Source organism: Martes martes (genome assembly GCF_963455335.1).
Source record: "Martes martes genome assembly, chromosome: 5".
Classification (NCBI taxonomy): Eukaryota; Metazoa; Chordata; class Mammalia; order Carnivora; family Mustelidae; genus Martes; species Martes martes.
The window spans coordinates 79854323-79998501 of record NC_137892.1 but is presented as its reverse complement, the minus strand read 5'-3'; the positions used below and the strand labels follow the sequence as shown (position 1 = coordinate 79998501).

General features: G+C 39.0%; 2 protein-coding genes across 5 annotated transcripts; one reads left to right on the top strand and one right to left on the bottom strand.

Annotated features, from left to right (window-relative positions):
* The first annotated feature begins 41601 nt into the window (after window positions 1-41601).
* GPBP1 (GC-rich promoter binding protein 1) lies at window positions 41602-118084 on the top strand. 4 transcript variants are annotated; one of them, XM_080803628.1, is made up of 13 exons: window positions 41794-41965; window positions 43231-44186; window positions 74014-74133; window positions 87212-87335; window positions 87456-87679; window positions 91720-91786; window positions 92844-92903; window positions 100622-100806; window positions 101485-101625; window positions 103167-103334; window positions 103977-104164; window positions 110918-111020; window positions 116008-116689. In XM_080803628.1, exons 3-13 carry the CDS (start codon window positions 74071-74073, stop codon window positions 116164-116166), a joined length of 1482 nt encoding a protein of 493 aa, XP_080659754.1. In that variant the 5' UTR covers window positions 41794-41965; window positions 43231-44186; window positions 74014-74070; the 3' UTR covers window positions 116167-116689. The 4 variants fall into 4 exon arrangements, with proteins under 4 accessions (XP_080659755.1, XP_080659754.1, XP_080659756.1 ...); XM_080803629.1 differs by lacking the exon at window positions 92844-92903 and having other exon boundaries at window positions 41602-41965; window positions 116008-118084; XM_080803630.1 differs by lacking the exons at window positions 41794-41965; window positions 43231-44186; window positions 74014-74133; ... (2 more) ...; window positions 91720-91786; window positions 92844-92903 and adding an exon at window positions 93450-93537.
* A 7591-nt stretch (window positions 118085-125675) lies between these two features.
* On the bottom strand, window positions 125676-126107 carry LOC308343316 (proteolipid protein 2-like; the record flags this gene model as incomplete). The annotated part of the gene is made up of 1 exon (XM_080804338.1): window positions 125676-126107. The coding sequence occupies one exon, from the start codon at window positions 126105-126107 to the stop codon at window positions 125676-125678; it is 432 nt and encodes a 143-aa protein (XP_080660464.1).
* Between the last annotated feature and the right edge of the window lie 18072 nt (window positions 126108-144179).

Sequence of the window (144179 nt, the reverse complement as noted above, 5' to 3'; positions counted from 1 at the left end):
ATGGACTTTCGCAAAGGCCTACTGTTATAAAAGGAAATGATATTTAAATATTCACCCCCCAACATATGTCTCATTACTGATATTATTTGGACCCTGTATTCAGTTTCTTTATTAACAAAAATTATTAGTATACCTTAGTGTCAATGAAAGACTGAGAAAATGCTTCAGACCAATAGGACATGATAGAATCCTAGATTGGGGGAGTGGGATGGAAAGTTGCTATAAAGGATGATTTGGGGACAATCAGTGAAAACTGAATATGGAGTATATATCAGATAATAGTATTTTATCAATATTAAATTTCTTGAGTTAGGTCATCAGTCAGTAGTTAGGTATCTAAATGTCTTTGTTCTTAAGATTTACATGCTGTAGGGGTGACAAGCCATGATCTGGGCAACTTTCATATTTTCAGGAAACCATTTTTTAAAAAATTAAAAATCAGAAGGGGATAAAACAAAAAGTAAAAAAAAGATATATTAGGTGTGTGTAAGCACTTGTAGCATTATTGAAACAAAACATTAATCACAGGCTGGCCCACATCAGGCAGTGTGCTCAAAGGTCCCATTTACAGTAGATGTCGAATATGAGGGAAACATAAGTTGTAAAGCCAAAGGCTTTCCAGAAGGCCATTTCTGGTCTTAAGAGGAGGTTAGGGGGTCCCATGAGCCAAGGTTCTGTGTATAAACAATGGGATTTGCCAAGTAGGTGCTAACCAAAGCAAAGATTGGAGGGAGTCTAATAAAGACAGAAGAAACAAATATTGTCTACTAAAATCCAGCCTTCTACTTTCTGATTTTTTCGCATCTCTGAAATTAAAAAGTGAAGTCTTGAAAGGGTAAATCTATAGTATCAGGTCAACTGGCCTTATGTCTTACAGAAACCAGATCAGACCTGACCTTGCTGATAATTCCACCTCTGAATCATTGAACCAGTGATTAGAGATCAGGTAACAGTCAGGCAGTGAGGTTGGCCCCTGAGAAGAACACCTGTCTCATGAATTTTTTTTTAAAGATTTTATTTATTTATTTGACAGACAGAGATTACAAATAGGCAGAGAAGCAGGCAGAGAGAGAGGAGGAAGCAGGCTCCCCGCTGAGGAGAGAGCCTGATGCGGGGCTCAATCCCAGGACCCCAAAATCACGACCTGAGCCGAAGGCAGAGGCCTCAACCCACTGAGCCACCCAGGTGCCCCTGTCTCATGAATTTTATAAGGTAAATATTATCCCTGTTTTATAGATGAGGCTATCTGAGGCTCAGCAATCTTCCTACCTGCCCAAAGCAGGCTAAAGACTCTGGCCTGTTTTACTCTAAAACATATGTTCCTTGCCCTGTACCAGTGGCCTCATGCAAGAAGGGTTTTCTGCATGGAATGAACACTGGCCAATGGAATGTCACCCTGCCATTCACTCCACTGTGAATCCCCAAAAATGGGTCTCTGCTCACTGGGAACCAGGTGACCATATGACTCTTATCTGCCAATAGGCTTTTAGGTCATAGAGTCTCTGCCTGAATCACCTTTGTGTCACCACAGGACACCCCATTTCTTGGGTGCTAATCAATGTCTGTTGACTTAATTAATACAATAAACAATAGGCCGTCTTCTGCTCTTGCTGAGCCTCTTTCCAATGTACTTTGGTTCCCTGTGAGGTTGGGATGCTCAGCCTCCAACTCACAGTCTAGAAGGTCTCTGCCTAACATTCATTAAGCAATTTCATTGTCAGGCTTTGTTCTAGATGCTTTACACGTAATAAACCATTTACTTGTCATGACAAATCTATGGGATACAAATTACCCTATTTCTGTTTTAAGTTTCAGGAAACTGAAGTTCAGAAGCATTTAGTGAATGTATTCAAGGTCACACAGCTAGAGAGAAAGCCAGGATTTTGAATCCAAGCAGCTTGATCCAGAACCCGTACCCTCAAATATTAATAATGAAGAGCTTACAATTTTCCAAATGACCACCCTGCCCTTTTCTGTCCTTTCCACCTCTTGTAGTTCTGCGGCTTTCACCACTTCCCTGCTCACCATGAGCCTAAGGGACATCTTCACGTTTTCTCTGCTGTTACAAGTGACAGTTAAGAGCAAAACAAAGTGACAGCTTCTTTCCAGAATCTCTGTTGCCTACCTGCTTGACATAGATGAGTCTTAATTCCTTATCTTTGTCAGGCACTTTAGAGATGAAGCTGCTGAAAGGGAGTTCAGTTCAGCTTTTTATTTTTTATTTTTTCCCCACAGAACACATGGATATTCCTGGTAAATAAACCAAACCCAAAGTTTCATGGCAAAGAGCTGTTGATTAAAGAAGCTTGAAGAGAGAAGCAGTACAAAAGTTAGAATGGTCTGCAAATCTCTGCCAGGCACAATCTTAATTTTATTGAAACAACTGCTAAGACAAGTTATTTAATGTAACCAAAATAGTAATAAACTCAAATTTAAATTCATGACACTAATTTATGTTCCTTTCAAATTTAGTAATTACTATTTTCCCACCCTACACATTTTCCTTTCCCCCTTTTATTCTTTCACTGAATTTATTTTTTAGATTTTTTTTTTTTAAAGCAATCTCTATACCCATCGTGGGGCTTGAACTCACAACCCTGAGATCAAGAGTTGCATGCTCTACCAACTATACCGGCCAGTTCACTCTCGCTGAATTTATATTACAAAGTAATATACTTTATATTACAAAGTAAACTTGTGTTGTCTGTTTAGCAATCAATTTATAAGAAAATATTAGTTAATTAATATAATTAATATAAGAAAATATTAGTTAATTAATATGAAACCCTTTTCCAGTTTATGTTTCTTTTCTTTCTTTCTTTCTTTCTTTTTTTTTACTTTAAACTCAATTAATTAACAAATAATGTATTATTTGTTTCAGGGGTACAGATCTGTGATTCATCAGTCTTATATAATACCCAGTGTTCAGGACAACACACACCAGCCCTAATACCAGTCACCCAATTACCCCATCTTCCAACCCTCCTCCCTTCTAGCAACCCTCAGTTTGTTTCCTAAAATTAAGGGTCTCTTATGGTTTGTCTCCCCCTCTGGTTTCATCTTGTTTCATTTTTTCCAAATTGTGTTTCTTAGAAATAGACTCTGTGAGAGAAGTTAGCCTGTGATTCCATTAGGGAATGAACGCTCTTAAGACCAATACCTGAGGAGGAGGGGGTGGAAGGTGGGATTAGGAAGTCGATTTGAGACAAAGGCCCAACAAAGGACTCAGCAAGCCTTATAAGGTTGTCCTATAGATGGAGAACTCTTCAGAACTGTCCTGAGTTGAGAAGAGGAACCAGGCATTTATAGCCCCACATTTGTTAGTCATTGGAAGCAGACTAGCCCTGAAGAGACAGGTAATCTTAGGTAAGGAATTTTCTTGAAACCCAGGCAACCACCAAAGAGAGCTGACACCTGAGGGCTGACTCCTCGTAGTTGCTCCAGGCAGTTGTAGGGATCAGGTCTTCATTCCTGAAAGGGGACCTAGGTGTTGTGTGACAACGTCCAGCACAGAAACTAGTTAAATATAACTCCCTGCTTGGTTTTCAAACTCTAAGAAAAGTCACATCACTGAATCTCCTAAGCAACAACACATTTCACCAGTCAAATGCAGTCAGTGGTCTTCTTTTCAACCATATGCTGAGACCACGGCAGAAGCAAAGATCCTGAGAAGACACTCCATCAAGCAGCAGGAAACATGCTTATAACTATGTGTAGTACAAGAGCATTCTTCGAAGAGACACAGCACAGGCAAGGCAAAGTGCTTCTGAGAACACAAGGGGAAAGATGGATTCTGACTAGAATTCTGACTACAATTCTAGGAGAGGGAACTAAGTAAGCAAAGCACAAGGGGAATATGAGGGCACAGAAAGGGGATGGATTATAGTTGGGCACTTCTGGCTCTATCATCAAAGAACACGGAGGGATTGAGTTCAGTTAGCATGTGGTGGACTGAAGTGGAAAAGAGGTTATAAGATAGGACATAGGCCTGATCACGGAAGTTGTAGATATCTGTAACTGGGTAACAGGCGTGAATCTCAGTTCACAGACTCACATCTGAAAGATACGTTACAACCAGTTACTTCTTATGAATGAGTTTAATTATTTCTTTGAGTCCTATCCTGCTGAGCTGATAAGAAATGAATCTCAGGGATGCCTGGGTGGCTCAGTTGGTTAAGCAGCTGCCTTCGGCTTGGGTCATGATCCCAACATCCTGGAATCAAGTCCCACATCCGGCTCCTTGCTCAGCAGGGAGCCTGCTCCTCCCTCTGCCTGCCATTCTCCCTGCCTGCGCTCTCTCTCTCTCTCTCTGAAAAATAAATAAAAATAAAATCTTTAAAAAAAATGAATCTCATTCACTCTTTATGTTTCCCCTCAGGATATACCAAAAAGGGAGTTCTAACACAGTCAAAGAAGCAGGGGTGGGATAGGGTCCTCTGGTCATGTCCATCTCTGCAGGTGCTGGTGGAGCTAGCCCTTGCTTCTGTCCGTATAACTCAATCCAGTCCAGTGACTCTGTGCAGTCACATCACACTCAAGACCTAGGACTTTGCATATGTTTTTATTTTGGTCCACATAGTGGCATTCAGACATGTGAGTGAATTGCAACATGTAACATCAGGAGATTTATCCTACAACATACAGATTTATTTGTTTTTTAAAATGGAGAGATATGGTAACTCTAGGTCTACATTCTCTTCTGACATCTCTAGGCCAGAACTAAGTATTGAGTTTGCAATCCCCACCCTACACGTCCCATGCAGTTATTCCTCTTGGAGGGCTGGCTGCATTTTCTGAGTACTATCCAGGTGCACCATGAGGCTCTCTACTACTCAAAAATACCAGAGTTCTTAGGGCACCTGGGTGGCTTGGTTGCTTGGGTGTCTGCCTTCTGCTTGGGTCATGATCTCAGGGTCCTGGGATTGGGCCCCCTCGGGCTCCTTACTCAGTAGGAAGCTTGCTTCTCCCTCTACCTCTGCTCCCCCTGCTTGTGCTGTCTCTCTCTCTCTCTCGCTGTCTCTCTCAAATAAATAAATAAAATCTTTTAAAATAAAAAAGTTTAAAAAAATGCCAGAGTTCTTCTATTGATTGATTAAGTTTTTGGAGATAAAGACAGGAAGTCTGAAAAGCTCATGTTTTTTGCACAGTTGCAGAGGCAAAGAGCCAGCTACCTGCTTGAATGAGGGAAGAACAAGTGGAAAAGAAGGGTAGAAATTTGAAACTAATATTCAAATTATCATCAGCTGCATATATTAAAGAGTTTAGATATTTTTCTTTCGGGGATAATGGTTTCTGTTCATGATGGGCACTCCTGCAACTTTTTTTGGATGATAAAATTGTTTAGAACTGTTAAGATGACCCCAATTTTGTTGGCAGCATCAAATCCCCAAAGTCAGAGACCAGTTTAGTATATGCCTCCTGAGCTCCTTCAGGCCTGACCAGGGTGTTGACGTCAGCCACGTAATGTCATGCAGCTTTTTCAAAGAGTGCTTGATCTGAGGATTGACGGCCTTGATATCTGTAGTAAAAACCAATGTGCTGTTCTCCATCTTCTTTATAGTCAAGGAGAACTTGATGATGGCATTGTGATCTAATTTATTCTTAGATCCTTCGGTTTCCTTTGGAATCACAGTGCATAATACCATGGGAGGCAGGTAACTACTGGGCCTTTTGGGAGCTGTAGTTGCCTTTCAGCATGGCCTTCTTAATCTTCAAAGCCTTTGCTCTTGCTTTGATATCATAAGGAACATGGTTCTCCTTTGCCTATGATGTCATCTCTGTATAAAGGTCATAACTCATTTTAATTTCCATTTATGATGACTGACAATCCTTGCTATGGTTATAAGACATGCTCAGGGAGGGGACCCTGGGTGGTGCAGTCAGTTAAGGATCCAACACTGGGTTTTAGCTCATGTCATAATCTGAGGGTCTTAAGATCAAGCCCAGTCCTCAGGCTCTGAGCTCAGCAAGGAATCTGCTAAAGTTCCTCTCTCTCCTCTCTTTCTGCCCCTCCCCACACACTCACTCACTCTTTCTCTGTCAAATAAATAAGCAAATCTTGAAAAGAGAAAGAAACAAACAAACAAATGCCTAGTGAGAAAGAGACAAGCCATGTGGAGAAGGGTGACAGAAAATAGCAGAATTTTACTGTGTTTACCACTATCTACAGTTGAGTCTTCAAGTTAAAAACTCTACCAACCTAGAGAATCAGCATTTCATTGTCCACGAAATCAACAAGAAGCTTAAACCAGCATCCCAAAGGTATTAATTTATGATGAGAAACCTAACTGCCAAATGGAGAAACCATTACTATTGCCCTGTCAGTGTATTCTGTATCTTGAAAAAATAAACACAGGGGTAAAACCAGAAGGTAACTGGTTAATGTGGAATTAGGACAGGGGAAATTAGATGGTTTTAATATCTACTGTCATTAAAATGACTGATACACCTATCTATGTAAAAAAGATACCCTATGAAAGACAGACACACCTGTATATGAAAGACAGGTCCACCTGTTGACACTATGGGGATCCTCTCTGTGGCTAGCTAGTGCACCCTCTTTGCTGCTGAGATAGGGAGACATGGCATCAACTTTAGTCTGTGGGAAAGCAAAATAATGGCTCACCAATGATGTCCACATCCTATCCCCTGGAACCTGTAAATACGTTATATTCTTTGGAAAGGGGGAATTAAGGAAAACAGATTTTGGTTGCTAATGAACTGAACTTAAAATACAGAGATTATCCTGGATTATCTCAGTGGCCTCATGTTGTTGTAATATACCACATTTTGTGAGATGCCTGGGTGGCACAGTCGTTGAGCGTCTGCCTTCGGGTAGAGTCATGGTCCAGGGGTCCTGTGAGTGAGCCCAGCATCAGGCTCCCTGCTCAGTGGGAAGCCTGTTTCTCTCTCTCCCACTCCCCCTGCTTGTGTTCCCTCTCTCGCTGTGTCTCTCTCTCTGTCAACTAAATAAATAAAATCTTAAAAAAAAAATATACCACATTTTCTTTACCCACTCACCTGATGATGGACACTTGGCTGTAACCACCTTTTGGCTATTGTGAATAATGCTGCCATGAACATGTGTGTAAAAATATCTTTCAAGTTCCTGCTTTCAATTCTTTGGGGTATATACCCAGAAGTAGAATCACATGGTAATTCAATCTTCAATTTTTTGATGAACTACCATGTTGTTTTCCCCAGTGGCTACACTTTACATTCTCACCAATAGTGCACAAAAATTCCAATTTCTCCACATCCTCACCAACACTTTTTTTCTGCTTTTCAGATAGTAGCCATCCTAATGAGCGTGAAGTAATACCTCAACGTGGTTTTGGTTTCCATTTTCTTAACGGTTAGTGATGTTAAATATCTTTTCATGTGCTTATTGGCCATTTGTAGATCTTTGGAGAAATGTCTGTTCAAGTCCTTTACCCATTTTTTAGATTGTTTTTATTTGGTTTTTGTTGTTTTTTTTTTTTTTTTGGTTATTGTTGAGCTATAGAATTTTTTTTTAATATATTCTGGATATTAGTCCCTTTACAGGATCTATGATTTGCAAATATTTTATTCCATCCCATAGGTTCCTGGGTTTTGTTTGTTTGTTTGTTTAAATTCAGCTTCATAGACATATTTATATCATCTGCCTGGTCCCTTTGGGCATTTGGGTTTCTGATCCCTAGCTGGCACTCTCTTAGATGTAGCATTTAACACGCATCTCTGAAGTTAACACAAGCCTCCTTGGTTAGATTTTAGATATTTTCCACATCTTCAGTTAGTATTTGAAGACAATTTCTTTTGTTGTATCATTTGTACAAGTAGTTGAACTCATCTGTTAAATTCTCAATCTACCTAATTTCATTTTTCATTAATTTTAATTTGGGAAGTACCTTGCTGGGATCCCTGTGCATGTGTGATTTAGCTTCACTGATCTTATTCTATCAGTTCTTTTTACAGATGGACCTTGAACAACATGGGTTTGAACTGCACCAGTCCACTTACACAGGGATTTTTTCCCATAAATACAGTACAGTACTGTAAATATATTTTCTCTTCTCTGTGATTTTCGAGTAACATTTTCTTTTCTCTAGCTTACTTTATTGTAAAATACAGTATATAATGCGTGACATATAACTGACTATGTTATCAGTAAGGTTTCTGGACAATAGGTTATTAATTGTTAAGTTTTGGGGAAGTCAAAGTTATATCTGGATTTTTTTTTTTTTTAAGATTTTATTTATTGGGACACCTGGGTGGCTCAGTTGGTTAAGCCGCTGCTTTCGGCTCGGGTCATGATCCCAGAGTCTTGGGATCGAGTCCCGCATCGGGCTCCTTGCTCGCTGGGGAGTCTGCTTCTCTCGCTGCCTCTGCCTGCCTCTCTGTACTTGCTCACTCTCTCTCTCTCTGGCAAATAAATAAAATCTTAAAAAAAAAAAAGATTTTATTTATTTATTTGACAGACAGAGATCACAAGTAGGCAGAGAGGCAGGCAGAGAGAGAGAGGGAAGCAGGCTCCCTGATGAGCAGAGAGCCCGATGCAGGCTCGATCCCAGGACCCTGGGACCATGACCTGAGCCGAAGGCAGAGGCTTTAACCCACTGAGCCACCCAGTTTGTAACTGGGTTTGTAACTGCACAGGGTGGAGAGAAGGGTATTGGTGTCTTTAACCTCTGCACTGTTCATGGTCAACTGTATTTTGCTCTAGTTTTTAACCACAATACTTTCATTTTAATCTGTCTTCTAAAAGAAAAAGAGAGAGAATTTTGAAATCTGCAATTTCAGTAATACCTGAAAACTGCTTGGTTAAATTTATTACTTTTCCACACTTTATAATTTATTTATTTATTCATTAAGATTTTATTTATTTATTTGTCAGAAAAAGAAAGAGAGAGCCCACAAGCAGGGGGAGTGGCAGGCAGAGGGAGAAGCAGGCTCCCCGCTGAGCAAGGAGCCCTATGTGGGCCTCCATCCCAGGACCCTAGGATCATGACCTGACCTGAAGGCACACACTTAACTGACTGAGCCACCCAGGCATCTCTACTTTTCCATATTTTAAAATTATAAGCAGTTACTTCTGGAAGCAAACTTAACTACGTAGTGGGAAACAGAGGCCATGAACTGTGAGATGTTCATGATGCTATCATTTCTTCCTCTGAAGACATGTTTCTATGATATCTGTTTGTGGAAGGCACATATACAACTCATACAGCACCTAGACAAAAAGATACAGATTTTGGGGCGCCTGGGTGGCTCAGTGGGTTGAGCCTCTGCCTTCAGCTCAGGTCATGATCTCAGGGTCCTGGGATCAAGCCCCATGTCGGGCTCTCTGCTCAGCAGGGAGCCTGTTTCCCCCCTCTCTCTGCCTGCCTTCTGCCTACTTGTGATCTCTCTCTCTCTGTCAAATAAATAAATAAAATCTTAAAAAAAAAAAAAGATACAGATTTTAAGAACGGGGGGGGAACGGCAGAAAAAACAATTAACATTAAGGAGGGCACAGGATGTAATGAGCACTGGATTTTATGTAAGACTGACAAATCACTAACCTCTACATCTGAAACTAATAATACACTCTAGTTAATTAGTTGAATTTAAATTAAAAAAAAAATGTAAACCAAGCTATAAAATTAAAAGAACATTATTTCTGGATCTCGTGAGAAATGATAGAGTTAGTTCTTTTAATTGTCATAACAAAAGCATACAAACCTCTTCAGTTGCCAAATTCAGTTTACAGAACTAAATTCTGTATCTAGGACCTCAAGCAGACCTATTTTTTTCCTTTAGAAAAGACCCTAAGGTGGGCACCTGGGTAGCTCAGTGGGTTAAGCCTCTGCCTTCAGCTCAGGTCATGATCTCAGGGTCCTGGGATGGAGCCCCACAACATGCTCTCTACTCAGCAGGGAGCCTGCTTCCCCCTCCGTCTGACTCTCTGCCTACTTGTGATCTCTTTCTCTGTCAAATAAATAAATAAAATCTTTAAAACAAACGTCTTGCAGACCCCAAAGATCTCACTCAGGTCTCCAGTAAATACATGTTTTTTTCATTTACTTATTTATTACCTTTCATATCAGACCTCAGTTGTAGAAAATTTAGTTCATCATACCTCCCAATTCATTGCCTAATACTGAGACCAGATATGTAATGTTGATTACTGGTTTATTTAAGTTTCTTTTAACAGCTATCACTAAAAAACAAAACAAAACAAAACAACGAAAAAAACAACAGCAAAAATGTCTCCATTCCTAAACCCATTTTCCTTTCCCCCACTCTAATGTGTTTGGTACATGTTATAAAACATGCTAATGTTCTTATAAAATATGTAGTTTTGCACTGCATGTCTCTGAGTTTTAGTTTACATAAATGATATGTTATGTATTCTGCTCTATTCCTTTCTTTCCTCCTCAAGCATTATGTTTTTTATGATCCACCCATATTGCTGTGTGTGTGTGCTTGTGTGTTATGTGTATATAAAACTGCTTATACCTGCATAGCATTCTATATCCACCACATTTTATGTACCCATCCCTAATGTGCGTCTGGCTCAAAATTATCGAAAATACTGCAATGAAGATCACTGTATAACTCTCCTTTAGATCCATGCAGGAATTTCTCTGATATGCAGGCTTTGAGATAAGTGAGTCTGAGACACACACTAACTCATTTTCACTGAATTCTGCCAGATTGCTTTCCAGAATACCTGTATCAGTTTATACTACTTCCCCCATATTCTTGCCAAACTGATGTGTATCACCCATTCTAAATTTTGCCCATCTGATGGGTGTTAAATTGTGTATAATTTTTGCTTTAATGTTTTATTTATCTACTTATTAGTGAGGTTGAGTACCTCTTCATTATTTGTTAGCCCTCTGGTCTTCCCTTACTTCAAATTTCCTATTCATATCTTTTATTTAGTTTTCTATTCAGCTTCCAGTTTTATTCCTAGTGATTTGCAGGAGCCCTTTGTATATTCTAGTTTAAATGTCCTGTAAATTTGAGTCATTGTTAATATCTTCTCCTAGTCAGTCATCTGTCTCCTAAGTTTGTTCTTTACTAAACAGGAGTCCTTAAATTTCATGCAGCCACAATAACCATTTTTCATCTCATGTTTGTATTTTTGGGTCTTACCAAGCTTTCCATCTGGTTCATAAAGATAGTCTGTATTTTCTATTACCTTAGTAGACTTTAAAATTCATTTTGAATCCCCTTTGCATATGGTAACAATGTAGTATCCAACTTGATTTTTCCCTGTATAGTGAGCCAGTTCTCTAATGCTATCTAAGAAATAATCCTTTCTACATTGCTTTGTGGTGCTGTCTTTATCGAATATCAAGTTTCCACATATTTCTAAGTTCTCTATTCTGTTCCATTGGTCTGTTTGTCTTCCTACATGAGCTCTATACTATCGTAACTATTATGACTTTGGATAAACATGACTGATTTTACATTTGTGTGCTACTGGTCAGTTTTTTTTTAATTTTAAAGCTGTTTATCTATTTATTTTGACAGACAGAGTGAGAAAGCACAAGTAGGGGAAGTGGAAAAGAGAGAGGTCGAAGCAGGCTCCCCACTGAACAGGGAGTCTGACGTCGGGCTCAATCCTAGGACACTGGGATCATGACCTAAGCCAAGGGAGACACTTAACTGACTGAACAACCCAGGTGCCCCTGTACTTGGTCAATTTTTAAACACATTTTCAATGAAGTTATAATACCATTACATTTTCTTTTCCTTTGTAGCAACTGGTACAGTTTGTCTTACTGGAAGGGGCACATAGTGATTAGTGTGACTCCCTTAATAGTGACAGGAAGCAATAACTTGTATTTAATCACATTTGTTTCCCCCAAGAATGGAAAAATTATTAATTACACCATGAGTGTCAGAGCATCTTTAGGTCCGTAACTGCTGCTTAGCTAGGATGCTTATGTAAATCCTTTTCACATGGATTTTTCACATTTGGGGTTTCTTTCTTACCCCTTCTTGAGGCCCCATATTCTTTACAGATATGGGTAATTGCATGGAGCTAGTTGATTATCTTACTAGTCTCATTTTAGAGGTGGAAGAGGACTGTTTCTACACTCCCACTGATTTATTTTGGATATAATTCTTAGTGTGCCCAGTTCCCTACAAACCGAATTCCTCTAGGTTTTGAGTTGACAGACTGAAACTGCCATGTTTACTGCAGATTCTTGTCCTCCAAACGTTAATCTCTTCCCTAGGATGTATGACTTCTCTACCATTTTGTTTTGTTCCAGGTAGCTTCCTGCTAAATCTCCCTCACTCTTCCTGCCTTGTGCAAAGAAGAGGTAAAAAATGAAATTTACAAGCAGCATGTCTTTAGAAGGAGAATGGAACATGGTAAATAAAGGGGTTTTTTTTGTCCTGCTGAACATTTGGATGGGTTTGGATATGCAAAAGTGGGTCTGGACATTAGCTTGGAAGTAGACACTATCAAGAACCACTGTGCTCTGCATAAAGAACAGGAATTTGCATTGGGGGCTAAAGTCCAGGAAGGAAAGGGTGATAATGACCTAAGAGACCCAGGAGAGAACAAGAAGAGAAACAAGCCAGCTAGCATGTTGCTGAGCTCCTATATGGGTGGGAACTGAGTAGAACAATTCCTGGGGAAAGGTCTTCTAAGAAATGCCTAATTTTCGGGGTGCCTGGCTGGCTCTGTTGGTGGAGTGTGCGACTCTTGATCTCATTGTTGTGAGATCAAGCTTACACTGGGTGTAGAACTTACTTAAAATAAATAATTAATTAGTTAATTAAGTAATTAAAAAAATAAAATTGAGTCTCATGGAAGCATTGGTTCAGTCATTAAAAAAAAAAGTGCCCAGTTTTCAAGTAGAATACAGTTACATTGTTGAACTATAAATATTCACACCCCTGTTGTCTCCCCAAATTTTCATTGAATTCTGAGAAAAAAGTGTTTCATGTTAACAGATATACTCATCTGTGTGTGTTGAGCAGAAGGAAGGGAGTGATGGTGTTATGAGTGTGCATCAATTGAGAAAGGGACTGGAAATTACAAATTGATTCACATGGTGCAGAATGGGACAACCTGGGTAAGAAATAGTGAGATAATCCATTAACTGACCATGTTCAGTGGAAGCAGGAACTCAGAGCAGCCAGAAGTCATAACTGTAACAAAGAGGAGGAGGAGGAAGCAAAAGAGAAGGAGAAAGAAGAATGAAGACGGAGACATGGGTAGCACTTATAAAGTGTGCCAGGATTTGTTCTAAATGGTTCACTTTCGACAGGTAATGGTGACTATGAGAACATAACACCCAACACCTGCCTCTCTTTCCCAGTGAGGCACAAAAATCTTAGAGAGGGCTTTAGACTTCTCACAGTAAGTAGTGAGCATTCGGGACAATCCTGTCTGGATCTCATGACACAGGAGACTTCAGGTAGCATCTGGAGAGCTTTTAAGCATTAGTCCCTACTCCTGAAAATACTCCACAGGAAGCTTCAGACCTGGTGCAATGGTATATCACAACTTCCTTCTGGCTTTGAGCCCTGTTAGGGCCCCCAAACTCATTATTAAAACAAACTTTTGTTGTAATTTCCAGTGTATCCTAACGATCATGAATATTTTTAAAGGAAAAATATTTTTTGAAAAATAGAAAAAGCTTGCCAGCCGACCTGTTCCTTTCATGGATCTCGATCTTTCATCATCTCTTGTTCCTGTCGTTGACACAGGCCAGCAACATTTTGCTTTTCCTTAATCTCACTCTAGAGTACCTGAGCTGGTTCCTAGCCTCCTCTATTAACTTCTGTTCCTAGTCTAGTCAAGTTTGAGCTCAGCAGGCCCCAAACTAGTCTAATCTCTCTGGGAATTTCCACAAGGGACAAGAAACACTTTCATAATCACCCCTGAAGGTCTCAAGCTGGTTCTCTCTGTAGTAGTTAAGGCAGCTCTTGGCTGCCCTCTTCTGGATCAGGTCCCTAAGCCAGTCACTGCTGTTGACCAGCAACCCTCTAAGTCCCAGCTTCCCATTTGAACTGGGATAGGTGGGGTAACCACAGGTGTGGCATCTGCAACTCTTTTCTACTTCCATAGAATCTTAGCAATGTTATTTTATCTACATATATACTTTTTCATTTAAGAATGTACAACAAGGAAGATTTTGTGGGGGGAAAAAAAAAGAAATGCAAAGGCCTCTCAGGTAGTAAAACATTAAGTAAATTCAATAAAAATAGATAATATTATCTGGCACTATCTGCTAAACCATCTCTTCCAAAAATGTTGCATATAGGTTGAACATCATAGCCATTTATAAATATCTCAAAATTTAAACAAAAATCATCCCTGACACTATTGTGGGACAGCTTGGTTTTAAAGAGTAAATTGAAATACTCAGAGTAAAAGAATACGCTTAGTGTTCCTAAAGTTCCCACTTTCCAGTTTGCCCCATGAATTATCTAAGAACATTCCCTTGGCACACACATGCATACACACACCCACTCATTTTCTTTGAAATATTATTAGGAATTAAATTGCTTAGGACCTTCAGACTTTCAATTCTTTCTATATTCTAGCTACGAACACAGTTCAACCCTAAATTAGGAGCCCTCTTCCAATTATATGAAATGATTATGAGGCTGGGAAACAAGGGGGCAAAACAAAAAAGAAAAAGAAGAGAAAGAAAAGAATTATCATACATTGCTGGTGGGTGTGTAAGTACTTTGGCAGACTGTAGCAATTTCTACTCAAGTAAAATATGACCCACCATTTCCACTCTTAAGTATTTACTCAAAAGAAATGAAAACAAATGTCCACATAATAACTTGTATAAGAGTGTTCACAGCAGCTTAATTTATAATAGCTCCACACTAGAAACAACTCAAATGTCCATTAGCACGTGAATGAATAAACATATTCTTTTTTTAAAAAATATTTTATTTATTCATTTGACAGAGATCACAAGTAGGCAGAGAGGCAGTCAGAGAGAGAGGAGAAAGCAGGCTCTCCACGGAGCAGAGAGTGCGATGTGGGGCTCGATCCGAGGACCCTGGGATCATGACCTGAGCCGAAGGCAAAGGCTTTAACCCATCGAGCCACCCAGGTGCCCCTAAACATATTCTGATGCATTCGTATAATAGAATACCAACAACACGAAAAAAAAAAAAAAAAGAACAGCTGCAACCAGCTTGGATAACACTCAGATATATATACACTGTGCAGAGTAGACATAGAAGAATACACACAGTTTGAGTCCATTTTTATGAGGTTCCAGAAAAGACAAATAGGTGAAACTATTCTAGGGTAGCAGAAATCAAAATAGTGGCAAACCCTGGTGGGAGGTTGGTGGTTACCAGGAATGGACACAAGAGAACTTTCTGTAGTGAAGGAAATATTCCATATCATGCCTAGTAGTAGTTACATGGGTATAGACATAGGTTAAAAAGTCATTGAGCTCTACATTCAAGATTTGGGCATTCCTAAATGTCAATTGTATCTCAATTTAAACTAAACTGCATAGACAAAGAAAAAGAAATCAGAACATCAAACAGTGACAGGGTTAGGAAAGAGAGCTGCCAGTTAGAGAATGTCTACTGCAACTCATAATGCTAGTAAATATCCCATCCAATTTAAAAATAGAATGATTTTTAAAATTTAATTTAACTGCAAATGACATCCCAAATATTGCAGTAGTTTTCCAGGCTCTGCCTCTTCTCACAGAAAAGGCATCTTCATCTTTTTAAATTATCCCTTACCTGTGATTTTGCTCTCTCTAGAGCAGCTGGGCTTGAGAAAATCCTATCTTACTTTTTACACATTTAGTAATGACTTCTCTTTTAGGATTCCAGTATCAGTCTGCCTCTTTACACTCTACAAGATACTGTTTATAATCAGAAAAAGTGAAAAAAAAAAAAATGAGCAGCACAAAGAGATGAAGCTTAGGCTGAAAGGCCACAGACTGGATTTGAAGCTGTCCTGTAGGCAAACCTCATGCATCCGATTCTGTAACACATACTAATTTTGTATTACCCTGTAAATTACAAACATTATAAATGAACTCTAGGTTATGGGGATGCAAGTATCATGTTCTTGTCAGCCCTTGTCTGTACTTTTAATAGCTCTCAAAGTTAAAAAAGATAAAAACAGATGTTTGTTGTTCAACATCTGGAAAATACAAAATAGCAAAACAATCACCCATAATTTAACAGCCTGGAAGTAATTACTCTGAAAATGTCAGTACCCATTTCTTAGCAAAGGGAAAATGAACCAATCTTCCAGAGATTTTATAAAGGTTAAGGAGGTAGCATCGGAAAGTAGAGGGAGCATTGCTCTTGAGAACAAGAGTTCTCAGGTCCTTCAAAATAAGCTGAGGGGCATAAAAGGATACTTGACACAAAGGCAGAAAGGTAACATTTTCAGACAATCAATACTACAACACAATGGTAATAATTTATGCAACACTTTTAATGTCATGTGAGCATGTTTCAGAACTTCACTATTCTAATTGGCAGAACCATTCACTTATAAAATATCCACTCTCATAAAACAACTTTACTTTTCCTTTGGGTCTGCAGGTAACAGAATGCTTTTGGCAAATTTATTTCTTCACGCAACATATAAGTCATAAAGTTATCTCTACAGGAATTCCTGCTGGTTTGTTTATTCCCACTGACATAGGTGGACTTCTTGAGTGGTTAAAATTATACTGCTAGCTCTTTCTACATAGAGCCAATGGCATGGAGATTTCACCTGAAGGAAGGGTTCTCAAATGGGGGTTTGAGGCTCTGGAGGTTATGCCCCTGAGGCAGGAACCCCACAAAGTCTCAGTTGGTGATCCCTTCCAGCCCTGCCTGGTGTTTGCTCACAGCAACTGTCCTAATACAGGAAAGAGTCAGTTTGTGGTTTTCTGACTTTAAAGCATGACACCATTTTCCCTTGCCCCAGACCACATCCCCTAGAGGCTAGACTCAGCTGGATTGGGGTTTACTTGCTCAGCAGTAAAAACTCTTTTCATTCAGCACTCCATCTCTGGTCTCTGTTATTTTTCCTCCTTAATGAGATGCCAGGACGCAGGCTGATACAGAAAGTTTTTTTGGCAAGTGAGAGAAGCAACTGAGTTTTTCAGGAGAGTGATGGATTGGTTAGAAGGTCTGAAGAAAGGAGTAAGGAACCAGGGCTTAGTGAATTGGGAGAAGCTGGTCCCAGGAAAGCACACAGATCCATGAGAACTGAAATTAGATGTTTGTAAACTTGCAATAAATAGGGCCAATCAGCATGGTTCTACAGGAGAGTCCTCGAGTATAGAGAGATAATCCTCTGAAAACAAAACCCATATAAAGGAATGGTAGAGAATGTTCTTTTATAGCGATGAATACGCAGTTACCTGGGGAGTATTAGAGCTTCCAAAATTCAATCAAGATTTCTCTTTAGGGGCGCCTGGGTGGCTCAGTGGGTTAAGCCGCTGCCTTCGGCTCAGGTCATGATCTCAGGGTCCTGGGACTGAGTCCCGCATCGGGCTCTCTGCTCAGCAGGGAACCTGCTCCCCCTTCTCTCTCTGCCTGCCTCTCTGCCTGCTTGTGCTCTCTGTCTCTCTCTCTGTCAAATAAATAAATAAAATATTAAAAAAAAAAAAAGATTTCTCTTTAGTTTGTGCCCACCCAGGATCACACACACACACACACACACACACACACACACACACCCCTTTATTAAGTAATCAGATTTAGCAATTTCCTCAATTCCTTAGCATTTCTAAAAGAAAAATACTGTAAAGAGATTTCCATCTAGTCCACGAATTTCCCTTCAGTGAGGAAAAGAAAGGAAAGTGGACTAGGAAGAACCCAGAAGGCCTCAGGGAGAGGTGGGGATGATGGCCTTCATGGACTTGCTCAGTTCCTGAACACTGAATGGCAGGCTCGTGCCCTGAGGGTGACCTGGGAATCTGGGAGCGTGTTTTTGTTTGCTAAAAAGATAGCACTTAGTAAACCTAAATTTTATCAATCTAACCTCTTTTTTTTTTAATGCTTTTATTTCTTTATTTGAGGGAAAGAGCATGAGGGGGGAAGCACAGACGGAGAGGCAGAAGCAGGTTCCCCGCTGAACTGGGAACCTGATGTGGGGCTCCATTCCAGGACCATGAGACCCTGACCTGAGCCAAAGGCAGACACTTAACTGACTGAGCCACCCAAGGGCCTCAGTCTAATTTCCTTTATAAAAGACTGAAACTAGCCATTTCCTATGCAACTATAATGCACATTGAATACAACTACCAAGTAAACTGAAAGAAAACTGTACTTCCTTTCATGGAAGATCTTTACCAGGAAACATTCAGAACTTTAAGAAATAATACTACTAACAACACGTCAGCTAAAATTACTTAAGTCAATATAATGCACTTGGTTTACACTGCATCTGTAGTTTTTGCAGTCAATGCTTCCACATGTGGGACTGTTAACAGACAAGCTTGAGGCATAGTAAAAATTTTAAGAGTTATCTGACCTAAAATTGATTCGAATTGGGCAGCATACCATCTAGCAGAGAGAACCGCTCCAAGGAGCTGTAGAAAATGAAGACTTGTACAGGCAAAAGGGAGTAGGAACAAGGAAGTTATACTAGATAATAAAGGGGGTTGGTTATTGCAAGGTTACTTGCCCTTAGGGGTTGGCAGGGGTGCATCAGGCAGATTACCTAACTAGTGCTCATCGGGCAACTCCCGAGTGACTGGTTTAAGATTCCATTTCTGGGAGAGTAAAATGTAATCAAGTTAAGTCTCTGGTGAGGTGGGACTTAGGGTACCATTTGGGGCCTGTTTGTTGGTTTTTGTTGTTGTTGTTGCTGGTCTTTTTGTTTTCCTCTACAGATGAGTATAACATCTGGGTATCCCATTATGCATTTCAGTGAAACTGAAACACATTGAACTGCGTTTTATTCTAACTTACTTCCAGTTTATTACACTAAAGGGGGCAACACAAAATATTTCTGATTAACAAAAGGAGAAGGATGTAGGTATGTGGAGCTGAGACCCTGTGGCCTAGTGGAGCTGAGACCCTGTGGCCTAGTGTAAGAGCTTCCTGTTTTAGAATCAACAGACCCCTTTCAGAATATAATGGACACCAGGAAACCTCCTACCCATGCATAAGCATAAACATTTGCATAAACACCCTGTGCTTCAACACCCTTGCACTCTGTGCAAATAGTCTCTCTTGGGGGAATATTTGGAAGGTGAAGTAGTAGAGGAGGGTGTGTAAATAGTTTAATAAATAAACTAGACTTGGTAGGGTGCAAACAGAAAACAGGAATAAATTTTTATTCCTGCTCAGGTTTCTGTCTTTAAACCCTCTTTCCATAATGGTTCTTGTAGGGTGCAAACAGAAAACAACTTTATTCCTGCTCAGTGTTCTGCATTTAAACACTCTCTCTAGAATGGTTCTTGTCTTTCTCAGGACAAAATCTCAGGCATATTCCATACTATTTTCACCATCACTTTCAGATCATCTATATTCCAGGCTCTCACCAATTCATGTTTTTTTCTTCACTCAAACTTTAATCGTTTCAGGTTTTAAACCTTCGGTGGGGGGAGGGGTGTGATCAGTGTTTTTCCTACTATTTCCCTGCCCTGAATTTCACTGCCTCCTCTTATTTCATTGAGACAGCGGATGAAGAGAGGAAACAAGGATGGGGAGCAGACAGCTCTCACACAGTTGTAATCTGGTACTGGTGCCCTCTAGATTGGACATATTCCAAATAATGATTCTCTTCCACAGAGTACTGGTCCAGACACTTAGAAAACCCTTCCTACTTTGAGAATTTCTAACTGTGTTTGTGGACTCCTACTGGCTCCTCTAACTGGCCACGTATGAGCCTTCCTTAGCTCCTGGTTTTGACAAAGAGTCTCTCCTTGACCAAACTCTGTCCAGGCTCCTCTGAGAGCTCTGAGCTCCTCACTCCCCTACCCCCCACCCCGCCTCCCTGCTTAAAGCACCTGCCTAAGAAAACTCAATGCTGCCAGAATTTACTATTTGTTCTAGGCAACACTTGAAGATAGAAACCCTGTGGAAAAGTAGAACTCTAACCTTGATAAGGGCCAGTTAAGGAACTCAGATGTGTTTCACACAGACAAGCTTTTTGTCAGTTTTCATTTCCCTGATTCTGTGGAGCCCCTGCTCTCCCCTGTCCCTATTCCTTTATCCTTCCTTTAAAATGCCCAGTCCCTTCTGTTAACTGAGGTTGAGGTCAGTTCACAGTGGACTCTTTTCCTTACTGGGATAGTATATTACTGGTTAAAATTTGTCCTTACCATTTTAATTAGTGTCTGGCTTTGTCTATCTTTGATCGTTTCCAGTAACCCACATCTCTGTTGGAGTCACCACATCCTTCAAGGGGTCTCATTGGGTAAGACCAGCCTCCTTCACTGAGTCCATAACTGGCTCATGGATAACTCATGCATCCTCTACCCCACCAAACTTTGGATGCAGCTCTTTCCCAACAATCCCCTTGCTTAGCTCTGTTGTCATAAAAGCAGATCATCACAGTCTTGAGAATCAGGCCTGAGTTAGGTGTCCTGTGTCTTCCAGTCTTCCTTCCTCACGGGCTTAAGGATATACTAAGTACCCTTCTCCCTTTGCCCATTGCCCAGGGTGTTTGGGGAGCCTAGAGAACATCACTATGATAATAAAGTGGGTGTTTGATGTCCCTTTCCTTTCCTTCCTAGAATCAAATTTTGACTCTTATAAACATAGATAGACTCTCAGGTTGTTTTTCAGAGTCTGTAGTCTCTCATGGTTCACCTCCCCTTCCAATTTCCCTCAACTCCCTTCTCCTCTCCATCTCCCCTTGTCCTCTATATTATTTGTTATGCTCCACAAATAAGTGAAACCATATGATACTTGACTCTCTCTGTTTGACTTATTTCACTCAGCATAATCTCTTCCAGTCCTGTCCATGTTGCTACAAAAGTTGGGTATTCGTCCTTTCTGATGGAGGCAGAATACTCCATAGTGTATATGGACCACATCTCCCTTATCCATTCGTCCGTTGAAGGGCATCTTGGTTCTTTCCACAGTTTGGCGACCGTGGCCATTGCTGCTATAAACATTGGGGTACAGATGGCCCTTCTTTTCACTACATCTGTATCTTTGGGGTAAATACCCAGTAGTGCAATTGCAGGGTCATAGGGAAGCTCTATTTTTAATTTCCTGAGGAATCTCCACACTGTTCTCCAAAGTGGCTGCACCAGTTTGCATTCCCACCAACAGTGTAAGAGGGTTCCCCTTTCTCCACATCCTCTCCAACACACGTTGTTTCCTGTCTTGCTAATTTTGGCCATTCTAACTGGTGTAAGGTGATATCTCAATGTGGTTTTGATTTGAATCTCCCTGATGGCTAGTGATGATGAACATTTTTTCATGTGTCTGGTAGCCATTTGTATGTCTTCATTGGAGAAGTGTCTGTTCATATCTTCTGCCCATTTTTTAATATGATTGTCTGTTTTATGTGTGTTGAGTTTGAGGAGTTCTTTATAGATCCTGGATATCAACCTTTTGTCTGTACTGTCATTTGCAAATATCTTCTCCCATTCCATGGGTTGCCTCTTTGTTTTGTTGACTGTTTCTTTTGCTGTGCAGAAGCTTTTGATCTTGATGAAGTCCCAAAAGTTGAGGGTTTTGAAGGGGCGGGGGGTGGGAGGTTGGGGGAACAAGGTGGTGGGTATTAGGGAGGGCACAGATTGCATGGAGCACTGGGTGTGGTGAAAAAACAATGAATACTGTTATGCTGAAAATAAATATAAAAAAAAAGAAAAAAGAAATGAAAAATAGAGCTTCCCTATGACCCTGCAATTGCACTACTGGGTATTTACCCCAAAGATACAGATGGAGTGAAAAGAAGGGCCATCTCTACCCCAATGTTTATAGCAGCAATGGCCACGGTCGCCAAACTGTGGAAAGAACCAAGATGCCCTTCAACGGACGAATGGATAAGGGAGATGTGGTCCATATACACTATGGAGTATTCTGCCTCCATCAGAAAGGACGAATACCCAACTTTTGTAGCAACATGGACAGGACTGGAAGAGATTATGCTGAGTGAAATAAGTCAAGCAGAGAGAGTCAAGTATCATATGGTTTCACTTATTTGTGGAGCATAACAAATAACATGGAGGACATGGGGAGATGGAGAGGAGAAGGGAGTTGAGGGAAATTGGAAGGGGAGGTGAACCATGAGAGACTGTGGACTCTGAAAAACAGCCTGAGGGTTTTGAAGGGGCGGGGGGTGGGAGGTTGGGGGAGCCAGGTGGTGGGTATTATGGAGGGCACGCATTGCATGGAGCACTGGGTGTGGTGGAAAAACAATGAATACTGTTACGCTGAAAAGAAATAAAAAATTAGGGGCAAAAAAAAAAAAACATAGATAGACTCTATAGGTATCTTCCTCTTTGTTGCATCCTCAGCATTCACCTGATGCCTAGCTCAGAGGAGACTTTGTATCTATTTGGTTAATGGATGAACGACTATGTCATTAGAAAGCACACTTCATGCAAGTTAAAGGAAAGAACAACAAAGAAAATACTGAGTAAGCTTATTTTCCAGTTTTAGTTTTCTTTCTTAACCAATTTTACTTTCTCGTTGAATTTCTACTTTTCTTTCACTCTTTGAGTCACCAGTATTTTTCCCCGCAAAGTGATTGCCTTTCTTCACTGCCTATCCATTTTGTACTTCTAGAAGTTTGGGTGAATTCATCCTTTGCAGTAGAAAAATTTAAAAAGGCTCGCTGTAAGGAGACTTCCTAGAGTCTTTCTCAGATTCCCTTTTCATTCTGCTGAAGTGAAAAGAGCATCTGCCCTGGATGATAGAGGAAAATTGGATAGGATAACTTGTTTCCTTTTCAATTTGTTTTCCACAAAAGGAATCCTGCTTTCAAGAGAAACTTATTTATAGACAGAATAAGTGGATTTGATTCTTCTTTGGGCTAGTCATAGTGTTGATACAAAAGGAGAGAAGAACACCAGAACTGTCACACTTACCCCACTGGTTGTTTCAAATGGCCAGTTCCTTCACCAGAAATGGAAAAGTCTTTCACAAATGACTTGAATATCATGGCTGAAAGAAAACATTGCATAGTATCAGTCACCTTACAGGACAATGATGCTAAATTCACAAGTACTCCTTAGACTGAAACGGACAGAAACCCAACACAAAGTAGGAAAGCAATAAAGGGAATTCATTTGCTTACATTACTGTGAAGTCCAGAGACCATCACTGCTTCAGGGAGGACTAGATTCAAGGATTAAAAGGATGTTGTTAAGGCTTGGATTGTGTTTGTCTCTGAAAACTACCTGGCTTCCTGATATCCTCTGCAGAAAACTGTCAGAGGTTTTTGTTTTTGTTTTTTTCATTTTTTTATTAATTATTTTTATTAACATATAATGTATTCTTTGCCCCAGGGGTACAGGTCTGTGAATCATCATGCTTACACACTTCACAGCACTCACCATAACACATACCCTCCCCAATGTCCATAACCCAACCACCCTATCCCTATCCCCCCTCCCCCAAGCAACCCTCCGTTTGTTTTGTGAGATTGAGTCTCTTATGGATTGTCTCCATCCTGATCCCATCTTGTTTCATTTTTTTCCTTCCCTATCCCCCAATCCCCCCCCACTATGCCTCTCAAATTTCTAATATCAGGGAAATCATATGATAATTGTCTTTCTCTGATTGACTTATTTCACTCAGCATAATACCCTCTAGTTCCATCCATGTCGTCACAAATGGCAAGATTTCATTTCTTTTGATGGCTGCATTATATATATATATATATATATATATATATATATATCACTCTTCTTTATCTATTCATCTGTTGATAGGCATCTAGGTTCTTTCCATAGTTTGGCTAGTTGATATTGCTGCTATGAACATTTGGGTGCATGTGCCTCTTTGGATCACTACATTTTTATCTTTAGGGTAAATACCAATAGTGCGATTGCTGGGTCATAGTGTAGCTCAATTTTCAACTTTTTGAGGAACATCCAAAAATACTGTTTTCCAGAGTGGCTGCACCAGCTTGCATTCCCACCAACAGTGTAGGAGGTGTTGGCATCTTTGCCAACACCTATCATTTCCTGACTTGTTAATTTTAGCCATTCTGACTGATGTGAGGTGGTATCTCACTGTGGTTTTGATTTGTATTTTCCTGATGTCGAGTTATGCGGAACACTTTTTCATGTGTCTGTTGGCCATTTGGTGGTCTGCTTTGCAGAAATGTCTGTTCATGTCTTCTGCCTATTTCTTGACGGGACTATTTGTTCTTTGGGTGTTGAGTTTGCTGAGCCCTTTATAGATTTTGGGTATTAGCCCTTTATCTGATATGTCATTTGCAAATATCTTCTCCCATTCTGTCAGGTGTCTTTTGGTTTTGTTGACTGTTTTCTTTGTTGTGCAAAAGCTTTTGATCTTGATGAAGTCCCAATAGTTCATTTTTGCCCTTGCTTCCCTTGCCTTTGGCGATGTTTCTAGGAAGAAGTTGCTGTGGGTGAAGTTGAAGAGGTTGCTGCCTGTGTTCTCCTCAAGGATTTGAATGGATTCCTGTCTCACATTCAGGTCTTTCATCCATATTGAGTTTATTTTTGTGTGTGGTCTAAGAAAATGGTCCAGTTTCACTCTTCTGCATGTGGCTGTCCAATTTTCCCAGCACAATTTGTTGAAGAGACTGTCTTTTTTCCACTGGACATTCTTTCTTGCTTTGTTGAAGATTAGTTGACCATAGAATTGAAGGTCTATTTCTGGGTCCTCTATTCTGTTCCATTGACCTATGTGTCTGTTTTTGTGCCAGTACCATACTGTCTTGATGATGACAGCTTTGTAATAGAGCTTGAAGTCTGGAATTGTGATGCCACCAACTTTGGCTTTCTTTTTCAACATTCCTCTGGCTAATCGAGGTCTTTTCTAGTTCCATATAAATTTTAGGATTATTTGTTCCACTTCTTTGAAAAAAATTGAGGTATTTTGATAGGGATTGCATTAAATGTGTAGATTGCTTTAGGTAGCATAGACATTTTCACAATATTTGTTCTTCCAATCCATGAGCATGAAACGTTTTTCCATTTCTTTGGGTCTTCTCATTTTCTTTCATAAGAACTTTATAGTTTTCTGAGAACAGATTCTTTGCCTCATTGGTTAGGTTTATTCCTAGATATCTTATGGGTTTTGGTGCAATTGTAAATGGGAACTCCAGTTCTGACATATTACCAATGTCCGTATTGATTAGGTCCCTAGCCGTTGGTATTGCCTCTTGTTCTTGTGTGTGTGTGTGTGTGTGTGGTGAGTTTTTCTCCCTTGTCATTTTATCCAGTTAAGAATAGAAGAATGAGGGTGCCTGGGTGGCTCAGTGGGTTAGGCCTCTGCCTTCAGCTCGGGTCATGATCTCAGGGTCCTGGGATCGAGTCCTGCATCCGGCTTTCTGATCAGCGGGGAGCCTGCTTCCCCCTCTTTCTGCCTGCCTCTCTGCCTACTTGTGATCTCTCTCTGTCAAATAAATAAATAAAAATCTTTAAAAAAAAAAAAAAGAATAGAAGAATGAGGGGCACCTGGGTGGCTCAGTGGGTTAAAGCCTCTGCCTTCGGCTCAGGTCATGATCCCAAGGTCCTGGGATCAAGCTCCGCATCGGGCTCTCTGCCCAATGGGAGCCTGCTTTCTTTCCTCTCTCTCTGCCTGCCTCTCTGCCTAATTGTGATCTCTGTCTGTCAAATAAGTAAATGGAATCTTAAAAAGAAGAAGAAGAAGAATAGAAGAATGAGAGAACAAAATACTAAAAGGGTAGCAAGAACCCCAGAAAAATATACACTAACCAAATCAGAAGAGTCCTGAAACCAGGGAGAGAAGAAAAGGGGAAATAAAGAAAAAAAGAATATACATTAGACTGGTGAATAGAACAGAACCACACACTTGATTTGGGGTATATTTTAGTCTGTTAGAAGACACTATCTCCCAAAATTTTAAAGAAATACACACACACACACACACACACACAGAAATAAGGGTAAACACAATGAAGGGATGGAATATTACTGTAAAGATGAAAATTTTTAAAGATTCTAAAAAAGGAATTGATAAGATTAGAAGTTGGTTGAAAAAAAGAAAAAAAAGAGGAAAGAATGTGATCAGGCTGGAGACTAGAACAAAGCCATGTGCTAGATTTAGGATATATTTTGATCTGTTGGCAAAATTGTACCCCAAAATTTTAAAGAAAAAAAAACAATATGCATACAAGAAATAACGTTAAATACAATGAAGGAATAAAATATGACTATAACAGGGCGCTTGGGCAGCTCAGTTGGTTGAACAACTGCCTTCGCCTCAGGTAGTGATCCCGGAGTCCCGGGGTCCAGTCCCGCAGCAGGCTCCTTGCTCCACAGGTAGTGTGCTTCTCCCTCCGACCTTCTCCCCTCTTATGCTCTCTCACATTGTCTCTCTCTCAAATAAATAAATAAAATCTTTAAAATATGACTATAACAATGAATATTAAAAAAGATTTTTTAAAAAGGTATTGATAAGATAGTTAAAAATGTTAAAATAGGAAAGAGGAAAATAAAAAAAATAGAATGAGAAAAAAATAAAGTTAAAAAATTTAACTTTGAAAGACTAAAGGATCATGGGGAAAAAGCCATGAATTCTATGTGTTGCTTTCGCGAAGCTCTGAAGTTCTGCAGTTCTCATTGATTGGTAAACTTGGTCTTGGCTAGATGTTCCTGCTGATCTTCTCAGAAGGGGCCTGTTGCTATGATTCTCAAATGTCTTTGCCAGAGGCGAAATTGCACCGCCCTTGCCAGGGGCCCAGCTAAGTAATCTGCTCGGGTTTGCTCTTGGGAGCTTTTGTTCCCTGAAAGCTTTCCATACCACTTTGGAGGACGGGAATGAAGATGGCGGCCTCCCAGTCTCTGGCCGGAGGAGCAGAGAGCTCAGGGTCCCCTTCTTCAGTGCACCCTCAGAGAAAAGCAGTCAATCCCTTCCATCTCCCTGGCCTCCCACCACACTCCAAGCTCACCTGGCCTGTGACCAAGCATTTCTGTCTCTGGTGCATGGCGCCATTTAAAGTCTCCAAACCCAGGCAATTTCTCAAGCACACTCCCAGGCCTCCCAGAGGAGGAAGGAGGGGGTCTCTCCGGATCTGCCACCTGTGGGGTCCCTGCCCGAAGAGCAGTGGCCTGTGTCTCGGATCATGGTTTAAGGTAACCCAGAGCTGAGAGTCCCCTCCTCAGCTCTGTCTCTGTTAGCTGGCTTCCCCACTCCCATTCTGGGAGCTCTGCCACACTCAGGCACCCCGGTCTTTCTGTGACCCCGCGGATCCTGAGACCACACTATGCCTGCGAGGGCTCAGTCCCCCGCTTAGCCTCTGGAGAGAAGTCCCTCAAAACTTTTAAAAGTTTTGATTTTGTCATGCGCAGCTCCATTGCGTGTTGGAAGCCGGCCCCTCCTCCCATGTTCTATCTTCCGGTGGCTTCAGATTCACTTCTCCACATGTCCTACCTTTCAGAAAGTGGGCGATTTTCTGTTCCTAGAATTGCTGCTCTTCTTCTCTTCTATCTCCTGTTGAGTTTGTAGGTGTTCGGAATGGTTTGATACCTATGTAGCTGAACTCCTGGTATCTGATGTCATTTCAGTCAGCTACTCCTCCGCCATCTTGCACCTCTCTCTCTCTCTCAGAGGTTTTGTTGTAACTGGTTTGAGTCAGGTGCCTCAAATCAATACTATGGCCATGGAGATAGTATTCTAGTTCGGCAGGTGTAGGACACACGTCCACACCTGGAACTGAGTTCAGGGGTGAGGGATTGTCAATCCCACTTATACTACACAAAATGGGTTCCCTCAAAACACTGGCATTCTGTTATCAGAAGAAGAAGAAGAAAAGAATTATTGGCCAGACATTTCCCTTGCCAATATATGTGGGTGTGTATAAGTATACATAAATGTATATATAAGAATGTATATACACACACACAGATACACACACACACACACACATATATGTATGTATATACATATATACATATGTATATATATTTTTTAACTGAAAATAAGATAAAATTTTATTTAAAATATTAGGATACAGGAAATGGTCAGGAAAGTGGTATAAATAAACTAATAGGAAAATCAACAGGATTTTTCTTAATGGGAACTCAATTGAGAATGTCTAAACTTAATAAATCAAGAAATAACAGTATATTACTTAGAAATACAGAGGTTGATACCAGAAGAAATAGCTAAAAGTTGAAAGCATTTACCTCTGAGGAGCAGCAATGAAGGGTGGGGAACTGCTGTTTTTTATTTTTAAGCTTTTGAGTATTAATGGAACATTTAACTGGGTGTGTGTGTATATTATTTTCATTTACAAAATTAAAAATCATTTATTTTTAAACAAGGAAGAAACATCATCAAAAATAGCTGGTAAACAGAGAGAAGAAAGCAAAATGAAATATTTATTAGAAGTACCAGAGTACAAAAAAAAAGTACCATAGTACAAATAAGGATAAGGAAGCCCATATATTTCTCAATAGTCCTCAAGCAATAGTGTGTCATAGCCCAAAACTATTCATTTACATAAATAATACCAAAACAAGTTGAATTATTTTTTGTATATATACATATATACATACATATATACATATATGTTTGTATATGTATATACATACATATATATTTTTTTGTTTTACAAAAGGTCTCTTTATTTTTTTTTAAAGATTTTATTTATTTATTTGACAGAGAGAGATCACAAGTAGGTGGAGAGGCAGGCAGAGAGAGAGGAGGAAGCAGGCTCCCTGCTGAGCAGAGAGCCCCATGCAGGGCTCGATCCCAGGACCCTGGGATCATGACCTGAGCCGAAGGCAGAGGCTTAACCCACTGAGCCACCCAGGGGCCCCACAAAAGGTCTCTTTAAACTCTCTCCAAGTGTGAGGATTTAAAACATGGCAATTTCTTATACTTCTCTGTTATCCATTCCAATATTTAATAAATATCTTGCTTTCAGAAATATCTCCTTATTTCTAATGAAAATCATTCATGTTTTAATTTATAAGCACATTCACTTTGTCATAATCATTTTTTAAAAGATTTTTATTTATTTATTTGAGACAGACAGAGAGCATTAGTAGGCAGAGAGGCAGGCAGAGAGAGGGGGAAGCACGCTCTCCGCTGAGCAGAGAGCCCGATTCAGAGCTTGATCCCAGGACCCTGAGACCATGACCTGAGCTGAAGGCAGAGGCTTAACCCACTGAGCCACCCAGGCACCCCTACTTTTGTCATAATCTTTTTTTTTATTTTTTATTTTTTATTTATTTGACAGAGATCACAAGTAGGCAGAGAGACAGGCAAAGAGAGAGAGGAAGGGAAGCAGGCTCCCTGCTGCGCAGAGAGCCGGATGCAGGGCTGGATCCCAGGACCCTGAGATCATGACCTGAGCCGAAGGCAGAGGCTTTAACCTACTGAGCCACCCAGGCGCCCCACTTTTGTCATAATCTTGATAGAGAAGTCAAACAGCAGTGACAAACTTTGCTTTGATAACTTTATAACTTGGAAAAAGAGAAAATGAGAAAGAAAAATAAAAGAAAATCAAGAAGGAAAAGCACAAATACAATAGATGCAAAGTAACACCAAGAATAGAGAAACATGAGTCTGAGATAATCAATAGCCTTAGTATCACTGGAGTGAGTGCTGGCGATGACTGAGGCTAACACTGGGATATAGAACTCATTATGGAAATTTTGCCAAGTTTTATTTCTTGTCCAGTTGAGTTTGTGGCTTGAGATTTTTACCCACCACATATCCCAAACTGAGCTCATGATTTCCATCGTCACCTAACGAATTTCTCTGCCTTGGTCTCCTAACTCAGGGAATGTGACCAGCATCAATCCATGTAACTAAACTAGAAAATACATTTAATACAATTAAATAATTGACTTTCTTCTTGTCTTATCTTCACAAACATTTAAACATAACAATATCTATATCCACTCTTGAATCTGTTCACATCTCTCCCAGCCCATTCACTTACATATTCCTCATGAAATCTAGAGTCCAGGGGGTGAGATATATCCAACGAATAATCATGTGGATAACTGTTTAATTTATAACTATTTTCAGTGCTATAAGGAAGAGGACGAGGGGAGCAGGGTGTCAGAGAAGGCTGCCTAAGGAAGTGACATTCAGGCTGAGACTTTAAAGCTTGTAAGAACTGGTGGCAGAAAGTGGAAGACCACATGTGTTCCAGCCGGAAAGACCAGTTTGTATGATGACCCTTCACATGATTGCATGTGTTAGAAGAAAAATGGACAGGGATTATGATGTGTAGAAGAAACTGATACCTTTCATTTGGATTACTACAATAGCCTCTTAGCTTCTTTCTCTTCCTGGAGTTTCATTTTCCTAATGATGTTTTCAGAAGATCATAAGCAGACTCTTCCTGAAGTATGAATCCAATCATGCCTCTCTTCCTTAAAATATATTAGTCTCTCCTTACCCAGAGGGGATATGTTCCAAGAACCCCAGTGGATACCTGAAACCAAGGATAGTACCAAACCCTATTTATATTATATTTTTTTCCTATACATACATACCCACGATAAAGCTTAATTTTCTTTAAGTTTAATTTATAAATTAGTCACAATAAGAAATTAACAATAACTCGTAATAAAATGGAGCAATTATAACAATATAGTTAGTCTTGAACAACATGGGGGTTCAGGTTGCTGACCACGCAGTAAAAAATCTGCATATAACTTTTGACTCCTCCCAATTTAAGTAGTACTGTTGACCAGAACCTTACCTACCAAGAACATAAATGGCTTTTAACATATATTTTGTATATGTGTTACATACCATATTCCTACAACAAAATAAGCTGGAGAAAAGAAAATGTTAAGAAAATCATAAGGAAGAGAAAATGCATTTATAGGGCTGTATTTATCAAAAACAAAACAAAACAAAATACCCATGTACAAGTGGACCTGCACAGTTCAAATACGTGTTGTTCAAGGGTCAATTGTATACTATAATAAAAGTTATGGGGAGCCTGGGTGACTCAGTGGGTTGAGCCTCTGCCTTCGGCTCAGGTAATGATCTCAGGGTCCTAGGACTGAGTCCCACATGGGGCTGTCTGCTCAGCGGGGAGCCTGCTTCCCCTTTTCTCTCTCTCTGCCTCTCTACTTGTGATCTCTGTCAAATAAATTAATAAAATCTTTAAAAAAAAAAAAGTTAGGGGCACCTGGGTGGGTCAGTGGGTTAAGCCTCTGCCTTCCGTTTGGGTCATGATCTTGGGGTCCTGTGATCGAGTACCACATCAGGCTCTCTACTCAGCGGGCAGCCTGCTTCCCCCTTACCTGCCTGCCTCTCTGCCTACTTGTGATCTCTCTGAATCAAATAAATAAATAAAATCTTAAAAAAAAAGTTATGTGAAACTGGTCTCTTTCTCAAAATATCCTATTGTACCGTGTTCACCCTTCTTATGGTGATGTGAGATTATAAAATGCCTCTGTGACGAGATGAACTGAGGTGAATGAGGTGGGCATTGTGACGTTAGGCTACGACAGACCTTCTGATGATACAGAGGATCATCTACTTCTGGGTCCTGGTTTACTGTGGGTAACTGAAACCTTGGAGAGGTGCTGGGTGGCGGCTCAGTCAGTTAAGCAACCGACTCTTGATTTTGGCTCAGGTCATGATCTCAGGGGTCTTGAGATCAAACCCTGTTTTGGGATTAGCTAGGAGTCAGTTTGGGATTCTATCTTCTTCCTCTGCCCCTTCCCCTGCTTGCTCACTCTCTCTCTCTCTCTCTCGAAATGAATAAATAAATCTTAATAAAAAAAAAAAAAGAAAAGAAACCTTGGAAAGCAGAACTGCAGATAAAGGGGGACAAACTAAGAGACTCCAAACCTCAGGATAAATATGTGATCTCCCTAGCACAGGGTTAAAGCCCTTTAGATGTGGTCTCTGTGTTGTTCTCCAGCCCTCTCTCATGGTTTCCAGTAGCCTGTAAGGTGGCAGTTGCTTCTATAAATCTTTGTATAGATGTATACAGTTGCTTCTTTGCATCTTTGTAAACGTCTCATTCTGGCTTATTTTCATCCTTGCATTTTCTTTTTTTTTTAAAGATTTATTTATTTATTTGACAGATAGAGATCACAAGTAGGCAGAGAGGTAGGCAGAGAGAGAGAGAGAGAGAGAGAAGGAAACAGGCTCCCTGCCAAGCAGAGAGCCAGATGTGGGCTCGATCCTAAGACCCTGGAATCATGACCCAAGCTGAAGGCAGAGGCTTTAACCCACTGAGCCACCCAAGCGACCCTGTCCTTGCATTTTCGATTGTGCAACAGCTGCTTCTTTTTTTTTTTTTTTTAAAGACTTTATTTATTTATTTGACAGACAGAGATCACAAGTAGGCAGAGAGGCAGGCAGAGAGAGAGGAGAAAGCAGGCTCTCCACGGAGCAGAGAGCCCGATGCGGGGCTCGATCCCAGGACCCTGGGATCATGACCTGAGCCGAAGGCAGAGGCTTTAACCCACTGAGCCACCTAGGCACCCCTGTGCAACAGCTTCTTCTTCTTCTTTTTTTTTTTAAGATTTTATTTTATTTATTTGTCAGAGAGAGTGAGCACGGGCAGACAGAGAGGCAGGCAGAGGCAGAGGGGAAAAAGCAGGCTCCCTGCTGAGCAAGGAGCCCGGCATGGGACTCAATCCCAAGACCCTGGGATCATGACCTGAGCCGAAGGCAGCTGTTTAACCAACTGAGCCACCCAGGCATCCCTGTGCAACAGCTTCTAATTGGAAAGTCCTTTACTCCTGGAATTCTGTTCAGTTCTTCAGATTCAGGTTTTTTGGGTTGTTTTTGTTTTCTTTTGTTTTTAAAGTAATCTCCACACCCAACATGGGGCTCAAACTCATGACCCCGAGACCCTGAACTCAAGGTCCGCATGCTTTACTAAGCCCAACCAGGCACCCCTATCAGACTCAGTTTTTAAGCCTTCTTGGAAAGCCATGTTACAGCACTCTGTGCACGCCTCTTACATAGTCCTTGGCACAGTCTTGAAGTTCATTCACTCTGCAAAGAATAATATTGAGTAGCTATACGATTACTAGGCCCTGCCCTAGACACTGGAGAAACAGCAGTCAGCATAATAGATATGTCACCTTCATCTCTCAAGCTGTAAGAATCTGGAGGACGGATTGTGTCTTAATTATTCCTGTATCCTCAACAGATAGGATAGCAGCAGTGCCTAATAAAATAAATCTGAACTGAACTGAGGTAGGTTTGAAGCCCAGGCCAAACTCCAAAGCCCATACTATTTCCAGTACCCTGTGGAATCCAGATCAATCTGAGTCTATTAAAATAAAAATAGTAGGAGTATTAAGAAAAACAGCAGCATGGGGGCGCCTGGGTGGCTCAGCGGATTGAAGCCTTTGCCTTCGGCTCAGGTCATGATCCCAGAGTCCTAGGATCAAGCCCCGCGGCGGGCTCTCGGCTCAGCGGGGAGCCTGCTTCCTCCCTTCTCTCTCTCTCTGCCTGCCTCTCTGCCTACTTGTGATCTGTCTGTCAAGTAAATAAATAAATTCTTTAAAAAACAAAAACAAAAACAAAAAAACAGCAGCATGGATCACAACTAACTGGGACCTGGTTCATCATAATGTTTTTTTTTTAATTTTAAATTTTTAATTTTTTTATAAACATATAATGTATTTTTATCACCAGGGGTACAGGTCTGTGAATCGCCAGGTTTACACATTTCACAGCACTCACCATAGCACATACCCTCCCCAATGTCCACCATCCCACCCCCCTTTCCTGACCCCCCTCCCCGCCCCAGCAACCCTCAGTTTGTTTTGTGAGATTAAGAGTCATTTATGGTTTGTCTCCCTCCCGCTCCCATCTTGTTTCATTTATTCTTTTCCTACCCCCCAAACCCCCCATGTTGCATCTCCACTTCCTCATATCAGGGAGATCATATACATGATAGTTGTCTTTCTCCGATTGACTTATTTCACTAAGCATGATACCCTCTAGTTCCATCCAGTTCATCATAATGTTAAGTAAATGGTGTTATTTTGCCAAATCTTCCTTGAAACTATCATCCTTGGCTTAATGATTTATCCACCAGCATATTACCATAATTTTTTCACCACTTCCTTCTACTTCCTTTCCAAACACACTCTAAATTCAAAAACAATTATTACTATATGGTTTACAGGAGGAAAAATTAGATGCAACCTAAATGTCTTTCCAGAAGGCATTGGTTAGATAAGGTAAATTCTTTCTTTCCTTTTTTTAAAAAGGATTTTATTTATTTATTTGACAGAGAGAAGACGCAGCGAGAGAGGGAACACAGGCAGGGGGAGCGGGAGAGGGAGAAGCAGGCCTCCTGAGGAGCGGGGAGAACGATGCAGGGCCTGATCCCAGGACTCTAGGATCATGACCCAAGCCGAAGGCTGATGCCTAACGACTGAGCCACCCAGGCGGCCCAAGGTAAATTCTTTCAAAGGGTTATTAAATTTTTAATTTAAATTTTACATAATTCTTTAAAATTTTAAATTTTTTACATAATTTTTAAATTTTTATAGAATTCTTTTTTTTTTTTTTAAATCTTTTAGTGAGGCTCTCTTGTACCTCTTTTATTTATTTATTTGACAGACAGAGATCGCAAGTAGGCAGAGAAGCAGGCAGAGAGAGAGGAGGAAGCAGGCTCCCCGCTGAGCAGAGAGCTCGACGTGGGGCTCGATCCCACGACCCTGAGATCATGACCTGAGCCGAAGGCAGAGGCTTTAACCCACTGAGCCACCCAGGCGCCCCTAGAATTCTTTTTTTTTTTAAGATTTTATTTAACAGACAGAGATCACAAGTAGGCAGAGAGGCAGGCAAAGAGGGGGGGTGGGGAAGCAGGCTCCCGGCTCAGCAGAGAGCCTGATGTGGGGCTTGATCCCAGGACCCTGAGATCATGACCTGAGCCGAAGGCAGAGGCCCAACCCACTGAGCCACCCAGGCGCCCCTTTACATAATTCTTAAAAATAAGTTAGTATTAAGTGCGCTGACATGGAAAGATGTCCATATATCACTAAGTGGAAGAAACAAATTACAGAATAGTATGTATAGATCAATTGTATTAAAATATATATGTGTATGACATGCATCGGAAAAAACCTAGAAGGATTACAAAAACTTCACTAAAATTTCACTCCATAGAGGTATACTAGGACTTTACTTCTAATTTGCATATTTTTGTATTGTTTGAATTTTTTTATAACAAGCTTTATTATTTTCATAATTAAAAAGAAAAAAAGGTGAAAGTGTAATCAAAGATGTGCTCATAATATAAACCATTACTACTTAAATTCCTATGAATTTTAATGAGTCAGTTAGTGTGAACACAGTTTCTAGTCTTAGCAAAGTTGGAGTGATCTAGGATTACTCTAATCCCAAAATTTAAAGGCTTAACGATAGGTAACAGAAGGAGAAATTTTCAGATTTTACTTCCATCTCTAATTTCTTTTGATTGGGTTTTGATCATGGCATTTTGCTTCTGTCTCTATCTCTATATGCTAATTAGGTAATTAGTCTCAGTGTTATGGGAATCATTAATGCATTTAAGTAGAATGATTTGGAGGGGTGCCACTGGGTTGCACTTGGGAAGCTACTGACTGAGTTAGTAAAGTTTCTTATGGACATGGCGGATTTCTTGTTATTAAATGGGTGTGCAGAGTCAGACGTGGAAGATGGTATCCAAAAATGAACTTGAAAACCTAAGAGGATAAACACCTGGGGAATCGAACCACAGAGAATATTCCCAAGCAGTATTGTGCATGTTTATTGTACCTAGAATCAAGAGGTAGCAAAGTAACCCAGTATGAATTCAGTTTCTCCACATATTACACAGTCTGTGATAAGGTGCAGGGGATGGGGTCAACTACAACTCTAGGGTTCATTGTATTCCATTTCTAGAGATGATAAAGGATACAGCATATTGAAATAGACCACAAATCTTTTTAAAACATTGTAGAATATGATTTTCACCTTATCTACAACAATTTACATGCTTATAGTCCAGCTGTAGTTTTAAAATTATAAAAGCTGTGTAAGAAGAGGCTGTGTTTTGGAGGTCAAAAACAGGTAGAAAACATTTAAATATTTTTGCCGATAATTTGTGTTCATGCTAACAGTGTTCCTCCATACCTCCTTGTACAGAGGGAGGAGCATAGAAGTAGACATGCCAATTAGGGAAATTGAGCCATCCATAACTGAAGCCTGGAGGAGTATTTGTCAACCTATGTATCTATTTTGTTTAAAGATGTAAGTGGTCAATTTTCCAGTGTTAGTCCTATGTGAAATTTATTTTTTTAAAGATTAGTTTATTTATTTGAGAGAGAGAGAGCAAGCGTGTGAGCACGAGGGGGGAGGGGAGGGGAGTTGGAGGGAGGGGAAAGAGAAAATCTCAAACATACCCCTTGCTTAGTGTGGAGCCCGACATGGGGCTGGATCCCCAGAGATCATGACCTGAGATGACACTAAGAGTTGGATGCCCAACACACTAAGCTACCCAGGTGCCCCAGTCCTATATGAAATTTAAAAACTGCTCAAAGAGAGAAAATCTTAATAAATTTAAATTTATAATCATGGATTAGACTGAGGAAACCTTAATATAATCAGAAAACTTTTCTACTGGAAAGGTTAGAAAAGCAGCTCAAAAATAGTAATCATCCTTATTAGCTTCAAATAAAGAGATAATAGGACTAGTATAAAATGTTTTAAATTAAGAAATCAAATCTTGGGGCACCTGGGTGACTCAGCCGTTAAGTGTCAGCCTTTGGCTCAGGTCATGATTCCAGGGTCCTGGGATCTAGCCCCGCATCAGGCTCCCTGCATGGTAGGAAATCTGTGTCTCCCTCTCCCACTCTCCCCGCTTGTGGTCCTTTCTCGCTGTGTCTCTCTGTCAAATAAATAAATAAAATCTTAAAAAAAAAAAAAAAGGAATCAAATCTTAAGTTAATCTTTAAAATGAAACATAGATAAAATGAATACTTTTTTTTAAAGATTTTTTTTTAAAGATTTTATTTATTCATTTGACAGACAGAGATCACAAGTAGGCAGAGAAGCAGGCAGAGAGAGAGGAGGAAGCAGGCTCCCTGCTGAGCAGAGAACCAGATGCGGGGCTCGATCCCAGGACCCTGGGATCATGACCTGAGCCGAAAGCAGAGGCTTTAACCCACTGAGCCACCCAGGTGCCCCTTTTTTTAAAGATTTTTATTTATTTATTTGAGAGAGGGACAGTGAGAGAGAGCATGAGATGGGGGAAGGTCAGAGGGAGAAGCAGACTCCCTGTGGAGCTGGGAGCCTGATGCAGGACTTGATCCCGAAATCCCGGGATCATGACCGGAGCCGAAGGCAGTTGCCCAACCCACTGAGCCACTCAGGTGCCCAAAATGAAGACTTTTTAAAATATGAGGTATTTTAGAACATATGAAATAATAAATGAATATAAAACTATATATACACTATGACACAAAGATATAACATGCAAAGAACAAATGCTTGATAGATATACATTAATATTTAAGGCTCATTATTTCGGGGGGTGGATTACAGGCAATTTTCATTTTTTATACTCTTCGGTGTCTGCCAAGCTTTCTACAATATATACTGTTTTTAATACTTAAAAAAATTGAGAAGACTGAACACCAAATTTATTGATCTAATTTGTCATTACATGTCATCATAATTAAGGATGAGATCATTTCAAAGTTAAAATTATAATCCATCATTTTTCATCTGTTACATAACTTCTTAATTTAAAAAAAAACTATTTCTTATAGAGCAGGGTTGTTTCTGAAATATTCCTCTTAAAAATGTTTTTATTTTCATTAATCAGTTCTTCCTTCATACGGGTAGTATTTATGGAGTACTTAGGGTTGTGCCAGGTACTGGGGATACAGCAAGGAAAAAATGGGCATGGGCTCCTCTCTCTGAGGAGAGAGACTCATTAAATGGATCCGCACAAAACTGTGAAACTTGCTAGGAAGGAAGAGGAGCATGAAAGTTTTTTGTTTTGTTTTGTTTTGTTTAATACCAAAGAGAACGCCTTTGTGAGTTTCCGATTTTTTCCAAGTTAGGTAGTTGAGCCTCAACTCCTACTGTCTATGAACCACCAGAATGCAATACCAGGACCACTTACAAGTGGTAGTCAACAGAGAACAAAAAAGGACCTCTGAACCTAGGCAGTGACGTGAAACAGGTAAGGGGGTTATGTATGCTTCAGTCATCCATCCTGCTGAAGTTATGTTTCCTGAGGACATTCTATGGGTTGAGCATTGTTTCAGGGAAAGTAGATGGGTGGAATAGTGTCCCTGACAAGGGTCACACTATCTAGAAAGGGGGACATACAGGAAAACGAATGCTGATACAAGTGAGCACATATCCTTGTGAGAGTCCAGAGAAGGAAGTTCTGAGCTTTACCTGAGTGTTATTTGAACAGGGTCTTCAGGGACAGAAATAAGAATTTGCAAAGCAGAGAGTGGGGAGGAGAAAAGCAATCTAGTTAAAGGGAATAGTATTTGCATAAAATGTTAAAGAACAAGGGAAATTCTGAGAACAGCAGTTAGTATGGGGCTAAAACAAAGACTAAACGTGGAGAAGTGATGCATTTAACAAGAATTGTAGAATTTATATCATGGCTGAAACTTTGCTAGTTGGTATGAATAAATAAAAAAAAGGCATGGTTGCTGCTTTCAAGGATATTTAAGCAGTGGTAGAAATAGGAAATAAAATCAGCAATTAACAATCTAGTAAGTGTAGGAGAAATGATAGGGAAGGTCCTGGACACCTCTTCAGGATCAAGGTAGAACTAGGAATGGGTAGGTGATTAATTAAAGTGGTAAGCATAGGATTGTACAATGGAAACACAGAAAAGGGACACTGGATATAGTTTTGAAGGATTCAAGGTTGCCAACACAAATATTTTATAATGTTCCTCAGCTATTGCAGAGTTTTGGGTAATTAAGTTTTAAACATTAACTTATTGTAATATAGTATATTCAGATAGCATAGCAGTGAATAAAACAAAAAATCCTGATTTAAAGAACATTAAAGAGTTATTCCTTAAGCAACATGATGATGATGGATTCATCATACATATAGATACATACAGTTGTGCTACACTTTTCTCTCTCAGTATTTTTTTTTTAAGTAGACTCCATGCCCAGTGTGGAACCCAATGTGGAGCTTGAACGCATGACCCTGAGATCAAGACCTGAGCTGAGATCAAGAGTTGGAAGCTTAGGCAACCAAGCCCCCCAGGTGCTCCACTACCCTTTTATCTCTTAAGAAAATATTTTGAACATTTTTCCACATCAATTTATACCAGTCCACCATATTCTTTTTTTTTTTCCCACCATATTCTTTTTTAAGAGTTGTATGGTATTCTGTTGTATGGATGTACCTTAGTTTTTTTTAATTTTTTTAAAAGATTTTATTTATTTATTTGACAGACAGAGATCACAAGTAGGCAGAGAGGCAGGCAGAGAGAGAGGAGGAAGCAGGCTCTCCGCTGAGCAGAGAGCCCGATGTGGGGCTTGATCCCAAGACCGTGGGATCATGACCTGAGCAGAAGGCAGAGGCTTTAACCCACTGAGCCACCCAGGCGCCCCCCAAAGAACTTTTCTTTTAAATGAAAGCCAAACTGTCTTCCAGAAATGCTGCATGGATTTTGAGTCTTGATATGGTTAGGCAAACACTTATTCTTTCTACCCTCATCTAGGTTCTTTTAAAATATTTGCCAGTCTAATAGGGGAAAAGTAGTATCTCATCATTAGTTTTATTTTCATTTTTAAAAAAATTTCTATTGAGGTATAACATCTTTTCATATAATTTCTGACATACACGACTAGCTTTTTTTTTGTTTTTGTCCTCTGACTTTCTAAGACATAGTATGGCTATCTTTCTTTCATGATTTGTAAGAGCTCTTGATATATTTATTATGTAAATCGAACATTATTAGATATTAAGAGTAGTAACTGAGTACGTATAATTAAATACGTAAATTTATTGTCGTAAATGTTACAATTGTTTCTCCATTTTGTTATTTTTTGACTTGTCTTGTGGAATTGGAAAGGCACAATTTGTGTGCATACTCAAATTACCAATTTTTTGTTTGTTTCTTGAATGCACATTATGCTTAGAAATAGAGGAGAAGCAGGTCCTGTCCCAACACACAAATTATTTATACTGAAGCACTGTGGTGTGGTGGAAAGAATGTGGATTAAGACCCCAGCACATTTGAGATGGACAGCCAAGCTTCCATGTCGCGCAACCTTACGTACATTACTTAACCTGAACCAGTTTCCTCGTCTGCAAAATGCGATAAATAACACCCACTTCCTAGGTTGGTATAAAGACAAAATGTCTAGCACAGACAAGGCATCCAGCTTGTGTTAATGCTCTTTTCTTTGCTCTCCGCGAGGTATTAATTGCCAGAAGTGTCTATCTCTTCGATGCGGACTAAACTAAAAAAAGGTTGGGAGGTATAATTTTTGTTGAGTTTACATTCAAACATTCTATCAGGGAGCTTTTAGAATCAGTCCATTAAACTACAAACCCCATAATGCATAAAAAAGGACCATAAAGTTTCTGTGGATGAAGCCTTTGTGGCTTGGGGAGTGCGGAGAGCCACGGACTTATTTACTGGATTTTCTCTCATTGAGACACCTCCTTCCATTTTCCCCTAAGCACATGTGGTTACTTTTTTTCCTCTTAGAAAGCTAACTTCACAGGTTTCAAAGCGAGCCTTCAGTTACAAAGCGAAAAACGATCGCAATTAGAGAACTGTGAATACCATGAAATTCATTAAAAAAAACCCCACCAATACTGTGTGGAGTGCGTGGGCCAGAGACACTGTTGAAATAATTCTCACCTCCTGTAGACTTAGACTTAGCAGGAAGAAAAACGATTGGCACGATCACATCTAGTAGCCATTTTTACCCTTTGAGAATCTGGGCTTAGTTGCCACCGAGTTAGTCTCCTTGCTACCCGCCTCGCGTAGAATTATTTACTTCCGACACGCTCGTATTTGGATACGATATGAATCCACTGCTTGGCGCCCAGTTCACCGTGCGCCGGCACCGCCAGCGCTCCCGCGGGGTAGGGAAGTGTACTGGCGAGCATGTGATCTCCCTTCCGCCCAGGCCCCGAGCGCGGTACCCAGTGAGTAGAGCGCGCCGCGGCGACTCTGAGCGTCCACCCAGGGAAGACGCCGCGGCGCACGCTACTCCGGCCCGCGCCGCTGTCTCCGGGCTCAGCCTTTCTCTCTCACGCTCCCAGAGGCCCCACCATCCCAGGGTCCTGGGCGGCCCCGGGCGGGGGAGGGGCAGGAGGAGGGGCTCCTCAGGGAGCGGCGGGGAATTCCCCCTTCCACCGAACGTTCCCGATTGTTCACCGTCCTCACGTCAGCAGCAGGGGGTAATCCCCGACTCCAGCTGCTCCTGACGTCACTGCACGGAGCCACCGCCCCCCACGCGCCCCTACCTCCGGGGCTTCCTCGACGCTCCTCCCCTAGACGTAGCCACGCCCTATTCCCCCTCCCCCCAGCCGCCAGACGTAGAGGGCGGAGCTTTTTCGGCCGGGGCGTGAGCGGTTGCTTGGGCCAGAAGGTTCTCTGGTGGAGGCGCTCCTCCTGCTGCCCCGCCCAGTAGGTTCGTTCGCACCGCTTCTTCCACACCCTTTCTCCCTCCTCCTCCTCCTCGCCCCGCCTTTCCCCTCCCTTCTCTTCAACCCCTCTAGTTCCTTCCCCGCCTCGCCACCTTCCACGATCTCGCGAGACTTGACCCAGAACATTGCGGATCGGGTCGGCGCCATTTTGGGACTGAGACTGGTTGTGGGGGAGGGAAAAGCGGCAAAAGGGGATTATTCAAAGTACCGAAAACCTCCTCCCGGAATCGAGCGCAGCGGCACCCCCAGGCCAGGGGCACCTCTGGTGTGGCAGAAGGTAACACCGTTCTTTCTGCTCCGCGCTGGAGTCTGGGGGAAGAAGGGGGGTGCCCCTGTCGGCGTTGGGGTTTGAGGGGTCGGGAGCGGCGTTGGCGGCGCGAGGTGTGAGGCTGCCCGCGGACGCGGTGTGTGTGTGGGGGGGTGGGTGGCGGAGAGCAAGGAGAGAGACGGAAGGACGGAGCTGAGAGAGGCCCCTTTAGATATTTACTCGGCCGCGGTGGAGTGGGGGGTGGCGGTTGTGGGGAGGGGGTGGATGGCTTAGGCTTGGTGGCTGGGGGATGTTTGGCGGAGGCTGAGAACGGATCCGACGCCTTCCGTGCTGGGTCTTCCTTCCTCCGGCCTTTCGCACACGCCCGCCTCCTTTGGCACTACTGCTCCTCTCAGAGGGCCGAGGGAGTCGAGGCCGAGTTCTGGCCTTCGCTTGTTTCTTCAGTAGCGCGCCCGCTCTTTCCTTTCCCGGGTCCGTGGTCCTTGCTGTGTGTTGAGTCTAATGCTACCATGTACCCCGGAGTCTTGTGGGGCCTGAAGGGACCTATTCTGGTTTTGGAAAGAACCACTCTAAATGGGATTTACGAGAACGGTTTGGTACCTTCCATCCCCTCAGTGTTGGGAGAAACCTGTTTTCTTAATTCAAGGAAATGGGGACCGACACCTTTATCCCACAGAAGCCGGGAAGTCTCACCCTCAGGCAAGTTTAAGGAATGTTCTTGCCCCATTTCTCACCTCCCTACTTTCTACTCTTCGTGGGGAAAATATGTCTTTTCATTTAGACATTTCTAATTTGGAGAGAGCGTCTTTCTCTTTATATCCCTTTTTTCCCCCAAGTTGTATTTACTAATGCTCCATGGCACCAAACCGGCCTGTTCTTTTCTTTGGGCCCAGTGAACTGAAAATAGAGAAAATCTTTTTTAAGGTTGTGGGGCAGTTTCATAGTTTTTAATTTTTACGCGAAAAGTGTAGGAAGTTTATGTAATTCCTCTGTATTATATGCGCACCCCCTTCCCTATTGAAATCACTCCTTGCTCTCCGTAACATTATCTCCCACCTTTTCCTCTTTTATTCTGAAGTCTTTTTCATCCAGTAGGCGGTTTTGGGGCGCTTGCTTGGGCTGAGCCTTTTTTCAGACCCCAGTAGAATTTCGTAGAAGTGAGTTTCTCTCCAGAAGTTGACTCTTCAAGACGGGGGTTAATTTTTAGCTCAAAATTAAAATTCAGTGTGTAATTTAAGTTTTTTTTTCTTTTTTTTTTTTTATAACTTTTACAGGTGATTGAATTACTCATATATGAAGATCATCTTCTAGATTTTGTGTAAAAGGCCCCGGATATTTGAAGTGGCCATTTTGGGATTACAATGTTTTTGGATAATTTTGCCCCAGAAGTTTATTAAAAGTGGCAAGAATCATCTCTGAAGTGAATTTATAGTAGTGAACAATTCTACAAGCTGCTTAAAGAGACCCAGGCGTTTCTTCAGTATTTTGGTTCAAACGGATTATATAACTGGTTAAATTATTTCAGCTGGTGGTATTTTTGCCTCTTCCCCCTACCCCCATCCCTCTCCTTTAGTTTTTCAGCCCAAACTATAAGATATGTTTGATTTGTGTACTGAATAGTTTCGGCAGTTTCAAATTACTGTTTAAATATTGAAGTTTCTTGGCAGTTTATTTTTACCTTTATTAAAAATTTTAGGAATTTTTGACCTCAGCCCTTTTCATGTCACAATGGGACAGCTTTTCTAAATGAAGACATTGAAAGAATACAGAGTTTTTTCCGTTTTATCTTTTATTTACGTGGAAATTTAAGATGTTGCAGTTTTCCAGCAGCATGGTAGTATTGAGATAGCTATGTGTCTCTATATGCTGATGTTTAGGAATGCTCTTCAGATGTGAAATTTTCTTTTTGTTTTTGCTTTTTTGCTCATAAATTGGATATTTCATCTGGAGTGGATAAGTACAACAGTGACAAGTACATGGAATAATAAAGAAGACTTTAAAATCTTAAATCCAAGGAACTTGGCTAATTCTGGAGATAGCCATATGAAAACTTTAAAACAGAAGTATGGGTAGCTGACTTGAAGTAACTCTATGTCAAATAGTCATAGGTTAAGTATCTTCAAAGAACTTGGATATTATTTCAGAGGATTCAAAATAAAAAAACAAACTGGAAAACATAAAGATTACAGAGAAAAACCCAACACCTTCCTGTGCAGTCCTGTTGGAATTTGTAAGTATTATATGGTGAGCAAATCATACATTCATTTGTAACTGTAATGAGAGTCAAGTTTATTCTGTTTGGAAGCCTTTCAGTTTCTTGGAATAATACTGTTTGGCTTCAATTTCCTGGACAGTCTGAAGACTACCATTAAGTAAATTGAAATGCAGAAAGAGTTAAAATTTAAGAATATTTCAGATCACACAGTACTTTTTTTACGTTTTTGTGCTTATGAAGTGAGAATCCTTGTGAGTATTCATCTTAATTTTTATGGATTCATAGATTGGTAAAAAGGTTAGAAAGAAACATATTTCATGTGTCTTGCTAGCTAGTTTACTTTCTAAATGTGAGTTGAGGCTGCTTTCTAAAAAGTGAGTTTAGAGTTGCTGTTTAGTTCGGTAGTTTAGAGTAAATTATAATGTATGACTTGGTTTTTAAGCCTGATTTTCATAATAATTCATAATTCTTTTAAATAACTTGATATATTTTTTTGGAAGGTTATGCTGATCAAATTTATAAACAAAACTTTTAAAAAGTTGGAAGTATTTCTGTAATAGCTGTACTAGATCCTTTGAAAAACAAGGATTACGTTTTAATAATACTTAAATTTTTCAGTATTGAATAGTGGTGTTTTTAGTTACCCTTAGTTGTTATATAGTTTTTCAGTGACTCCTAGGCATAGGAATGTTTGTTACTAAAAAAAACAGTAAAATTTATTTTTTAGATACTGTTAGTGATATATCAGTGTAGCTAAAATTAGTTTATTTCATTTAATTATGTTTATTGGATAAAAGATTATAATTTTGAACATCTTACAAAGATGGCTTTATAACTTGTCAGTTGCTCTCTTTATTCCAAAACAGAACTTTTTTTTCTATGCTATTGAATCCTTTCATCTCACTTAGAGCAGAAGATTGTAGGTATTTCATGTCTATTTTCTATCTAAAATTGAGATTAGAATTAAGTAATTCCCTCTGTTAAAATAGACTGGGTTATTTGTGTTTTGTCTGTCAGAGCTGTGTGTAGTACTTCTCATCAAGCGTCCACCTTGATTTATATAAAAAAAAAATGGTGAGACGGTTTTCCACCTTTTTGCTTCAGAGAGACTATTATATGCATTTCTGAATTTAATGGCTTCAAGTTACTTGTCTAGGGATATGCCTCTTAAATGTGATAAAAAAGTTAAAGTGGAAATAAATGGTCTTTTTTTCATAGGAAAGAACATTATTTATGATTATTTTCCTTTAAATTACTCCTACTGATGTTACCCAAAGCCATGATATCAGGATCAAGATAATTCCAGAGACAGGGTTTTTAAGAATTAACTTTAATCTTCGAATAGTCTAACATTAGTGAACTTTGCTTACAGCAGTTGTTCATGGACAGATTTACTTGTTTGAATGTTTTGATAAATATTTTATTATATTCTTGGCATCAAAATAGGTAGCAGTAGTAATTAGAACAATTACTAGGCTGCTTCTCCCCAACCTCTCCTGCACCTTTTTTTCCTCCTATCTACCCTACTCCTTTTTTTTTTAATCTCCTGTGCCTAGACTGTAGGTCTAAACATAATCATGGTAATTAACATTTATAGATGATTGTGTCATATATTTTACTGTGAACTTTACATAGTATACTTTAGCTCTTAGAATAATTCTGTGAAGAAAGTGCTATTTTAGTTATGATTGTGCAGGTGAGAGAGTTAAGATTTTGGGAGATTGAGTCTGGGAGAAAGTAATTTGGTTAGGACCAAGGTTAGGTAGAAGTCTTGACCAAATCTCCAATTCTGACTGGAGGGCTCCACATTCTTAATCACTGTGCTATATTGCTTTCTTGTGAATTGTACTTCGTTAACTCCTATTTGAGCATTATCTCTGATATTTTTGTTTTTTCTTCTATATACTGCTGCTTTTTGGTTAATTTGATTACTAGTGGAACTTGAAGTTAAGGTAAATCCTCTTTGTACAGGTATGAAGCTGAATGCCTGTTAGCTTTTACTTTTTCTCTGAGATGAGTCCATAGATTTTTGTGCTTAAAGTTCCTGACATTTGAGAATGGAGGAAGGGAGAAATAGTAAGGCAATAACAGGAGTGAGTGGGAGAAGAAAGAAAAACGAAATTTAGAGAGTTACAGAGGGAATAAGTATGGGAACTTTTAGTCTGAGAGTAAAGTTAGCAAGTGAGGATACAGCTGAAACCCAGGCCAGATTGTCTTTGACATAACCACCTTTTGTCTGTTTAATTTTTGATAAAAATTTTTAGATAACAATTTAGATCCAGGTAAGGGTAGCAATGTAGAAAAAGGGAAATGGCGGGGAGTCAAAAGGGAGATTTTTGGTTTAGTGTTTGGAAGATCTAGAAAGGGGCCTATGTGACCTTGTGTATTTACCTAATCTCTTTGGTCTTGGCTTTTCCAGAAAACTGATGGAAATAATTTATATGAAGGCTTTTGGTTAATTGTGAAGTGTAGTATATGTGTAATGTTTTATTTTGATTTCCAGTATTTTGAGATTCTGATATATACATGTCAGCTCAGTATTTGTTATAGTCTGAAGTTGTTTCATTCATGCCCTGTCCTTCTCCACTTCCAGTTTCATTTATTATCCTAGCTTGGTCCTAGATCAGGAAAGTACCGAACTAACTCATCTCTTTGCCTTTTAGTGCCATTCTCTTTTTTTCTGTGTAGTCTCTCACGTGGCCAGAGAAATCTATCTAAAGTATAGCTCTTGGGTTTCAATTCTTGAGCAGCACTTACTTAGGGTGGTGGATTTGGCGTATTTAGGGAGAGAGGGTTGGAAAGAGATGTATTCCCTGTCCCCTTCTCCCCCTTTTTAAATGTTTTATATGTCAGGGTTTCCTGACGGCAGTTTTCTTGGGCTGCATAGGTGGGTGTGGGAGACTGGCTTGAAAATTCTCCCAAATCCATAATTTTGGGGGTGCTTATATACTTTTCTGGGGAGCAGGTCCATTACTTTGCACAGGAGGCACAGGAGCCTCATGAGAAACAAAATGCTAGAATTATTGATAAACCTTTTGTGGTTGGATGTTTTTCAGTTTTACCTGCTTGCTTTTCCCCTTTTTTGTTAGCTGCCACACCCACAAGAATAGTTACAGGTTTTTGCTCTATATCCTTTCAAGTAATTGCTAGTTTTTGCATCTTTTTATACAAGGTATCCCACTCATTTTCTTGTTCTTGAGTCATCTTTCTGTTCAGAGCTTGGTGAGTACCATGTTTTGGTGTTTAATTTTCTGCCCTTTAATTCAGTTTACAGATTATATTTTTTGAAACCTTTTTTAAAGGTTTTTTCCGTACTTATTTTTAGCAAGAGCAAGTTTTCAGATTGTTAAATATGTCATGTTTCCTTTGAAACGCAGAACTTGCAAATAGACTTTAAGAATTTCTTAAACTGAGGGACGCCTGGATGGCTCAGTCTGTGTAAGTGTCTGACTCTTGATCACACTTCATTTTTTTTTTTTTTTTAAAGGCGAGAGTGAGACAGCGAGAAGAGGCGAGGGGGGCAGAGAGACTTTTTTTTTTTTTAAAGATTTTATTTATTTATTTGACAGAGAGAGAGAGAGTGCCAGAGCACACAGCATGGAGTTGCAGAGGGAGAGGGAGAAGCAGGCTCACTGCTGAGTAGGGGGCCAGCCGCGATGCCAGATACCAGGACCCTAGGATCTTGACCTGAGCTGAAGGCAATTGTTTAACCAGCTGAGCCACTCAGGTTTCCCAAGGGATAGAGAGACTTTATTTTATTTATTTAGTTATATATTTTTAAAGATTTTTAAAATTTATTTGACAGAGATCACAAGTAGGCAGAGAGGCAGGCAGAGAGAGGGGAAAGCAGCTTCCCCGCTGAGCGGAGAGCCCGATGTTGGGCTCGATCCCAGGACCCTGGAATCACGACCTGAGCCGAAGGCAGAGGCTTTAACCCACTGAGCCACCCAGGCACTCCGCGCGAGAGACTTTAAAGCAGGCTCCTTGCTGGGCTCCAGCTCAAGCTCTCCTGAGATAACCTGAGCCAAAATGAAGAGTGTGATGCTTAACTGAATGAGGCGCTCAGGCACTCCTCGGCTCAGGTCTTTTTTTTTTTTTCCCCAAAAGATTTTATTTATTTATTTGAGAGAGAGGGAGATCACAGGTAGGCAGAGAGGCAGGCAGAGAGAGAGGGGGAAGCAGGCTCCCTGCTGAGCAGAGAGCCCGAAGCGGGGCTTGATCCCAGGACTCTGGGATCATGACCTGAGCTGAAGGCAGAGGCTTTAACCCACTGAGCCACCCAGGTGCCCCATTGGCTCAGGCCTTGATCTCAGGGTGTTGAGTTCAAGGCCCTGTGTTGGGCTCCATATGGAGCCTACCTAAAAAATTCTTAAACTGAAAAATTGTCTTTACAAATGCATACTAGTTAAAGAAATTAGTTTGCTTTTCAATGAGTATAAATACTCTCTTAATGAGTGAGTTTGAAAAAAGTAATAGTTATTATCTCACGTGATATCTGTGGGTCAGAAGTTTGGTCAGAAATTTGGCAGCAGTTTACCGGAGTGGTTTTGGCTCCTCTAGGTCTTCCGTAAAGTCTCTGATATGGTTATCAGAGCTACTGATATTTGAAGGCTTGATTGGAGCTGGAGGATCTTTTTCCAAGATAGTGAACTACTCATTGGCCTGGAAGCAGTTGATGCTGGCTGTCTGGAGGACAAAGTTCCTTACCACAGAGTGGATCTCCTTTCAACACCTTGGGTTTGTTTGTTTGTTTGTTTGTTTTGGTAATCTGTACGCTCAGCTTGGGGCTCGAACACAAAACCCCAAGATAAAGAGTTGCATTCACTGAGCCAGCCAGGCGCCCCTCCTTGAGTTTCTTTAAAATGTGGCAGCTGCAGTTCCTAGAGCAAGTGATCTCGAGATAGGTAGAAGCCAGTATATCTGTTATGACCTGTTCCAGAAGTCATTTCTGCCACATTCTTTTTGTTCCAAGCAAGTCATTAAGTCTAGCTCGAAACCAAGGGAGTGTAGTTAGGTTTCGTCTTTTCTCAAAAGAATTTGTGGACATGTTCACAAAAAACCACGGTAGGAAATCTTTCCCAAACAGTAGTTGTCAGCATAATTAGAATTAGCCAGTCTTCATTCTACAGTTAGTAGGTTGGGCTGTTACAACTTTAGAGAAGAAAGCATATTCTAAATTTATATAAATTCAGATTTAAATCTTTGTACATTTATAGTCACAGTCTGAGCTTTGGAGATAAGGGTTGTTTCCGATTTCATACTAATCTTCCAATCACTGTAATGCGGGAAACTTATCATGGCGGAAAAAAAACGTGTAAAATTGACCATTTTAGCCATTTTTGAGTGTATATTTAAGTGGTGAGTACATCACATTATTGTGCATTCATCACTACCTTTCAGTTCCAGAACTTTTCATCTTCCCAAATTGAAACTCTTTACCCATTAACCATTAACTTTACATTTCCGGCATCCCTGGCCCCTTGCAATCACTATTCTACTTTGTATTTTTATGAATTTCTGTTGTAGGTACTTAGTATAAGTGGAATTGTGCAGTATTAGTTGTTTTGTAAATGGTTTATTTCAGCTTGCATAGTGTCTTCGAGGTTTATCCATATTGTGGTATGTGGTAGAATCAGTTTCCTTCCTTTTTAAGACAAAAGAATAATCCATTGTGTGTATGTATCACATTTTGTTTATCCATTTATCTGTAAACCGACATTTTGGTTATATCTACCTTTCTGAGATGATGACTAATGCTGCTGTGAACATGGGTGTACAAATACTTGTTTGGATTCCTGCCTTTTTAAAAAATTCCTGGTTTTAGTTCTTTTGGGTATATACCAGAAGTGGAATTGCTCGTTCATATGGTAATTCTATTTTTAATTCCTTGAGGAACCACCATACTGTTTTCTATCAAGGCTGCACTATTTTTTATTCCTACCAGCAGTGCACATGGGTTCCATTTTCTCCATATTCTTTCTGACATTTGTTGTTCTCGATGTTTTTGGTAGTAGCCATCCTAGTGGTTATGAAGTGTTATGAAGGGTTTGATTTGCGTTTCTCTAATGATTATTGATGTCTTCTTATTTGTTTATTGGCCATCTTTTCTCTTTGAAGAAAGGTGTATATAAGGTCTTTCACCGTTAATAAATTTGAGTTTTAGGAGTTCTTGATATATTCTGGAAATCAGCACCTGTCACGATGACTCGATTTTGATAACTGTTATTTATCAACGTTTACCACATTGCTGGCTGTTTAAGCCCTATAAGTGAATTAACTACTTTTTTTTTTTTTTAAGATTTTATTTAACAAAGAGAGAGCACAAGTGGGGTGGGGGGAGGAAGCAGGCTCCCTGCTGAGCAGAGAGCCCGATGTGGGGCTGGAGCTCAGAACCCTGGGATCATGACCTGAGCTGAAGGCAGAGGCTTTAACTCACTGAGCCCTGCAGTTGCCCCTGAATTAACTACTTTAATCCTGATAGTTTGTGTGGGTGGGAATGTCTTATTGTTCTTATTTTACAAATGAGAAGATGAAAGCGCAGAGATTTAAGTTACCAAGGTCACACAGTCAGTAAGCGGTATTTCTGAACCTACATATTCTGTATATCTAGAGCCTAGACTTCCAACTATGATGGCTCATAGTTAAAATTTTTATGAGGAAAGTGTAGAGAAAGCATACTCTGTTTCAGGACTGAGAAGGTAATTTATTTTATTCTTAGCTAGCTACTAAATTTTTCTTTTCCTTAGTGAGATACAGTTGTGACTTTTTAAAAAAAATAATATATTGTTAACATGGGTTTATTCCCATTCAGGAATATCTTCCTTTTGGATCATTTAATAACCAGTGTTCACAGTATTTTAGATTAGGAATTGCTTTTCCCAGTTGCCATGTGAAATAAGTGCTATTTCCATTTAGTGATTTTAAGAAACTTGGAGATTAATTAATTTACCTAAGGTCATCAGTAAGTGACAGAGTTGGGATTTGAATTTTGCTTATCTGTATTCTTTTTTTACAGTTAATTTTTGTAGTGTTCTAAGTAGATCTTACTCTGGTATAGCACTGTCCAATTGAACTTTGTGAAATGAGGGAAGCATTCTATGTTTTCACTGTTCAGTATGGTAATTGCTAGACATATGTCCTTATTTGAAGTGTGGCTAGTGCAGATGAGGAAGTGAATTTTAAGTTAAATTTTAATGCAAATTTAAACAATAGCATGTGGCCACTAGCTGCCATATTAGACAGCATAGTTCTGTAGACAGTGATACAGAATCCAATCAGATCCATAGAACTTTTATAACAAGTACTTTTAAAAGTACCCTTTATTAACCTGACATAAAATTTTATGCACATAAGATCATATTAATACGTTTCTAAAGTGAAAAAGATACGATGGTTACAATAATGAATTTTAACATGTAGTAACACAGATGTGACTGTTCTAGAATACTAATATTTCCAAAACATTCTCACAGATTTCCAAAACACTCTGTATGTGGCCTTCTTAAAAGAAACAAGTGACTGGTGTTCATAAGTATTTCTGTCCTTTTAGGAAGAAAAGTCTGTCAGGTGGATTAATAATATATTGGTTAGAGTATGTTTCATTTATCTTTCTAATACTAACTGCCATTTCAGTTGAATGGGCAGTTAGCCAACATTAAAGCTATCATATAATGTAGTGACAGTATTTGGTACTTGTAGATACGATCAAAAGAAATTATCAGTTTTTCTCTACCACGAATTGAAGGTATCAGGCTCTCTGCTCGGTGGGGAGCCTGCTTCCCTCTCCCTTTCTCTCTGCCTGCCTCTCTGCTTACCTGTCATCTCTGTCTGTCAGATAAATAAATAAAGTCTTAAAAAAATTAACGTTTTAGTAGATGGTTTCTATGAAACAATGTGTGCCTATTCATTTTTTAATGGAATGCAAACCCATTTTTAAACTGGGTATATTGAGGTATAATTTACATACAGTAAATTCACTCTCTAAGTGTACAGTTTGAAGGTTTTTTAAAAACATCAGTTGTGGGGCGCCTGGGTGGCTCAGTGGGTTAAGCCACTGCCTTCAGCTCAGGTCATGATCTCAGGGTCCTGGGATCAAGCCCCGCATCGGGTTCCCAGCTCGGCAGGGAGCCTGCTTCCACCCCGCCACCCGCCTCTCTGCCTACTTACGATCTCTTTCTCTCCGTCAGATAAATAAATAAAATCTTAACAACAAAAAAAAAAAACCCAAAAAACCCCACCAGTTGTGTAATCCCACCACCTGAGAATGTGGAACGTTTACATCACCCAGAAAGTTAACCCTGTTGTCCTTTACAGACTGTCCTCTTCCCTCACCCCTATTCTGTAGAAACCACGTTTGTTTTTCTTGTCTTTTGTGTTGCGAATTGTTTTCCAGGATTTCATATAGAGGGACCAGACGCTGTATACATTTGTTTCTGACTTCTTTCATGCATGTTATTGCATGTATTATAATCCATATTTTTAATGGCTAAGTGGTATTCTCTTGTGTGGATACACAATAAATGTTTATCCATTCTCTGGTTGCTAGACATTTGGATTGTTTCCAGTGTTTGACTATTGTGAATAGAGTTTGTGTGAACATTTGCATATTGGATTTGGTGAGGAGAAGGGTTTTCCTTTCTCTTGGGAAAATTACCCAACAACGTGATTGCAGGATCGTATGAATTTTGTGTATTTGACTGCTAAAAACTTGCCAGTGTCTGTTAACAGAGTGCTAAACCATTTGCATTTGCACAGCAATATATGTTACATAGTCCTGCATTCTTGCCAGTATTTGATGTTTTTCAATTTTATCTGTGGAGTGAGTATATGGTTTGAATTTGCATTGTGGGTATATATATATATTTTAATTTTATTTATTTATCTGACCGAGAGAGCACAAGTAGGCACAGAGGCAGGCGGTGGGGGGCAGGGAGCAGGCTCCCTGCTGAGCAGAGAGCCCGATGCGGAGCTGGATCTCAGGACCCTGGGATCATGACCTGAGCCGAAGGCAGAGGCATTAACCCACTGAGCCACCCAGGCGCCCCTGCATTGTGGTTTTAGTTTATTTCCCTAATGATGTGTTTTGGTGGTGTCCATATCTTTTGCCCATTTAAAAATGATGAGATTGTCTTGTTGAATTCTAAGAATTATTTATGTATTTTGGATACATGTATATGAGATACATGTTTTGCACATAATTTCTCTTAGTCTGTGTTTTGCCATCATTTTCTTTATAAAGTCTTAAGATTTTATTTAAGAGAGAGCATGCACTAACATGGGGGAAGGGCAGAGGGAGAGGGAGCAGCAAGACCCCCTGCTGAGCAGGAAGCCAGAACCTGGACTTGATGACGGGAAGACTCTGGAATCAAGCCCTGAGCAGAAGGCAGCCGCTTAACTGACTGAGACGCGCAGGCGCCCCGCCATCATTTTCTTAATAGTGTGTTTTGAAGAATAGGTATTTTAAAGTTTGAAGTAAAATTGTTTTTGTTGGTGTGTCCTAAGAAATCTTTCCTTGACCCAAGGTCCCAGGATTTTCTCCTCCTTTCCAGTAGAAATTTTGTAGGTTAGCTTATACTTTTGGGTCTGTGATGTGTTTTGAATGATGTTTTTTTTTGTTTTTTTGGGTGTGTGGTGTGAGCAAAGGTTTGAGGTTTTCTTTTTCTTTTCTTTTCTTTTTTTTTTTTTAAATATTGTAGACAATGTCCAGTTGTCCCAGTTACTATTGAGAAAGCTTTGTTACTCCTTCAATCACTTCAAAATAATGTCTGTTGAAAATCAGTTGCCTGTATGTGTGGAACTATTGGGGTACTTACTGTCATTGCTATATATTTTAAGTCTGTAGTTGATAAATATGGATGCTAGCATTTGACTTTTTCTGCTTTATTTTAAAATCCTGATGACCTCTTTTGTTTTTTAAAAAATCTTTTATAGGAAATGTGGACTAAAAGAAATTGTTTTTATGGGCTTGTGAAGTAAGACCTGTTGCAAAATAATGCCATCTTGAATTGATAGGGCAGTCTGTGTGGCTTGAGGTGTTAGGTATTATCTAATTTATGCTTGAACATACTTTGAAATAAATGACAGTATTTCTATGTTGGAGGTGAGAAAGGAGGATGCAGACTAATAACTTAATTGACCTTTAAAACTTCGATTTACCAGAGGTTCTGGGATTTCTTAAGTGTTAGTCTGCTAGAGAAGATGTTCATTGCCTCAGTAGATGTTATGCCTGCTGTATGTCTGCTGTTTCATTTGTGCTGAGCATTTAGTAGCAAATGAGGCAAAAATGTAAGATTCCTGAACTCTACTTGGTTTGCTCTGTTCTGTGAATGCAGAGTAAAAAGAGTCTTTAAATTTGCGTTGTGGTTTCATCCCTTCTAGTAAATAGTAGCTATTTGATGATGGCCAGGGCAGCCTTTATAAGACTCTTATTTCCTGCCCTAATAAAACTGGTTCTTTCTTGCTTCACAAAGTTATCAGTAGACTCAAGTTAAGTAACAAGTGCTGAATGCTTTGAAATTGTAAAATGATACAGACTTTATTTAGCAGTATTGTTACCGCTGCCTCCCATAGATAGTAGTGGTTGAGGGACATTATGATCAGCCAGGAGGAATAAGACTGGAGTGAGAGCATAGGTAAATGTAAATTGAAAGGATAGAACTAAACAAATCAGTTTTATTTATTTATTATTCTTAAAAAGATTTTATTTATTAGAGAGAGAGAGAGAGAGAATGAAGGGGGATGGGAAAGACAGAAGCAGACAACGTGAGGACGTGAGGCTCTTAATCCCAGGACCCTGGAATCATAACCTGAGCCAAAGGCAGATAAAATGCTTAACCAACTGAGCCACCAAGGCATCCCAAATCAGAAATATTTAGATTGCATTTTATAATAGGTTTAAAATTGATGAAAACAGAATGCATTACATTTTTCTGAGGTAATATTTATGTAACCTGGGAAGTGGTACCATAGTTTATTATATGCAGATGATCTCAAATTTAAATCTGCAGTCCACATCTCTTTCCCATATTCTACTCTTGTAATTTAACGGCCTTCTTGGCCTCTTCACTTATTTTACAAATTTAATATATCCCAAATTACACTTTTTGAGTCTTTTAGCTCCATACTGTCTCCATTCTTTCCTTGTTCAGTAAATGGCAACACAGTTCATCTGTTCAAGCTGAAAAACTTGGAAACCACCTTTGATTTCTACTTTTCCTCCTGTCTAAACATTAAGCAAATCTATTTGAAATAAGTCCTTTTTTATTCCACTGCTATTGTACTTGTTCAAGCCACCATCTTCTCTGTTGCTGTAGCCTTATAACTTTGTTTCTCTGCCATTCTTGCACCCCTGTAGTTTATTATTCACAGAGCAGGGTGTTCCCACTGGACCTAAGAATAACATGCAGACTCTACCCTGTAAGAATTATTTGTTCCCTCCATTTCTTCTTAGACCATTTGCCTTTTAGGGCCCTCTTTCTCTTCCTTCAACACACTGGCCATTTTCCTTCCTGTCTTAGGGCCTTTATGCTTATTTATTCTTTTCCTTTGTTGGCTTAGTTTTAGTTTATGTGTTAGATTCTAGGTGACTCTCTAACCATTCTGTGTAAAGTGGGCAGCCCTCCTTCCTATACCCTTTGGTTTCTCTTAACGGATTATCCTATTTCTTTCAGTGCACAGTCTCTTGTCTGGCTTACTTTCACTCATTCTTATCACATAGTCTTCTGAGGGCAGGGGACCTTGTCTCATTCATTTGTTATATCCTTAGCACACTTACTTGCAGAGTAAAAGAATTAACATCTTAGATAATTTAGGTTGACTTATTTTTCCCCCAGAATTGAGTATGTGCAGTTGGTATTTTTATTATAGAACTGCAGTTTAAGTGTTTGGGGACTAGGAGAAATTTGTTAAGGGATTATTTATAGCCTAGTTGATTCGTTGTCACATTATTTAGAAGCTGTTTTATCTGCCTAGACTTAAATAATTTGTTGTATGAGCTTCTAGTCTGGTTGCTAGATTGTAAAGACTGGTTTTGGATTTGCTGTAAGCATCCTGAAGGGGCTGATAAGGGCTTATTCATTATGACCTTGCCTTTAAAAGTGTTCCCTAGGGGGGCTCCTGGGTGGCTTAGTCATTAGACATCTGCCTTCAGCTCTGCTGGGGTCATGATCCCAGAGTTCTGGGATGGAGCCCCATATCTGGCTGCCTGCTCAGCAGAAAGCCTGCTTCTCCCTCTCCCACTTCCCCTGCTTGTGTTTCCTCTCTTCGCTGTGTCTCTCTTTGTCAAATACATAAATAAAATCTGGAAAAAAAAAAATTTCCCTAGGGGTACCTGGATGGCTCAGTCAGTAGGGAGTGTTGACTGTTGATCTTAGGGTTGTGAGATTGAGCCCCATGTTGGATGCGGAAATTATTTAAAAAAAAAAAAAAATCTTAGGGGCGCCTGGGTGGCTCAGTGGGTTAAGCCTCCTGCATTTGGCTCAGGTCATGATCCCAGGATTCTGCATCTGGCTCTCTGCTCAGCAGGAAGCCTGTTTTCCCCTCTCTCTCTGCCTGCCTCTCTGCCTACTTCTGATCTCTGTCTGTCAAATAAATAAAAAAATCTCTAAAAAAATTTTTTAAATAAAAATGCTTCCTAGTTTGAACTGCTGAGTTGGAGGGATTAAAACCTAGTGAAATTGTCCTCTCAGGTTTAAAAAGATGAAACACACTTTAGGTTTCAAGGAGTAACTTTGAAATAAGTGAGCGAAAGGATTTTTGGCTCCTCTTTTTCAGAAATGAGAAAGGCCATGAGAATTCATTTATATTAACTAATTTTTTTTTGAAGAGGAGACATAATCTTTACTCCTCAAATATACAAGAGATTTGTGCCCACAGAGTTTCAGTTATTTTTGATATTACAAATTTTCTCAGTGTGATCTTGACTTGGTTCTTTTTAAGAAGAGCATGTTAAAGGATTCTTACAAGGGGCCTTATTTACTAAAGCTCTACAAGGATGCTAAACTTGAGGCTGTTACAGTGAGTGATGAAATAATTGTTTCATGGAATACTACTAGCTAGGTTGAAAACTACTTGAAAAATGCATAGTGAGATGTCTTAAGGACTTTCCATATGTAACTTAGTTGCCTTTGTTTTTCCCTCTAAGTCAACTGGTAGTTTTCAGATTTTTCACATGAATTACTCTTTGGTTTCTTCCATTAAAATGAGTTCTTATAGGGACATTGTGGAAATGGGAAAATGTGAGTGAAAACGTTTTCAGCCTAGCCCTTTAAATTAGGACCTTCAAGGACAGTTTGATGAGAGGGCAGAGTCTTTTGGGAACAGAGTTGGCTTAGGTTAGTAGAAAGCAAGTTATGATTGCAGTGGTAGCTCAAACTGTGTTTGGGAGAATGTGTTTCTTCTGTGTTTGAGAGATTAAGATCTGTATTTTGTGTAAGGTTTGTTATAGCTGTAGGTCAGGGCAGTGCCTAACATGTGAAACTAAAACTTAGACTCAGAATTTAGAGAATTACCTAAAAAGCTGTTATTAAGGCTAAAATTTTGTGTAAGGTAAGATATCTACCCTAACGATTCTCCGTTAGTTTACAGTAATTGTGTATGTGTTTAGTGGTTAAGAGCTTCACTTAACACTGATGAGTACTCTGACATTGGGAACTTTAAAACGTGTTTCACATCTATATAAAAACCGTTTTATTTATTTATTTTTTTAAGATTTTTAAAAATTTGAGAGAGAGCACACGTGCGTGCATGCGCATGAGGGGTGGGAGGGGCAGAGTGAGAGGGAGAAAGCAGAATCCCCCACTGAGTTGGGGGCCTGATGCAGGGCTTGATCCCGAGACCTAAGAGATCATGACCTGAGCCAAAGTCACACACTTAACCAACTGAACCACCCAGGTGCCCCTGTATAAAAACCTGGTGTTCTGTTTCGTTTTGTGTTTTGAAGAGAAGATTATGCCAAAGCCCTAAACAAATTGCCTAGTTAATAGCATGTGTGTGTTTATGTGTGCATGTTTATGTATTCAGTATATATTTTAGGCTTTTGTCTTCATAATCAAAAAATTAAGGTACTTGAATTTCCAAATTTTTCATTTCAAATCAAGGATCCTGTCTCTGAACTGTTTGTGAAATGACTAGTTCATAGTGTTAGGCACATTTTCTAAATTCATTTGTTGAAGCTTGTTTCTGCCTTTGGGATGCTGCCTTTTAGTCTTACTTCAGAAAAAGATTGGTAATGTTAGAGGATTCAAGAAATGATAAAGTTGAGTCAGAGTAAAGAGTATTTAAAATTACTTTGAATACATGTACCCAGTGCAAATTACAAAAAGTACAAGGGTTTTTAGAAAATAGTCACCCCCTCATGCCTATTTCCCAGCTGTAGTTCTTAGCTGAAGAAATCACTCTTAAGTTTATGTATTTTTCTGGAGAGAACTTATATGTATATAAGCACATTTTATTCTTTTTAATATAAGTAGTAACATGAGGTCCACCTTGCTCTATAGCTTTTTTACTTAAGGACATATTTTGGAAGGTTATTCCATATTTATATATGTAAAGCTTCCCTATTCTTTTTATACTGGTTGCTTACTGTCTAATTAACCAGATCTCTTTTGCTGTGCTTTCTTTTCTTTCTTTCTTTTTTTTTTTACTGTTCGAAACAATGCTAGTATCCTTGTAAATGTGGGGTACATTCTCTTTTTTGTTTTTAAGAGATTTTATTTGCTTATTTGTGAGAGAGAAAGAAAGGGAGAGAGAGGCGCCAGCACAAGCAGAGGGAGAAGCAGGCTCTCTCTGAGTGAGGAGCCGGATGTGGGATTCTGTTCCAGGACCCTGGGATCACGACTTGAGCCAAAGGCAGGCCCTTAACTGACTGAGCCACCTAGACCTCCCTGGGGTACATTCTTCTAAGTGGAATTTCTGAGTGTAATTTTGAGAGCTATGCTAAATTGCTCTCCATAGAGGTATACCAACTTAACAGTTTAGCATTAATGTGGTAGACTTTTTTCTTGGGCATTTTGCCTTTTTCTTTTGAATTAGAATGAAAATATTCATATGTAAGACCCTTTTCTGTCAACTCTTTATATGATTTTTTAAAGTTTTTTGTTCTCTTGATATGTAGGAACATTTGATGTATGAAGGAAGTCAATCCTTTGTTTGTGCTGTTTGTGATAAGCATTTCCCTCATGTTTTCTTTGACCTTGGTTGTGAATTTTGTCATGTAGAATGCTTTTTGTGTTTGTGCTTACAATTGTGATATGAATATATTTTTATCATTTGTTTTGTGTGTTGACTTAGAAAGGCCTTCCTTCCCCCTTCTGTGATAATAAAATTTTTTCCCACATCTTCTCTTTCTTACAATTAACTTTTGTTAGTGATTTTCTGTTCCTTTCAGTCCTCAAATTCAGGATTTCTCCTATTCTTTGTAAATAAATCTAATGTGGAGCTTCAGCACACTGTAACCAATTATGGAATTAATTTGATATTATCATAATTTAGTCTGCTGCATTTCACATTTTAGTAGCTTGAGGATAATCCTTACCATTAATTGCGGCTCTTTTTTTTTTTTGTTAAACCTGTAATTGCCACTTCTGGTACCAGGAAAAATGAGCTAATCGTGCTACTTTCTTCAGTTTCTTCTTCCCTCTGTTCCTTCATAATAGTATACATTCTTGTGCAGCAGAATTAAAGTGCTGGCTTAAGAGTAACTGCTCCATAAATGTTTGTTGATGAATTCTGTCATTCAGCAAATACATCAGAAATGTTTCTTTATGGGAAGGAGAATCTTCTTAAGTTTATAAAGTAAAATGAAACTTGAAGATAAGTTACTTTGGTCACTTTCTGAAATATATTTGGGGGGGTGATGGGGTTTGGAGGTGGGAGCAGGGCAGAGCAGGAGAATGAGTTCAGTAATTTGTGTGGGAGCACATGAGAGATACTGATAGTGAACAGAAGACCATGGCTTTTGAGGCAGAAGGATCTAGAGTTCTTTCTGTCCAGGTCTTGGCATTACTGGCTATGTAGCTTAGGGATAAATTACTTATCTCTGGTGAATCTGCCCCCTTTTCAGAGAACATGTTTAAGCTTCTCCCAGTATATCTTTTGTTCTTTTTTTAAGTGTATCTGTTTACCTCTTTTGAACCTTTGTAACTTTGGTATTTTTCTCTTGGTAAATACTTCAGGTAAATAATTTGCTTATCCCTCAACTTTCCTGATAATGGATTTGAGAGTGCACCTTTTTTGCTTTTCTTTTTAACAATTATTAACTCCCTTAGAATGTTCCTAGGGGGACTGCCCTCTTGAGCCTTTTAAGAATCTTCACTGTTTAGCACTTTGCTTTGACTACATTGGCTATTGAGTAAATGTATTTATTTGAATTCAGTTTTATTCCAATTGAGCCCAATTTGTTTGCAGTATAATTCTTAATTAAAATGTACCGTTACCAACCCTTATAAGAGAAAGGGTCTCTCATAAGCTGAACTAGAAAAAATTTCAGGGGGGGGTGCCTGGGTGGCTCAGTGGGTTAAAGCCTCTGCCAACAGCTCACATCATGATCTCAGGGTCCTGGGATCGAGCCCCACATCAGGCTCTCTGCTCAGCAGGGAGCCTGCTTCCCTTCCTCTCTCTCTGCCTGCCTCTCTGCCTGCTTGTGATCTGTCTGTCAAATTAGTAAATAAAATCTTTAAAAAAAAAAATTTCAGGAATGACTTAACCTAGTTCAGTCTTATGAGGAAAGAGAAGCTCATTGAGTAAAAATTTATAGAGTAGGGTTTATATTTTTTCATAGTGAATTTTATATGAAAATTAAGTCTGTTCATTTTAAGTTTCACAGGTCTTGAGTTACCTTGTGTATTTTACATTTTACCTTAGTAGTCTAGAAACTTGAGAACTAGAAGCATCTTTTTTCCAGTAATGCTTTTTTCTCTTGAAAATTCTTTTTGGAGGGTGAACATAGCAATTTTTATATGTAACAGTTTAACGATCACAGTTCTCTCTTTTTTTTTGGTAAGCAAAGCATGGACAGACTTTGAACAATTTTAAGAGGTAAACTGAGGGGCGCCTGTGTGACTCAGTTGTTTAAGCATCCCACTCTTGATTTTGGCTCAGGTCATGATCTTAGGGTCCTGGGATTGAGCCTCTTGTCAGGTTCTGCGCTCAGCTGGGAGTCTGCTTGTGATTCTCTCCCTCTGCCCCTCCCCCATTTGCTCTTGCACTTGCTCTCATGGTTTATCTCTCAAATACATATTTTTTAAAGATTCTATTTATTTATTTGACAAACACAGAGAGGGAGAGATAGCTAGAGAGGGAGCACAAGCAGGGGGAGTGGTAGAGGGAGAAGCAGGCTTCCTCCTGAGCAGGGAGCAGGATGTGGGGCTTGATCATGACCTGAGCTGAAGGCAGACGCTTAATGACTGAACTACCCACGTGCCCCATAAATAAATATTTTTTTAAAAAGGGTAAACTGAGGAGGAAAATGGTCTAAGAAAATTCCAGGTTAAACATGAAGATGAAACTTCTTAAAGGATGGAAATTTGTAATATTCTTGATTTCTTGCAAAATTTATTAGTGTTACATGTATGTATATTTTATTTTATTTTTTAAGGATTTTATTTATTTATTTGTCAGAGAGAGTGAGAATAGGCAGACAGAGAGGCAGGCAGAGGCAGAGGGAGAAGCAGGCTTCCTGCTGAGCAAGGAGCCCGATGTGGGACTTGATCCCAGACCCTGGGATCATGACCTGAGCTGAAGGCAGCCGCTTAACCAACAGAGCCCCCCAGGCGTCCCGTCATGTATGTATATTTTAAAGATTTTCTTTATTTATTTGACAGAGAGAGACACAGTGAGAGAGGGGACACAAGCAGAGGGAGAGGGAGAAGCAGGCTTCCCGCTGGGGAGGGAGCCGAATTGGGGGCTCAATCCCAGGACCCCAGGATCATGATCTGAGTAGAAGGCAGACGCTTAATGAATGAGCCACCCAGGCACCCCAGTGTTATATTTGTCTAATCTATAATTTTAAGTATATTGGTAACAGAAGATACTGGACCTTGTTTCATGGTCCAAACTGTAAACAATTAGCTAAGCAATAGAATATTTTCCTTTATTTTTATTTTTTAAAGAATTTATTTGTCGGAGAGAGAGAGAGCGCGCGAGCACAGGCAGAGTGGCAGGCAGAGGCAGAGGGAGAAGCAGGCTCCTTGCGGAGCAAGGAGCCCAATGTGGGACTCGATCCCAGGACTCTGGGATCATGACCTGAGCTGAAGGCAGCCGCTTAACCAACTGAGCCACCCAGGCGTCCCAGAATATTTTCCTTTAAAAAAAAATTTTTTTTTTCCTTTAGAGGCCATGTTCCTTAGGCAAGGATTTTTTTTATTGATGTTTATTGAAGTATTTACCACCCTTTCCTGATGATCATCACTTTAAATGCTGGTTTAAAACAGATTGGGTCACCTGAGTAGCTCAGTCATTAAGCGTCTGCCTTCAGCTCAGGTCATGATCCTAGGGTCCTGGGATGGAGCCCGGCATTGGGCTCTCTGCCCAGTGGAAGCCTGCTTCTCCTTCTCCCCCTCCCCCTTCCCCTCCCCCTGCTTGTGTTTCCCCCTCACTGTGTCTCTATCAAATAAATAAATAAGATCTTTTAAAAAACAAAACAAAACAATTTTAGGTCCTGTTTAAGACCTGTGGAATCAGAATCTACAGGGGATGGGCTTCTTTTACTTTTTATTAGGAAGGTCTGTAAATCCCTTAGCAGTTAATATGTGTCTACTAAATACTCTTTTTTAAAGGTTTTTATTTATTTATTTGACAGAGACACAGCGAGAGAGGGAACACAAGCAGGGGGAGTGGGAGAGGGAGGAGCAGGCTTCCCGCTGGGCAGGAGCTTGATGCGGGGCTTGATCCCAGGACCCTGGGATCATGACCTGAGCCGAAGGCAGATGCTTAACGACAGCCACGCAGGCGCCCCTGTGTCTCCTAAATATTAATAGAGGTTCATTACGGTATTACAGTAACGAAAACAAAATTCAGTGGAACAAAATGTCATATAGTTTTCAAAAGATAAAATGTGACTCACAAAAGATTTAGGATGAGCATGTGTTACACACTGATCATTTTTTAAAACTGACTTTCCCTTTATAACCTGATGCATGAAGATTATGGGCCAGTTATTATGGTATAATGTCTCTCTAGTTGGCATTTCTCATGTTCAGACAGGCTGTGCTGCTTTGGGTTATGCATCTTTGGCTAGAATATTACAGAAGTAAAGCAGTGCTCTCTTTGCTCATCGCGTTCTGTCATTTGGCACATGATTTCAGTTTGTTCTGTGGCTAATAATGTTCACTTTGATTTGTTCATTAAGGATTTCCCAGGGTATTTGCCTGGCTATTTCACTGCAAAATTGTAATAAGTGGTTTTCTTTTTATCTTGGGGGTGTAGGAAGTACTTAGAAATTATATAAATAACCACCTCTTCCTTTAACTTTCCAGTGTATGTATGCTTTTATATCTGGATTCTGGGGGTTATAATACAGCACTCTTATTTTTATTGAAATGAAAGTCATATTACATGAAGTGAACCATTTTAAAACATACAGTTCAGTGGCATTTAGTATATTCACACTGGTGTCAAGCCACCTTTATTAAATTCCAGTTCGTTTTGTCACCCAAAAAGAAAAATCTGTATCCATTTAGCAGAACTCCCCATTCCTCTCTCCCTGCTATCCTTAGCAAACACCAGTCTGCTTTTCATCTCTATGGATTTACTCATGGATATTTCATATAATTGGAATTGTGTAATACGTGATCTTTGGTCTGGTTTCTTTCCCTTAGCATGTTTTTGAGGTTAACCCTTTACCATTCCTTTATAATGAATATATTTATACCACATTTTGTTTATTTGTTGATGTATTGATGGACATTTGGTATACTTCCTCCTCTTGGTTATTGTGAATAGATCTGGTATTAAACACTGGTGTACAAATACTTGAATACCCATTTTCACTTCCTTTGGGTATATATCCATGTATGTATATTTATGGTATTGCTGGGTCATATGGTGTGTATTTAACTTTTTAAGGAGTTAACTGAACTTTTCCAAAGTGTGTGTGCACCAGTTTACCTTCCCACTAACAATGTACAAGCGTACCAGTTTCTCCCATAATTTCATCAGTATTTGCTATATACTGTTCTTTTTCCTTGTTCTTTTTTAGTGGTGGCCGGGGGTGGGGTGCGGGTGCGGGAGATGTCTGTCACTCCTTTGCCCATTTTAAAATTCGGATGTTTGTTTTTGTTGTTGAGTTGTAAGAGTCCTTTATATATTCTTCGTACTAGACCCTTATCAGATATGATATGCAAATACTTTACGGAGTTCTTTTCATTCATTCATTTATCTGTCTTTTCAGTTTCTGGTTAATATCCTTTGCCACAGAAGTTTATATTTATATGAAGGCCATTTTTTTCTATTAAATAAATAAAATTTTTTTATTGTGTCATATATAAAAATCTGTTGTCCAGTCCAAGATCATGAAACTTTGCCTCCATGTTTTCTTCTGATAGCTTTGTAGTTTTAGTTTTTATAGTTAGGTTTTTGATTCATTTTGAAGTTTATTTTCATATATGTTCTGAATGGGAGTCCATTGAATATCCATTTGTCTCAGCACCATTTGTTGAAAAGACCATTCTTTCCCCCACTAAATGATCTTAGTGCTTTGGTTAAAAAATTAACTGACCATACGTGTATGACTTTATTTCTGGACTCTTAGTTCCATCCCATTGGTTTATGTATCTGTCCTTATGCCATTGTGATTTTCTTTTGTAGCTTTGTAATAAGTTTTGAAACACAGAAATGTGAGTCTTGTAACTTTATTTTCCTTAGTATTGTTTTGGATGTTTGAGATCCCTTGCAGTGGCAAATGAATTTAGAATGGCTTCTCTGTGCAAAAAAGGATGTTGGAATTTTATTTTATTTTATTTTTTAAAGATTTTATTTATTTATTTGACAGACAGAGATCACCAGTAGGCAGAGTGGCAGACAGAGAGAGGAGGAAGCAGGCCCCCCGCTGAGCAGAGAGCCAGATGCGGGGCTCGATCCCAGAACCCTGGGATCATGACCTGAGCTGAAGGCAGAGGCTTTAACCCACTGAGCCACCCAGGTGCCCCGGATGTTGGAATTTATTAGGTAGTATGTATATGTTATAGACTTTCACTATGTGTATGTTGGTATGCTTGATGATGTCCCACAGGTCTTTTTGTAGCTGGGGTGCAGAGGTGCAAGAACATCTGTTTTTGGGGGTCCCAAACAGAGTAGGTTCACCTAGTTGCTGCTGACAGAATCCAAAGGCAGATATGAATAGTGATGAAACGAAGGAATTTATTTCAGTGAGGCCAACACCAGGAAGACTGTGGACTAGTGACTCAAAGACTGTCTCCAAAAAGCCAAAATTATTTCCAGGTTTATATAAGAAAAATGTGTGGCAAAGATGAGTGGGTATGTGCAGGTAGGCAGTGAAGGTCAAATTGATTACTATCTGGGAGTCGTTCACTGACAGAGGTGTCTTGCTAGCTCAGAGTAGTCCTTATTGCCTGAGAGGGTAGTTGCTGTTCCCTTCTGGGTATGCTTTGCCCTCAGGGTCTTTCAACTGAGCCAAGAGACAAGCTGGAAAGAAGAATCCAACTAGAAAGTATGTGGTCAAAATTGAGGTTTGACTCTAGTTTTTTTTCCCTTCCTGCCCCAGGCTGATAACTTTAATTGACCTGTCTTCCACTTAATGTGATTCTTCCTTCTGTTGGCTTAGGGTCTTCCACTGCAGCTGTCTCGTGAAATTTTTATTTCACTTATTATACTTTTTGGTGCAAGAATTTGTTTGGTTCCTTTCTATCTTTATTTATATTCTGTTTTCTGAGACATTGCTCCCTGTTCCTTTAGCTCTTTGTATTTAGGACAGTTGATGTCTGTGTTTCATTAGAGAGACTTTCGTAATTTCAATCCCCCCCCCATTAGTGGGTCATACTTTCATATTTCTTTGGATGCTTTGTCATTTTTTTGTAGAAAATTGACCATTTTTAATATTGTAATTTAGAGACTGTGGGAACCGAATGTTTTCCCCCTATCCTCAGGGTTTGCTTCCTGTGGGTTTGTAGTTGCATGTTTGTTCAGTGACTTTTTGAAACTATTTTTGTAAAGTCTGTGTTCTTTGTCTTGGGTAGTCTTTGAAGTCCCTGTTCCTTAGCTTGTAGTCCCTAAGCTTAGTGTTTTTTGTTGGGTTTTTCAGGTAATATTTTAGTAAAATTTAAAAGTTAATGCAAAAATCCATGATGAATCCATCATCAGGATCAGTATGTTGTCTAAAGATGACAGATCTTTTCACACAAGGGTCAATCAAGGAACCAACTCTTAGTGCTCACAGCACAGCTGAGACAGGTTGCAACCTTTTATAAGACTTAAGGTTCATAAATGTTACAGAAAGTAATTTCAATGCAGTACAATAGCAGTTTTATTTCTGTTGTCCAGGGATACTGCTGCTCTGAGAGCTCTTCAAACAAGATCCCACTTTTACCTTTACCATGTTCCTCTAGTGTTTTGTTGCCCATGCATTCCTGCAGCCAAGAAGAAATAGAAAGTTAAAATGTAACTCTCTCTGTCTTTGCCCATTAGGTCTGTGTTAGGGCATTTCTTCAATGATTAGCCACAGTGTTTATAACCGTCTTAGTCTTCATTTCCTGTTTTCTTTGACTCTTAAGATCAATCTGAGGTGAAAGTAGAGGGTCTTCTCAGGGTTTTTTTGTTTGTTTTTAGCATGTGTCTTGTTCTGGGCATATGTGTGGTTTTCTAAGCCTCCTGTTAGAAGGGAGTTCTTTGCAGTGTCATAATTTCCCAAAGAAAATTGTCTCTCGGCCTTTCTTTCCATGCTTTGGGTGTGCTCTTGTTTACTCAATTATAAACCTTTGTCCCAGGGAGGTGGAGGAGGTTCATGCACTTAGACTTTTTTTGAAGGAAATGCCCTTAGCATAGCAGCTTTTCCTTCCATATTAGGTAAAACAGTACCTCTTGCCGTTCTTTAGGTAGCCCCCAGACAGGTTTTATACAGACAAGCTAATTCTGTGAGAATAAGTTCTACAGGGCTCACTCCAGAAACAGAGACCCGGGTCCCACACTGGCTTTTTGGGACCTCCACTGTACCCAGAAGAGATGGGGCTCAAGGGCAAGTAAAAATGCTAACAAAGCTTTCCTACCATTTTAAAGTTTTGTTTTCTGGGTTTGTTGTGCTTGATTGCTGTAAGCCTTTGTTTCAGAGTTTTGACAGAGCTAATTCTGACAGATTGTGCTTGAGTTTTGCTGTTATTGTGAAGGGGTAGGCTCTTTGGAGTTCCTCCTTTCACTATTTTGTTAATGGCCTAAACATGTGTTTTCTCATTTTTACTGTTTAGGTTGTGCCTGATTTGGTCAGTGGGCAACTCATTCAAGCTGGTTCTTATGCCCTTTTGATACCTCATAATCATTATTTGGACATTTCCTTGCTTTTAGCTAAGATAAAATATTCTAGGCTTATTTGCATTTTTCAAAGCCCTGATTTTGGTTAGTGGAAATCTGTTTTTCGAAGTCAAGATCCAAGGGGCTCCTTGTTGGCTCAAGTCAGTTAAGTGTCTGCATTCAGCTCTGGTCATGACCTCAGGGTCCTGGGATGGAGCCCCTCATCAGGCTCCCTTCTCAGCGGGGATCCTGCTTCTCTCCCTCTGCCTGCCAACTCCCCGTTTGTGTGCGTGCATTTGCTCTCTAAAATAAATAAAATCTTAAAAAAAAAGCCAAGATTCTGTGTTAAGTATGCTTATTTATTGGAGTCACTGTGCTCATACCCGCTCAGTGCAGAGTTGGGAGAGGTATATATACATAAATAAATACTACCTTTGTATGGTATATGTGAATAAGTATTTTAATATTAATATAGGATTGTGAATTAATCATTAATCTTACTGATAGAGTACAATACCACAAAATTCGCTCTGGTTTTCACCCTTTTTGTTCCTACCGTGTTCTTTGACAGAGTGAAACTTAGCTTTCATTATTCTAAATACTTGATTATTTCCCCTGTATATAATCGATGTTCTGTTGTAGCCACTGCCACCACCACGTGTGGACACCCTTCTCTCCCTGCTTAGTATCTTGACTCTTCTCACTGGTTCTCCCTATCCACCCCCCCCCCCCCCAACAGTGGATGCCTTTCTCACGCTTTTGGGCTCAGTGCCCCATCCCTGGCTGTCCCTCTGCCTGAATACCCTTCCTCATCCTGCTTTGACATCTTGTGCTGGGCCACTCCCAGATGTTGATACCCTTTCATCCTTGCTCTGACTTTTTTAAGTCTGGAACCCTCTTGTGTTTCCTTATGTAAATGGCTTTAGTCCTGAATCAGGAAGAGGAAGACCCACTTTTTAAATGAAATCTGTTAATATATTAAACTACGCTTATATGAAAGGAGCATTTCACAGGCTTATTTTCAGGAGAACTGAAGTTGAATTTGAATAGTTGTCTTCTGGTTCTTACTTATGAAGGATTTTGAGCAGTTTGGCTAAATGAAAAACAACCTTTTTAAAGGATTTTATGTAGATAGTCTGGCAAGCAAGGGTAGTTGTCTTTTTAGAACTTAAATAGTTTTCAAGTTGAAAGGTAAGTAGTAGTTTCTAAATTTTAGTGCAGAGAGGAGAGTCTGATGTTAACTTGTCAAAGTCATGCAGCCTAGTAACTGGTTGAGTTGGTTTGAATCCAGTACCATTGGACTGTGAAGCCTGTTCTTCCATAAAAATCTGCCTTAATTAGTTAAAATGCCTTAACTTATTGGTTGATGATGTATGTTTTTGACGGGCTTTGTGATTTTTTAAAGTTTTTGGTATCTGAAATGTAAACCATTATAAATGCAATGTTTGATGTTCATTCTGATGAAATTTGAGTTTCTCATTGGAAACGTTTGGCACAAACTTCGTGGCTTCAGAAGTAAAAACATTATAGGAAATAAGAAATACCTTACTATTTGTGTACTTTTTGCCAAAGTGCATTTTTCAATCTGAAGAACTCTGTTTTGGAGTTCTAGTTAACCACTGATTTTTTTTAAATGAGGCATATGCACTTGTACAATGCACATGTACAGTATTTTTCAGAACCAGTTTTCCCCTTAGAAATTTTCTTATAGTTGATGTTTTAGACTTCAAGCATTTATTCATGAATGGGTTGTAAATAGATTGAGATTGAAATGAGGATTTTCATGCCATCAGTATTTAAAATCTTCATTGTTTATGTCCATATGGTACCATCAGACCTTATAACAGAATCTGGTGGAAGATTCCTAATAACCTGGAATTACCGTTAATAGGACTGCTATTTTGCAACCCCCTTCCTGCCAGTCCCCTGTAAGTCCCCTTTGATACATACAAATTTTTTAATTTTTTAAAAATTTTAAAAATGATTTTTATTTATTTATTTGACAGAGAGAGATCACAAGTAGGCAGAGAGGCAGGCAGAGAGAGAGAGAGAGAGAAGCAGGCTCCCCGCCGAGGAGATAGCCCAATGCGGGGCTCGATCCCAGGACCCTGAGATCATGACCTGAGCTGAAGGCAGAGGTTTAACCCACTGAACCACCCTGGCGCCCCTTTTTTTTGATACATACAAATTTTTGATGAGTGTATTTCTAATATTCTTGTTTGTATTAGTCTTTGTTAAAAAACAATTCATCAGAGTAAATTTAAAGATCAAATTGATTTTATTCAATGTTTTATGAATGGGACAGCATCCTATCTGTCAAATAGAAAGGAGCTCCAAGGAGCTGTACGCATGGGAGGCTTTTATAGGCAGAAGGGGCCAGGGACAAGGAAGAAGTGGATTAATTACCTCATCTTTCATTGGGAAATGGTGGAGGAGGTCTATCAGGTGATTACCTCACTACTGCTGACCAGGAAATTACAGACTGACCAGTTAAAATTTCATTTCTGAGAGGGTTGTGGTTTTTTTTTTTTTTGTTGGTTTTTTTTTTTTTTTAATATTTATTTGAGAGAGAGCGAGCTTGGTGTGAGGGAGCGGCAGGGGAGGTGCAGAGGGAGAGGAAGAAGCATTAGATTCCCTGCTGAGCAGGGAGCTGCGCACAAGTCTGGATCAGAGGACCCTGGGATCATGATCTTAGCGGAAGGCAGATGCTTAACCATCTGAGCCACTCATGTGCCCCCTTTTCTGGGAGGGTCTTAAAGTGTAATCAGATTAGGTATTATTAAGTCTTGGTTGGCTTAGGAGAGGTCACACAGTTTTGGGCCTTCTCTTTTAACGTTTGCTAGGGAAGCCCAAGAGAATACTGCAAACTGAGTGGGTTAAGTAGATTGATTTTGTCATAGTTTTGGAAGCTCAAATTCCGAGATCAAGATGACAGCATCTTTGGCTTCCTCTGAGACCTCTCTCCTTAGCTTGCAGGTGGCCACCTTCTTGCTGCCTCTTCACGTGGTCTCTTTTCTGGGCAGTCTTGGTGTCTCAGTGTGTCCCAATTTCCTCCTCCTACAAGGACACAGGATTGGAATGGGGGCCTCCCTGACAACCTCATTTAAGTTAATCATCTCATCAGAGCTTTTATCTCCAAATATGGTTCTGTTCAGAGGTGGGGAAGGTTGCCACCTGGATGTATGAATTTGTGTGTTTGGGGGGGGGCACAGTTATGCTCCTAAATTAGACAGGGAAAGGAAGATAGAATATGGTTGGCACCAAGTGTAGTTAAAAGAAAGTGATAGGGTGGTACTTTCCAAAGTTTAACTTGGCTTTATACAGGTAAGGGGTAAAATTTCTTCTATCCTTCTAGGTTCCCTGGCTTGGGGCCCTGTAAATTACACTGACAAAAGAAAGATTAAACAAGAAAAAACAAATAGAAGCTTATTAGAGTGTGCTCCTACCTCCCAGTAACTCAGGGGTGGTTAGAATTTGCCAACTCTTTACCTAATTACATGGGGGGCAGGGAAGGGCACTTAATGGAAAAACAGATGACTTTTTGGAAAGATACAGGTAAATGGGCCCTTGGAAGAATTGATGGGAGAAATGATAGTTTGGCAAAGTCTGGGTGTGGTGCTGATTTTGTGTATGTGTATCGGTAGGGAAGAGTTGCTTCAGGGGAAGAGACTGATAAATTCTTTCTGGAGGCTCTGCTTTTTGATAGATAAGGAATTGCAGGAATTAAAATGCCTTCAGCTCAAAACTATTCTTGTGTTAAAGTATCATATTTTGGGGTGCCCTATGGTGATTTCTTCACACTATAAATGCTTTAATATTAGCCAATAGTGTCCTTTACTTTTTTTCAGAACATGAAAACTTTTCCTGTTAGCTATTCATACTTTATTTTTTTCAAAACTAAATTTAAATTAAAAATTTTAAAGACATTGCAGAAATGCATAGGTAATATTAGTGATTTGACTCCTAGGGATTGTTTTTAGTTTATAAGTTATCACTTCACTCTTGTTTAAAGTGATAAACTTTATTTTAGAATCTCCTCAGTGTCTTTATTTCGTACAAACTATAAAAACGGTTTTCCATTCCCATTTAGTTACTGAAACTTATTTTAAGAGTTTCCAACAAAAACTTGTTGAAAAGTGACATCCTATTACATACATCGCAAAGGAGCTTAGTAACTTCATGTCAAAAGATAATGAAAATCCTTTATTCATTCAGAAACATTTAGTTTCCATTTTAATTTCTGAAGGCTTCAAAATGTAGTGTAAGATGGTAGTAGAATTAGAGCTTATAGAGTGCCTGAATTTTTATGTGGTTTATTTTAATTGGGCACACTCTTAACATTTGTCTCATAAATGTATTACTAGAATTGGTTGTCTCAGGTTACTCAGATTTTATCAAGGTTTTCCCACCTTCTGCTCATGGCTCATATAAGCTTATATACCATTTAAACATTTTCATTACTATGTTGAGTTAACTGTTTGTATCTGGCCGTTCTTTTAACCTTTTGTTAAATAGATCTCTATGGTTTGGGGTAGTATAAATAGAATATTTCTATAATATTTGAGAATTTTTCTTGGAAGTATTTTAGCAAGTTGGTAGGATGTTAAAGGATTCTGTCATAGAAAACATTTGAGGGGCACCTGGGTGGCTCAGTCATTAAGCGTCTGCCTTGGGCTCAGGTCATGATGCAGGGTCCTGGGATGGAGCCCTGCATCAGGCTCCCTGCTTACCGGGCAGCCTGCTTCTCCCTCTCCTACTCCCCCTGCTTGTGTTCCTTCTCTTGCTGTGTCTCTCTCTCTCAAATAAATAAGTAAAATCTTTAAAATAAAAATAAAGAATTTGGGAAAGGGAGGATTAACAATGGTGTTATTTTGTTTTTTATTTTTTATTATTTTGTTATTTGTTTGTCCTGGGATCCAGCCTCACATTGGGCTTCTTTCTCAGCGGGAGCCTGCTTCCCCCTCTCCCTCTGCCAGCTGCTCCCCGTGGTTGTACTTTCTCTCTCTCTCAAATAAACAAATAAAATCTTAAAAAAAAAAAAAAAAGAAATGAGTATAGTTGTTCATTTGGCTTCTGCCTTACTTAAAAAAAAAAAAAAAAACTTCTGTGAAGTTGCTGTTTAAGATTGGGCTGGAAATTTGAAACTTACTGATGCAGTTGATAGAAGTTCCCCAAAAAGTTAAATTTAGAATGCAGAAAAGCTCTAGTGCCTAAAATATTTGATACCCATTGTGATGATAATTAAAAAACAATGAACCTTTTCATTATGGAAATTTTCAGACATACATGTAACTAGAGAAAAGAGTATTCACTCATCTCCTTGTACTATCATTTATAACATGTGCAGCCTTTTTTCAGTTATCCCCGTTTAGCATTATCTGGTTTTTAAAACAGATTCCAGATATGTCAGTGTAATTTAATTGTATAGGCTTCAGTCTTTTATTTACCACCATCGCACTCCCATTGTCACATCTAAAATGAGTAATAATTTCTTAATGTCATTAAGTGTTCTGTTCATGTTTAAATTTTTGATTGTTTCCTAATTTTCATTTTTTAAAGGTTGGTTGATTGGAGTAAGGATCTCTATAAGGCCCACATGTATTTGATCTGGGTATTGAAAGCCATTTATTTGTTGAGGGGAAAGAAACGATCATTTCATCTATCAAGTATCCTCTGATATGGATTTGCAGGATTACTTCCCTCAGATTTCCTTTGATTTGTTTCTCTGTTGAACTTTGTGAAAGTTAGAGCAGATTTCAGGTTCCATCTGGGGTGGGGGTGAGGATACATTATAGATGGTGTAATGTGCATCCTAATTTGTCACATCTGGAGACACTTGATGTCTCTCTGATGAAATCGTTGTAATTTAAAAAAAGGCTTACTGAGACTATTTGTAGTGAAATTAACCAATATTAAGTATGCAATTTGATTTTTAAAGATTTTTTTTATGTGTTTGACAGATCACAAGAAGGCAGAGAGACAGGCAGATAGGGGGGAAGCAGGCTCCCTGCTGAGCAGAGAGCCTGACACGGGGCTCAATCCCAGGACCCTGAGATCATGACCTGAGCCAAAGGCAGAGGCTTAACCCACTGAGCCATCCAGGCACCCCAGCAATTTGATTTTTGACAGATGTGTACATTTTGATAACCACAATCAAGATAAAAGCCCATTACCTCAAGAATAACCTTCCCTTTGCAGTCATACCGCTACCCCACAGGCCCTCTCCCCTCCTTGTGCACTCCAGTGATTTACTTTTTGCCTATTTTAGAATTTCATTATAATTGGAATCTTAGAGTAGTAAAATCATTGTCACTTAGAAGATAGAGCATGAGAAGATAATTTTGGCAAAGAGCTCCAGGTCTAATTTCTTTACATTTTTATATGACAGGGACTTGCCATGAGGTGTTGAAGCCTTGTTTCACTGAGTTGGAGAGACTGGACCTAAATGGCGCAGCATGACTTTGCTCCAGCCTGGCTTAATTTTCCTACTCCACCATCATCAACAAAGGTACTCTTTCTTGTATTTTTGTTTTTGTGTCTGCTTCTCATTTGTTCTTGTACACAAATGTAGTTGAAACATGAAGCCTTAATATTTTTGTGGAGAAAATTTTCTTGTATTGTCATCTAAGTTATTTAAGTTATTATAAAACTGACTTTTTCCATCACTGTACTGTACCATTTATTTCAGTTGTCTTTTGTACTAACCAAGTTCCACACATTTTAATGCAAAACCAATGCAAACCTGTTAGATACATTGCATCTTAACTTTATACCATTCTTTAGATAATAACTTGGTTTACTTCCTGTTCTGTAGGTAATACATGAAAAGAAAATTCCAGGGGTTTTTGAGGTCTTTGCTTCTACCCAGATTTCTTTTTCAGTCAAATAAGACGTTGAATGGCACATCACTAAAATTTCAGGAGTGATGAAAACTTTGCAACATTGTTATAAATCAGTCCTCAGTAATCTAATAAATGTTCATTTTACTTGAAAAATCAAAGCAGTAGTTTGTGTAAGACTTGCTAAGCATTGCAGTTATCTTCCACTTAAAGACTTGCTAAGACAGAGAGACCTTGAATTGGTTAGACTCAATCTAATTGGCTTAATAGCTGTCTTTGACTTTGTTTTTTCCATAGTGCAGTGGAATCAAGGGAGAGTCTTGATTATCTGTTTGCCTGTTTTTTTTTTTTTGAAGACTTTATTTATTTATTTCTCAGAGAGAGGGAGAGAGAGAGCACAAGCAGGCAGGGTGGCAGGCAGAGGCAGAGAGAGAAGCAGGCTCCCCACTGAGCAAGGAGCCCTATGCGGGACTTGATCCCAGAGCTCTCTGATCATGACCTGAGCCGAAGGCAGCAGTTTAACTGACTGAGCCACCCAGGTGTCCTAATCTGTTTGCCTGTTAATCATGCTCTACCATGCTAAAGAGTTCATTTAGGACCTTTTAGGGGTATAGGCAGTTCTTAACAGAAAAAGCTTGTTAAAAGCAACTCTTAAGGGAACAATTTTTATAATTTGGAAAGTCCTTCCCCAGTAAGGACTTGTCAGATCATAATTCATTGGCCCAAGTTTTGGCCCATAATTTTGTTCAGATGGATTCTCTGGAAGGTTAATTGACTTGCCTGTTTTTCATAGAATTACTGTGAACCTTAAACTAGAATCCAGGATGCATTTCTTATTCTGTACTCTTTACATAGAACTCATTTTGGAATGCTATCAAATGATTAAATATCTCATTTCATAGCTTGTGCAGTGGGATTTGAAATTGTTTGAAAATGGAGACTTACATTGATAAAGCTACTGAGATCACTTCTTAGTTAGAGTTTCTCTGGTTGCCCCTTTTCCCCTTAGGTGTAGGTCTCTGCAGTTTACTTCCCATTCCTGATTTCCTTGTAAACCAAGCTGCTCTAATCTAGCCCTCTAGCAGGCTTATTTTTTTTTTTTTTTCAGGCCTACTACAAGAGCTTGACTTACATGAGTTTCCTGCTATCCGCCTTTCTTTCTTTTTTTCTGTGTACTTTATCTGAAATAGGTATAAGATTTGTTTTCATTTTCAAGTGGATTGATAAAAAATTAGCAATACATGGAAAGTTGGTTACAAAACATAAGAATGAGAATAATTTTTGTCTTCATTCAGATGTTAATCTGAGGTTGATTAAGATGTACTGTTGATTTAAGATTAACTCTTTCTTTATGTGATGAAATCCTTATTTCCAGAATGTGACCCTTGATCTGGATGTAGGTCTTCATGAATGTGATTTTGAGAATTGGGATTGCCACCTCTAAATCTGTTCTGATCTGTTCTAAATTACCTACAGGAAATGGCATTTATTTGAACTCTTAACTAACAGTACTTGAAATTATTTCTTTAGACCTTACCCAGTGTAATTTTGACATATACAGACTTTTTAGTAATAACTTCTTACACCTTCCTTCTTAACCTTTCATGTTTCCAAATTATTATTCATAGGTTCTCATTCATAATTAACCTCTTGTTTTCCGTCAGGGCCCTTTTAATCCTACCTGAATAAATGGAACAGACATTAATTTACCATAGGGTTCTCTGTTTCAACGTAATGGAAGTCTTTATTGTTCGAAAATATGATGACTTGAAATAAAAAGTAAAAATACTTTTAGAAGTGCACTTCAGTAGTTTTCTGAGGTGTATAGAATTTTAGCCCCATCATGTGGTGAAATTTTAAACTGCATGTGGTTGATTATATGCTGCATAGGGCATTGACATTTGAGCTGTTACCTAATAAAAAGTAAATTTTAGGGGCGCCTGGGTGGCTTAGTGGGTCTAGCTTCTGCCTTCAGCTCAGGTCATGATCTCAGGGTCCTGGGATCGAGCCCCACATCGGGCTCTCTGTTCAGCAGGGAACCTGCTTCTCCCTCTCTCTCTGCCTGCCTCTCTGCCTACATGTAATCTCTGTCAAATAAATAAATAAAATCTCCTTTTAAAAAAAGTAAACTTTGCATAATATTTTGTATACACATAGGTATCTGATACTTTCTTGAGTGGTCTTCTATTTAAATCTAGTAGAGGGGCGCCTGGGTGGCTCAGTGGGTAAAGCCTTTGGCTGAGGTCATGATCTCAGAGTCCTGGGTCCGAGCCCTGATGGGCTCTCTGCTCAGCAGGGAGCCTGCTTCCTCCTCTCTCTGTCTACGTCTCTGCCTACTTGTGATCTCTCTTTCTCTCAAATACATAAATAAAGTACTTATTTATTTATTTTAAAAAATAAAATCTTAAAAAAAATCTATTAGAAAATGAAATTGCTACTGATACTATCATCCTTTGATAGATCCTGAGTTGCATTTTGGGTAATAACATTTTTATTATTGAAGCAATACTGAACTGAAATGGTTGTAGGTACTGGAAAAGTTTAGATACTTCTCTGTTTTAGATGTTTCTCCTTCTGGCCATCTTACCCTCGGAAGGGTGATAAATCGATTCTTGTAATCAGGTTGAGGTATCTTTTCGTAGTATTGTTAGAAGAAGGAAGATTTCTGGGACACCTGCAGCTTATTTGGAAAAGCTTGTAACTCTTGGTCTTGGGGTGGTGAACTCAAGCCCCAACCACGTTGGTTGTGTGGAGCCTACTTAGAAAAAAAAAGGGAGAGGGTGGTTGATTCCAGGGGCGTGATACTAAAAGAGCAAATATGTGGTACGATATAGAAGGTACTGAAATTTTTATTCTTTTTAAGTACAAAGTAATACAGACCTTTTATGATGACATTCCACTACAGTAAATTCATACTCATATTCAATATTCTGTAATTACTTCTATGGCTAGAGTGTAGCATTAGTGCATTACGGATTCTTTCAAGGTAACATCTAAAAAATAGTAATTAATATTTTACCAAATTTTTAAAGATAACGTTTAAACAGTGTTGGCTTGCTTTGAAAAAGTGTATTTAAAGTTCAGGCTAAGAGAAGATCTGAAAATTCAGTAAGCACTGGTAGTGGAGTTCATTGAAATTTCTTGTTTACTACACATGGAGTTTCTGTTAACTAGAGATTCATACTGCGGGCATCCAAGAAAAAATGCTAAATTATTTTTTAAAGGAATCCAGAAAAAGATTTTAAGTATGTAAAGAGATAAAGATGATAAAGGGATAGAGAGGGTCTCTTTCTTGCTCATAGTAATAATCTGTTTTTTTGAGTCATCATGTACCAATGATTGTATAAAACAGTTCGTGTGAATGCTAACAAAAAACATAAGAGGTAAATTCTTTGTTTTCTGTCTCCCGTATACAAAGGTGGGAACTGAGGTTGAGAGAGGTAAGTAATGTGCTCCAAAGTGCTGGAGCTAGGATAGGAATCCATGTGTGCCTGACATTAATGTTTATCAATTTATCTATTTATTTATTTTTTTTTAAAGATTTTATTTATTTATTTGACAGACAGAGATCACAAGTAGGCAGAGAGTCAGGCAGAGAGAGAGGGGGAAGCAGGCTCCCTGCTGAGCAGAGAGCCCGATGCGGGGCTCGATCCCAGGACCCTGAGATCATGACCTGAGCCGAAGGCAGAGGCTTTAACCCACTGAGCCACCCAGGTGCCCCAATGTTTATCAATTTAATAAATTTTTTCTCAACTGTTAGGTAGTAGATTGATTTTCAGAAGTGAATATTAGGATGCTTTTATACATACAACAGAATGTATTTTTATCCTGGTTTGGATAAATGAAATTTTTTTTCACTTTAGAGATGGCATCTTCAGTATCTATCATCACTGCATACAGATCTAATTTTTCAGCATGTGTAATCTTTTATTGAGTGGATCTACATGGATTATTTAGTTTACCAGTTAATGGACTAAGCTGCAGGATGGTCCATGCATCTCTTGAATACTTTTGTAGGATAAATTCTTAGAATCAACGGATCAGAGGATTTGTACATTTTGGTAGGTAATGTCTGATAGCTCTCAGAAAGGTTGTATTGGGGTGCCTGGGTAGTTTAGTCGGTTCAGTGTCCTACTCTAGATTTCAGTTTAGGTCTCGATCTCCAGGTCCTGAGTTCATGCTCTGTGTTGGGCTCCTACTTTAAAAAAAAAAAAAAAAAAAGAGTTATACATATTTATAACCCCATCAGAATTTTAGGAGGGGGCTCATGTTCTCAGTTTTGGCAGTACTGGATATTTTCACATTTTTTCATCTATGCAGTTAGATGACAAATGGTACTTGGTTATTTTGCATTTTTAAATAATGGTTGAGTATATTTTGGTGTTAGGTTTCTTAAGAACTGCTTGTCATGTAATCTGTTTCTTAGTGATTTCATAATAGCTCTTTTCACATTGGGAAATTTGTTTGCTATATGTATTGCAAATATATTTGCTTTGGTAATTTGTAATTTGCTTATTTGTTTTGGTAAATTTTTTTTTAAGTTTTTAATTTCTACTCCAGTGTGGTTAATATACAGTGTTATATTAGTTTCAGGTGTACAGTGTAATGATTCAGCAATTCTGTGCATGTTTTGATGATTCTTTACAAAACCTTGTTGAAAGTTTTAATGAAACCTACAAAGAAGGGTAGGTTATAATTAAGTGAATGCTTATTAAACATCAGGATAGTCCTATCTTAACATTCTTCTATGTTAGCTTTTATTTCTTCTGGAAGTAAAGCATTATGTATATAATGAAGTCTAGTGTCTTATTTCTTCACAGTCCTTTCTCTTCATTTTTCCCCGGAGGTATTCTCAGGGTATGTGTTCTTATAACTACATTTGTGAATGTTAAATAGTAATGTTACGTATGTTTCATCTTTTACATTCATTGTGTCTTTGAGATTTTCTTGCCCCGTGTTGATATCCACAAATGTAAACTCTGTAATCATCTTTAAACTCTGTGTGGTAAAAACAAAAACAAAAACAAAAAACCTCTATGTGGTATCCTGTTTTGTTTATCTGTACTACATTTTATTTGTTCATTTAAGTTTAGATTGTTTATAATATTAAAGTTTTGGCTACTATAGAGAAATTTTGCATTGAATATTCTTATGATATATCTCCCTGTACACATGGGTAAGAATTTTTTAGGCCACTGCTTCTCACACTTTAATGGATAAGAAAATAATCTGGGAATTTTGTTAAAGTGCAGATTCTCATTTCATTAGTTCTTAGAGAGGGCCCAAGTTATAACAGTCTTCAAAGTGATGTTGATTTTGCTTGTTTGTAGACAACAGTTTCAGCAGAAGTCCCCAGTGTAGATTTAGAAAAATTGATGGGACTTCATTAGATATTGCCAAATTCCTCATCTGCATGGTGTACTGACTTATACTCCTGAGTGCTCTATATAACTACTCTTTACTTCAAATGCTTGCCAAAACTTTGTTAAATTATCACAGTTAACTTTTTTGCCAATCTTTGTCATAAAGTTCATTTTCACTCTTTCTTGAACATCAAGTTACATTTCTGTGAAACGCCACTTTGCATCTTCGTTACTTCTTTTGGATTCCTTCTCTTTTCACATCAGGACAATATACCTCTATACATGTATATATGTATGCACATACATCATTTTTAACATCTTTAAAGTTACAGTGTTTTTGGCCTTGGCATATATATTTCATTGGGTGTATTCAAGTATTTTGTAGTACTTGTTGGCTGTTTTAAATGATACTTACTTACTTTATTTTTTATTAAGTAAACTCTATGTCCAGCATGGGTCTTAAGCTCCAACCAATGAGCCAGCCGAGTGCCTCTAAGTGATAGCTTTATTACTGTGGTGTGTGGGTGGCTCAGTTGGTAGAGCATGGGACTCTTAATCTTAGGATTGTGAGTTCAAGCCCCATATGGGGCATAGCGTTTACTTAAAAAAATAATAAAAAGGTTTATTATTAAGTCTTTGTTACTGATCTACCTTTTTAGCCTTATTTCTTCTATTTCTTATTCTTACATTATTGTGTATATGTCAGTCTCTGAAGGGTCTGGGTTTTATCTTACTACCAAGCTAACATAGATGCTGGCAGGAGACATGAGACTCCTGGATCAAGGGCCAAGAACTTCATTACTTAATAGCATGAGAAGCAGAATAAGCATGATGTTGGTTTTTCATGCCCCGCAAACCTTTAGTAGTTGACATGGAAGGGTCCAGGTGGATGCCACCCTTGGTGCTGCATGGGGAAATCTACTGCATTTGTAATAAGCCTGCTTTTTGTCCTAGAGAAGGATATTACCTATAATCCCTCAAACGTTGCTCACTGCAGACATAAACTTGAGAAATGGGCCATACAAAGAGCAGTGAAGGCCTTACATTCTTGGCATACAAGAAGACTGGAAGGAAATGCTCAGGGCCCCTGATGGTTTGCCTGTCCCAACAATGAACCCATCAGCCCTACGTGTTCTTGGCCAAACTTGGATTTTCATATGATTATGCCGCTCTGTCAGCCACTTTGATTATTCTGACCAAGGCTAAAACCAAACCTATTTAATTGTTTGTTTGATTATTCTAACCAAGGCTAAAACCAAATGCAGTTAATTATTATTAATTATTATTCTGTTAACATCCCAAATAGCAGGGTAAGGCCAGGATCTAGCTGGTCATGAGCAGATCCTAGAGGGGACAGGTAGGTGTTTCTTTGTTTTGTTTTTTTTTTTCTTCCAGCCAGCCAGTGAGTGTGTGGTCTAAGGCTTCTCTGTTACCAATTGAAATCCACTCAAGAGAGTTTAAACTGACCTGATTTTTGGTATCATTAACCTACAATTATAAGGACAATAGATGGGTCAAAACCCAGCTCTCAACCTCCTAGAAGCTAGCCTGTGGCTTATTTTCCCCTCACATAAAAACATTGCACCTGAAGGGGCACAGCTCATTTTAGTTAGGGATTTGTTGTTAAACATGATTTGGATTACTATTACATTAGTTTGGTTAAGAATCATGGACATTGTCACCATTACTTGCAGCATCATTTGCCATATATAGCATAACTAGACCAGTCAGGTGTTAGGAGAATCATGAATTTTTATCATTCAGAATGCAATCAGGTTGTGCTGGTTTGTTTGGTTTTGCTTTTTTAAAGATTATAAAGATTTTATTTATTTTTTTAATAATAAATAATAAATAAAATAAATTTTATTTATTTATTTGACAGAGAGTACAAGAAAGGGGAGCGGCAGGCAGAGGGTGAGGGAGAGGCAGGCTCCCTGTTGAACAGAGAGCCTGATGCAGGGCTCAGTCCCAGGACCCTGCGATCATAACCTGAGCTGAAGGCAGATGCTTCACTGACTAAGCCACCCAGGTGCCCCCAAGTTGTGCTGGTTTAGGTGTTAGGTGTTCAGGAGCTGCTCTTGACATCAAGCACAGGAGAATAGTTAGGGACTATTTATGGTCACATGAATTTTTCTGATTTCAGAGTTTATGAGGATGGCACATTTAGCAGTGGATCAGTGTTTTCTCCAGCTTCTGTATGATTCAGGCAGTGGTGCTGGTTCTAGGAGATAGAGCATTAATTATTCTCCTTACTTCCTGTACTTTCTGGAGTCAAAGATGTTCCCTCTACAGATGCTAGAGTTTTTTCTTTCTATACCCATGAAATTGGTGTATTTTATTTGGATAGCTGACTTCACTTTAAGAAAAATTCCCTACTCACACCCAGATTTTTTATCTGGAAGAGTTGGACCCAAGTGGGATAAGGACATTTTTACATAACTGCAGGGACCAATGATAATACTCACCCTAGTCCACATTGGACACTGTACTGAGTACTTGGTGAGAAGTGTACTGAAGCAAATGGTCATTATTTTCCTGTATAGGACTATGTCCCACCACAAAGCGAATCCAGGTGCCGAAACCAGATTGAATTCATTAGGTTTCTTTTTGACCAGACCATCACTTTGAGAGGTAGCTTGGCCTGCAGTTTCTCTTAGGGGGAAGAAACATCTTGTCAAGAGATAATCAAGGCAAAATCCTGGTATTTCAAAAATAGGTCTGTATAATTCATAACTTTACTTTTAAAATTTTTTTTTTTTTTTTTTAGGATTTTATTTGCCAGAGAGAGAGAGAGTACACACAAGCAGGCAGAGAGGCAGGCAGAGGCAGCGAGAGAAGCAGGCTCCCTGCCGAGCAAGGAGCCCGATGCGGGACTCGATCCCAGGACCCCGGGATCACGACCTGAGCCAAAGGCAGCGGCTTAACCAACTGAGCCACCCAGGCGTCCCATAACTTTACTTTTTTAAAAAATTTTTTTATCCTATTTACTATCTAAGAAGTGGCTAAGAAGAGATGATCTCTTTTTGGGTATGCTGCATTCATTGACCAGAGTGTCATTAAAATGTGTGAAGAGGGGTGCCTGAGTAGCTGGGTCATTAAGCGCCTGCCTTCAGCTCAGGTCATGATCCCAGGGTCCCGGGATCAAGCCCCGTATCTCCGCACCCTGCTCAGCAGGAAGCCTGCTTCTCCCTCTCCCACTCCCCCTGGTTGTGTTCCCTCTCTTGCTGTGTCTCTGTCAAATAAATAAATATTTTTAAAAAATAAAGTGAAGAGTTAAGGAATAAAGAGTTACAGATTGTTCTGAATTGAGTGTTGAGGAGACCATTCCTGTTGTTCGGATAGTAGGAGGTGTAGAATGTTGAATAGTAGTACTTGAATATTGACCCATTACAGGTTGACCTTCATGACAAAAGATGTACTATTAGTGGAATATTGATGGTCCCCAAAAATGACATGGATTAATTTCAAGGATCACGGTCATGTGACCAGAGTTAGCTAGTCAGCTTGCAATAGCAACACTGTAACCTGAAAAAATTTCAACAGTGATGAAACACAATTGATAGCTTCAAGAAGTGATCAAAGGTTTGATGTGTTTATTGTATAATGTGGCCTCCTTCACAGTGGGACAAATGGACCAACTTTTGGCAGGCTCACAGGTTAGCATGCAGGGAAGGCTCATGCATCAGGAAGAATAAGTGGTCTATTTTGTGACCAGTCTACATGTCTGGTGTGATGATTGATTTAGGTAGCATGCTACAGACTTAAGCAATATTCTAATTTTAGTTGTTCTTTATGCCAGCATATCTTACTGTAAACATCTGAGTGATTCAGATTCTCTCTGCAGCAGCAGCAGCTTCAAAGTTTATAATCCCGAAGAGTTACTTTTATTATGCTAGTCTCTAGTTTTCAGGTGATCTACCAGATGACTTAGGACATTGGCAAGAGTCCAAGAGGCAGAAAAAACAGAAAACGTCTGGTGGTTAAGACTTAACCTAAGGCCAGTGTTATATTTTTCATTTTAGCCCATTGTGCCAAATGACACTGATCCCACTTGTTGAGGCTGGATGGCTGCTGCCACCCAGTGGACACTGTTCTCTTTCCTCTTTTAATGCAGTTGTATCGGCAGTGAACCAGACCTAGGCATTTAGGGGACTGTGATTTGAGAGCATTATTGAACCAGGAGCTTGTTATATTGTCAGGGAGGGGAATAAGGTTTACCCCCAAAAAGGTAGTTGCCACTTCATGCAAAACAGATGTCCCAGTGGCCAGGTCAGCTGCATGCTCAAATACTTCCCATTTAATCAAGAGCTCTAATGGTCCCCCCCCTTTTTAAAAAAAAAAAAATTTTTTTTAATTTAAGATTTTATTTATTTATTTGACAGAAAGAAATCACAAGTAGGCAGAGAGGCAGGCAGAGAGAGAGGAGGAAGCAGACTCCCCACTGAGCAGAGAGCCCGACGTGGGGCTCGATCCCAGGACCCTGGGACCATGACCCGGGCCGAAGGCAGAGGCTTTAACCCACTGAGCCACCCAGGCGCCCCTGGTCCCCCTTTTCTGTTCTTAGTTTGAGTTCACTTTCATTTAAGAGCTCAGTAGGGCAGGAACCATATACCCTTTAAAAAAGGGGTGTACCTGGCAGGCACATGGCACTGCTGTACTGGGAAATAGCTTCTCTGAATATTCCACTACTCATCAAATTTTCCAACTATATCTCTGATCCCCACCTCCACCCCCCCTTTCTTCCTTCTGGGAGCCTATAGTGTTTTTGCTAGACTACCTGGAAGGGGACAGGAATCACCTGTCATCCTGTGGTATTTCCTGAATGGAAGAATTTTGAGCATTTTCAGTATAAGTATGTAACAGTTAGTACAAGGTTAAAACACAAAACAATAGTACATTGAATTGCCCTAAAAGCCTCACCTGCAAGATCACTTAAATTTGTCTTTCCGATTGCTGAATTTTCTTCAAAAATTGGGGCACCTTTTCTCACTACAGTAAGAGGCACAGACTAAGAAGTTTTGTACAAGCACTTCAGGGTTAAAATCCAAGCTTTTGGGAGATTACATGATTTCTTCATCTGTGAATGTTGGAAAGTACAGGATGGAGGAGAAGATAACTCCTTTGGGGATTGCATGCATGGTTTGTAGCTTAATGTTTCTCTTCTGATTCTTCAACCCATGGTTGATGTTATTTCTTCTGTGTACCTTCTGGCTTCAGCACAGAAGGGCCTTTCCTGCCCTCATGTAACATGCTGACATATCTTTTCCCATATTCCTCAATATTTTCAGGCACCACATGCTTAGTACTGTCTCATTCCTCATGGGAGTGGGTAGATGATGACTTGAGCATGTGTTTCTCACAGAGTTACAAAAGTTTGTCCCTTTCCTTAAATATCAGCATACTTGACATTCTCGTCAAAGCTGCTAAGGTTGATATAGTGGGGAAGGGAGGGATCAGGGAGTACAAAGGGCACAGAATACTTCCACTCCAGAAGCTAGGTTCTGCATTTATTTTGTTTCCAGGTAGGCCGTAGCCTTAACAAATTTTCTTCTGATGACTTTTCAATCTTTCTAAAACTCTGTAGCCTCATTGCTGTCCTCTATTTAATCTTTGGAGTTGTCTTGGCTTAGCAGCCACAGCCGTGTTGCCTTTCAGATGCATTGTCATAATAAAAAATCCCAGTGTTTTACTTGGGAGAATTACCAAACCTAAAGCACTTTTGGACACCTTGTTTCAGTTCTACTCTTTGCCAGTTGAGTAGACCCTTACTTTGAGGGACCCTTACTTTCATTCATGAGTGGGATGACAGCAGTTGCTGCCAGAATCTTGAGAGTCTTTGCTTACGCCCTAATGCAGCTTGGAGACCCTTGCATTTATTTTTTTCCAGAAAATTAAGCTCTGTTAGCGTTACATCCTCACCACCCAGACTGTTAGGGATCTGTGAATGGTTTGCATTTTACCCTACTTGAAGGCTTACCATAGTAACCTGTTACTGTTTCATGGATACTGGGTGAAGACATGAGATAATCAAGGGGACTTTATCTTTCATGGCACAATAAACAGCATGAGGATGAGGTTGGGGGCAGTACGTGAGCAGCACCACTAAGTCCCACAGCGTCAGTGTGGAGGAGCCCAGTGGATGACATGGGTATGTGCAGTGGGTTTACGTTGCAACGGAGAGACTCTGCTCATTTTCCTGGAGGTGGTTGTAAATAAGTCCAGCCCAGAGTCAGGGCACTTTAAGAAAAGGCTCGAAGTTTTGATTATGATCTTATCAGATTAATGGGTTAATACTGAGAAAGAATAGCAGCCTTTATAAAAAGTTGTTATAAAAACTTTCATGGTTTTTATAGATTGCTAATTTTAAAAAATAGTTTTTTATTTACTTATTTTATTAAAAGCTTTTATTTAGGGGCACCTGGGTGGCTCAGTCTGTTAATAAGTTTCTGCCTTCAGCTTGGATCATGATTCCAGGGTCTGGAATTGAGCCCCGTATGGTTGGGCTGCTTGCCCATCAAGGAGCCTGCTTCTCCCTCTCCCTCTGTCTGCTGCTCCCCTAGCTGGTGTGTGTGTGCATGCTCCCTTGCGCTCGCTCGCTCTCTCTCTCCCTGACAAATACATAAAATCTTAAAAAGAAAAAAAAAAAGATTTGAGTGAGTGAGCATGAGCGAGGGGCAGGGGGGAGAGGCAGAGGGAGAAGCAGACAGATACCCTGCTGAGCAGGGGCCCCACACAATGTGGGGCTTGATCCCAGGACCCTGAGATCATGACCTGAGCATGGTAGACACTTAACCAACTGAGCCATCTAGGGGCCCCTAAAAATAGTTTTTATACATTATTTTTTTTTTTATTCATAAGTAATCCCTCCATCCAGCCTGGGACTCAAACTTAGAACCCTGAGATCAAGAGTTGCATGCTCCACTGACTGAGCCTGCTAGGTGCCTCAGTATATTATTTTGATAATTTTTAGAAAACATTTGTTTTGGGGAAGAGGAGTTTGGAAATAAATCGGAAGAACTTAGAATTTTAGCTTCATTTGCCATAACTTTCTGATAGTAAAGAAAACCTTGAGCTATTTAAATCAAGTAATATATGATACGGAGTTTTTACATTTTGTTATGTAAGAGAACTACACTATGTTTGCCTTGTTTCCCTTACAGTGGCATTTTATTTTTAAAGTTTTTGGGTAAGTAGATGTCGTTAAACTCTTTCAGAATGATTTTCATTAGACAAAATAAACCAGCAGTGGAATCTATCTTAATAAGTTACCAGTTATCAAATACATTGAAAGTAACTACAGAATGTTCTTAACCATTTAGAATTTTGGAAGTAAATTAAGCCAGGTTCTATATGTATGTTCACCCATGGGCTTACTTTGTTTCAGTCGTCAATAAATTTTGAGAAGCATTCTGAAAACTTTTCATGGACAGAAAATCGTTATGATGTGAATCGTCGACGACACAACTCTTCAGATGGCTTTGATTCTGGTATTGGACGTCCTAATGGAGGTAAAATTTGCTAAGAAATAAAAGTTTAAGGATAATGTTCTTTTAAGAATGTTGATATTGATTCAGTATTTAAGCAAAACCATCTTTGAATTTATAATACTTTACCATTATTAAATAAAGGTAATTTTGGAAGGAAAGAAAAAAATGGATGGCGGATGCATGGAAGAAATGGTACTGAAAACATAAATCATCGAGGGGGATACCATGGTGGAAGTTCCCGTTCTCGTAGCAGTATTTTCCATTCTGGAAAAAGCCAAGGACTACATGAAAACAGCATACCTGACAACGAAACAGGGCGGAAAGAAGACAAGAGAGAACGCAAACAGTTTGAGGCTGAGGATTTTGTAAGTTTCTTGTAGTTTTAATACAAATGAGGTTTCCGCAAGTGCCATTTTAGTATCAAGGCTTTCTCATGAGATTTTGTCATGATGATTCATTCTTCATAGAAATCACACCAGACAGGTTCAGTTATTTTTTTATTTTCAAATTTTTATTTTTTTTAAAAGATTTATTTATTTTAGAGTGGGTGGGTGCATGCATGCTTGAGTGGGAGCAGGGGAAGGGCTGAGGGGAGAAAATCTCAAGTGGATTCCCTATAGACTGTGAGTCTGATGCGGGGCTGGATCTTATGACCCTGGGATAAATTATCTGAGCTGAAATCAAGAGTCAGATACTCAATTGACAGAGCCACCCAGCCTGCTCGCCACTCCCCCCCCCCCCCAGGTTCAATTATTTTTAATCCTTACTTTTGTGAGGCTCTTTGTTTATATAATTTCCCCCTTTCTCCTCTTACTTTCCTGTGTTGTATCTTATGGTAAGATCTTTTAAAAACTTTCATTTCTAAAAAGCTTTTAAGCTTTTGGAAAGAATTTTTTTTCTTTTTTTAAAGATTTTATTTATTTGACAGACAGAGATCACGAGTAGGCAGAGAGGCAGGCAGAGAGAGAGAGGGAAGCAGGCTCCCTGATGAGCAGAGAGCCCGATGTGAGGCTCGATCCCACAACCCTGGGATCATGACCTGAGCCGAAGGCAGAGGCTTTAACCCACTGAGCCACCCAGGCGCCCTGGAAAGAATATTTTACCAGTATGTTTTGTTTAGACTCTCTTTTTAAATAATACTTGATTATTCATACATTACTCTTAAGCTAATTCTGTGATAACTCTCCTTATCTTTCAAGTACTTTATTCCAAAGTTTCTTAATAGTCAGAAAAGGCGAACTAATTGTTGGCCTAGGTTTGATATAATTAGAAATGTTAACTCTGCTCTTGGGGTGCCTGGGTGGCTCAGTCGATTGAGGTTGAGCGGTTGAGCATCTGTCTTCGGCCTGGGTCATAGTCCCAGGGTCCTGGAATCGAGCCCCATGTTGGTGTGCCTGCTTAGCGGCGACTGTGCTTTTCTCTCTCCCTCTCCCTCTGCCCGTGCTCTCTGTCTCTAAAATCTTGAAAACAAAAAACAAAACAAAACAAACTGCAGTAAATGTTAACTCCACTCTTAAAAACAAGTATGAACTGGATGCCTGGCTGACTTAACAGACTTGCTAAGCGTCCGTCTTTGGTGCAGGTCCATGATCCCAGAGTCCTGGGATCAAGTCCCACTTTGGGTTCCCTGCTTGGTGGGGAGCCTGTTTCTCTGCCCCTCCCCTGGCTAGTGCTATCTCTGTCTCTCTTAAATAAATAAATAAAATCTTGAAAAAAAAGTATAAACTACTCAAACAGAATTATCTTAATTTTTCCTTATTCTTAAGTCTCACTGTGTGGGTAGCTCTCTAAACGCTGTACTTCTCCAGTTGCATAAAAAATTAGTGTAAAATCTTATTTATCTAGTATTTTTTGTGGTTCATCCCTGGTAATTTATTTTTCTGTATATACACTCATTTTTCATTCTGAATCTATTTGAGTGGCTCTGTGAATCCAGCTGTCAATACATGGAACAAGGTAGCAAGGTGCTTACTTTAATCTCACTGAATTTCTATTCTATTAGATATATTCATGGCATAAAAAAAAGTAATTAGTATTTTGCAGAGAATTTAGATAAGAAGTGACTGGGTGGCTACTTTGGGAGGTCAGGAGAGGTTTCTCTAGGGAAGTGACATTTAACCTGGGATATACTTGTTAAGGAGTGAGCTTTGTTAAAACTGGAAGGAAGAGGAAGAATTAGTGCAAAGGCCTAACTAAGGTTGGAAGCGAGCTTGTAATGTTTAAGGGATAAAAGTTAGGTCAGTAATGCATAGTGATTATTAAACCAGGTTAGAGAGGTAGCAAGAGGTTTTGATTGATTAGGACTTTGGCAGATAAAGGTAAGGACTTTCAGTTTAATTACAGATGCAGTAGGAGGAAGCCCTTTTGGAAGAAAATCATTTGATCTCATTTTAACTTTTTAGAAGAGCGTTTCAGTTATTGGATCTTGAATGGATTACAGGGAGAGCAGGGAGACCAGTTAGGAAGTGGTTGATGATGGCTTGACTTGGGTAGCTGTGATTAATGGAAATAATATTTTGGTTATGTTTTGATGGTAGTTTGGGTGGAGGGTAGAAGCGAGTCAAAGAATTTGATAGATTGGATTTGGGCAGGGGAGTGGTGAGAGAAAGAACAACAAAATAATATTCAGAGGTCCTGTAATGAAGTAACTTTGGAATTGCTATGCCTTCCCATTTTAGTGGTTCATTTTTTCCATAAGATAGAATTTTTATAATATAAAAAACAAGGAGTGATCACAGTATGCTCTCAGTGTTACGAAGGTTAAATGGATAATGCAGTAAATCACTTCAAAACAGGGTTGTGACACACAACAAGCACTCAGTGAAACCTTTTTGCTGCCATTACTGTCTCACCCCCACTTCCGAGACGGTGATCCCAGCCCTGAAGATAGATAGACTTATGGTGTAATTTCTAATGCTGTATTTTCTAGAAATCACCTATAGCTTCCACCAAAGTCTTCTGATACCTTATTTAGTTTGTATCGAGAAATCATAATGGTATGCATGCATACACTTTTGGGACTTTACAGTAATGTCAACAGTGTTAATTGTTCACTTTTGTGGGTAAGTAAAACACATTAGGATTCCTTTTATTCAGCATGTTAAGTAACTTTAAGGCAGCCTGTGTTGCTAGGTAATATGGAAAATATCTGACTGGAAATTTAGGATTCTAAAATTAGTTTTAGAGAGCACATTCAGTGCTCAACTCAGTTTTTTAATACCCTGTGAATTACTTGTCGAAATAAAATTTGTACTATGTGTTAACTAAAGCATCCAGCAGTGAAAACCTAACGAGTGTTGGGGAGTAGTATGATTTTTCTCTTCCTTGCTCTTAACCTTAGGCTGAGAGGATAATTTTTCTAGTTGGTGCAAAGACCACATTGTCTTATGTTTGCTCTGTTTTTTTTTTTTTTAATTTACACATTCTTTTCAGGTAGTTGAGGATAAGAATATTTATGTATTTATTTTTAAGAATACTTTATTTGAGAGAGAGGAAGAGAGAGAACAAGCCAGAGGGAAGAGAGAGCAGCAGGGAGCCCAATGCGGGGCTTGACCTCAGGACCCTGGGATTATGACCCAAACAGAAAGTAGCCGCTTAACTGACTGAGCCACCCAGATGCCCCGAGGATAAGAATATTAAAGATTATTTCTTTGTTTGCCCTCTAGAAGTGAGGATAGTAACATTCTGATGGTTAGGAGAATAAGCTGGAAGTAAGGTTTATGAATAGTCTTTTAGTAGTTAAGTGTTGATTGTGCATACCATGGTTTTTTTTTTAATTAATTTATGTGAGAGAATGTGCTGAGTGTGTGACTGAGAGGGGGAGTGACTGGGGTGGGTAGAATCTCAAGCAGACTTCCTTGCTAAGTAAGTGCTAGGGCCCTCCTTGGGGGGCTCCATCCTTGGACCCAATGAGATCATGACCTAAGTTGAAACTGAGTTGGTTGCTCAACCAGTTGAGCCACCCAGGTGCCCCTTCAGTATGGTTTTGAGATTACTTTTAAAAGGTTGATTTATTTATTTTTTTTTAAGATTTATTTACTTGACAGAGTGTGCGTGCCCAAGCTGGGGGTGGCAGGCTCCCTGCGGGATCCTAACATAGGTCTGGATCCCAGAACCCTGGGATCATGACCTGAGCCCAACGCAGGTATTTAACCAGCTGAGCCACCCAGGTGCTCCTAAAAGGTTTAATTTTAAAATATGTGGGCAGAGGGGCGCCTGGGTGGCTCAGCCTGTAAGTGTCTTCAGTGTCCTGCTCAGCAGGAAGTCTGCTTCTCCCTCTCTCACTTCCCCTGCTTGTGTTCCCTCTCTTGCTGTGTCTCTGTCAAATAAATAAATAAAATCTTTTTAAAAAAAATGTGGGCATTGTGACTATTTGTTTTATTCTTTTTATTCTGATTTCTTTCAGCCGTCTTTAAATCCTGAATATGAGAGAGAACCAAATCAGAATAAGTCTTTAGCTGCAGGTGTATGGGGTAAGTGATTTTTAATCCTATCTTTGAGGGGTATAAAATGTTACTTGTAGGTTTTACTTTTTTGTGTTTTTAAAAATATATAGGCTGGAATTAACTTACTCTTTTAAATATGTTTTTGAGTGCTCAGCTACATAAAAAGGTAGCACTTAATCTTTTACAAACAAGATACTGGGATAGAAAGAGTTTGATTTGAAATACTTGATTTGCACATATTAGTACCATTAAGTATACTAGTGAGTTTAGTTTTTCTGTTCAAGGGTTGTAAGTTAATGTAATCAATGTCATTTCAAGAGCAGCCTGATAATCTAAGGAAACAAAAAACTTAGTTTAAATTAATTTTTAGTTTTTCACAGTTGAAAACTTACTTAACTGGAAAGATAAGTACTTCTAATCGTGTGACATAAAATTAATCTTTTTACTTAAGAAAATGGTTATACATAGAGAATATTAAATAATTATATAAATTTGCCTATGGAACTAATCTGTGTTTGAAATTATTTGCCTTTTTGATTGTCAAAGCTTAATGACATTTTTTGGGTAATAACTCCCTTTTCATTAAAACTGCTGAGTTTAATTTGATAGCATCTTAAAGAAGATTAAACTGCACTCATAGTATAAATCAGACAGCTTTTTAAAGATTCAAGTGAAGTTTAAAATAATGGAAAAATTTTAAATACGAAGATTTGATATCTGAAAAATTAATTATTTGATGCCAAATTCAAAGGTGATGAATCCACTTTGGAACTTATACACATGTTCATTTGTATTTTCCTATTGAAAATTATCAACTTACCAAAACAAAAGGATTGTGGCTTGTGATAGCATACTAGTCCTAATGACGAAGGCATTATTTTAAACTTTGCCACTTCCTCTGCTGTTCTTTATTGTATTTATGGGGTGATACTCAGGGGAGTTACTTTGTTTTCTTTTAATCTCCCGATTTATTTAAGGGCTTTTTGAGGGTGGGGGCGGGGGTGGCAGGACACTTTTGTTAGAACCATGTGAATGGCATTGTTTTTTCTGTATTGCAAATTAGTATTTCTACCACTCTCCCCAGGCCTACACGCCCAGACACACACATACCCAACCAAAAAAATCTCCCAAGCTCCTCTCTTAGGTATGTTTCCTTATTATTCAGTTTTTCTGGGAACAGCTGATTGCTTAAGAATATAGAAACACCTGGAAGGTGTTAAATAGAATCTCTAAGAAATTAGGAATAATTTGGATTTGATTAGAATGAAAGTAAATAAAAAATCAATGTCAGTGAACATTTGTCATATAAAACTACCTGTAGATACGATTGGTACTGATCCTTGGTTAATTTAATAATTTTAGAAATGATTTAAAGGCAAATACATCTTTGAAAATATTGAGAATAAAATGTATTAATATAAAGATTTTGGTTCTACTGTTTCAGGGTTGGTCTAAGGATTTTGAGCACTAGTTGAAAAGATGTTTAAAAGGAAGATGTACTCTTTACTGTGCCTTAGGTAAACTAAGAAGTGTGTCTGCATTAGAAAAAAGAAAATGGTTAATTGTGGCTTGATCAACTGTTAAATTCCCAGTACTTCCCATAGAATACAATGACATTTTCATTGTATTACACTTCACTATTCCTTTCTCACTTCCCCCCCGGGTTCCCAAATACTGTTTCCCCATTGCAACATTTAAAATAACAATGTTCCTGAGGAAGACATGAGAGAATTTTAGGAAAGACTTCAATAGAACTTTCCTAGTGCTACTTCCTTCAGGTAAGTAAAAATTTAATAACGGAATGTAATATGTAATAAAAAACAAACTAGTTTGTCCCTGTCCTTTCGTAGATCAGAAATTGCAAGAGTAAACAGTATCCCAACTGGAAAAAAAAACCACCTTGAGGGAAAGTATTTATCTTGCTTAAAATACAGTTACATAAGTTTAATTCTACTTAGAACTTAATGAGCTTTTTTGGAAACATCTTCACGTAGCTTTTATCTGTGACTTCTTTATTGTTCTGATCTTAATTAGGATCACTGTTGTTAGGTGCCTAAGATTAATGCTTACTAAATTAATCTATCTCTACGTCCTTATTAATTTAAAACTAAAAGAAAAAGGTACTTGAGTGTGCCTGTGACAATTTTAAAAAATTAAGTTGTGTGACTGATTTATTTGGGAGGTGAGAAAGAGAAAAAATGATGTGTATTTGTATGCTATTTGAGACACAGTTTGTGACTGTTGACTTGTGTGTTTTCAGAGGTCCTACTGGCTATTTTTGTGTTGATGAATTATGTCAGCAATATATTACTGGCAGAGGCTAACATTTAGTACTTAGTTACTAAATAATGAAAAATTTCATTCACTAGTAATTAAGCATAGTCTTGTTACCGCCCAGCATTTATTTTGGGTCTGTTCCTTGATAGCTTGATCTTTCCTGATTTTTGCTCATATTTAATAAATGCTACTTAAGAGTACCAAGGTTCATTTTTAAGCATTTTTATTTGTTTAGCTTTCTAAAAGCAAATTAGTGACTATTTCTTAAGATAGGTTATTTTCTATATAATAAGTATAAAAATCTCTGATGGAATTTTAGAGAATTCTAGTGATATTAGCCAAAAGCATCAGATTGGGTGACATGATTATGTTGAATTAGATCATGATGACAACCAGTAAGTTTATTTTTCTTTTTAATGAACTTTGTAAATAGAGTTAAGAGAAAGGAATAATCCTTCTTGAATTTCTTTGTAAAAGCGTTTTGTTGATAGTTTATGTGTGGAAATGGCTCCACCTTTCCAATAATATCTTATATGAAAATAGTTGTTAAACTGGAACAGCAAGAAGAAAAAGGTATTGCAATGTATGTTCAAGGTTGAAAAGGGAAAATTAGTAAGATTTTATTAGACATTTTGACAGAAGTAAATTTCAGTGGGTCAGGGTTAGAAATATTATTTATTCATCATGTAAGTTACTCTTTTGAGACATGTGAGTAATGTAGGGGACCTTGTTAAGGTAAAACACCATACCCCTACTGATGGCATAAATTATAAGTTAATGAATCTCATTTGTTTGAAACTCACATTACTATAAATCAAATCAGATGTGTACATTAAGTTTAAAAAAATTGAAAACCAAAAAGATTAAAATAGCATCAATTTATATAAATCAGAAACAGATTTTTCTGCATTAAAATTAGTGTTCACAATAGGAATTTGTCTTAATTTGCTGTGGTACAGATTGAGTTTGATATTTGTGTATTATTGTGTCTTATGTGACTAAATTTCCTCTTCAGATTAGTGTGAAAATTTAATTCTCATGTAATTCACCCATTTGGCTCTTTTGCTTTTGGTCAAATTGCCTCTTCTCTTAGATCAAGATAATAAGGAACCTAAATCAGTAACTTGGCATCAGGAAACAGTGGACTTTGACCTCAAACAGTGGACTTTGACCTCTTTTGGTAGTATGCACTTAAAACAGGCTTCTCATTCTGAACATTTAGTTATAGGCCTATTTGTAGTATTTTTAGTTGGGGATGGTAAACATTTTGAAGTATTTGGCCTAGTCGTACTTCATTTTCCATTTTTTCCACTAGTATAATATAGTGGTTAAGGGTATTTGCTTTTGAATCAGATAGACCTGTGTCCAAACATTAGGTCTTTTACCTAATGGTTATTTAGACCTTGGGCAGATGACTTAATCTGAGTGAATTTTCTGTGAGATGAGGATGATCACAATAATTTGTAATGAAAAAAGCATTGTTAATATTGGATAAAATATTTAAACCGTGTAAAATCAATCTATTGTATAAAATCCTTGATCACATTACACATGTAATGACTATTAGCTAAGTAATGTTCAAATCTAGTAAGCAGTGCGTATTCCAATAGATTTATTAAAAAGCAAAGGAATTTTTTAAAAATATTTTATTTATTCATTTGACAGAGACCACAAGTAGGCAGAGCAATAGACAGAGAGAGAGGGGGAAGCAGGCTCCCCGCCGAGCAGAGAGCCGGATGCGGGGCTTGATCCCAGGACCCTGGGATTATGACCTGAGCGGAAGGCAGAGTCTCAACCCACTGAGCCACCAGGCGCCCCAGCAAAAGGAATTTCTAAGTGAGAGATCAAAGAATAGACTGAATCAGAAAATCTATACAAGATACCTACGTGGAGAGTAGTGAAAGAGGATGAAAAATTGAGATGTCCTCTCTTAACTGTACACGTTTCCAAATTATTTTGTCCTACAGATAGCACTATTTTAATTATAACTTTTTCTCCAAAGAATTGAGCTAGTCCTCCTCCCACCATTGACTTCGTATTTAAGGAAAAAGACTATTATATTCATAGATCTTAGGAGAGCATAAATAACAAGATAATAAAAGGATATTTAAGGTCAGTTTTTGTCAGATTACAGTTTGTGAGGGTACTGGAAAATGATGGTATGAAAATCTTAAGCCTGTATTTGTTGTATTCAGGTGTTTTTAATTTTAATTTTTTTTTTTAAAGATTTTATTTATTTGAGAGAGCGGGGAGAGAGAGCAAGAGATCCTGAGTAGGGGTGAGGGACGTAGGGAGAAGCAGACTCCCTGCTGAGCAGGAAGCCTGCCCTGGCGTTCCATCCTAGGACTCTGGGATCATGACCTGAACCAAAGGTGGATGCCTAACTGACTGAGCCACCCAGTAGCTCTGCCTTCAGGTGTTTTAAACTTACATTTAAAAGAGAATACCTGCTTATATGAGCTTGAGATAATAATAAGGTCATGTAGAAGAAAGTCCCTGAGATGACTTACTTTCTAGTTTATTTATTTATTTATTTATTTAAGCGTTTAAGTCTTTAACCAGTACGTAAATTTTGTCTTTTAAATAATAAGCAGTTTGGGTTTTTTCATATCGTTTACCGGTTGACAAAGTAAATGAAGAAAGTATAGAAGGAAACATTGGATACTGTTTGAATCCAACACCTTCAGTACTTGGAAGATTTATGTCAGGAGAGTTTGTAGAGAGAATCTGAACAGATGAACATTTGACCTTTGAACAGTGCAAGAGTTGGGGACCTTGATGCCCCCTCCCCCCTCAGTTGAAAATCCATGTATAACTTTTAACCTCCTCCAACTTCTAATAGTTAATTGTTGTTTGGAAGCCTTATACTCTTAGCACAGTCAGTTAACACATATTTTGTATCTTACATGTATTATAAATTCTTTTTTTTTTTTTAATTTTATTCACTTATTTTAGAGAGTGAGAGAGAGAGAGCATGAGAGGGTGGAGGGTCAGAGGGAGAAGCAGACTCCCTGCTGAGCAGGAATCCCAGTGTGGGACTCCATCGCAGAACCCTGGGATCATGACCTGAGCCGAATGCAGGTGCCAGCCAACTCTAAGCCACCCAGGCGCCCACATGTATTATATATTCTTTAAGTTCGTTGGAGAAAAGAAAACATTAAGAAAACCTGCATATAGGTGGACTGGGGCAGTTCAGACCTTGTTATTCAAGGGTCAGCTGTAATACAAAGTGAATATTAATGACTCGAATTAAGTTTGGCAGTTAGTGCTGTCAACACCCTTCACATTACTTTTATGATATGATTGCTATTAACATGTTCTCATTTTTATTTTTATTTATTTATTTTGAGAGAGAGCCTGTAGGTGGGGAGAGGGAGAGAATCTCAAGCAAACTTGGAGCCTGACGAGGCGCTCTGTCTCAGGACCCTGAGATCATGACCTGAACTGAAATCAAGGGTTGGGTGCTTAACTGACTGAGCCACCCAGGCATTCCACTTTCTTGTTTTTAAATGTCAGGCTCTCTTTATTTAGGACCGTTGCACAGGACACAAGTTAGTCTGTATTATGTTTATTTCTGTCACAGTTTTTCTCTATAATGTTAAATCAATCTAAAATTTGATACAGTATTGAAATATAATTGGAAGTGTATTGTAATGGGGATAGTATTTGAATTTTGGACATTTTTTCTAGTATTTTTGTAAAAACTTCACAGTAACTCTATGACAGGAACTGTTTTTCATTTTATAGATGAGAGAATTCATAAGATTGGAGCAGGATTCTATAAATTTGGTACAAAGTACTTGTTCTTAACCTGTACTATAGTATTTGAGTAAGAATGCCCAATCAGTGCATTAGCACTGTGTCTATTTCTTTTCCCTTCCAAACCCTATCATCTTCTTTTAGGTACCTTTATCATCTTTTACTTTGTTACTTAGCCTTCTGTGATTTATTTCTTAGGCTTCACTTTTCTTCTTCTCCTTCCCCCTTTCCCCCCTTAAGTAGGTTTCACACCTGATGTGGGGCTTGAACTCAGGACTCTGAGATCAAGGGTTGCATGCTCTACTGTCTAAGCCAGTCAGGCATCCCTTCACGTTCTTTTTTTTATAGCGTATTCTACCTTTGCACTGAAGGCCTTTTTTGAGGAAGAATCCAGAATATTTCTTGTTCTAGATGTGTAAGAATCCAAATTTAGGGAAGTGAATTTTGTAGTCAGGAACTATGTTGAGGCTTAAAGGTAATATACCTGTTTGCTTATCTATTCTCTTTCTCTTTGACCTTTTAATTTTGATTGTTTATGCACAAATTTTTTTTCCCCCTTGAACATTCAGCCTTCCGTGTGGAATCATTTTCCTTCTGCCTGTGGTATATTGTTTAGGTTTTCCTTAGTAGGGATCTTTTCTTAGCGATTGATCTTTGAACAAATTTTCACTTCTGCCCTCTGCCATGATGGTTTTTTCAAGTCCTGTTTATAATCCAAGATTTTGTAAGGTTGATTAGTCCCATCTTCAGCATTTAGGTTCTGTTGTGGATACTCTGAAGTTTTTTTCTTATTTCTGTGGAAGTGTGGGTTGACGTCACCCCTTGCAGATGACCCTTTTCCTGTTGTATTTGTTTTCTTCCTTCATTATAGTAATTTTAACATAAGGACCTGCTTATAAGATAGAGAAGAGAAATGTGTGCTTAATGGGCCATATTGAACTGGAAGTGCTTTTCAGCATGTTTGAATTTTTTTATTTGCGGTGTACTGATAGAAGTGTCTTTTGCTTCAATACTTGAATTTCTCTAAGATCTTGGAAACTTTCATACCTTTTGCATTTTCTAGCACCATTCATTCCTGATTCTGAGGTTAATTAATTAATTAATTAAAAGATTTTATTTGTTTATTTGACAGACAGAGATCACAAGTAGGCAGAGAGGCAGGCGGGGTTGGGGGTGGGAAGCAGGATCCCTGCTGAGCAGAGAGCCCTATGCGGCTGGATCCCAAGGCCCTGGGATCATGACCTGGGCCAAAGGCAGAGGCTTAACCCACTGAGCCACCCAGGCACCCCCCAAATTTAATTTAATTTAGAGTTTGAGTACCAGGCTGTTAAGAATTTCTCTCAAATTTGAATTTTAAGTTTTGCTAATTTAAGTAATCTTTTTTTTTTTTTTTTTACAGTTTAATTCACACTGTCATCATGTGTTTACCAGAAGCAGTAATTGCAAAATTTAAATTGTTTAGTGTTATTCACCTGTTTGAGATCTTTATTCTCAATTTATGTTTTGGTGCCTTAATTGTGTATGTTCTTTAGAAAAGCTGTATATTGCTGAGTTAATTTCTGTGTTGTGTGCCTGAAGATTTTTTTCTTAGCCTTTATTTCTTAGGCCTTTTAAGGCCTCCAAGAGGTTGGAATGTTTGCCTTAGTAGGTGAGCCATGTGTTTAACCTATGGGAAGATTTGCTCTTTGCCCTTGGTCCTTGTTCTTTTGTACTTAACCATTAAAATAAATGAAGTATCATACCAGCTGTATATTTTGAGGAGTTTGAAGCCTCAGATGAGCTTTGAGAGTACCTTCATGTCCTTACTAATCCCTGTGTAGTTTAATTTTTGAGGTAATTTAGTAGGAAGTTTGGTTTAGTTTGAGGTTGGGTATCCTCACAAACATGTAGGCAACTCAACATCTTACAGGATCTGTCTTTCTTAATATATTATGCTAATTTTGATTTAGATTTTCTCAGCTTTTTCCCCTTAAATTCATTCTTTTACTCTAAGCTCTCCAACTATGAAACTGATACTTTGAGAATTTTTCTAAGGGAGGAAAGACATACTTCACCACAGTAATTGTGAACATGCTCACATGTAACACCACCTACACTAACTGAACTGTAGGGGTATGTATAAACTAAACTTTGTGGGCAGTTTTTCATATTTTAACAGCTGCAGTTTTCTTGAGAAAAAGCTTTGAGTTAGCAGCTATTTTCACTAGTACTGGCTTCAGAAGGATTGAATTCATTGCCCTGTAACTTTTGCATAATACCTTCATTGTAGTTAGGTGGCCAATAAATACTTGAATGACTTAGTATTGTGAAAATAGAATTCTGTTTTTTGTTAGTCATAACATTAGTAGAAGTTTAGAAATAGAGGGACTATAATTCCTTGTTTATTGATAATGACTATATGAGTGAGATAAGAATGAGAAGGAATTAGGAAAAATGTCTTTTTAAAATAGAGAAGGCAAAATATAATAAAATATAATATAACTTTATCTCCCAAGTCTTAGGTGCAACTAGGGTGAAATTTGCAATTAAAAAAATTTAAAATATGTTAGAGTGTACATTAATCTTGGTTTAGCCATAGTTAACATTTGAGGCCACTCTTGAGCTGAAATCATCTGTTACTTGACATTGCTCAATTCTTGCTATATTCTGTTTGATTATGTTATAGCTTTATTTCTGAAACAGGAATATAGCTCATACTTATTTAGCTTAGTTATTTTACCCAGGCAGCAGCTATTATTTTTAAATATAATCAAGGTTTGGAATATGTTGTTTTTTTGGTGGTTTAATTTTATGTATGTAACTCTTGGTCGTGCTTTATTTATGCAGAATATCCTCCGAATCCTAAATCTAGAGCTCCAAGGATGCTGGTCATTAAGAAAGGTAATACAAAAGACTTACAGCTATCTGGATTCCCAGTGGTAGGAAATCTTCAATCACAACCAGTTAAGAACGGGACTGGTCCAAGTGTTTATAAAGGCTTAGTCCCTAAACCTGCTGCTCCACCTACAAAAGTAAGTTCTGAATTGTTAAAATGCTAGTTTTAAGTTGGTACCAGTTGAGTTACTTTAGGAAAAGAATGTTAAAAATTTTACACCAAAGTGAGGGGGTTGTTGGTGGGGTACTTACTTCAAGTGGAAAGAGTTGGCTCATTGTGTGTCATTAATTTTAGTTACCTTTTAAATGGTGTGTGTGTTTGTCCATGTATATGTTTCTTGTTTCACTAGTAGTAAATGAAATCTAAAATTTTGTGTTGCCAGATAAATCTATGATATATGTACTTAATAATATATAGTGCTGTTTCCTTGGTGTTTAGTTTTAGGTTTTTTTGTGCTCCCACTTGTGTTTTACTGATAAAGCAAACCTAACTTTAGGTTAATAAAACTTTGAAAAAATAGCAGTGCAGCCAGATGTTTTTATCTGAGTGCCAGGCTTTGATTTTCAATTAGCAATAATCGCGCCTCGGATAAACCTCATTGGCTACGATACTGCCACTGCGCAAAGCTTCAGGCTTTGATTTTATTTGTATAAAAAGATAAAAGAGAAATATGTAGGAATGATTAAGATGTAATATGAAAATAATTGTTTTATGAGTTGCATGTAGTCATTTTTTTTTTTAAATAGGGTTCACTTTGTTGTTCTCCATATAAGCTGTTTTTGAAACACATTAATGTTTGTATGTTTTTCTTTAGCCTACACAATGGAAAAGCCAAACTAAAGAAAATAAAGTTGGGACTTCTTACCCTCATGAGTCTACATATGGCGTTGGCAACTTCAATGCTTTTAAATCAGCTGCCAAGAATTTTAGTCCATCAACAACTTCAGTGAAAGAGGTATGTCATCTGAAATTATTTCCGAGGAATGCAGCATATTTTAATCATGATAATTAAATTAACAGTGGACAGAAGGTATAGATTCATTAAATGAATACATTAAAATGAGATTTTTCCGTTCTTTCAGAAGCCATGGTTCAAATACTTTGATCTGTGCTAATCGTTTTTGCACTTTAAGTAGGAATAATTCAAATATTTTAAAACAATTCACAAGTATCCTAAAATGTAGGGAAAATAATACAATGAAATGCCCACTTAACCATCAGCCACAAGCACAGATTTTTAAAATAATTACAACAATTTGAATTTTGACATTTGTGATAGTTAATGCTATGCTGTAAGATTGAATCTTGACTGAAAATGAGGTTTTGTATCATACAATATTTTGGAGATGATGGACATCTTATTAATGTTAACACTAAAGGGGCCAGAGAGAAGAGGAAGGGAAAGATGCATATTTTATGGACTTTGAATGTCAGGTAGCTTAAGTATCTGTCATTTGACCAAGTTTCTGAAGCTTCTAGACGAGGGACTTCCCCGATTAGTTCACGGTCAAAAGACATTTGTTTCTATGTTGCTCCACTGTAAATTGCTCTGTGTACTGTATTGGAACATCGAAGCCTCTCATTTACTGGTTTTTAGTAAACCAGTAAATTTAGAAATTTAGAACTGGGATGAGAGGACCAGCTTTCTCAGCTGGTAATAGATTCCTTATGGTCTGTGGACATTATTGCTAACATGCGTTATGGTAGTTTTCCTTGGCTAAAAATCTCTGTGACACAGAGATTTTAACATTGTATTTTCTTTTGTATTCCACTGTTAAAACAAAACACCAAAAACAAAGAACTCCAGTACATGTCCCTCCCATCTCCCTCCTGCCCTACCACAAACATTTTCCTTGGTGAAATCCTACATGATAAACTCTCTGTGTATCTCTTTGTAAATAATTATAAAACAGATTTTATTGGAGTTATTAGAACCTTAGAACTCTGTCGAACACAGATTTAAAAACCACTCATGTATTATGGGCATATTTAAGTAGGTTTGGGTTTTGTTTTATTAAAATTATATTTAAGCTTTTAATTTAGAATAATAGTTGTTAGTAATATCAGACCTTAATTGTTTTATGGGATAAGAAAAAGAATTTTTTTAAAAGAAAATTCTTTGTTTACTCATTCAGTGGGATAACTAAAACAGGGATAGAGAAAAATAGACTTTAAAAACAATTTTGTGGGGCACCTGGGTGGCTCAGTGGGTTAAAGCCTCTGCCTTCGGCTCAGGTCATGATCCCAGGGTCCTGGGATCGAGCCCCACATCGGGCTCTCTGCTCAGCAGGGAGCCTGCTCCCCCCCCACCCCCCGCCTGCCTCTCTGCCTACTTGTGATCTGTCTGTCAAATTAAAAAAAAAAAAAAAATGCCTCTTGCAAAAAAAAAAAAGTAATAAAATCAATTTTGTATTGTGAATAGGGTGAAATAGGAAATTATGGTAGTTACTGATATTGTCTATGTATTTATTAATATTTCTGTATTTTTTTTCTTAGTGTAATCGCTCAAATTCCTCTTCACCTGTTGACAAACTTAATCAGCAGCCTCGTCTAACCAAACTGACACGTATGCGCACTGATAAGAAGAGTGAATTTTTGAAAGCATTGAAAAGGGACAGAGTAGAAGAGGAGCATGAAGATGAAAGTCATGCTGGCTCTGAGAAGGTAATTGAACTAGCGGTAACTCTTGGTTTAACATTAACATGTCATTGAAATATTTGGGCAGATACCATTGAAGACCTTTGAACAAACTTTAATCAAAATGGTCATCTCCCTGAAAGCAAGGCTAGTTTACTATTTATATAAAGAATGACTTCTTTGGGGTGCTTGGGTGGCTCAGTGGGTTAAGCCTCTGCCTTCAGCTCGGGTCATGATCTCAGGGTCTTGGGATCGAGCCCCACAGTGGGCTCTTTGCTCAGTTGGGGAGCCTGCTTCCTCGTCTCTCTGCCTGCTGCTCAGCCTACCTGTGATCTCTCTGTCAAATAAATAAATAAAATCTTAAAAAAAAATGACTTCTTTTCTGAAGCAGCTTTTTATCATTCTGTTGTTCTGTGCAAAAATGTTTTCTTTGTTGTCCGTCTTGCCTTTCATCCTTCTGATTTGCCTTTGTTGAATAAAGTGAAGACATAGAGTCAGAAAACTGTGGGTATCCTTCACAGCTTAGTTCTATATCTTTTGAGAAGTTCTCCTAAATTTAACGATTATAATACTTATGTATTATATCTGGAAATCTAACCAAAATCTATTAAAGTTTTCAACAAGCTGTATTTTCTAACTCATTCTTTTTTTTAACTCCCTAAAAATCAGGATGATGATTCATTTAATTTGCATAACAGCAATAGTACTCACCAAGAAAGGGACATAAATCGAAACTTTGATGAAAATGAAATTCCACAGGAGAATGGCAATGCCTCAGTAATTTCCCAGCAGATCATTCGATCTTCAACCTTCCCACAAACTGATGTTCTTTCCAGTTCACTTGAGGCAGAACACAGGTTAGTATTCATTTTTACTTTTTTCTCTGCATGTTTTACATCCAGGATTTTGAGATTAGTAGAAATGTTGTAATTTATTTAACAGTTTCATTGGGCTATTTACCACAAATTTCCCCCATTTTAAGTGTACAGTTATGATTTTTGGTGTATTCAGAGCTGTGGAACTGTCATCACATTCTGATTTTATATTTCTGTCTCCCCTAAAAGAAAAACCTGTGCTCATTTGCATTTCTCCCTTTTCCTCTATGTCCTAGGCAACTACTAGTCTATTTTCTTTATAGATTTGCCTTTGCTGGATATTTTATATAAATAGAATCATATATTTGATGTTTTATGTCTGGCTTCTTTCATTCACTTAGCATAATGCTTTCAAATTCATGTCGTAGCATGTGTCACTACCTTGTGTGTCTTTATTAACAGTACACTGTATGGCTCTATGACATTTTCTTCAGTTTTGATGGGTATTGAGTTGTTTGTATTTGGTGAGTGTTCTGGATAATGCTACTGTAGGATCATTCATGTACAACTTTTTGTTTGGACATGTTTTTGGTTCTTTGGGTGGGTGGATATCAGGAGTAGAATTGCTAGGACATAAGCTTAACATTTTGAGACTCCCAAGCTATTTTCCAAAATGGCTGTACCATTTTACATTATCATCAACAATATATGAAGGTTCCAGTTTCTGCATATTTTGACCAACACCTGTTACCATCTGTCTTTGATTAAGCCATTCTAATGGATATGAAGTGGTATATTTTTGTGGTTTTTAATAATGCATTTCCCTTAAAAATTAGTGTTGACTGTTGAGTATCTTTTCAAGTTCTTGTTAGCTATTTGTATGTCTTCTGTGAAGATACATCTGTTGAAATTCTTTGCCCATTATTAAATTGTATTATATATCTTATTATTGACTTGTGTAAAAGTTCTGTGTATATTTTGAATACAAGTCCTTAATCATATATAATTTGCAGAATTTTTTCCCATTCTGAGTTGTTTTTTCACTTTTTCATTGGTACCTTTTGAAATGCAAAACCTTTAAATTTTGATGAATCATTTTTATCAGTTTTTCCCCTTTTATTCCTTTTTGCATGTTTTGTGCATGATGTGAGGTATAGGGGTCCAAATTAATCTTTTTCCATGTGGATATCCAATTGTCTCAATATGTGATTTAATTTTTATTGCAAACTTTCAAGAGCACTTTGTGCTTCTGTTATTATAGTCTTAAAACAGTTTTTAAATGGGGAACTCTTAAGTGAGTTAGTCTAAGAATTGAAGAGTATTGAAGTCTAGAGTGAACTTTTATGTTTTGTTCCTCCCGTGATTCTAAAATTAAGAGCGGTATTTTGGTAGAAATGATTTACTCTTCATGTGGCCTTGAAATAAACCTTTGGCTCAGGTCATGATCCCAGGGTCTTGGGATCGAATCGCGTGTTGGACTCATTGCTCAGAGGGGAACCTGCTTCTCCTTCTGCCTGCCGCTCCCTGTTTGTGTTCTCGGTCTCTGACAAGTAAATAAGTAAAATCTTTAAAAAGTTTTTTTTTTTTTTTTTTTTTTTAAATGTTCTTTAGGACCAGGCTCAGTGTGGAGTGATAACTTCTTAACAGCCTCTGTTGTTGATTTGACTTTCTGTTTAGTTCAGTGCCATTTCTTTTAGAACTTCTTTTAATTCTAAGACATTGGGGATGTAGGCTATACCTACTATGGAATAACTTTTAAAAGTTTTATATTAAAGACCCCTTTATATCTTTGTCTTTCTGGCTCAATTCATACATTATTCTTAATTTCTATGATGGTTTTTGTTCCCCTTTACCAGATTATGTCTTGCTCTTTTTAGATGTGGCTATAACTGTTGTGTATGAGAATACAGGCATTTGTTTTAATTTTGTAATCCTCCTATACTAACTTGGGCTTCCTTTTACCTAAAATAATTTATTGGGTGTACGATAAACGTGAATGCCCATTTGATGAGAGTTAATTTAACTAGATTAGTTTTAAGCTAACTTAACTAGATAGTATCTTTAAATTTACTTGTTTGGGCAACTGTATTTTGTTACTGTGCATTTAGTATGAGTGGATCAGTAACCATACTTTTTATTTCTGCCCAAAGGGTAGGATTCCTTTACCTCATGATATGGTTTATGATTTGTGACTCTTATTGTAGGCTGAATACTGGCTGCAGTGTCATACGTGCAAAAACTAGTAAACATTAATTCCTTTTAAAAAGATAGGTATAGGGGCGCCTGGGTGGCTCAGTGGGTTAAGCCGCTGCCTTCGGCTCGGGTCATGATCTCAGGGTCCTGGGATCGAGTCCCACATCAGGCTCTCTGCTCAGCAGGGAGCCTGCTTCCCTCTCTCTCTCTCTGCCTGCCCCTCTGTCTAACTGTGATCTCTCTCTGTCAAATAAATAAATAAAATCTTTAAAAAAAAAAAAGATAGGTATAAATCGACATTTCAGTATTTTTTCCCATTATTCTAATAGAAATATTGTATACCTCCTTTGAAGCTGCTATTCTGTAGTATGGATATAATTCATGAAACTATTTATCTACTGACCAGGGATCCTTCCCTGTGTCTCTTTTTTACAAGTAGTGCTTGTGTGAGCCACCTGGGTGCCTCAGTTGGTTCAGTGTCCCAACTGTTGATTTTGGCTCAGGTCATGATTTCAGGGTGGTGAGATCAAGACCCTTGTTGATTTCTGCAGTGAGCAAGGAGTTTGTTTGAGATTCTTTCTCTCCCTCTGCCCCTCCCCCTGCATGTACTCTTTTTCTCTCTCAAAATAAATAAAATCTTAAATAGTACCCATATGAACATCCTTGTATTTATATCCTTAAACATTTGTGTAAGTGTGTTTATAAAACAGACTACTAGGAATGAAGTTGATTGGTCAGATGGCACACATAATTAAAATGATCAGATTCTGCCATGCTAGTACCCAAAGATATGTTTTCCAGTTCCCATTCTCACCAGTAGTCATTTAAATATTTCTAGTCAGACAGTTGATAGAAGAGAACAGGTCTTGTGCAGACAAGAAGTGTACAAACCAGATGTTCTAATGATAGTAAAAGATGAGTTCTCTTTTAGGGAGTTACAGCATAGGCAGTAAAAGAATAAAGATAAATTACCTACTTGTAGAAACTATTAAGGCTGTAATAAAAGTTGAAACTTAATAGTAAAGTTGAAACTTAGTACCTTTTTGTTTGCTATTTGCCTTCAGTATTTTGTAGCAAAAGAAGGTTGAGCCACAGTTACTTAGAAAGTATTCTGATGACCCCAATACCGGTAATGAATGATTTAGTGTTATTTCTTCATCTGCAGACATAGTGTAAATAAGTGTTTTGGTGGTTTCTTCTTTGGTTCATGGAGATACAGGGAGGGACAGACTTGTCAGTTCCATACCTCGACAGATTTTGGTCCTCTGCTGACTACTAACGGGAGAAAATGGAGAGAATAGGGTTTAGGAACTAAGCCAAATAGAGCCAAGAAGAGGTGGTCTAAAATTGGAATAAACTCTAGGGGGGTTGGTGAGGAACCCATGCTACATGAAGAGATTATCAGTGTTGACTACCTGAATGAATATTTCATTCATATATATATATATATCTTTTTTTTAACTTTATATTTAATGTTGCACATGCTAAAAAGGATTCCAAGTCAATAAAAAGAGGACATAACCATTTTAATTTAAATTTCTTAGCTTGAGTTTTCTTTCTGCTTTGTATAGTGTATGTAAGTGTTCTACAGATACACATTAATACTTTTTTTTTTTTTTGAGGTAGCAAAGGTAATGCCTTCTTTTGGATTTTGGGTTTTATTTCTCGAAAATGGAGTGGTATTTCTTCTCTGTGGCTTCAGATTTCTATAAACTTTGCGATTCTTAAGTTTTGTGCATATTAAGTACTTAACATTGGTTGAATTTAATGAAGCAGGTGTCAGTGATACAGTTCTCAAGGATGACAATTCTTAGTTCATATGTGTAAGCTAAAATATAAAATGAAAAATACATGAAACATAAAATATTAAAAACACATATATTCTTAGTTTTGTTGTCAAGTTTCAGTATATCATCACCATAGGATAGCTTGAACGTTAAGGGTCGGGGATAGTTGTTGAAAGCATCAAATGAGTGCCAAAGAAATTCAAGGGAGTTTGGGATGATCTCATGACTTTAGTGCCAGTCACAGTAATTGAGACCTAAATCTTTAAAGGTGAGACATTATTAGGACAAGAAGGGGGTGTGAAATGGATATTTAGAGTTGAATACATACCTGGTTTGTTTAGGGCCAGTGAGTATCTTGAGGGAGTGTGTAGTCCTTAATGGAATTAGAATGAAATCGAAGAGCCAGGGCCTTTGAGATCTATTCAAGCTTCTTCATTGCTTGAGATGAGGAAATAGCTCAGAGAAGTGGCTTCTGTACCTGTTTGTGATAGAGTAGGAATTATGACCCAAGTCCTCTGCTTCTAAACCTATGCTTTTTCGAATGTAAGAAATGTGAATTTGTGGTCATTGGTGTTAAGGAGTTTGTTCTTTAGGAAGTGGGAAGCAATTGGAAACACACAGCAGAGTATTGTGAAAGTGTAAGGTGGTGTATGGGTGACTTGGTAATAGTTTGAAAAGGCAAAGGTGTCCAGATCACTGTCACAGTATATTACTAACTGTGGAGCAAAGTATTTGTTTTGAAAGCTATTCCAGAAAGTTAACAGTTATACCAACTGGAAGGAAGGGGAAATGTGTGAGATTGGACATTCAGGAATGCTTGCCTTTTATACAATTTGAAATAATTTGTTTCATTTGCATTATTGTTTAGTTAACTTGCAGTTAACTAAAGGATCTAGCAAAAGCAGTTAGATTGTTTCACCTATCTAGATCTGTAGGCTCTGAACTAGGTGGCATTGGGAATGGAAATGCCATTCCATAAGAAGCTGTCTGAGTTGAAGAGTGAAGACACTGTTGGATAAAAAAGTGTTAAACGACTAAAAGGAATGAGAGAAATAGTAATTGGCAGTGATTTGTGACATTTTGGTCTAGAGGGTTTGGTGCAATATAAACTGACTTGGAAGGAGGAAACCAGAATTCTCTTTGCTTCTTTGCCATCAAGTAAGCCAGTTATTTTACTTATACTGTCTTGATTTTTTATATGTAAAATATGGGTGTTATGTTAAATTTTATTCAGATTCTCTGAGCACTGATATTCTGTGAGATTATTTGAAAAGGTACAAGACCTTTGTTGCAGGCTCACGTTGAAAGATGAGTAGGTGTGAATAGAATAACAAATATGTAAAAGAGATAATTTTTTTTTAAGATTTTATTTATTTATTTGACACACAGAGTGAGGTCACAAGTAGGCAGAGAGGCAGGCAGTGGGGGGCAAGAAGCAGGCTCCCCACTGAGCAGAGAGCCAGATGTGGGGCTCTATCCCAGGACCCTGAGATCATGACCTGAGCCAGTGGCAGAGGCTTAACCCACTGAGCCACCCAGGCGCCCCTTAAAGAGTTTATTTATTTATTTGAAGAGAGATAATTATTAAAAAACTAATACAGACCAATACAATATATGTAGCTGTATAAGAAACAAACTTTGAAATAGTTAAGTCAAATGCATCAGCTTTGACTATGATTTTCATATTTGTCTGACGGGAGAAAAGTCATTGGTCCCTGCTAATGATTTTTTTTTTTTTTTTTTTTTTTAAGACTCTCTGTGCCTAAGATGGAGGTATTCTCTTAAAAATTGGAAAGAAGGGGCCCCTGGTTGGCTCAGTGGGTTAAAGCCTCTGCCTTTGGCTCAGGTCATGATCCCAGCACCCTGGGATCGAGCCCCGCATCGGGCTTTCTGCTCCGTGGAGAGCCTGCTTTCTCCTCTCTCTCTGCCTGCCTCTCTGCCTACTTGTGATCTCTGTCCATCAAATAAATAAATAAAAAATCTTTAAAAAAAATTTGGAAAGAAAACAGAATAGCCATATTATTTATTTCATTTACTTAGATCCTAGTTAAAAGCTTTCAAAAAAGTGGTCTTTCTGTTACTGTAGAACACAATGCCCCTTTCACATTGAAATAATGCGTTGAGGTTGATGACTGGCATACACCTGAGAGGTAATATCAACAGGTAAATACACTGTAAAAATGTAAGGTGGGGATAAGATAGCTCAGTTGTTCAAAGCAAAAAACATAATGTGGGGGCATCTGGGAGTGGGTTAAAGCTTCTGCCTTTGGCTCAGGTCATATCCCAGGGTCCTGGAATTGAGCCCCGCATCGGGCTCTCTGCTTAGCAGGGAGCCTGCTTCCCCCCTCTCTCTGCCTGCCTCTGTCTACTTGTGCTCTGTCTGTCAAATAAATAAATAAAATCTTAAAAAAAAAAAAAAGTAATGCGTAGCTAAGAATATGATAGACTGTGGGGATATTAAAGAAAACCAGGAGGAATATTATATTGCTTTTCTTTTAGTTTACGTTTTTAGCAATTTTTTATTTTAGTTTCTGAGCTAGAGACCCTTCTGCAAATTTCCAGCCTAGAGAACCTCTGACAAAGGTTAAAGTTGCACTGTTCATTCTAAATCTTAACTAACACAGTTTATTGGGCTTTAATCTTACTTGTTCATTTTCAGAAAGATTGAAAGCATAGAGTAAAAAAGTTTTTTTTATGTGTTTCGAGGACTTTTTATAATGGATGTGGATGGTGTTTTCTTGAACACAGTGTAAATGGTATTATCCTACTTGGCTGAAGCTCTAAATTAAATTTACCTATTTCCCTACCTTTTCAGATTGTTAAAGGAGATGGGCTGGCAAGAAGACAGTGAGAATGATGAAACATGTGCTCCCTTAACTGAGGATGAAATGAGAGAATTCCAAGTTATTAGTGAACAGGTGAGAAGACCTGTATCTTACAAGTTCACTTTACATTGCCTTTCCTTAATCAGAACAACATATTAAGCATTTTTTAAGGGAAGGGAGGTTTTATACCTTTCTATTTGGGAATTTATTAGACACCACAGTATATGTTGGAATTGCCTTTGTTTTAAACCAGTGTGCAGTGCTTAGGAATTAGTATAAATAATATGTCTGTGATTTGTCATGTTTCTGACTTTTTTTTTTTTTTAATAGTGTGGGGATAAGTAAAAAGCATCAGTAGCTTTCCAAGTAGCTTCACCTTTTATCCATCTCCTTGCATAAGAATATTTCAAGTTCTGAAACATCTTGTTTTTTGTTTCCATAGTCTCCTTTTTGAAAGAGTATTAGGAAATGTTTGATAGAATTGGAATTGCTGGATCATATGGTCATCTGTGTTTAACTTTTTGAGGAACCACTCATAACCATTTCTCCACAGAAGCTGCACCATTTTATATTCCCACCAGTGATGCTCAAGAATTTATCTTATCTTACCTTACCTTACCTTACCTTATCTATTGATAAGAGCTATACTAATGATTGCCAAGTAGGTATCTCACTGTGGTTTTAATTTGCACTTCAGTATTGGTTAATAGTGATGTTGAGAATCTTTGCTTGTACTTACTGGCCATTTGTGTACCTCTTTGGAGAAATATTTATTCAAGTACTTTGACCATTTTTAATCAGGTTCTTGTGGAGTTGTGGTATTTCTTTATATATTGTGGATTTTAACTCCTGTTTCTACATGATTTACAAATATTTTCTCACATTCCATAGATAGCCTTTTTACTCTTTTGATTATATTCTTTGATGCATAAAAGTTTTAAATTTTTGATGGGATCCTGTTTACCGGTTTTCTTCCTTAGTTCTCCCTACTTTTACTGTCGTATTCCAGAAATCCTTACCGAACTGAATGTCCTGAAGCTTTTCCCCTGTGTTTTCTTAAATCTGTGATCGATAGTTTTGATTCTTAGGTTTAAGTCTTTGATCCATTTGTGTTAGTTTTGTTTGTGTTGTAAGGACCTGCCTTCATTCTTGTGGATATATCTGTCAAAACTTTGTCAAAAATCATTTGAGAATGCAGTTTCTCCTTGAAGAACACAGATTTCAATTGCATGAGTCTACTCAGATGCCGATATTTTACAGTACTGTACATGTATTTTCTCTTATGATTGTCTTAACATTTTCACTTTTTACCTTTAAGAATGCTGTATATATAATAAATATAACTTAGAAAATATATATTAATTGTTTTCTGTTATCTATTACGCTTCCTATTCAACAGTAGACTGTTAGTAGTTAAGTTTTGGGGAAGTCAAAAGTAATGCATGGATTTTTGACTGCATGGAGTGGAGGGGGCATGTTGGTGCCCCTAACCCTTGTATTGTTCAGGGATCAACCATATATATATATTTTTGGGCTTTGTATTCCACTGGTCTTTTCTGTGTGATTTTTTTTTTTTTTGCCAGTACCACATCGTCTTGATGACTTCAACTCTGAAATAAGTGTAGAAACCAGGAAGCATGAAAGTTCCAACTTCGTTGTTGTTTTTAAAGATTATTTTGGCTATTTGGAAACCCTTGAGATTCCATATGAATTTTAGGATTGGTTTTTCTACTTCTGCAGAAAATACCTTTGAGATTTTGGTAGGGATTGCATTTTTTCTGTGGATTGCTTTGGATGTAATAGTCACAGTCCAGGAGTATGGACTGTCTTTACATATGTTGGTGTTCTTTAAGTATTTGCAGCAGTGATTTATAGTTTGCATTGTAGAAATTTTTGGCCTCTTTTGGTTGTTTATTCCTTATATTTATTTCTAAGTGTTTATTCTTTTTAATACAGTAGTAAATAGAATTGTTTTCTTACTTCCTTTTCGGCTTATTCATTGTTAAGGAAGCACAACTGACTTGTGTGTTGATCTTCAGTGTGCAACTTTGCTGTATTTGTTCTTAATTCTTACGTGGAATCTTCAGGGTGTTCTACATATTAAGGCCATGTCATCTGTGAACAGATAATTTTACTTCTCCAATTTCACATTTCTTCCTTCCCAGCTTAAATTTTTTATTCAGAAGTTCTTAGTGCCTCATGTTATTTTTCATAACATGGTTGTGAAGTTAATGATGTTAGTTTTAAGGGTTTTTTTTTTTTTTTTTGGTCTTGTGTTTTATACTTAATATTTTACATAAAAACATTGACTTTAAGTGCACAGTAGGATGAGTTTTGACAGATGACAGATGACAGATGTATAACAGTCATCCCCCCCCGGCATTCAATTCTTCTACTCCCAGCTATAGTCCATGACTTGTTTTGTTTTTGTCACCTTGATTTGTTTTTGTCACCATAATATGTCTCTCGAGTGTTTCAGTAATTGAACCAAGTACTGTGTAGTTTTAGATTTGGCTGCTTTTATACTTTTGAAACTCATCCATGTTTGTTGAATAGTAGTCCACTATATGGATTTACCAGTTTGTGAATCTGTTTAAACAGTTCTGAATCTGCTGAAAGCCATCAAGAGAAAGCCACCAGGTACCATTACCATAAGGTAGTAGTTCCAAAGAACATAAATATTTATCTGACAAAGAGAGTTGGCTTTCACCTTCATGATAACTGGGCAGGTAGATAAAATCCTACAGAGTGATACAAAAATTTTGTGCATTCTGTATGTTGGAGAGCAGTGGCATGTAAGTATAATGTCCAGATTATCCTAAACTAATGACATGGATACGTTCATATTAATGAAGACATATACCATTTGACACAAGTACCTGAAAAATCATTAGGGCTTGATGCTATTTATTAAAGGATTTATATTTTAAATGTTAACAGAGAGACTCTGATTTCAAACTCCATTTTTTAAATTTTGCCCAAAATATTACGGACTTTTACATAGATGAGGTCCTTCATAGAGTAACATTTTAATGTGGTTAGAGGGATTTCCATGTAAAGCAGAATAAGGTGAGAGCAGGAGAGAGAGATCCAGTGTGTTGGAGGTATTTCTGTGTGTGTGTGTGTGTGTGTGTGTGTGTTTGTGTTTAAGGGATGTGAAACAGTCATTTGTACACAATGAAATAAAGGTGTAGTATAAAGTATACATTGGAAGGGCAGTTTGGAAGACCAGAATCAGGATGATTAGTTGGGAATATATTATAATAATTAGAGGAGGGAGAAATGATAGTAAAAAACGGTCTTGATGAGACTGAGATCTGAAATAGAATCAGTAGGATTTTGAGAATTTTAAACTCTGAACTGCTAATTGTATCATTGTAAACAAAAGTATAGGAGGAGCTAGTTTTTAGGAGGTTTTTAAAAAGAACATGCTAAGTTAGATATTTGTGGGGACAGTGCAGACATTTAGAGAAAAAAAAAATTTTTTTTTTAAAGATTTTATTTATTACAGAGTCCACACGATGGGGGGAGAGGGAAAGGGACAAGCAGACTCCGTGCTGCGCATGGAGCCCTATAGGGGGTTCCATCCCAGGACCCTGAGATCATAACCTGAGCTGAAGTCAGACTCTTAACTGAGCACCCAGGTGCCACCTCCCCCTTCTTTAAAATCAGTAAGTTCTCCAGCTGATTTTGGGCTGTGGAAAGATGAGACAGCATTGATGATAAGTATATGAAAAGCAAGGATAGAAGTTTAGGGGGTGGTAAAGGTGTACCTTTAAGAAAAGGTCAGGTTGTGTTTGTACTCATCACAGTGGCTGAGAACACCAGGGGATGCATACATGCGCTTTGGTTTTTCTTAGTAAAGGTGGTATGAGGTCATTTATTCAAAGTGAAGGGGGAGGTAGCTTAAACTGTATAATTTAGAAAAGGAAATCTGCTATGGAAAATAGAGAAACAGGAAGGGCAAAAGGAAAATTGAGGGCTAAGACTCTAGACTTGTTATTTCTTGTTTATGAAAGTCTGTAACAAAATTAGCTGTGATGTAAGCAGCTTTTTTTGTTTGGATCATAACCTAACACTCAAGATTTAATGATTTAAAAAAAAAAAAAAGAAAGAAAACCCTCTAGAATGTGAAGCTTCTAGACAGGTCCAGATAGTGATATAGGGGTGGATTTGGTCTTATAGAAGGTTGTATTTAGAGATTTTGGTGTAAATTACTAGAAACTCATTTTTCATGAAAGAACCTCAAAAGACCAGTTATTAGAGATTATAATGTTACCATTATTAATGTAACTTAGTTTTGTGTCTTTAAATTGTTTGTAATTTGGATCAACATCCTCCCCCCTAATTTGTGATCTTTGGGCCCAGTTCTTATTTACTACCATCTAACCCCTTTAGTTTTGATTTCTCATTTTCAGAAATGGAAGACTATTTTTACCCCAATATTAGAATCTCTGCAGTTAAGCAAAGGCTGTATTTGATTTTGTTATTTTGTGGACATAACTTGAATACTTGCCTACTGGAATGGTTTGTATTCTATTTATTCTGTAGTGAGTGTGTGAATAAAGCAGTTTGTGGGGTGTGTTAATAGTTCAGTTTGGTCAGAATAATAAAAATAACAGCTGAAGCTTAATGGCTGCTAATTTTATTCTAGTTAGCACTGAAGGTATTTGGTACAACTTTCACTTAAATGAAAATTTGGAAAGGATTATTTAGTACCTTAACAAGTGATAGGGTTATGTCCACACCTACTCTGTCTGGATTGACAATTTATGCTCTTTTCACGATGCTAATAATAAACATTAATTTTATTTATCTACTTTCTGGTTTGGTAGGTATTAATTGTGGTTCTCTAAAAGGTAAGGATGTATTCCTAGGGAATAATTTGTTAGAACAGTTGAATCAATTACTGTATTTAACTAGTTTTCCAGAAATGATACCATCTGGAATTTTCAGGGTAGAAGACAATTTTTTTAATGTAGTCATGGTTACATTGAATTATTACACTATTCTTAACTTATAAGTAACCCCTGGAGGAGGATAGATTATGTATTTAATATATTTATTTTTGATCTTTTAGTTACAGAAGAATGGTCTGAGGAAAAATGGTATTTTGAAAAATGGCCTGATCTGTGACTTCAAGTTTGGACCCTGGAAAAACAGCACTTTCAAACCCACTATTGAAAATGATGACACAGAGACAAGTAGCAGTGACACATCAGATGATGATGATGTGTGAAGGATTTCCTAACAGCTTTAGAAATTTTAGTGTGATACATCTCTCATACAGTTTGGGGTGAATTGTAAAAATGAAGAACTATAATTTATGTAGTAAAATACCCCATTAGAAGATGATTTTTTTGAGGGACTTCACTATGAAGAAAACCAAGAATGTTGTGTTGGGCTGTGTTGAACATTATTTCTTTGTAAATGAATGTTGTAGAAATGAGGACTTTGGTTGATCCAACATTGACTTTCTTCATCACTGCAGCATTTCTCTGACTAGCAATGTGACGATGTAACAAATGAGATTTTCTCATTTAATAATAAAAAATTGTGTAATGTTTTGCAAAGCTTCTGTCTTAAAATGTCCAGGTCTTAAGAAAAAAGGCAGCTTACACTGTTTTGCTTGCAGAGTCATATCTCTTTCGTACAATGGAAATCCTCAAGTCCACTTTGTGCCCCCGCCCCCAAAAGGACAATGTAGCATGTTGGCTAAAACTGGAGCAAAGTGCACTAAAACATTAATTTCCTGAACTCAAGTGTTGTACTAGTCACCTTTTAAAACATAAATTGCTCTTTAGCCATGTGTAGTTCGGTAAACGTTACAGGAAAGACTTGACACACTTTCTTCCAAATTTTAAGAGGTGATTTTCAAGAACTTTATTTGGGTATGTTTTCAGACCAGGACTTTCAGAGATGATGGAAGAGTCTTGTGGGAATACTTATTTTGATAAATTATTACACATGCAGAAAAACTGATCACACTGACTGGATCTGTCCACACATGGAAAATAAACTGGATTTTCAGAATATTGTTGTTCTCTCTAGTGTTCGAGGTTTTGGTTTCTAAACACAAAATGCTTTATTTACTTATTAAAACAAAGTTATACTTTCTTTATTAAAGATAGTGATTACTTTCTTAGTTTACAAAAAGAAAGTTATGGAAAATATCCTTTTTATTATCAAATGCTTAACAAGTTTATTAAATGAATGTTGTTTAAATAGTCACTTTATTTTTCACTTGCATATTTTAGAATCATTACTGTTTCATTGCTGACTGGAAGAGTAATTTAGCTCTGTATATTTGTATTTTGCTGTTACTTGTTTTGTTTACCTGCATTTGCTTATAGCTTTCCTCATCCCATTTCCGTCCATGTTTAAATATATGCTGATTGTAAAGGGTGTAATCTCAGCAAGAATGTAGGTTTTCCATTAGATTAAGCTAATCGTCAGTTTTTTCTTCTTTTAAATTGTATTTCTCAGAAGGCTGCAGTGGTTTTGCTGTTTCTACCTCAAGGTCCTGCCCAAACTTCCCAGCTTTCAAGAGAAGCCACATTTTTTGTTCACACTGAGACTGGTGGTGATGGGGAAGTTAAAAACAAACAAAAACCAAAAGCACAGTTTTATCCCCACAAAACTAAGGATGAGTTAGAGTGGTAACAAAATACTAAATAGATCTTAAAGTTATCTTTTTAAATAGATTCCTAAAATACACCACAATGCAATCTAATCACCTAGCGTTAAATGTACTATCACATCCCAAGTATGCTTTGACAAAGCTCTGTCAGTATCACATAAGGAAATGTTTGGGGGACTCTTAGATTGCACTGTTTGGTTAACAGATTAATGAAATCTATCCGATGTAAAATGTATTTGCTAACATAAGCTAAAAAGGGACCTGAGAAATGTGGTTTACATTAAAAATCTAACTGTTTCTACTGAAGAGCTTTCAGAAAAGATTTCTTAAGAAAATTTTTCTGGCATCTTTTGCTTTATATTCAGATAAATTTTTTTTATCTTAATTCTTATCACTTAAGTAATGTTTATTGTGCATTCATGGCATTGATACGGACTGTGTTTTAGTTTACCTTTTATAAGCATGGTAAGTTACAGTGGTGTGGTTTATTCTCCTTATTAAATGATAGTATCAACAAGTTTGGTTACTGAGTGGGTGGATCCATACAAAGTATTTCAATAGAACCATTACATCTTAGCATAATTTTAACTTGCTCTCTGAATAATGGGTAGCTGGTAAAGAGTTTGGACCATATTGTTTGAAAGGGAGCTCATAAGTACTAGTTAAATTGGACATCTAGTGCGGAATTGTTGAACTCAAAAATAGGCCATGATGGGGGTCTGAAAAAAAGTACTTTGGGCTGCTACATACTCAGTTTCTCCACAGCAGATTATTATTATTTTTTTTTACAGTCCACTTCACTAAAGTATAAATTAACGTAAACTACACATTTAAAGGTATCATTTGATAAACTTTGATTTGTGAAACCATCACTGCAATCAAGGTAGTGAACAATACCTGTCATCCCCAGAAGTTTTTTGGTTTCCCCTCCTTTGTAATCCTTCCCTCTTACTACTACCTCCCTCCTTTCAGCACTTCCTCCCCCCTTTTTGGTATGAAATGTAATAAATGAGCAAAAATCTTACGGTAATGGGTTTAAAATAGTATTTCAAAAATTGTATCTTAATTTGCTTTATATTAAGATAAGGATTAGAATTATTTATATTTCCATAAATCTATTTCTATTAAAGTTGAAATAAATGTAGAAGTGTTAATCTGAAAATAATCAGATTGATTTGGTAACACCAGATTTATATTAACTATTAAAAATTCAGTGTCTTGAAGGGCCTGATTCCTATAAACAAAAACTTTAAATTCCTTTTGTTAGTGTTTATTTTGTACTGTTGTTAGAATATGGTTATATGAACATATCTTAAATTTAGGAATATGTTATAAATGACTTGCTTTTGATTCAAAAAAAAAAAGCCATCATTAACTTGACATCACATTCTGTTTGGATGCTCCGTAATCTCCTACTCATAACTTTATAAGAGGTGTTTTATTAAGTGCTTTTATTTGAATCTTCTCATTTGGGTTGTCCCAACAATAATAGGGACCATTAATTCTAAGAAAGAGCTTGCTTGTGGTGGAAACTAGAATTTTTCTCTAAAGTACTGGAGAAGTATTTGGTAAAGAGTATGTCATCTCTTTGTTCTGAATGTGAATTGAGTGAGAACCAAAAGCATCTCTTTACCAGCAACAGGACATAAAATGGAATAAGAGCCTTGAAATAAGTGAGTGTCCAAGGTTTGGTATTGCAAGTTGCTTTTCCAAGGCCTCAGGTCCCCATCAGAATTTTGAAGTCTGATGGGTGCCAGCGATACAAAGCCCAGATAATAGCTCAGGTAACAAAAAGCAACAAGTGATGAAGTTAAATCTCTCAGTAGTGCATACTTCAGGCTAAGTAGGCACAGAGAAGAGGGCATTACTGAAATTATGTTCTGGAGTGGAGATGAGGGAATGATCGCGTGTCTGATAGGGGAAAGCGGTAAAATCAGTGTACTAAGCCTGAACCCAGAAACTAGAGACGAAGCTGCAAGGTGATAATGCAGTTAATGCACACCAGAGGTGCTGCATGGACTGTAAATCCATAGAATTAGGAATAAGTTGCGGTTAGGACTGAGAACTCTACTATACCTAACGAGAGGCAGGGCTAAACCACTTTTAACTGGATCCGAAGTTCAAAATGCCTGCTTTACCCAACCTGGGTAAGAAGGGATCTGATTGAAGGTGGAGAATAATTAAGTGTACATATGAAGCCTATACTAGTTCACATTTTAAATATGACCAATGACTAACTAGTATTTCTTGAATCTGCAACTTCTCAGGTAAATCATAAATAGACTAAAATGAGGACCTGCCTAGGCCAGGCTCTCTGCTGAAAATACAAAGAATAAAAACCCTGTGCTGAAGTTGATCACAGCCTGGTAGGAAAACCATGGCAAATTAGTTTTCAAGTATGTGTAATGTATAGGGTTAGTGTAGGGCAGGGTCAGAGGGCTAAGATAGGCTTTCCAAAGGACATCATAGCTTGATTTTTTTTTTTTTAAGATCTTATTTATTTATTTGACAGAGATCACAAGTAGGCAGAGAGGAGGAAGCAGGCTCTCCGTGGAGCAGAGAGCCCAATGTGGGACTCCATCCCAGGATCCTGGGATTGTGACCTGAGCCGAAGGCAGAGGCTTTAACCCACTGAGCCACCCAGGCGCCCCTCATAGCTTGGTTTTAATGAATGAACAGTTTACTAAGTTACAGAGGGCAGAAGGAAATTTTAGGCAAAGGGATTGGCTCGTGCAAGGGCATCCTACTGCCAAAGACGTTAAGGAAACCTTAAGGAGTTAAGTGTAAGTATAGGAGCAGGAGAAGGAGGTAAAGCTGCAGGGACCAGATCACCGAGAACCTAGTTGACCATGCTGACCAAACTTTGATTTTACCCTGCAGGCAGAGGGGAAACTTCAAAGACATTAAAACTGGACTGCCAGACTCAGTGTTCCTTCTGTTTAGCTTTAAAAATCCTTGAACATGATTGCTTAAAACTGCAGGGACAGGGGGCGTCTGGCTGGCTCAGTTGGAGGAGCATGCATCTCTTGATCTTGGGGTCTTGAGTTTGAGTCCCACATTGGGTATAAAGATTACTAATAGAAATAATAATAATAATAAAACCCCACAGGGACGGGTGGAAGTGTTAACTTGTGAATGCCTCATTCCAGGTGTGACTTTAGTTGAGTTGTCTAGGTAAAGGAGTGTGTGTTAGCAATGAAAGAGGCAAACTGTTGCTGGCATGTTGGGGGAAAGTGGCCTGCCTTAGAGAAATTCCCCAAGGCAGTCCATCAGTAATACCTTCCATAATGACTTAAGAAAAATGAGGTTCTAAGAAGTAATATTTCTCTTTTATAAGTAAGCCTTTTTTCTGTGTCCAAAGTAAATCTGAAAGTTTTACTAAAAATAATTTTGGGAGGGGCGCCTGAGTGGCTCAGTGGGTTAGAGCCTCTGCCTTTGGCTCAGGTCATGATCTCAGGGTCCTGGAATTGAGCCCCGCATCGGGCTCTCTTCTCAGTGGCGAGCCTGCTTCCTCTTCTTTCTCTCCGCCTGCCTCTCTGCCTACGTATGATCTCTGTCTGTCAAATAAATAAATAAAATCTTAAAATAATTTTGGGAAATTGCCATAAACATAATGTAGTGTTAGTGAATGAGGAAACCTGAAGATAAAAAGGTGTGGCCCTTCCTCAAGAAACATGATTATTTAACCTATATATGTTTGTCTATATAACAGTCCAGGGAAAGTAAGTCTTGGATTCTTTGCACAGATAGCTAGGCACATTCCAGAATACCTGAAAAAAAATTTATTTTTCAAAAATTTCTGTTTGAATAGGCATTTCTAAAAATATACTGAATTTACATTTTAAATGTATTCAAACTCCTCATGGTTTATGCACTTTTGTATGCTTTATTTCACGATTGAGAGGAAGAAGGGATTCTACAACTTTTTAAACAGTCACCTCAAAGGCTAAGAAGAGCTACTGTCAAAGATAATTAAGCATATATCTTGACTTAGGAGGACCAAAAGTATTCTAAAAATGCTTTAAGCAATGGCAGCATCACCAAAATCATTCACACTGAGCACCTGCCTACTCAGTGCCTAGCATTGTCCCGCATGTTTGTGAATACAGAGTCTACCAATGTGACTACTCTGAAGGGAACATTAGTCTTTTGGATGGTACAGTTCCACTGTGTCTGTCTGCTAAAACATAAAAATCACACTTTCTTTTCTAAGATGTGACGTTAGTGAAAAAATTTGAGAGTAATATCAGTTGTTTGCCTTGAGTTTTAGCTATTGATTTGGTAGAGAAGAGATCTACTGGAATTCAAGTTGCTAACTGACAAATTTTCAAGCTGTTCTTTTTGACTTGGAGATAATTATGAAAAGAGGTTAGATTCTTCTGGAATGTCTCTCATTGCAGGCTAAGTGGCTGCTCAGGGGTATTTTTCTTGCTCTAGATTAGCATGGGCATTCTTGGGTCTCAGAAGGTCCACTGATGAATTGCTTTGAATCCAGGATTCTGGGCCAGCTTTCTGGCCAGGCTATTCTGAGCAATGGATTTTTGTGTGTGTGTGCAAGACTGCCCAAAAGATAAGGCAAGTAGAGAGCAGGTAGGAAAGCTGTCTTCAAGTATTTAAAGTATTACTAGGAAAAGAGATTAGTTGATTAGTTTTTGTGTGATGTTGGTTGGATTACCTAACTTGTATGTGCTTCAATTTCCTTAAGTGTAAAATGGAATAGTATTTGGAATGATCTCAAAAAATACATGTAAAGCCTTTATGGGAGCTTGACACACAGTCCACTCAGCAATATTAGCATTTGTTATTTTTTTTTTTCTGTGTATGTCAATGGAAAGAACTCCAGCAAGATAATTTTCTAAATGTGTATTTCATGGATAAACATATATTTACCAAGAAGTTTTAAACATATTCTTATAGAACCTTAGACCATTTACTGGAGTGAAGTGAAAGCATGAGTACTCCCCATTTGTAAAAGCTGAAACTCAAGAAGGTGGTAATCTGCCCAAAGTCTTCCTGTGAGTATGTGAGTGCACTGGTACTTGAATGAGGTCTAAGTTCCTAAGTCGATGTGCTTTTTACTATATCAGGCTACCCTAATAAGGAAACTAGGGCCAATCCAAGGGTGTTGGGGGATGTAGAGTTCAGTCACTGAATGAAAAATCTTTTACTAGAGTTCTTACAAAATGGCTTGTAAGTGGAAGTGAGCAGTAGCAGTATTCAAACAAGAGCTTGGTGACCAGTTTTCACAGATACTGTGAAGGACTTTTTACATTTGGGAGAATCTTGCCCTAGATGATTGTATGGTCCTTTTGACTTAGATTGTATGGTCTTAATTAAATTCGTTAGTTAATACTTTTTAACACTTTCATTATTTTTCATTGTGACTCATCTCAAAATCATAAATAACGTAAGCTGCTCTGACTTAGATGTTTTGTGTAATTTATTTGGCTTATACTTTCTGATGGCAAAATCTGGGTAACATGACCTGGTATATTTAGCTTTAGGTATATGTCCCATTGCATCACAGACATTGCATGTCTGTTGAAAAGACATATACTCAAGGGTTGAAATCTAGTAGAATCAGTAACTTTTACTGCTTTAGCAGAACATTCTCAAGCGAATCTGTTGCTCCCCCTCCCCATTCCTGTTAGGTAAGGATTCTGGGCCAGCTTTCTGGCCAGGCTATTCTGAGCAATGGGATTTTAAAAACTGAATAGTTACTGGGATTTAAAAAATTGAATAATTACTAATACTCTTTGGTGTCACCATCTTGATTTATAGTGAAGTACCAGTAGTTTACCCATTTCTTTTGTACCATCAGTGCAAATGTACAACACAATTGTTGCAGTATAAACTCTGTGATTCAGAAAGTTATCCAGCGCTTTGACTGCTTCAGCATCACTTGTGTTTTTTGGCAGGTATTCACAAAAAGAAGATATTCTTTGATAATTAATTGGTACTAATTATCAGATGAATATAAGCAAAATAGTAAGTTCACATCTATGGATTCATCCATCTGTAAGGCAAGTAGTCTTTTTAAAAATATTTTATTTCTAAGAGAGAGCAGGAGCAGGGGGAAATGGAGAGGAAGAAGGAGAAGCAGACTCCCTGCCGAACAGGGAGCCCAATGTGGGACTCCATCCCAGGACCCTGGGATCATGACCTGAGCTGAAGGCAGATGCTTAACCAACTGAGCCACCCAAGTGCGCCAGGCAAGTACAGTTTTGAAGATGAGCTATTAATTCAGTCTTCACGTTACAATTAAAATTTTAACCTGGGGGGTGCCTTTAACTCCCTTCTGAACCTGCTTCTCCCTCTCCCTCTGCCTGTCTCTGTCAAATGAATAAACAAAAATTTTTTTTAACTTGATGAATTACCTTGTCATTGGAAAATGGCACTCCTGTGACTTCTATACTGAATTTTTAGTTATTCAGCAGTGTCAGTTGTACCAGGGCTTTAAATTAGCCTCTTAGCCCGTTGGTTGTTTTCTCCAGGCAGCACAATATGAAATATCTGGAAGGCCTCCATATTTCTGGCTTGGGAAAACCAGGTACCAACACTTTTTGGCTTTTAAAGAGCTCATGATTCGATGTTTAAAATATATGAGTTTCATATGACTGCTTAATAAAGTACCGCAAACTATGCTTTGAACAACAGAAATTTTGTTATCTCACATTTCAGGAGCCTGTTAAGTCAATGTGTTGGCAGGGCCATGCCCTCTCTGAAGTCTCTGAGGAAGGATCCTTCCTTCAGTTTTCCTAGGTTTGGGTGGTTTCTAACAATCCTTAGCATCCCTTGGTTTGTGGCAATAAAACTCTAATTCCTGACTCAATCTTCACATGGGTGTTTCCCTGTGCTTGTCTGTATGTCTGCTTTCTTTTCTTCTGAGGACACTAGTCATCAGATTAGGGCCAAATCTAGTATGATCCATTTTAGCTGATTACATCTGCAAAGACTCTGTTTCCATAAAGGGATGTCCTCAGGTTCAGGGTGATCATGAATTTTTGGGCACACAATTCAACTCAGTACACTATTGCATTCCTTTTTCTTTAAACTCTTTAAACTTGGGTCTCAAACTGATGCTGCCATTTAAGTAACACTATGAAATTATTTGGAAGTGTTCTCTTGCATAAGGCACAATAAGCTAAGAACATCCATAAAGCCAAGGTGAAGATGTTTTCATCATACTTTCGTTTATTTACAGCTTTGTGCAGTTTCTTTGGAGTAGATTCCTTCCTTCCATGAGTTCATTACTTTCAACATCTTTATGTGTAGATGGTGCAGCTGTGGACTGTGAAAATCAGTCTCTTAATCTCCCTATATTAAGACAACTACCCTTAGACAAAAGAAAAATACATAGTTAATTTTAGGATGAAATATTAAGTTACAAAATAATATTTTAGATACAAAATCTAGAAAAAGTTTCCAAGAATTTAAAAATATCATGAAATAAGATATCAGAATATATTTAGTATTGGTGTTTCCAAAGAGGTGTAAGAAAACCTTGTGGGCTCCAAAATCATGATTACTGCATACTGAGCAGAGACCATATCAAGGAGAACTGAATATAGCCAGAAAGAGCCCAGAGAACAGAGTTAATCTCTGAAAATGCACAAACTTAGAGTCTAAAGCAGCTGCTTTAGAATTTTTTTTTTGACCAAAGGACTCATTTATTCATTATCATACATTCTAACAATCTGTTTATTTATCCCTCCACAGAACCAAAACCTGGGGCCTAGAATCTGAAATCCGAGGCTCCCTCTGTAATTTGCGGCTTAACTGGGTACATAGTTCCAGGCAGAACAGGTGTCTCCTTTTGGATACTGCAGAAGGAAGGGGGACATAGGCATACCCGTATATAAAATGCCACACCAGAAGGCAGGTCAGAAGACAGAGTCTCAGGATAAAGGCACTTTTACTTCAATAAGGGGCTGGGAGTTGGCCAGGAGTGTTATATGGCTAGGAAGGAGTTATTTCCATGGAATTTTTTTCTTTTCTTCTTCTTCTTCTTTTTTTTTTTTTTTTTGGCAGGCTACAGAGAGAAATGAAGGGAGCTGCACTACGCCAGCTGCAAGGTCAGTGGGGGCTGCTGTATGTCTTTACTGTCTCTAGGGTAAGCTGATCATAGGCATCATATAGGCATCATAGCCAAAGAGGCAGGTAGCGATTAGGCCCAGTACCCCTGTGGCGATTTGGGAGTGGTTTCCTCTCTTGGTAAGGACAATGGTGGAGGTGATCAGATAGAGGATGGCCACCGTGAGGGTCTGGAAGAAATCATTCCAAGGCCAGTTGATGGTCTCTATCTTGATTTGTAGGTCACACATGTTGATGGCAAAAAAGATAGCGGCAAGGATCATCTCAACCATTGGCACGGAGGAGGGTCCTGGTGTGGAGGTGCTGAAGCAGGTCAGAATCACCAGCCAAGATGTAATCTTAGCAAACTGAAGAACTTCTTTTCCGGTATACGAAAAGTTGGTGCAGGAGGAGGGGATGACAGAGGGGTAACTGCGGGGGGCTGAGAGGTGCTGGGAATGTACCATGTGTTGGGGCGGGATCCCTAGGGGCACAGAGAATCTCCTCACTTGCTCATGGATTCAGGGACGCTGCACACCCTGAGTTCGAATCACCTTGCTACCTTAGAAATTTCTTTAAAAACATGATATACACACACACATTTTATAAGTCAGCAGAGCAATAACATTATCATGTCATGAAGTGGAAAACACTATAGATGCACGAGAAAATGAAATTGACGAAAGTAAAAACATGTTGGTGTTATAATGAAAATAGTGTGAACTGAACCAACCCTGAAAGAGTCTCAGAGACTCTTAGGAATCTGAGCCCTAATTAGAGAAGCAATGTCAAGGACAGACTGAATATGTTTATACCAAATGACAATAATTATGGGCCAACCACACCAGATGACAGTAATTAACATGAAACATGACATTCTCCTTTGCAGCCCGCACTAAGGCCACTCCCACCCATTCACCAAGTCTACAGACCATATTTGATTTGTATCTGTGTCCTTATTGCATCTCTTTATTCTTAAAATATGAACAATGCTCAATAAAGTTTCATTGAAAAAAATTGAATTTTTTATTTCAGCAGAAAACATGATGAAAATATTTTTAAGTCTTTGGTGCCCTCAGGTGGCACAATATTGCAAAGCAATTTAGAAAAATGCTGCATGTATTATTATTATTAGCGGCAGTAGTAGTATTTTTTAATCTTGAGCCCAGTTTGAGTTTAGGTCGCTTCCTCTATGTATTAATAAGTGTTTTCTTCCACTCCAAATTATCTTGCATTAGTCAAATTATTTGGATATATTCCATCCATACCTCCCGTTTCATGTTGATACAGTTTGAAATGTCAATATTCATTACTGAGTAGTTTCTCACTACAGTTATCCAGCTGACCAATCTACCATACCCCACCATTTCTTGCTTTCCTCTGGCCAAGAAAAATCTAGTGGTTCACATTAGAGAGGTTAGTTGTATATTTGAGTCCTTTTTTTGGGTTGTATTCTTATGCTACGTTTGCCTTTGATTCAATTCTTCACTATTTAACCTTCTTATGGCTGTGCATTTCTTTTGAGAGAGACATTTATTTCATATTAGGAATATACAGAGTATTTTTGTATCTTCCTTTATATTTTTTCTTGTTATTGTCTCTTCCAAAACAGATGAATTTTTTACTTTGTGAATTTGTAGGTTCGTGTGTTTCTATCCAAAGTTGCCTATTCAAAGGAAACTCTTAGATAAATAGAAAATGTTGGTGCTTTCCCCAGTTATTATTAAGGAATTTGGCAAATCTGATGACATGACATGAGGTGTATTGTGTTCCTTTTGCTACTAAAATTGTTAAAAATACTTTGAGATCATTCAACTACCTGATGGTTCATGCAGTAGAAAGAACCAGGAGTGAAAAGAACCTGAAGAGAGATACTTGTTTTAGGAATGCCCAGTCCAAGTTCGATTCATTGTGAAGAACCTGGAGTGTTTTTTGTGTTGTTGTTTGTTGTTTTCTTTTTGGAGATATTTATAAAAGCGATTAAAAGGAAGGTTGGAAGAATTAAAATTTTTGCCTAGGGAAAACTCTAGGGGAGAGGCATACCCAAAATACATTTACAATATGACTACTCTTCTTTCTTTTATTTATTTATTTTAAATATTTTTATTTATTTATTCGACAGACAGAGATCACAAGTAGGCAGAGAGGCAGACAGAGACAGAGGGGAAGCAGACTCCCCGCTGTGCAGAGAGCCTGATGTGGGGCTCGATCCCAGGATCCTGAGATCACGACCTGAGCCGAAGGCAGAGGCTTAACCCATTGAGCCACCCGGGTGCCCCATGACTATTCTTCTTTAATTTAATATGTTTCATGATATCAACAAGTACTTATGGAGAATTTAATACATATCAGCCACTGTCCCGGGCTCTGGGAACACAGATATTGAAAACGGAGTCCCATCCTTCATGAAGTTCTTCACCTAGAGAGGAGAGAGTGAAGTTAAAACCAAGATAGCATTATGACCTGCGTAAAGGCATTTCAGAAAATTCCCTGCAAATACGGAAAATTCTCCTCCTTATTTTGACAATTAATTAAATGTTAGCTAGTTGATGGAGGAAAGGGTGTTTCAACAGAGGGGCTAGTGTGTGATCAGTATTAGAGGAGAAATAAGTAAAGGCCACTGTAGCAGACGGAGATCTTGACAAACTAAATATCTGAGATGTTGTCCTGGAGACAATGAGGAATTACTGAAGAGAAGTCATATGAGCAGATCTATGTATTTTAGAACGATCACTTGGGCCACAGTGTAAAGAAAAGCTGGGAAGGGGGTACACTGGGAAATAGGGAGACAGTTAAAACCGTTGCAATAATACTGGCAAAGAATGGAAAAGAATTGAACTAAGGGCAAGTGTAGTGGGAATGAAATTGAGGTGTTAAAGGGAGAGAGTCACTAGAATTTTTTGGTAAGGGAGTCAAGAGGTCAAGGCTATCTGCTCTGCACTTGGCTTCGATGGTTGTGTCATCCCTTAAGAAAAGAAATTGAGAGGGCGCCTGGCTAGCTCAGTTGGAAGAACATGTGACGCTTGATTTTGGGATTGTGAATTTGAACCCCACAGTGGGTGTAGAGATTAAAAAAAATTAAAAAATAAAACAAATCTTTAATTAAAAAATAAAATATATAAAAAGATCTTACAAAATAAAAGAAATTGAGAAGGAAGAGTGTATTTTGAGAGAAAAAGAATGTCCACCTTGGATGTTGAATTTGAGGAATTCAAACGGTAATGTCTAGAAAGTAGTTATTCATACAGATTTGGAGTTCAGAAAGGGGTCACCAGAGAGAGACTAGCCAGCAAAATCTGGAGGGGGACTGATCTTGGAAGAAATGAGTGGAACTGACTCAGTTTCCTGTTTTGATGACTTCTAGCCTGAGTCAGGACCTAGTTAGGAACAGTTAAAACACCAGTGGAAAACCTTTCTGAGTGAAGGACCATATGACAGAAAGTTAGGGGTGACTTCCAGAAGGAAATGACCCACAGAAGGAAAGCTCCAAAATCTGTCTATAAACTGTTGGACAGACTTAGGTTGGATCCATAGGGGCTGACCTGGGGTGGGGTACTTCAATCCATAAAGCCTTAGGTTCTTCATTTTTATCTTTATTTATTTTTAAAGATTTATTTATTTATTTGAGAGAGGACATGAGCAGGGTGAGGGACAGAGGGAGAGGGAGAGCGAATCCTTAAGCAGACTCCCCGGTGAGGACAGAGCCCGAGTGGGGGCTTGATCCCAGGGTCCTGAGATCATGACCTCATATCATCACCTGAGCCAAAACCAAGGGTCTGAATCACCCAGGTGTCCCAGGTTCTTCATTTTTAAAATGCAAAAACTAATATTTTGCAATGTGGTTATGAGGAGTAGAAAAGTGCAAGTGTTTCACACAATGCCTTGCCATATAGTAGATCTCAATAAATGACTGTTTCATTAATCAGGATTCTGCTACTGGCAAGTGACAGAAACTGAATTCAAGCTTGTCAAGCAGAAAAGGAATTTGATCAACAGTGAGGAAGAACGGGAGTAATCAGCAACCCATTGTCACTCGGACTTGTGAGGGCTCTCTCCCCTTCCTTCCCCTTCTTTCCCACACACACCCTGCCTTGTCTCCTGAGGTTTACCCTTATTGTCCTGTTTGTCAACAGCTTCCTCCTTTGGAAGTAAGTGTGGGTGGATGTGAAGGAGCCTGGTGCAGAGTGGTCCAGGCTTACACCCTCTGTGGTAACCTCAGAATACCTTCCAAAGATGTCCGTGTCCAATCCCACGAAACTGTAGCTATGTTACCTCAAATAGCAAAAGGGAATTAAGACTGCAATTGGGGGGCATTTGAGTTGCACTTTTTTTTTTTCTCTTAAGATTTTATTTGTCAGAGAGAGGGAGAGATCACAGGCAGGGGGAACAGCAGGCAACGGGAGAAGCAAGGAGCCTGCTGTGGGGCCGGATCCCAGGACCCTGGGAGCATGAACTGACCTGAAGGCAGACACTTAACTGGCTGAGCCACCCAGGCACCCAATTATAGACTATTATGTGTAGTTTGATCCTATTTTGGAAAATTAAAAAAAGAAAAAGGTGCGTGTGCCTGTGTATTTGTATATTTTTGTATAAGCATAGAGAAAGTTATGGAAGGATTCTTAAGGTTGATTAGTTCTGGGTTGGTGGGATTGGATAGGGATGGAGAGAGGATTACCTTTACATCAATTTTTAACTTCTCAAGTAATTAACGAATCCATGTTTGTAAGCTGGCACCTTTGAATACCACTGTTGGCCCTCTTCCCTCCCTTCTCCCTTGTTATTTGTTTAGAATGTGGCCTTCCTGGTATTTTCTGTGTATTTATATGGTTATATATATACATGGAGATAATTTATAGTATTTGAAAAAACATGTGACACCATGCCATATGGGTCCTTCTACAATATACTTTTTCCCCTTCACCGTATTTTTGGATATATAGATCCACACATTAGCACATGTAAACTATCTCATTCTTTTAAAATGCTGAATAGCTTAAGGAATCAACCATTGCACAGATAACCAACCATCTACTTAGCTATTCCCCTGCTGATGGGTAGTTAGATTGTTCTCCTTTTTTAGATATTACGGACAGTGCCACAGTCTCCACTCTTGTGGCCTGTATACATGTTCCTGTTTCTCTGGGAGAGTCACTAAGTAGTGAAATTGCTGGGTCATAAGGTATGCAATTAAAAAAAGTTTCAAAATAGATTTATGGAATTACCTTTATTTTTCTATTTTTTAAAAAAGATTTTATTTATTTATTTGACAGAGAGAGATCACAGGTAGGCAGAGAGGCAGGCAGAGAGAGAGGAGGAAACAGGCTCCCCGCTGAGCAGAGAGCCTGATGTGGGGCTTGATCCCAGGACCCTGAGATCATGACCTGAGCTGAAGGCAGAGGCTTAACCCACTTAGCCACCTAGACACCCCTGGAATTTCCTTTAAAAGATGCTCTTACAATTTAAAGAAAGGCTTAATTTTTAAAGCCAGCATATATTATTTAGATAATCAAAAATAAAGAAAATCCATAAAGGTATTTGCTAATTCTCTCTTGATATATGGATGAGGATAGGTGGACTTTTCAGTGGCTGGGCTTTCTCCAGGGATTCCTCCTAGCTGAGGCAGGAAGTGGAGAAAGTCCCTACAGACAGCAAAGACTAATGAGTCTTCAGAGAACCTGTTTCTGTCCAGATGGCATCTGGAACTTAACTGCAAGTATGAAAAAAATCTTTAAATTTACCATTTGGTATTCTCTTACAGATCTAGCATGAGAAAAAAGCATCTTTGAGGACCAGAAAATATTTTATTTATTTAAAAAATTTTAAACATTTATTTTTTTTATTTTTAAAGATTTTATTTATTTATTTGACAGAGATCACAGGTAGGCAGAGAGACAGGCAGAGAGAAAGGAAGGGAAGCAGACTCCCCACTGAGCAGAGAGCCCAATGCGGGGCTCGATCCCTGGACCCTGGGATCACGACCTGAGCCAAAGGCAGAGGCTTTAACCCACTGAGCCACCCAGGCGCCCCTTATTTAAAAATTTTTTAAAGTAAATTCCACTCATGATCCTGAGATCAAGAATTATATGCTCTACTCACTGAGCAGCCAGGCATCCTGAGATTTTATTTGAGTATGTGAAAATGGCTGAGGGGAGAAAAAAGTTCTTTGGAATTCACAGAAAGTGTGGGATGGGAACGTTTCCTTCTGTGACATCGCTAGTGAATGTAGAACATACTCAGATAATTTTTTTTTAAAGATTTTATTTATTTATTTGGCAGACAGAGATCACAAGTAGGCAGAGAGGCAGGCGGAGAGAGAGAGGAGGAAGCAGGCTCCCCGTGGAGCAGAGAGCCCAACGTGGGGCTCGATCCCAGGACCCCGGGATCATGACGTGAGCCGAAGGCAGAGGCTTTAACCCACTGAGCCACCCAGGCACCCCCATACTTGGATAATTTAATGGGATTTTTAATAGAAATGAAACCACTCAGCTAATGAATTTGTTAGCTTACAAGAAGGAGGTTCTCAGCAAAGACATGCAAGTACTTTCATACTTGTTGATAAGGGTATCACTTACCAGCAGAGGGGGCCAAAGAACTTTCCATGACTGGGAAGCTCCCTGGCTACAGAATGCTGGTCAGGATCACCTTTTCCTGCCTAATGGTGCCACCTATACAGTGTTTAAACTTTGGTGTCCAAGAAGCAACACCACAGCTTTCATTAAAGATATTAAAACTTTATACAAAGAATAACATATGCATATTGTGAAAAATATAATACTAAAACATTAACACAGCAAATCTTATTGTATATAAAAATAGAAAATGATACAGAGTATCCCTACTCTCTCCACGCCTTCATTGTCTCCAGTTCTATTGCCCAGGGGCAGCCGTTTTCAATTCCTGTTTCTTTTGCCGTGGGAAAAAAACATGTATCTTTTTTTTTTAAAAGATCTTATTTATTTATTTGACAGACAGAGATCACAAGTAGACAGAGAGGCAGGCAGAGAGAGAGGAAGGGAAGCAGGCTCCCGGCTGAGCAGAGAGCTGGACCCCAGGACCCTGGGATCATGACGTGAGCCGAAGGCAGAGGCTTTACCCCACTGAGCCACCCAGGTGCCCTAAACATGTATCTTTTTAATAATACAACCTCAAAGTACAGATTTTAAAAGTACAGAAGGATTCTTAGTGAAAAATATTTTTCTCTCCCACTTGCTTCCCCAGTCCCTCATTTCATCAGCTGTTGTAGCCTTCCCTGTAAATCTGTCCCTGTGGTCTTATAGGTCTCATATGCATTTCCTGTTACTTTAATGAAGTCCTGAAAAGACTGAGGAGATAACATGGGTGCTAGGTTGGCCACAGTAAACCAAGTGTTTCTGTCCCTTTACTTTTTGGAGGATTCCTGAAAGAGGGGCCTGGTGTGACTCGGAGGAAAACACTGCAGGAAATACGAAACACAGAACCAGCAGGATATGTTTAAGTAAATGGTTTTGTAAGGGGGATGTTTTAGAAAAGGCCCCCTTCTCTTTTGACCTTGCCCCTTCTTCGTTACCTGAATTAAAGTGGGAACTGTAGACAGGGAAGGGCCACATTTTGGAGAGCTTGACAAGGGACAAGCAGGCCGTGCTGCCTGCCTGACTGTGGAGCAGAGGATCAAAGAGGGAACAGGGCAGAGGAGCCACAGAAGCTTCTGTCTCCAGGGCCCCCGCCCCTCCTGTAATGAGGCTCCTTTCACCTCGGGTTCCCGCTCCCAGATCCCAGTATCACCCTGTTGGGACCCCTTCTTGGCCCCAGACAAAATTCTAAACTCCCATGTGCGTCATTGTCATTGCACACACCTCTATCAAAAAACTTGTGTTTTTTGTTTTGTTTTTAAAAATCCTGTCCTTTAGGTCTTTTCTATAAAGGTCGTCCCTCACTCATATAGTAGTTCAGAGGTAGCTCCTGGCGTTTCTCAGGCAGAGATTTAACCTCTCTTTAAAGAGACCAAGTTGAAGTGACATGGTGATGACCTTTGTCACACGGTCCTTTGGAGTCCTTCCTAACCTGTTGATAGCCCTGGCTGGTGAGTGACAACTGGAAGAGAAGCAGAAATCAGGTTTCTGCTCTAAGCAGGTGTTGTGTATGTGGTAAGAAGACCCTTTTCTTTAACTTAATTGTGATTTAATTTGGCTATTTCAGTGACATTCAAGGGATAATTTTCTTTGGAAAGACTGGGAAGGAAAGGAAAACAAAAAGTTAATAAGGATTGTTTTTATTCATTTGACAGAGATCACAAGTAGGCAGAGCAGCAGATGGTGCGGGGGAGCAGCCTCCCTGTTGAGCAGAGAGCCCCATGTGGGGCTCAACCCAGGACCCTGAGATCATAACCTGAGCGGAAGGCAGAGGCTTAATCCACTGAGCCACCCAGGTGCCCCTAAATCCTTAGATTTTTAATAAAAGAAAATGAACACGAGGGGGCAGCAAAGCACCGTTCAGAGGATCATCTGCACCAAATGGAGCACGGAAAAAGGATTGTTTCCTTAAAAATGTGATGTGTTGGGGCGCCTGGGTGGCTCAGTGGGTTGGAGCCTCTGCCTTCGGCTCGGGTCATGGTCCGGGGTCCTGGGATCGAGCCCCGGGCTCTCTGCTCAGCGGGGAACCTGCTTTCTCCTCTCTCTCTCTGCCTGCCTCTCTGCCTACTTGTGATCTGTCAAATAAATAAATAAAATCTTAAAAAAAAAAATGTGATGTGTTTGTTAAAGGTCTTCTAAGAAAGGTGGCCCTGATGTCAGAGCCACTCTTCCCTAAAGGGTAGTTTCAACCTTTTCAAGGTTTCCTTCCACATTATCCCGCTATCCCCGTATGTTTTCAAGAAGTGCATTCCCGTATGATAGTGGACACTTGCCATGTTTCCATACGTTGGGGCCCTCACAGGGAACCCTCCTAGTTCCTTTCCCAAGGGGTCCTCACGTTGATCCTTCAAGGACACACCACCTCTCCCAGACAGAAGCAGCTGGAGTGTTCATTGTCTGCCTCCTGAGGAATGAGGAAGTGGAGGTCTCTCAAAACAGAGTCACTAAGGCCCTCACACAGGTGATGGGATTCGGGGAGGCCAGGTCAGGCATGTCCATGTTCAGGGATGATCCTGACACCTTGCACTGTGCTGAGGGACATTCCGTATAGCCAAAAGCTCAATGGTGTATGGCTAGCTATTTTATTCTATATCACCTAAGTCAGTTTCCTCTGCTAACTCTGGGAGTTGTTACCCAGGTTATCTTTTTAATTAGACTTTCCATAGTCCATTTAAGCAGGAAAAAAAAAGATGTGCTGCATTTTGTTTTTTTTTTTTAAATAATTTTTTTTTAAAATTTATTTATTTGTCAGAGAGCAAGCGAGCGAGCACAGGCAGAGTGGCAGAAGGAGAGGGAGAAGCAGGCTCCCCGCCGAGCAAGGAGCCCGATGTGGGACTCGATCCCAGGACGCTGGGATCATGACCCGAGCCAAAGGCAGCTGCTCAACCAACTGAGCCACCCAGGCGTCCCTGCATTTTGATTGTTTAAGTGGCCTTAATTTGGTTATTTTTGGTGAAAAGGTGAAGCTTTTCAGTTAGCCCTCAAAGGGGCCTTGGTACCATATGGTGTTTTCCGGTAAGTACTCCTAGTGGAGGCTCTGCCAGAGCCTGGAGTGTTGGGTTATGGTGTTCTCTTCCATGAGCTGTGTGACCATGACCATGTCACATAACCTTGATTTCCCTCTTTGTAAAGGAAGGAGTTAGTCTAGAAGGTGGTTCATCGTCAGGAGTGCACGTTTTTGGGTCTGGTTTGAAGCATGTAGAGTGTCAGGCCTCATCTTCTCCCACAGAATCACAGTGGCCCCAGAAGTGGCCCCTGGCATGTGTATGTGGCTGGTGAGGTCAGGGAGAGTGGGGATTCAACCCATTGCAAGCGGTCCTGGTTATCTCCCCAGGGGAGGAAACTTTAGGCTACAACATTGCAAGTATTCCTTCTAACCAACTGTCTTTCATTTACTCATTCCTTTATTCACCAAAAATTCAACACAAATATGCTGATGTAAAGGTCTTCATGAGTCCATTTGAAATTCGGATCCACTAAAAAATTGCCAGGAAGATTATATGGCGCGTGCATGCGCACACACATGCGCACACACACGCGCACACACACACACACACACACACACACACTGTTCCAGTAAGTATAGTAATGGGCACTTGGTTAGGTAACAATATGATTTGTTGCCTAAATCTCAGTGACCTAATAGTAGCTGATGAAATGAACCCCCTAGGACATAGGAACCAGGAAATGAGTGACATGAATTTCAGCAGCTGATGCATGGTGGTGTGATATGGGCAAAATGTCTTGAGTTCCTTTATCTTTATTGATTATTACTTTCCATAGGGGATTATAAAAACTACTGTTTATTGCCTGGGATGAGGGCTAGGATTAAATGAACGCCTGGGTGGCTCAGTCGGTTCAGCATCTGCCTTTGGCTCAGGTCATGATCCCGGGCTCCTGGGATCGAGTCCCACATCCGGCTCCTTGCTCGGCAGGGAGCCTGCTTCTCCTTCTGCCTGCCTTTCCCCCTCCTTGTGCACTCACGCTCGTGCGCTCGCTCTCTCTCTCTCTCTCTCTCTGGCATATAAATAAATAAATAATCTTTTAAAAAATGAGATTACATGTGCAAACACCCTTTGTAAGCTATAAAAGCCCTAAGCCTTAATAATAATATTGCCATTGCCACTTCTTTCAAGCAGGAGTGGTGGGAATTTTCCTGTCAACCCACATCTCTTAAAGACAGGTTTTTAGCTTGTACATTGCGAGTGACCTCTCTGGGTTTTCTCTCGTTTCCTTTCTGTGAATCACAACAACCCAGGTCTTCTTGTACTCACCCTCAGGCAACTCCTCCCTGCAGCTCCCTTCACACAGCTCCCATCTCCTCTGCCAGAATAATGTGCCCTGTGGTCCAGAGTACCTCAGCTGAAGTCTCCTCCATTGGATCGTTTAGTTTCTTTCTAAATGTTAGGTTTGGTGGTGAGCTGTGGCTTTGAAGATACAAAAGCTCCATTTTAGTTTATTTGGGATGGGCTTTCCCAGAAATTGGAGCTGAGTGAGCCTAAGAGCTGACCAGTATGTCTTGCACTGTCCTCCTCATCCCTCCCTTGAGGGGCAGGGGCCTTTCCCATCCCTGTCTTGGGCTTCAGGTTAAGCCTTTCTTGCTTCAGATATTGAGGGTCCTTTTCCATGCTTCTTCTTTATTTCTAGAGTGAGGAGAGGGGTTGGTGCATTTGTGTCCTGTTTTACAAGGGGGAAGGAGTACATTTGTTTACTGGGAGAGGTGTTTTGGAATCAGATGGACCAGGGAAACGGGTATGGAGGTGACACAGAACTATTTTTCTTACAGAACATGGCAACCTGTCCCCTTATAGTTCTTTCCTCAGGGGGAAGGGGAGGCGTTTGGTGACCTTATCAAGATTTCTTGTAGTGCTACATTTCTAATGAAGTCTCTGCAAGGCGCTGAAGACAGCACGGTTTCTTTCTAATTTTGCATGCTGCGCGGCGGCGGGGGGAGTTCTGGGCTCACCCAAGAAAACTCCGGAGATCACCAGCTTTGTACCCCTGCACTCTCAGCTCCCCTGGCCGTGCCTTATCTGTTGGGGGGGTCACTCTCAGAGGGCAGATGTCTCCTGCCCAAGACACCTGCTCTGCCACTAACAGTGATTCCCAGATGAAGACAGATGGGGAGTCAGGTTCCTTCTCATCAGCACTGAGCTTGGGGTGCTTTCTGAGCTACAGATCAATTTTGCTCACACCCTCTGTGGGGGATGACCAGCTTTTTAAAATATTCCTAGTCCCTCACAGTTTTAACAGATATGACACTCCTCTGTCAGATTTCTATAAATGTTTCTGAAGACTTACTTACTTTCTTTCTTTTTTTAAAAGATTTTATTTATTTATTTGATAGAGAGAGATCACAAGTAGGCAGAGAGGCAGGCAGAGAGAGACGGAGAAGCAGGCTCCCCGCCAAACAGAGAGCCCGACGTGGGACTTGATTCCAGGACCCTGGGATCATGACCTGAGCCAAAGGCAGAGGCTTTAACCCACTGAGCCACCCAGGCACCCTAAAGACTTACTTTCTATTGCTACCTGAATTGGTTCTCCCTCCAGGACACCTGTATAGCCAGTACCTTGGGAAGCAGGGCTCTGGAGGACTTTGAAAACTGGCACTCTCCAGGCCTGGGCCCACCACTGTGTGGCTGTGGCAGGGTGCCTCAGTCCCTCAGACTCCGTGCTTCAGTCTCCAAACCTGCAGATAGAAGAGGGCAGTGACAGAGCCAACCTCATGGAATCGTCAGGAAGACAAAATGTGTAGTACACATAGGCCTCTTAGAACAAAACATCGCTATTATGAAAATGTGAGTCAAAGGCTTCCAGTCCCAACTGACAGTCAGTTCTCTATGGTGAAGGTTTTTTGTGTCCCTGGTATGGTGAAGGTTTTTTGGTGTCCCTTCCAGCCAAGCTGGAAGTCAGGGCAGAACTTTTGAGCCACCTGCTCATCTCAGTAGATGGCAAGACTTTCCTTCTCTCACCAGTACTTGTTTAGGTGAGTTGGAACTGCAAAAGTTACATGCTTTTTGCTTTTTCTGCCTTTTTATAGTTTGCCTGTTGTTTTGCTTGGAAAATAGGAATCTGTTGGGTCAATGTGTTTATCTTCTTTATTTCTGGTTAGTTTCTCTTTCTAGTTAAAATATACAGAAAAATTTAAGACCTCAGGACGTCAGGGGTATGTTTAGATCTAAAATAAACTCTTTGGTCAAAACTAAGAAACAAGAAGGATGCATTCAGTACATGCACCTATTCCCTGTAGGGATCCTAAATTTTCTCTCAGACTAAGAGCACCATTCCTTTTAATTAGTATAGATCATCTTTCTTTCTTTCTTTCTTTCTTTCTTTCTTTCTTTCTTTCTTTCTTTCTTTCTTTCTTTTTATCTTTCTTTCTTTCTTTTTTTTAAGATTTATTTATTTGACAGACAGAGATCACCAGTAGGCAGAGAGGCAGGCAGAGAGAGAGGGAAGCAGGCTCCCTGCTGAGCAGAGAGCCCGATGTGGGGCTCGAGCCCAGGACCCTGGGATCATGACCTGAGCCAAAGGCAGAGGCTTTAACCCACTGAGCCACCCAGGCACCCCTAGATCATCTTATTTCTGGTGACATTTTAGGTTGTGACATGTTCTCTGAGTAGGACACATTAGTAAGATCTTTTAAACAACTGAATCATTCTTATCGAGTCATCAGCTAAAAGCTGACATCTGTAACGTTAGCACACTGAAAATGACCATTTTACTCTATTTCACCAGAGCTCGGCTTCATGTTGATACTGTATTTTCCCTAAAATACAACAAAAAACTGGGGTGAGAAATTTCTGTTTATGCTGTGAATCCTGTTTCTCCACTGGCTTCCGTTTTGTTTAGGAGTTGCCTTTTCACAGCAAGTGTCTTGACTTGAGCACAAAATAAAGACTGTGGTATTTTTGCGTTGAAAGGTCCCACTCAACCCTTGGGGGGAAATCGGTCAGATGAACAACTGATGTTTGGCTCTCTGTACACCTCCAGAGTAATAAACCACAGTGAATAAACGACACTGAGATAATTCACCTGGATCTCCATTTTTTTTTCTTGTAGTGATTCCCACAAAATGTGGGAGTGTGTTGCTCCCATCATGTGCTCTTGGGTTGTGAAGGAGCAAAGTGAATGGTGCTGATGCCCACTTCTCAGGGTAGTATGACCACTGCCGGGCAGGAGGACACTTAGTCACATTGGCCAGCACCCTGCTGTCCCTAGAAGGAGGGGTCCGGGGCTCTTGGTTTGCTGTTCCTGAGTTACCAGCTGCTCTATTTCCTCAAGTCCTGACAGAGTGAATGCCAAGTGGAGCCTGAGACTGCCACACTGACAGTTCTTCTTCTTTTTTTTTTAAATTAACATATAATATATTATTTGCTTCAGGGGTACAGGTCTGTGAATCATCAGTCTTACACCATTCACAGCACTCACCGTAGCACATACCCTTCTCAATGTCCATCTCCCAGCCACCCCATCCCTCCCACCCCCTTCTCTCCAGCAACCCTCAGTTTATTTCCTGAGGCTAAAAGTCTCTTATGGTTTGTCTCCCTCCCGATCCCATCTTGTTTCATTTTTCCTTCCTACCCCCCACAACCCCCCACCCTGCCTCTTAAATTCCTCATATCAGAGAGATCATATGATAATTGTCTTTCTCTGATTGACTTATTTTGCTTTGCATAATGCCCTCTAGTTCCTTCCATGTTGTTGCAAATGGCAAGATTTCGTTTCTTCTGATGGCTACATAGTATTCCATTGTATATATACACACCACGTCTTCTTTATCCATTCATCTATAGATGGACATCTAGGTTCTTTCCATAGTTTGGCTGTTGTGGACATTGCTGCTATAAACATTAGGGTGCATGTGCCCCTTTGGTTCACTACATTTGTATCTTTAGGGTAAATACCAGTAGTGCGATTGCTGGGTCGTAGGGTAGCTCAATTTTCAACTTTTTGAGGAACCTCTGTACTGTTTTCCAGAGTGGCTGCACCAGCTTGCATTCCCACCAACAGTGTAGAGGGTTCCCCTTTCTCTGCATCTTTGCCAACACCTATTGTTTCCTGACTTGTTAATTTTAGCCATTCTGACTGGTGTGAGGTGGTATCTCACTATGGTTTTGATTTGTACTTCCCTGCTGCTGAGCGATGTGGAGCACTTTTTCATGTGTCTGTTGGCCATCTGGAGGTCTTCTTTGCAGAAATGTCTGTTCATGTCTTCTGCCCATTTCTTGATTGGATTATTTGTTCTTTGGATGTTGAGTTTGGTAAGTTCTTTTTAGATTTTGGATCCTAGCCCTTTATCTGATATGTCATTTGTGAATATCTTCTCCCATTCTGTCAGGTGTCTTTGGTTTTATTGGCTGTTTCCTTTGCTGTGCAAAAGCTTTTGATCTTGATGAAGACCCAAAAGTTCATTTTTGCCCTTGCTTCCCTTGCCTTTGGTGATGTTTCTAGGAAGGAGTTGCTGTGGGTGAGGTTGAAGAGGTTGCTGCCTGTGTTCTCCTCAAGGATTTGAATGGATTCCTGTCTCACATTGAGGTCTTTCATCCATTTTGAGTTTATTTTTGTGTGTGGTATAAGGAAATGGTCCAGTTTTATTCTTCTGCATGTGGATGTCCAATTTTCCCAACACCATTTGTTGAAGAGACTTTTTTCCATTGGACATTTGTTCCTGCTTTGTTGAAGGTTAGTTGACCACAGAGTTGAGGGTCCATTTCTGGGCTCTCTGTTCTGTTCCATTGATCTATGTATCTGTTTTTGTGCCAGTACCATACTGTCTTGATGAATATAGCTTTGTAATAGAGCTTGAAGTCTGGAATTGTAATGCCACCAACTTTGGTTTTCTTTCTCAACATTCCTCTGTCTAATCGAGGTCTTTTCTAGTTCCATATAAATTTTAGGATTATTTGTTTCATTTTATTGAAAAAAATTGATGGTATTTTGATAGAGATTGCATTAAATGTGTAGATTGCTTTAGGTAGCATAGATATTTCCACAATATTTTTCTTCCAATCCATGAGCATGGAATGTTTTTCCATTTCTTTGTGTGTTCCTCAATTTCTTTCATGAGCACTTTACAGTTTTCTGAGAACAGATTCTTTGCCTAATTGGTTAGGTTTATTCCTAGGTATCTTATGGTTTTGGGTGCAACTGTAAATGGGAACTCTAGTTCTGATGTATTACTAATGTCTGTAATGATTAGGTCTCTAGCTGTCAGTATTGCCTCTTGTCTTTTTTTTTTTTTTTTTTTTTTTTTGGTGAGTTTTTCCAACTTGTCATTTTATCCAGATAAGAATAGAAGAATGAGAGAACAAAATACTAAAAGGGTAACAATGACCCCAGAAAAATATACACTAGCCAAATCAGAAGAGACCTGAAACCAGGGAGAGAAGAAAAGGGGAAATAAAGAAAAAAAGAATATATATTAGACTGGTGAATAGAACAGAGCCACATCCTTGATTTTGGGTGTATTTTAGTCTGTTAGAAGAAACTACCTCCCTAAATTTTAACCCACTGAGCCACCCAGGCACCCCACTGAGCCACCCAGGCACACCTCTCCCTAAATTTTAAAGAAAGAAAAACCTATATGTATATATACAGAAATAAGGGTAAACACAATGAAGGGATGGAATATGACTGTAAAAATGAAAATTAAAAAAGATTCTAAAAAAGGAATTGATAAGATAAGAAGTTGGTTGAAAAAAGAAAAAAAAGAGGAAAGAATGTGATCAGGCTGGAGACTGGAACAAAACCATATGCTAGATTTAGGGTATATTTTGATCTGTTAGAAGAAATTGTATCCCAAAATTTTAAAGGGAAAAAAACCCCTCTATGTATACAGGACATAAGGTTAAATACAATGAAGGAATAAAATATGACTATAACCATGAAAATTAAAAAAGATTTTTAAAAAAGGTATTGATAAGATAGTTAAAAAAATGTTAAAATAAGAAAGAGGAAAAATAAAAAAATAGAATAAGAAAAAGATAAAATTAAAAAAATTTAACTTTGAAAGACTAAAGGATCATGGGGAAAAAGCCATGAATCTGTGTGCTACTTTTGCATAGCTCTGAAGTTCTGCAGTTCTCATTAATTGGTAAACTTGGTCTTGGCTAGATGTTCTTGCTGATATTCTCAGGAGGGACCTGTTGCTATGATTCTCAAATGTCTTTGCCCGAGGTGGAATTTCACTGCCCTTGCCAGGGGCCAGGCGAAGTAATCTGCTCAGGTTCACTCTCCGGAGCTTTTGTTCCCTGAACGCTTTCCGCAGAGTTCCGGAGGACAGGAATGAAGATGGCGGCCTCCCAGTCTCCGGCCCGGAGGAGCCGAGAGCTCGGGGTGCCCCTCCTCAGTGCGCCCTCGGAGAAAAGCAGTCAATCCCTCCCGTCTCCCTGGTCTCCAGCTGCGCTCCGAGCTCACCTGACCTGTGACCGAGGTTTTCTATCTCTGGTGCATGGCCCTGTTTGGAGTCACCACACCCAGCAGATTCCTGCCCCACGCTCCTACAGGAAGGAGAGGAGGAAGGAGAGGGTCTCCCCAGATCTGCCATGTGCAGGGTCCCTGCCCGAAGAGCAGTGGCCTAACTGTGCCTTGGATCACGGTTTAAGGTAACCCCGAGCTGAGACCTCCCTCCCCCTTCTCAGTTCTGTCTCTGTGCCCGGCTTCCCTGCTCCAATACCTGGGAGCTCTGTCACATTCGGGCACCCCTGGTCTTTTTGTGTCCCCGTGGGTCATGAGACCAGAGTGTCCCCCTGGGGGCTCCACCCCACGCTTAGCCTCTGAAGCAACGTCCCTCAGTGGAGCAGACTTCTAAAAGTTCTGATTTTGTGCTCTGCTGCTCCACCGCTTGCCGAGAGCTGGCCCCTCCCCCCACTGTCTATCTTCCTGTTGCTTCAGATTCACTTCTCCAGACGTCCTACCTTCCGGAAAGTGGTCGATTTTCTGTTCCTAGAATTGCCGCTCTTCTTCTCTTCTCTCTCCTGCTGAGTTTATAGGTGTTCAGAATGGTTTGATAACTATCTAGTTGAACTCCTGCTACCTGATGATACTTCCATCTTCTACTCCTCCACCATCTTGCTCCTTCCCCAGGTTGGCTAAATTCAATCTAATCACACAGACAGAAGAACATGAAGCCAAAAGAGAAGGAAAAAAATGTAAAGATTAAAAGTACAGAAAAGAGAGGAAGAAAGAACCTTCAGAGTCTGAAGCAGGTGGCTCACAATGTCTTTGACCACTGCCTGACTGTGTCTGGGGAAGGATCCTGGCAGATAGGGTTTGGTGTTTACTGTCCCTTGCTGGCATGTAGGGAAGGACTGCCTGGTAGGTAGGTGGTGGGAGAGGCGAAGCTTTTCTTGGGCTCTTGCTTGTCTTCTCTGAGGGATCTGCTACCCTCTATGGCCCAGTGTTCTCCTGAGGTTAGGAGTTCCTGCCTTCTGGTGAGCTGGTATGTGGCTGGACATTAGAGTATTAATGAGTGAAGGGTGTTTTCATTTAGTTTAGTTAAGTTCCACAAATTATTGATTGTCTGCCAGATGCCAGGTATCTCTTGCCACTGGAAGTAAAGACGGAAATGCCACATGGCCTCTCCTTTCATTCTAATGGGAGATGCAAGGCTCTGTGGCAGCAGCAGGTAGAAGGCAAGAATGACTCAGTTGATTGGGCACTCCTTCATCTAGATTGGGACACTTTAGAGACTGAAAGGAGATACTTAAAAAATCATAGTGGAATGGTATGAAGGAGGTCACCTTATCTTATTGGGGGCTCAGGGAACCAGGAGAAGGGTCTCTTCAGTCCAGCCTAGCTGGTGGGTTGTGGGGTGGGGGCTGAGACTAGAATTCCAGAGAGTTACTTTGTGGAAATTGTGTTTGTATGGTGTCTTCAAGCCTGAACTTTTGCATTTTAAAGCAGGACTCTGAGGAAAGGAGCAGCTAT

What these genes read in the sequence shown, in the direction of transcription:
- GPBP1 (XM_080803628.1), top strand. Translation starts at nt 74,071, where the DNA reads ATGGCGCAGCATGACTTTGCTCCAGCCTGGCTTAATTTTCCTACTCCA. An exon ending in CTGCTGCTCCACCTACAAAA is followed by an intron (nt 100,807 to 101,484) that starts GTAAGTTCTGAA and finishes GTTTTTCTTTAG; the next exon opens with CCTACACAATGGAAAAGCCA. An exon ending in GTCATGCTGGCTCTGAGAAG is followed by an intron (nt 103,335 to 103,976) that starts GTAATTGAACTA and finishes CCTAAAAATCAG; the next exon opens with GATGATGATTCATTTAATTT.